This window comes from Notolabrus celidotus, chromosome 20, assembly GCF_009762535.1.
Source record: "Notolabrus celidotus isolate fNotCel1 chromosome 20, fNotCel1.pri, whole genome shotgun sequence".
NCBI classification, from domain to species: Eukaryota; Metazoa; Chordata; class Actinopteri; order Labriformes; family Labridae; genus Notolabrus; species Notolabrus celidotus.
Genome location: NC_048291.1, coordinates 3,143,232 through 3,287,410, shown reverse-complemented (window position 1 = coordinate 3,287,410; position 144,179 = coordinate 3,143,232). Strand labels below are relative to the sequence as shown.

The following is a 144,179-nucleotide window of genomic DNA, read 5'->3' as shown; positions in this document are numbered from 1 at the left end:
AAAAAGAAGAGAGCATTGGTAAGTAGCTCTGTGGTGGGGTGGACGGGATTGCTGCCTTTCAGTCTGATGGTTATGGGTTCAGATCCAGTGTAAGGAAAATAGATGGTTGAGGCAGATGACAATCAATTTTTGGTTTTGGGGGCGATGGGTCTTGAAATCCTACATCTGCTGGATCTTGCTTATAACATGCAGTCTTACCTCAGCGTAGGGTGTTGTTGGTGTGAGATCACAAAACCCTGACTGGATCTACTTTCAGATGACACTCAAAGAAACAACCGCACAATTTCCTGTCTGAATCTTGATCCTTAACATTCTGTTTGCTTGGTTTCGCTTGTGAGCAACGAGTTCACAATCAGTCCGATCTAATACATTGTGTCTCTCATGGTGACGCAGATTTTCATGGCAAATTGAGTTTTACGAAACCTGCCAGAGCAAAAGTTCGAAGGGGCCAGAGACGAGGAGTAATCTTTCATATTTCACGTCTCAGCCGGTGATTTCTGCAGCTTCGAAAGCTCTGAGTTTATCAGTCAGGGCCTAACAAGCGCAGCTTAAGTCCTCTTTAAAGGTCAGCCATCCATGAGAGGTGTGGACTTTGTGAATAATTCATCTTCACTGTCATCCATTGGAAAATGAGAGCAGGAAATCAATTCCACACGCTCAGCAACACTGTCCGAATTTACCGCCTGAGTGTGTGAGGAAACATTTACTGTCTAATTAGGAGATAATCAACAAGTATAATGGATTTAACAGGGTGAAGGAGGGCAGTGCTCTGAGTTCAGTTTCTCAAGATAGACTGTTGTCAGGTGAGGACAGCTTGGATACTAAAAAGCTGCACTTTGTGGCAACTTTTACAATGTTTGAAACAAGCTTCAGTTCAGCTGGAACAACCCTTTTTATATTCCACACATAGACCGTATGTAGTACTACTCCAACAGTTTGTCTGTTTGCTTATTTCTGGAGGAATTAACCATAAAATTAAATGATTACACAACTCCTTTCTTATACACTATGTACACCAAGCAGCAGAATACATTCTACATGAAGATATAGCTGAAAATAATCTATTGTTTTAACTCAGTTAAAGCTGGGGTTGGTAGTCAGATTTAGATACACACTGCAAAAAAAGGGTAGCTTAAATATAAGGTAAAAAAAAAGTTCTTAAAACTAGTGAAATTATCTGTCCATGCAGCAAGTTCATTTTACTTGACAAGACCTCTTAAAATGAGATTGTTAAATCTAGATTGTCTTAAAACAAGTCCATATGTCACTTGGTAAGATTTTGAGTTTCTGCAGTGCACTTTTTATTATACTGGTTAAAATGATCTTTATGTCCTGATGGTAATCAATACATAATGTGTTCTTAAAAAAGAGGTAACAAAAGCTGCTATCTACAGCCGGAGTAAACCTGGGAAAACACCAACCAATCACCGTCATTAGGGTCCGATTTATGAAACCAATCAGATCCCGTCCTGACGTTCTGCCCGCCTCCTGCAGAGCGTACATGTCCCCGGCGTTCACTCCCCGTCTCCTGCCTCTGCTTCCCCTGACTCTACTCACTGCCCCTCTCGCTCCACCTCGGGCCTGTCCCCTCTGACCCCATGAGGGGCTTTGCTCAGGACTGTAGTCCGGATCAGAGTCTAAAAAGCTCTCACCACCGGGGCTCTGACAAGAATGAATAACATTCAGTAAGTCCTACAGAAAATGTAGATGTACTGTAGCGTCCGTCCTGACGCTGTAGGGATGACGAGCCGATTGGTGAACACGTTGATCTTTAATAACCGGTCACTGTCGGCCGTTACCACGCCAACCAACAAAGCAACAATCAATGTTTGAATGAATGAAGAACTTCTCCTCTTGTCTCTCCTCTCTCTCGCTCACTGTGAGTTGTGAGTACTAACAGCAGACATGTTTGTTTGTGTTTTTAACTTTCACAAGGACCGGTTTTTAATCAGTCACCATCATATGATCGTGAATCAGCTGCGCTCCTGCATGTGAGCGGGGGCGTTGTTTTGGAGGAGCTCTGAGGGGAGGGTGGGGAAGGGTTAGACAAAGTCCTGAGGAACAGTGGCGGTTCTGGGGAGGGGCCAACAGGGGCCAGTGCCCCTGTAAAACTGAACCTGGACCCCCCTGTGCCCCCCCTCCTCCACACCAAACAAATATCATACAATAAAAAAAGCTTCGGTATCGCGCCGATGTTACAGGTGGAACACGTGCGTGTGGCACTTGGTTCCAGTCCCTTAAAGAGCTAAGGGCTAAGGGACTCATGTTGAGTGTAAACAACCAAACAGCTGCTGTCAGTCTGCATGTTGATAAAGCACACAGTAGTATATATGTCTAGTATAAAGGGATGCACTGATGTTTTGCCAGGTTGTTCTAAGCCGGTCCTCGCCCTGCTCAGTCTCTTCTGTCAGGGTTGAATGTGTCCCTCTGACAACACCCTTGGCCCCAGCCTGGCCCCCCCAGTAAAATTGGTCTAGAACCGCCACTGCTGAGGAAATGCTACATTCAAATTCATGCTAGTTTTCCGTGACGACCAACCCTAGCTTTAAATGTATAACTTGGTCCATATTTGACCTCCACACTGATTGGTTGAATTTGCGTTGATAGTTGCGATCGCACTCCCTGGAGGGACTGAAATTGTATCCTTTCATTTTTGCTTGACCTTGTGTTTTTATGACCTGCTTGGTTTATTCTGCCACTTTGAGGGAGTGCCTAGAATTTTAAAAAAGTGCCGAATTCAACATGAATATTATTAATATATTTTTTTAATTTAGCTATCAATTGTTTTCACTGAGTAATTAGCACAAAAGTTATGTGCTTTATTAATATCCTGTTTCTGCTGAATCTAACTATTTGCAGCTGAAGTGACCCATTTTCCTCCAAGCAATCATTAAAATTCATTAAACTTTCATCTGATCTGCCTCTAAATTAAGAGACACATGACAAATCACCTTTTAATGCTGCCCGGGCGTCACCACCTCCTCTATGGAAGCATTGAAAATCAGAAACCCCTCACTTCTTCATAGCAACCAGGCAGCCCGGCCAAGCCAATCCCGTTCCTGCATCGTGTTTTGTTCTGAGATGGGGGCGTATTAAAGAGCTTGGTGTCGTCAGAGATGAAGCAGAGGGGCGATAGTGAGAGAGCGTGGAGGTCTGTGCCACGAGGAGCAGAGCTGGAGCTCTCTGGTTACCTCGGGATGTCCTTGAAAAGACCATTGATGTCATTTTGCCACCCACACACCAACATCATTTCTCCATCTGGCTTTTCTTCTTCTTCCTTCAGAGTGAACACAATGGACCTACATGCTGACGACAAAGAGAGCAGAAATACATCCTGCTGTCAAGGTTGTGAAATGTGCCAGACCTGCATGTAAACATCCTGGATTCTATAATTAACAGTAAAACATGTTTTTGTCCAGCCTGTAAATGTTGTTTTGTGTGCAGATAAACAGTCCTAAACATTTGTCATCCATCCATCCATCTGAGTCCGGGTTGTGGGGGCAGCAGTCTCAGCAGGGAAGCCCAGACACTGCTCTCCACAGCCACTTCTACCAGCTCCTCTGGGAGAATACCGAGGCATTCCCAGGCCAGCTGAGAGATATTCATGTCAACAACCTTTAAAAAAATGAATAGGTAGTATTAAAGGTGACATATTCTGCTCTTTTTCATCAATATATATTGGTCTAAGAGGTCCCCAAAACATGTCTTTAAAGTTTATGCTCAAAAAAACACTTTGAAATCAGATTTTGGTCTGCCTGAAAACCCCTCTTCTTCAGTCCTCCTCAGAACACTCTGTTTTCCCTCTGACCACGCCCCCTCAGGAAGTGGGTGTGGCCTCGGCTCTCCAGCACGTTGATCTAATGTTTACATGTTGGCTGCTCACAGACCCGTGTTACTTCAACCCTCTGAATCTGATCCAGAATCTGATCCTGACGGAGAGGCGCCTGCAGCAGGACCTTTCTGAACCATTGGTCACAGATTTAGTGTTTCTTGTTGTTTTATTTATCAGTATGTCGACGTGTGTCTTGGTACACAGCTACCAACATGTAGCTATGTGGCTATGCTAACTAGCGCTAGCACGTTTCCATGAAAACTAAAAATCATCCACTAGATCATGCATGTCCAAAGTGCGGCCCGGGGGCCAATCGCGGCCCAAGGTCCATTTATTTATGGCCCCAAGATTCCATCTTAAAATGTGTTATTTATAGCAAAGAAATTAATCACATTCTGAATCATCTGTACATTTACAGTTTCTTTCAAGTGCACAAACAAAACTAAAGTCAATCCAGAAACGTCTCAAAAAGCTTCATATGGACCACCTGTCTAAAGCCAAAGCTCTGGGAATTCTGCAAGACGGCAAAAAGAAGAAACACAAGAACTCTTAAAGCTGACAGGTTTTCAAATTAATGTTTTTATCATGATGTGAAAATGTTCTTGATGAACATTAAAAGTTCAGAAGACACAAAAGAGGACACAAGACAAGATCAAAAATTTGAAATTGTACAGAGAAGGCCAAATTTGGTGCATAAAAAATCTTCAGAACTCAGGTAAATAGTTATTTTGTTCTTAATATGTTCTTTTTCTTAACATGGAAAAAGAAGTGTGATGAAATCCAGATCATGATCCTGCCATAGGAAAATAATGAGACAGTATTTTTTCCAACATTGCCTGACCCTAATGAAAAACATTTTCCCCCAGAAGAAGATAACGTTTGCTAATCTTTACATGGTACGTCCTAGTTACTGTTTTATTGAGAAAACATTTAAAATAATTGTTATTAAATATTTCATATAGAACTTTTGTGATTCCTACGTCTCAGTAGGAGCCACTGGCCCTGAGGTATTCTGACAACATCAAATGTGGCCCTCTTTGAAAAAAGTTTGGACACCCCTGAATAGTGGTGCAACGGATCATCGTTGATCCGTGATCCGTACGGATGCCTCTCCACGGTTCGGCACGGACGTGGTCCACGGATCGGTTGATGAAAAAAAAAGGTTGCGCGTCAACTCACTCGTCAAGCGCAGTGGTAGTCATGGCAAGTGAAGGAGCAGAGGAACATTATAACCCTCCTGCATCTTGGAAGTCACATGTATGGGAGCATTTTGGTTTCCCTGTGAAATACAGTGAATGCTGAATGTGATTGAGCCACGTTATGAAATTCCGTCGCGCATCCACTAGACCAGAAGCCATCAATACGCGGGCCGCATCAGGCCGCCTATTTGTGGCCCCCGAACTGTTACTCCTTCACTCTGTGTTTTGGTCGGGTCACCCCGTGTTTACCGGGATTTTTTTCCCATGTCAGATACACAGACAGGCTGTTACTGGGTCACTTAGAGTCCAATGCTGCGAGTGCAATTTTTAACTTTCACTTTCGTTTATGGAGCAGTTCACATGTTGGCACTTTGCCAGCTATAGGACCCTAGAATAAAGCGGTGTGTTCACAGTTTGCTGCTCAAAGAAAAGTGGACGTTGAAAATCAGCAAATGAAAGAAGAATGGAGTGAAACTTTTGAAGTTCCTCTGCTCCTTCACTTGCCATGCCATGAAATGCAGTGAATGAGGCAGGACTGGGCCCACAGATGGGGTGCTTTGCACATGCAGTACATTTTGAGTTGAATGTTGTTTTTATTTAATGGGCAAAGTGTTTTACAAAATAAATAGAGGGACAAAGTTATATTTGTCTTGTCTTCTTTCTTTTTTTTTTTTTGTTGATCCGAAAAATGATCCGATCCGTGACTCAAATCCATGATACGATCCGAACCGTGAGTTTTTTGATCCGTTGCACCCCTACCCCTGTACTAGATCTTCAAATCTGCAGATGTGGGGAGTAAAACCGACCTCTGTGTTTATTAAGACAGCCTACAACTAGCAAGCCTCCCTCCTAAGCTCCTTGTTAGCACACATGTGTGCAGGGAATGAAAAACGGAGGAGGGGTTGAGTTGTATTTTATACAGTCTATGGGCTGAACAAGCTCCGAGCTCTGACTTCCTGTTACAGACCGGATGGCGTTGTGACGTATGAAAAACACTGAAAACTGAAACGGCTGGTTTCAGCACACATTTACAGAAAGGTGGAGAAATCAGAACAGGGGCAGAATGGATTCTTTTCATTCTCAGAGGGGTTTGTAGACAGGGACACATATTTCAGGTAGAGAACCATTAAAAAGTCCATTTTGCATGATATGATATGTCACCTTTAAGAGGAAAATAAACTCTAATAATTAGAGGATAAAAAAGGGTGTCAGAAGGTCTAAGACCGCTTTATGTTTTTAAATTATGTCTCAATCGACCCCTTACTTCTTTTTCTACACATTCAAACCCTTTTAATTCAACCTCATCCTCTGCTCTGCTGTTGGATCACATCTTTGCATATTGCGTCTCCTGTATCAGAAGCTATGCACAGATTGGCCGTTTTCCCTTTCATTATATACTTTGATGTATTTCTACTTTACCATTACTTGACTCTAATTTGTTGTTTTTCCACCACATTTAAATCTCAGCATTTTTTAATGCACCCTGGCAGGTTTCCAGGTAATTAATTGCTTTACATTCTCCCCTGGCAGCTGATACTTCTACGTTCCTGCAGCTGAACTCTACTACACACACCCCTTCTCCTCCTCCTCCTCCTCCGACAGCTCGCCTGATGAAGTTAACCTGAGAGTCTGAGTTATAAATCAAGGCACCTTGGATGTCCACTTGATAACGGCTCATACTCAGCAATTATCTGCTGAATCAGATTGGTCACTGCAAAGACCAGGGAGCCATAAATCTGCAGCCCCTCCTGATCCCTCAGATACATCCGAGGGAAATGAGCTCGGGGAGGAAGATGCTGACTGGTCACTGTTTTGTTTTTCCTTCAGGAGCAAAGAGGAAGGAGGGGTTACCAGGGACTTATGAGCCCCTCGAAAGAGGCTTAGCCGCCCCCTCAGCCCTCATTCCCACCAGTATTACTGTGCTGGAAATATTTGAATGCAAAATTTGTCAGAGTAATATCAAACATGGTGTCAGTTATCAAAAATATATGAACATGGTGTATTAATTTAGGATCGTTTGTAGTCGTATGTTTAACGTTAACTTTAAAAAAATAATGGTTTGTGTTGAAATCCCTTTAAAGTACAGTGTTCTTATGAGAAGCCTTATAATGCCTAATTTTGTGCATTTATTCTGTTACAAAACCTTCTTACTTTTGTTTAGTATTTTAATCAAACTTTTTTATTGTACAAATCAACAAAAAACTGCAAACATATCCACAGAACAGAACCAGGGGTTGTGATTAGGGTTAGGGTTAGGGTTAGGGTTAGGATTAGGGTTAGGGTTAGGGTTAGGATTAGGGTTAGGGTTAGGGTTAGGATTAGGGTTAGGGTTAGGATTAGGGTTAGGGTTAGGGTAAGGATTAGGGTTAGGATTAGGATTAGGGTTAGGGTTAGGGTTAGGGTTAGGATTAGGGTTAGGATTAGGGTTAGGGTTAGGGTTAGGGTAAGGATTAGGGTTAGGATTAGGGTTAGGGTTAGGGTTAGGATTAGGGTTAGGGTTAGTGTTAGGGTTATGATTAGGGTTAGGGTTAGGGTTAGGGTTAGGGTAAGGATTAGGGTTAGGGTTAGGATTAGGGTTAGGGTTAGGGTTAGGGTTAGGATTAGGGTTAGGGTTAGGGTTAGGGTAAGGATTAGGGTTAGGATTAGGGTTAGGCTTAGGGTTAGGGTAAGGATTAGGGTTAGGGTTAGGATTAGGGTTAGGGTTAGGGTTAGGATTAGGGTTAGGATTAGGGTTGGGATTAGGGTTAGGGTTAGGGTTAGGATTAGGGTTAGGGTTAGGATTAGGGTTGGGATTAGGGTTAGGGTTAGGGTTAGGATTAGGGTTAGGATTAGGATTAGGGTTAGGATTAGGGTTAGGGTTAGGATTAGGGTTAGGGTTAGGGTTAGGATTAGGGTTAGGATTAGGGTTGGGATTAGGGTTAGGGTTAGGGTTAGGGTTAGGGTTAGGATTAGGGTTAGGGTTAGGGTTAGGATTAGGGTTAGGGTTAAGATTAGGGTTGGGATTGGGGTTAGGGTTAGGATTAGGGTTATGGTTAGGGTTAGGGTTAGGATTAGGGTTAGGGTTAGGATTAGGGTTAGGGTTAGGGTTAGGATTAGGGTTAGGATTAGGGTTGGGATTGGGATTAGGATTAGGGTTGGGATTAGGGTTAGGGTTAGGATTAGGGTTAGGGTTAGGCTAAGGATTAGGGTTAGGGTTAGGGTTAGGGTTAGGGTTAGGATTAGGGTAAGGATTAGGGTTAGGGTTAGGATTAGGATTAGGGTTAGGATTAGGGTTGGGGTTAGGGTTAGGATTAGGGTTAGGGTTAGGGTTAGGATTAGGGTTAGGGTTAGGGTTAGGATTAGGATTAGGATTAGGGTTAGGATTAGGATTAGGGTTGGGATTAGGGTTAGGGTTATTAGGATTAGGGTTAGGGTTAGGGTTAGGGGTTAGGGTTAGGGTTAGGGTTAGGATTAGGATTAGGGTTAGGATTAGGGTTATGGTTAGGGTTAGGATTAGGGTTAGGATTAGGGTTAGGGTTAGGGTTAGGATTAGGGTTAGGATTAGGATTAGGGTTGGGATTAGGGTTAGGGTTAGGATTAGGATTAGGGTTAGGGTTAGGGTTAGGGGTTAGGGTTAGGGTTAGGGTTAGGGTTAGGGTTAGGATTAGGGTTAGGATTAGGGTTAGGGTTAGGGTTAGGATTAGGGTTAGGGTTAGGATTAGGGTTAGGATTAGGGTTAGGGTTAGGGTTAGGATTAGGGTTAGGGTTAGGATTAGGGTTGGGATTAGGGTTAGGGTTAGGATTAGGGTTGGGATTAGGGTTAGGGTTAGGATTAGGGTTAGGGTTAGGGTTAGGATTAGGGTTAGGGTTAGGATTAGGGTTAGGGTTAGGGTTAGGGTTAGGATTAGGGTTGGGATTGGGGTTAGGGTTAGGATTAGGGATAGGGTTAGGATTAGGGTTAGGGTTAGGGTTAGGGTTAGGGTTAGGGTTAGGATTAGGGTTAGGGTTAGGATTAGGGTTAGGATTAGGGTTAGGGTTAGGGTTAGGGTTAGGGTTGGGATTAGGGTTAGGGTTAGGGTTAGGATTAGGGTTGGGATTGGGGTTAGGGTTAGGATTAGGGATAGGGTTAGGATTAGGGTTAGGATTAGGGTTAGGGTTAGGGTTAGGATTAGGGTTAGGGTTAGGATTAGGGTTAGGGTTAGGATTAGGGTTAGGGTTAGGGTTAGGATTAGGGTTAGGATTAGGGTTAGGGTTAGGGTTAGGGTTAGGATTAGGGTTAGGGTTAGGGTTAGAACCAGAACTAAATTTAAGCAAAGCGAACCAGAACCAAACTCAAGCAAACAGAACCAGAACCAAACTCAAAAATACAGAACCAAAACCAAACACAAACAAACAGAACCAAACTCAAGCAAATAGAACCGGTACCGAACCAGAACCACACTCAAGCTAACCGAACCAGAACTGAACCAGAACCGAACTAAGACCGAACCAGAACCAGACCTGAACTTAAGAAAACCGAACCAGAACCGAACCAGAACCGAACCAAACAGAACCAAACAGAACCAGAACCGAACCAGAACCGAACCAGAACCGAACCAAACTCAAGCAAACAGAACCGGAACCGAACTCAAGCTAACCGAACCAGAACCGAACCAGAACCGAACCAGAACCGAACCAGAACCGAACCAGAACCGAACCAGAACCCGAACCGAACTCAAGAAAACAGAACCAGAATCGAACCAGAACCGAACCAGAACCAAGTCAAGCAAACAGAACCAGAACCAAACTGGAGCAAACATTATTAATGTCCTCAGGTTGGCATTGAGAAAAATCAGATGCCTCAGCTTGGATGGGCTGATCCGACTTCTCCTCTCAGTGAGTATTTGCCCTGTCTTTGAGAAGAACCCTAACCCTAACCTTCTCAGAAGGAACAGATGAAGCCACGATACACAGCCTCCCCTCCATCACCTGTATCCTATATCCTCACATATGATTGGCCACATGGCCGCCATACTGACCAATCAAAACAAAGTTCTGCTGTGAGCAGAGCTGGGACTGAGCACTGAGAGAGCTAAGCAGCAAAAGGAAAAAACTGGGAGCCGGCTCTCTCTCGATGCGAGCCGGCTCTTCTGATTCACTATAAAGCATCGACTCTCAGAGCCGCAGCTTTTGATCATGACTCATCACTGTAGCGTACGCACGTTTCTACAGCTGTTGATCCCTGCACACAGATTAATACATCTGGATATTTTTGGGCGTACAACGTTTCCTGGATTTGAGCGTACGCCATGTTCCAGTAGGAAATCCATGCAAGTCTTTGTACATGAGGACCCAGGTCTTTTTAACCAAATCATGATGCAGATGTTTTAAAAGTGAATGCAGTCAGTTCATAAAGATTAAGAAATGGCAGATTACCCCTGATAGGAGCAGGTATCTCATTACAGTGGGTAGTGTTCTGCCTGCTTTTGCTCTCCATGCTTTTGCTCTCTCCCTACACACGCCAAAGCCTGATGCCATAAGTCAATACTAACACTTTTATGTAGAAAACAGAGATTACAGCTAAAGCACCTCCATCACCTTCACACCTTCATCCCCCCAGCATGACTCATTACCATCATTTGAATTTAAACTCACACTCAGAGTCAGACCTCGATGCCTTTAAGTCCGTACTCAGGGTTTACTGAAGTTGTTTTTTTGTGCACAGCGACAAAGCACTCCCAGTCCCACCTCCTCTATTTCCCCGCTGCACGCTCCAGTGGTGCAGCTAGAGGTGATAAATGATTTATTTTCCTCAGCGTTCACAACAGTTGCTCAACTTTGCCCGAGCTGTTTCCACTCATAACACAGTGTGATTTATGTGGGGACGTTCGCTCCTGTAACTTTCAGTTTTCTGTTAATAGTCCGCTTCTTGGACCGCATTGGGGGATAAGATATGAACCGGAGACTCCTGCTGCACAAAACAAACAGTGAACATGTCGTACCTCGTGGATGACACAGCACTCCTCCGGGTCAACCTGCACCTCCATTTCAGATCAGAGCTGCACTGCATCCCACAGGTAAATCAGTGTGTAATCAAAGCGTTTGAGTGCCATGGAGAGATGCATCATTATACAGCAGTTCTGCAGATTGGATTGGTGGAGTGGGCTTTGCATTCTGACAAATCTACACATGGAAAAAGCAAAAAGAGCGCAGCTTCTACTTTGGTAATTTCTGAAAATGACTCCACAGAAATGTTCGCCACTAATGCACCATAAAAGGATTTTAGGTTGATGCTGTTTTGCCTACCTCGGTTTTTTTATTCTCCTCCTGACCACCTCATCTGTTATCAGAACCTTGAAGAGGAGTTTGCTGTTTTTACATTTTTTGAGGACTTAAAGAGTCCCAAAAGAATCTTGATCACTTGGTAGGATGGCTGCAATGTAAACTTTCAGGATAAGCCAATTAATCAACATCATCTGAAGGGTTTTGTGAATCCACTGACAGGTTATGATTGTTATCCTAAGTGGATAAAACCATTTCAGAAAGGATCCTTACTAAGGGTGACCCCAAATAGTGGAATATTGGACGATTCGTTCTAACAAGCCTTAGTCGACTGCCAATCTCATAGTTGAATATTTGCATATGAAACGTGGATCATTCCATTCAAACCATGGGGGTGCTCAATGTCTAATTTTACATTATTTTCCTGTTTCCTGTAAAAACAGTGTTTCGTTTAGCCTATTTTGATATAAATATAAACTTGTGTTAAATCTCCTTAAAGTGGTAATTAAATCTCCCCTGGTAATTAAAGGTGGACTCTCCCATTTAGCGGGGACCTATGGAGCAGACGTACCTCAGGTGGCCTTTAAATCTTTCTACGTTCATGGCAGCTCAAAATGTCAGGAAATAAAACTTCAGTTGATCCTAAAAAATAGTGATGAGGGCTGTGAGATCAAGGATTACCGGACCACACAAAAACTGTACGGGGCCAAAAGAACCAGGAGGGATACCCCAAAGCTGTCTGAAGCCTCAAAAACAATCCACAGCATCCCATCCACCTCCACACCATCAGAGAGGATATTCACAAAGACAGGATTTACAGTCAACAAAGCAAGGAGCGCACTTCTGCCTGTAAACATGATGGTTTTCCTCACGTACAATTACAACAAGACTCAAGCGGACAAAGACGCGATGAAAGACTGTTTTAAAAGGTTCTGTTAAGAGATTTAAAAACCCTTTAGCTGGTTCAGGTTTGATTTTGAACATTATACAAATGTTTAGTCTTAAAGGTGACATATCACGCTTTTTTCATCAACATATATTGGTCTAAGAGGTCCCCAAAACATGTCTTTAAAGTTTATGCTCAAAAAAACACTTTGAAATCAGATTTTGGCATGCCTGAAAAGCCCTCTTCTTCAGTCCTCCTCAGAACAGTCTGTTTTCTCTCTGACCACGCCCCCTCAGGAAGTGGGTTAGGCCTCGGCTGTCCAGCACGTTGATCTAATGTTTACATGTTGGCTGCTCACAGACCCGCGTTACTTCAACCCTCTGAATCTGATCCAGAATCTGATCCTGGCGGAGAGGCGCCTGCAGCAGGACCTTTCTGAAGGATTGGTCACAGATTTAGTGTTTCTTGTTGTTTTATTTATCAGTATGTAGACGTGTGTCTTGGTACACAGCTACAAACATGTAGCTATGTGGCTATGCTAACTAGCGCTAGCACTTATCCATGATAAATAAAAATCATCCACTAGATCTTCAAATCTGCAGACGTGGGGAGTCAAACCAACATTTGTGTTTATTAAGACAGCCTACAACTAGCATGCCTCCCTCCTAAGCTCCTTGTTAGCACACATGTGTGCAGGGAATGAAAAACGGAGGAGGGGTTGAGTTGTATTTTATACAGTCTATGGGCTGAACAAGCTCCGAGCTCTGACTTCCTGTTACAGACCGGATATTGTTGTTACGTAACAAAAACACTGAAGTCTGAAACGGCTGGTTTCACACACATTTACAGAAAGGTGGAGAAATCAGAACAGGGGCAGAATGGATTCTTTTCATTCTCGGGGGGTTTGTAGACATGCCAGGGAAACATATTTCAGGTAGAGAACCATTAAAAAGTCCATTTTGCATGATATGTCACCTTTAAGTTGGACAAACTACCCTCTGCAGTGCTGCTCTCTGCTGTGTGAACACTGTTTAAATATCTGTGGCGCGTTGTTCCATGTTTAACTGATGGCGGCCTTATTTGAGTTTTCTCTCCTTCATCACCTCGTTGTTTTTGCAATATAGATTTAAAAATCTAAGTTTTATGTTTATAATATTCTATTGTCCCTTTTACTTTAAAGCTGCTGTGAGGAACTTTTGATTTATATCAATGTTGGCACCCCCTTGTGGAAAAAGTGATACCTCTTATCTCTTGTTCTGTACATGCAAAAGTAGTGTTTTCAACAAAAACCTCACCTTCTGTCTTTTAACCGCCAGATGTATCACTCAATGTGATTATTTGCCATGAAAACAGCCGAAAAAGGGTGCTGCTAAAGCCAAATGTCAATCATGTGGTCTGACACCTACCCCCTCAGAGTGGTTTAAGGCATTAAAAATGACAACAGATAAGGTATCAGTGTTGTTGTTTATGGTTTTGTTTGCTTTTGAAGTTCATAAAGAGGCATCAGTGTTGGTTTCAGTTTTTTTCTCAGCTGGTGAAAAACTCCTCATAGTGCCTTTAAGCTATGAGTCTCTTAATTGTAAAGGGTTATGTGTAATATTGTCATGCGGTCACCATCATGCAGACTTTGGGTCAATAAGGAAAAACAACAAACATTCCACTATTCATCGACTATGGGCAAAATCTGATGAATCAGATTCCACTAAGCAAATCCTTAGTCTGGCTCACCCCTAATCCTAACAGACGTCGACCTTTTCTTTTGTAGAGGAACAATTGCTTTTTCACTTTTACATAACTCTGCATAGTGTCCAGACTCCATCCACAAAAACAGTGATTTCACTCATTGGTTAGCTTGTTCCTGGTAGTATCCACTCAGGGAAAAATCTTGAGTTCAGACTTCTTGAACGGTTTGTTAGAAGAATAAACGACACAGCAAGACCCTAGACTCTATGACTGGTATTCAGTGACTGAATTATGGTGCATTTATGCTCTACGTCCAATATGCATACATATGGGGGTACGGCCTTCTGCCTGTACCCTTTGTTTGTTTCATCATTTTCTTTAAACTCACTGATACGAACCAAACGTTGTAGTACCACCGGAATCTTGTCAAGATGAAGCCAATAGCTAAAGTCAGACCAGCAAAACCCAACTACAACAGGAAAGCCAGGTGGAAATGGGTGGGAGGAGAAGAGGAGGTCTGTGCAAAACCAGTTTGTTCAAGCGCCCTCTGGTGGATGGTAGATCCCCATGTCAAGGACACATTAAAGTAAAATGGACGTGTCTATTTTTGTACCTAAAGCATGTTTAAATGAGCCATTTGTCAAGTCATATTTTTGGGCTCTATTATGGCTTTAGAGGACAGGACTTTGGACAGAGCAGAAAATACAGATATAGAGCAGGGAGCGCCATGAGGTAAAGGGGCGACAGGCTGGTTTCCAACATTGGCTCCCTCCACATGAGGCACACCACTTAGCCACCAGACTGAGCCAGCACTCCAATATTGACATTTTAATTACTGTCCCAGTAGTGATTGACTCACTTTTAGAGCCAACCTCAAGTGGACAATAGAGGAATTGCAGTTTTTAGCACTTCCAAATTTATTTCTCAGCCAAGTCTTTTAGAAAGCAGAACAATTTAATATCCAGCTTTTGAGGAAACTGTCTGTTTGTGATGGTGGGAACTTTTGAGTAGGATTGAGACAGGATGTAACGCTGGATTCAGGCTTGATTACAGGGACAAAATGTTATGAAGCTTTTCAAATCAGCCTGGGGCGCCATTGGCTTGGCGTTCTGGGCGTGCATCCAATTTACAGAGGCTGTGGCCCTGATCGCAGAGGTCGCAGGTTCGATCCCAGCCTTGTCCGTTTGTTGCATGTCCTCCCTCACTCTCTGCTCCCCATATTTCCTGTCTCTCTTCAGCTGTCCTCTCCATATAAAGGCAACAATCCCCCAAAATTTAAAGGTGACATATCATGCAAAATGGACTTTTTAATGGTTCTTTACCTGAAATATGTGTCCCTGGCATGTCTACAAACCCCCCGAGAATGAAAAAAATCCATTCTGCCCCTGTTCTGATTTCTCCACCTTTCTGTAAATGTGTGTGAAACGAGCCGTTTCAGACTTCCGTGTTTTTGTTACGTAACAACAATATCCGGTCTGTCACGGAGTCAGAGCTCGGAGCTTGTTCAGCCCATAGACTGTATAAAATAATACTGAATCCCTCCTCTGTTTTTCATTACCTGCACAAATGTGTGGAGCTTAGGAGGGAAGCATGCTAGTTGTAGGCTGTCTTAATAAACACAAAGGTCGGTTTTACTCCCCACGTCTGCAGATTTGAAGATATAGTGGATGATTTTTATTTGTCATGGATAAGTGCTAGCGCTAATTAGCATAGCCACATAGCTATATGTTCATAGCTGTAGCTGTAGCTGTAGCTGTAGCTGTAGCTGTAGCTGTAGCTGTAGCTGTGTACCAAGACACACGTCGACATACTGACAAATAAAACAACAAGAAACACTAAATCTGTGACCAATCCTTCATAAAAGGTCCTGCTGCCTTTCTGGCAGAGGTCGGTTTTACTCCCCACGTCTGCAGATTTGAAGATCTAGTGGATGATTTTTATTTATCATGGATAAGTGCTAGCGCTAGTTAGCATAGCCACATAGCTACATGTTCGTAGCTGTGTACCAAGACACACGTCTACATACTGATAAATAAAACAACAAGAAACACTAAATCTATGACCAATCATTCAGAAAGGTCCTGCTGCAGGCGCCTCTCCGTCAGGATCAGATTCAGAGGGTTGAAGTAACGTGATCTCTGAGCAGCCGTGTATATTCAGCCAACATGTAAACATTAGATCAACGTGCTGGAGAGCCGAGGCACATCCACTTCCTGAGGGGGCGTGGTCAGAGGGAAAACAGAGTGTTCTGATGAGGAATGAAGAAGAGGACTTTTCAGGCAGACCAAAATCTGATTTCAAAGTGTTTTTTTGAGCATAAACTTTAAAGACATGTTTTGGGGACCTCTTAGACCAATATATATTGATGAAAAAAGCGTGATATGTCCCCTTTAATACAAACGTCTTTCAATGTGATCAGCATGTGGACTTTTATTTATTGGCTTTAATTTGAAACAATGGATTTTGACCGTTGATTTTGGCGCCCCCTGTGGACAAAGAATGTAGTGTGTAGTCCCATTTAGAGGGCGGTTAATCCAGATCTATTAAACTGGAAAAGTCTGCGCCTCTGGATCAAAATGGGGACAAAAGTCAGGCAGATTACCTTGATAGCAGAACAGGAGGATGAGGAGGAGGAGGAGGAGGAGAGGTAGTGATATTTGGGACAATCTTTCATGCCATTATCTCTGTCATTCTGACAGTTAGGCTTTCATTAGGCGGTCCAGCCGCTCGCCCTGAACCTGTCGGCTGTGTCAGTTAACATGTAATGTGATTTCCAGTGTGTGAATATGATTACGTCGTGTGACAGACAGTGGAGGGCAGGGCAACACACACACAAACACACACACACACACACACACACACACACACACACACACACACACACACAAGGGTAGGAGGTCATGTATAATGAGGAGATGGAGCAGAATGTCTCCTCCAACAGGACAGCTCTGACAGAAACAAGATTTCAACATAAAACGCACAAAAAGTGGGATCAGGAGGATCTCTCTCTCTCTCTCTCTCTCTCTCTCTCTCTCTCTCTCTCTCTCTCTCTCTCTCTCTCTCTCTCTCTCTCTCTCTCTCTCTCTCTCTCTCTCTCTGTGTGTGTGTGTGTGTATGTGTGTGTCTTGTGGAGGTAAGCTGTTACTCTTTGCTGCAGACTTTAACAGACTGAAGCCTGAACTGTACCTCACTGCTGCACGGCGTGTTGGGCGTCATGACTCTTCGGTGACGACATCCTCTGACCAATCAGTGGCCGGCAGTCCGTCGATGTCGTTAGTATCGGCTCAGCTCGCTTGGAACTAGAGCAGGTACGAAAAACTGGTATCTGACACGTGGCACCGCACCCCTGGAAACGCAACACAAACCGAGTAGAGTCGAGTTTTTGTATGTGTGTGTACTTTTCAAAAGAAGAAGCTGTGATTCTCTTGATTTAGCAGCTTGTAACAGTAGTCTTCTCTCAGCCCAACACAAATGCAGCTCTCCTCCCGGTGTTCCGCTTTTAAAAGTGGCCCTGTAAACTGGAGACCTTCAGCTGAACGTGTCAGTGTTTGTGGAGTTTACACAGCTGTTGAAACACAGAGGGAGTTCCTGGGAATGCAAACTAGTTTAGTTTTTATTAAGATTTCAAAATATCCTCATCAGATATTTAGTGATCGTCTAAAGACGTTTATGAGGGATGCATCCGGCTGAGAGTCTCCAGTTAACAGGGTCGCCGTTTAAACCAAAACACCGGTCGATCTCTGCCACGGCTTTTTGAGTTCAAATGGATTTTAAAGCCGTGTTGAAACGTCTTTGCTAGTCGCGCTTATCTCCTCTCACGTGTTGATTCAGTGAATCCATCTCCAGGTATGAAAAACTGGTATCTGACACGAGGTACCGCGCCGTGGAAACGCAACACAAACCGAGTAGAGCAGGGCTAAGATGGGCCGGTGGAAAAGGGACATAAGTGTGACGTAAAGAGGCGTGCTTTGAGACTCCTAGCCAATAGCTACAGTGTTCCTCCCTGTGAGTCAAGTGGCGTGTTATAAAAAAATGTACCCCCCATACAGTGTGTGCCGATACAGAAAGTAGCTATAGTAGAGCCAAGCTGTTTTTTGAACCAGGCTGTAAACATGTTTATTTCTGCTGCAAAGATCGTCTTTATTTTGAATGGGTGTGTATGTGGTTTCCTGTGTTTCTGGAACACTCAATGAACTGCAGTTTATAACACTTCTGCATGGTCTTCATATTTTGAGACCGGAGGTTGCCGGTCCCTCTCCCCTTCAACTATTGTCACCTCTGTCTCCAGAAATCCAGGAAGGCACAGTGTGAAAACAGAGGCCTCACACTCAGTGAGAAATCAATGCATGACGTCTCTGTTGCTGTGCATGTTATCTGTACTGTGGATGTGTTGAAAGCAACAAATAGTGTCTGGAGTCATGACCTCTAACGAAGTCACACCCTTTGGTGACCTGACATCCACATCAGTCCTCTCCCAGGAGAGGCGTAGTGATGGTGTAACATCACGCGACGTCTGTCTGTGCAGCTTGTCGAGGTCAGCTGAGAGTGAGAGGACACCAATTAGACAAATAAAGCACTGATGCTGGGACTTCTTGAGCCAGAGAGAGCCCTCAGGTCTTAGGTCTAGTGGACTTTTAATTGTACCACAAGTAAGAACTAAGACCCACGGTGAGGCAGCTTTTTATTATCACGCCTGTGGAACACCCTGCCTGAAGATCTGAGGGCTGCACAGAGCATCAACATTTTTAAAAGCAAACTGAAGTCTCGCCTTTAACTGAGTTTCATTCTTATAACAGCTTTATTTATTTATTTATTTATTTATTTATTTATTTATTTATTTATTTATTTATTTATTTATTTATTTATTTATCATCTAGTTCAAGTTTTAGTCACTTTTCATTCTATTTTATTTATTAATTTTAAGTATATAATCTTATTTTCCTTTTATGGTTTAATATTTTAGAGTTTTTATTATCTTAGTAATTTATTTATTTTTTTATTTATTTATTTGAAGTATATAATCTTATTTTATTTTAATAGTTTGATATTTTAGTGTTTTATTATCTAAGCAATTTATTTTATTTTATTGATTTATGTATTTATTTATTTATTTATTTAAAGTCTAGAATCTTATTTTCTTTTAATAGTTTAATATTTTAGTGTTTTATTATTTTAGTAATTTATTTAATTTATTTATTTATTAATTTGAGGTATAGCATATTATTTATTTTAATGGTTTAAAATGATATGATTTTATTTATTTATTAATTTTAAATATAGCATCTTATTTTCCTTTTATGGTTTAATATTTTGATGTATTATTATCTTAGTAATTTATTTTATTTTATTTATTTATTTATTTATTTTAAGTATAGTATCTTATTTTCCTTTTATGGTTTAATATTTTACTGTTTTTAAAATCGTAGTTATTTATTTTATTTATTTATTTGGAGTATAGTATCTTATTTCCCTATTATGGTTTAATTTTTTAGTGTTTTATTATCTGAGTAATTTATTTTATTTCATTTATCCACAGTAGACACAGTTCTGTTCAGGATGGTGAGGGGGGGGGCTTCTCCTGAAGTCAACTGTCATCTCTACCGTCTTGAGCGGGTTCAGCTCCAGATGGTTCTGACTACACCAGAGTGCCAGCTGTTCCACCTCCTGTCTGTAAGCAGACTCGTCTGCGTCCTGGATGAGACCGATGACGGTGGTGTCGTCTGCAAACTTTAGGAGAAATATCAGTCCACTTCCAGTGGAATGTAGTGGATATAAGTCTTTGAAGTGTCACCATAGAGCAGATCAATTTAGTCAGAAGGTCTTCGGTGTGTGCCGCAGTCTGACGGGGTCAACGTGATAACTAAAGCGAAGCTCACATCACCAGGACGATCCAAAGCCTGCTGAATATTCATTAAACCCCTCCACAATAAGAGAGAATTTAATCTGCCAATTTAATTATGAGGCCGGCGCACTGGAAGGCTTCGGTCTAGATTCTGTTTCCCCAAGAGATTCGCTCTCCATCCCTGACTCCCACGATGCGAAAGAGACGACAGAGAGAAGGAAGAAGAAAAGAGAGAAACAGAGAGATAGAGTCTGACCGGCGGTGAAGGGAGACCTGGCCCTGTACTGAAGGAGGAATAATGAGCAAAGGATGAAACTCTGCCGCAGCGTGGCCATTACTCCTCTGCAAGGCCCATTATACAGAGAAAACAAGCAATATGGCCGCCCTGCAAATTAGGACACCAGAGAAACGGGGAGTTATTGAGGACGGGAAATGATATTCCTGCGCGGGATGCAGGGTCGGTAATAGCTTTCAAATGGACTTTGCACAGCGAAGTTTCCTGCTTCTTCTCAGCGCCCTGCTCTGTAATATAAAGTGAGCTATTCTAAAACACGGGGCGAAGCTCTGAAGGAGGCCGAAAGGGACAGAGAGTGCCGAATTTAAACGCATGTAGCAAACAAATAATGTTGGAGTGGTGCTGCTTCTGAAGTCCCCCTGCAAGCAAAGTCAACAGAATGAAGCAAGAGAGGCTGGGTCCAAATGAACAACTTCACAATACAGTGAAAAAGTTCCTTTTGAGGAGTCTGTCTGTCTGTCTGTCTGTCTGTCTGTCTGTCTGTCTGTCTGTCTGTCTGTCTGTCTGTCTGTCTGTCTGTCTGTCGTAGGGACTTTACCCCTGAACTACGTGCGTTTCGACCGGTGGATCCAGGGTCTAAGTTTAGTTCAGGGGTAGTTAATCTCCCCCCTAAAAAGCCCCTGCTAGGGGGGTAGTACTTTTCAAAGGTCCCAGGACTTTCAGGGGGCGGGGCCTGCAATGCTGAACGTGTCTGATTGGTCGATTAACCGCAGTGTTTTTATTCCTCCCTCCGTCCAAAATAACATCACACACATCTGTGATTCACTTGATTTCTCTTTCTTTCATTAGTTTTTATTTGTTCTATCTTTTTTGTATGTGTGTGTACTTTTCAAAAGAAGAAGCTGTGATTCTCTTGATTTAGCAGCTTGTAACAGTAGTCTTCTCTCAGCCCACCGTGAATGCGTCTCTCCTCCCGGTGTTCCGGTTTTAAAAGTGACCCTGTAAACTGGAGACCTTCAGCTGAACGTGTCAGTGTTTGTGGAGTTTACACAGCTGTAGAAACACAGAGGGAGTTTTGTGATTTAATATCCTCATCAGATATTTAATGATCGTCTAAAGACGTTTATGAGGGATGCATCCGGCTGGGAGTCTCCAGTTAACAGGGTCGCCGTTTAAACCAAAACACCGGCCGATCTCTGCCACGGCTTTTTGAGTTCAAAAGGATTTTAAAGCCGTGTTGAAACGTCTTTGCTACTCGCGCTTATCTCCTCTCACGTGTTGATTCAGTGAATCCATCTGTGATGAAATATAGCACCATCTAAAACAGCGCCAGCTGAGTCTCTCCATGCTAACAGGCTAACTGTTGTGATAACTGCCTGTCCGTCTTCTTCTGTGGTGTCATCTGTGATGTGTGTGTACTTTTCAAAAGAAGAAGCTGTGATTCTCTTGATTTAGCAGCTTGTAACAGTAGTCTTCTCTCAGCCCACTGCAAATGCATCTCTCCCAGTGTTATGGTTTTAAAAGTGACCCTGTAAACTGGAGACCTTCAGCTGAACTTGTCAGTGTTTGCACAATCTTCCCGGGACTTCAGCCCGTGGTCGAAAGGCAGACAACAATGGGGGCACAGGAACCTTTTAGTTCTGGGGGCTAAATGACCCGGGAACTCTTGGTGGAAATGCACTTTAAGCCTCAGGATGTTGTTGTTTTGGTGATTGTTGTTTCTTCATTGTATGTACTCATTCATGGGGCGCTGATTTGGCTCAGCGGTGAAATCTTTACCCCCACTGGATCTGCTCCGTTGCATTCCAGCTGCGTATCTGATCCAGCAGGTCGGAACGCTACGGATCAGGTCTCTTCATGCTAACAGGCTAACTGTTGTGTTGCTCATAATGATACCTGCCTGTCCGTCTGCTTCTATGATGTCATCTGTGATGAATGGCATTCATCTTTGTTTTACTGCCCTCTACTGGCCTGGTGGTGTAGTGCATTTACTTTTTTTCCTCCATACGTCACTGGTCTGATTTGCACAATCTACCCGGGACTTCAGCCTGCAGTCGAAATGCAGACAACAATGGGGGCACAGGAACCTTTTAGTTCAGGGGAAAGTAGTTCTAGGGGCTGAAAGACCCCAGAAATGCACCTTATGTCTTTCTTTCTGTCTGTCCAACGCTCCAGTTAAACCGTGGATTGGCTGAGTGAACGTTTGGTCTTCTGGCATCACATCCAGTTGAAATCTGCCAGTACACATAATAAAATGTAGTGTTTGGTTATTGATTTACAAGTACAGACTCTCCATACACACAGACCCCGAGGTTTCCAACTCCACATCAAAAGCAAACATCTCTCTCAGCACCACACAGCTTGCTGCTGTTTTATTTTTTACCCCCTCTCTTCTTCTGTAGTTTGAACTCAGCTGCATTTTATCTGAAGGCGTCTGTCATATTCAGCCTCCAGTGCACAGCATCCCGTCTTCCTGAGCTCTGAGACAGCTCTGTGATTACTCTGGACAGGCAATACTCTGCGTGTGCCGAGCGCTTGATTGTAAGAGGCGAGGAGAAGAGATTTGTAGCGGGGGTGATTTACTTCAGTTGTCTGTCTCAGTGGATTTCTGGGGGAAGTTGTTCTTTCACTCTCGTCCTGATCTGTGAGCTCTGCAGGAGACCAATCAGGGATTTTAATCAAGGGAGGGATACAGCAAAACACAACCTAATAATATATGCTCACAGCTACAGCATCACCTGAGGATTTAAGACACACCTAGATGATGTAGTGTTTATTATAGAACAGGAAACTGATGGAAAATGGAGAAAGCATTGTTGATGTTTCAGGGTCAGCATGAAAAAGAACAGACATCAACTAACCTCTAGATCCATGTCTGGTCCAGATCTGACAGGTTTCTATTCTAGTCAATGTGTTAACTTCCACTGGGTCCACTTTGTTGTGTTCCAGCTCTCTGATCCGGCAGGTCAGAGTCCTCTGGATCAGATACACATGACTTCTATTTTTGCCGGGGGTGCCGGAGCACGACACACCAATCTCAACAGAGCAGATGGAGCGGGACAGGAAGTCAGGTTTCACCAAAACAGAATGAAAACATTAATTTTCAGAATAAAACACTCTGTGTTATCACCAGATTGTATTTCACTTAACTACAACAACAAACCAAAGTCATGATGAGCGGAGCCAGGCCTGGAGTCAACAGGTCAGAGGTTTTCAGAGGACCAGAAAGACAACATGGATGAGGAGAGGAGGAGGAGGAGAATCCTTGATTCAGTGATTACCACGGGAAAATCTTGGTCACATGACTCCAGCTGTCCGGCGGTCCTGCTCCATGCTGCGTTCTGAAAACGCAACTGGTGGGCGTTGACGGACAAGAGCGCATGGAGCCGGCCCGCAGCGGATCGGAGACAGACCAGACACGGATCTGGTGGAAGTCCCGTGTGAGAAGCTGCATCGCATTCCTGCTGAGAAGATCCAGCATCTCAAAAGACTTTGTGCCAACTGGTTGGTCAAGACTTTTACCTGCTGTTTCCTCCGCTGCTTTTGGGTTCACCCTCACACCCATAAAAGACTGTTAAAGTTGACATACTATGCTTTTTTTCATCAAAATATATTGGTCTAAGAGGTCCCCAAAACATGTCTGTAACATGTAAAGTTTATTGCTCATAAAAACACTTTGAAATCAGATTTTGGTCTGCCTGTAAAACCCTCTTTTTCAGCCCTGCTCAGAACAGGCTGTTTTCTGTGTCTGTGCCTTTAAATGAGAATGAGCTCTCTGACCACGCCCCCTCAGGAAGTGGGTCTGCCCTCGGCTGTCCAGCACGTTGATCTAATGTTTACATGTTGGCTGAATATACACGGCTGCTCACAGAATCTGATCCTGACGGAGAGGCGCCTGCAGCAGGACCTTTCTGAACCATTGGTCACAGATTTAGTGTTTCTTGTTGTTTTATTTATCAGTATGTCGACGTGTGTCTTGGTACACAGCTACGAACATGTAGCTTTGTGGCTATGCTAACTAGCGCTAGCACTTATCCATGATAAATAAAAATCATCCATTAGATCTTCAAATCTGCAGACGTGGGGAGTCAAACCGACCTCTGTGTTTATTAAGACAGCCTACAACTAGCATGCCTCCCTCCTAAGCTCCTTGTTAGCACACATGTGTGCAGGGAATGAAAAACAGAGGAAGGGTTGAGTTGTATTTTATACAGTCTATGGGCTGAACAAGCTCCAAGCTCTGACTTCCTGTTACAGACCGGATGGCGTTGTGACATATGAAAAACACTGAACACTGAAACGGCTGGTTTCAGCACACATTTACAGAAAGGTGGAGAAATCAGAACAGGGGCAGAATTGATTATTTTTATTCTCAGGGGATTTGTAGACAGGGACACATATTTCAGGTAGAGAACCATTAAAAAGTCAATTTTGCATGATATGTCATTAAGAAACAGGCAAAACCATTAACTCACAGAGTCTGCAGCAAGCAGGTAAGAGTGAAACCTGCAGCCCTACTGTCTCAAAGCTCATGTGATTTATTTGCAAACTGAAGAAGTGTTAGAAGACTTAGTTGACCTCCAGTCCAGTGGAATTAAACCATCTGAATCAGGGCTCCTCACACAGTTACATAAATAGAACAACTGCAAGTGAGGTGGGCAGACTACAGAGAAATTAATGTCTCTGCTTGGACCAGCTCAGCTCCCTCAGGTCTGCCTCCACAGCGCAGAAGGACAGAAATAATCCATGATAAAGAAGCTGTATCAGATCTACAGTAGTTAGGGGTTCACACTCACTGAGTCCAGATTAGAGAAAGTAACAGGATGACCTGCTGTGCCTGCAGAGATTACACACACACCGATCTCTCCCTACTGTTATTTTTGACTCAATTCTACCAGCAGGAGTCGGATTTTGTCGCCGGCGGCTTCAAACGACTTAAAGATGATCATGTGAGGCCTCGGAGAGAAGAATCCGGATCAGTCCTCTATCTTCTGTCCAGAACATCTCCTTTTCTTTTTCTGTTTGTTTCTTTCTGTTTGGGTGAAAGTTAAAGATAAATCACCTCGGGGACACAAAGAACAACAACAACAACAACAACAAGAGCAACTCCGAGAGACACGATACGATCTGATTGGATTGGGAGGAAGATGAGGCAACGAGGCAGAACGATCATTTTCACCCTGTGGGCCGAGCGTGGAGGAAACAGAGAAATTTAATCAAATGCAATGAAACAGTTTTTATTGCCTGTGGTCAGGAATGAACCAATATTTAGAGAACTTCTGTACAAAACACAGACATAATACCAAACTTTGATCACCAATGGATCTATGAAGCCTGTAGTATATGCATTCTAGCACAGACAGGGACAGGAAAAGACTTAACAGACTGGTCAGGAGGGCCAGTTCTGTCCTGGGCTGTCCTCTGGACTCCATAGAGGAGGTGGTTTGAGAGGAGGATGTTAGCCAAGCTGGCATCCATCATGGACAATCCCTCTCACCCCCTGCATGAGACTGTGGGGTCCCTGAGCAGCTCCTTCAGCAGCAGACTGAGACTCCCACCCTGCAGGATGGAGCGCTACCCCAGGTCCTTCATCCCATCTGCAATCAGACTCTACTGGTCTGGTGGTGTAGTGCATTTACTTTTTTTCCTCCATACATCACTGGCCTGATTTGCAAAATCTACGCGGGACTTCAGCCCGCGGTCAAAACGCAGACAACAATGGGGGCGCAGGAACCTTTTAGTTCTGTATAAGCAGGCATTTGAAAGGATCTCAAATATCCAGTAAAAATAAACATACATCATTTTGAAGAGAGGACAGTGAAATCACATTCAGCTGAGGTTGCACATCCTACAAATGTCCCTCTTGTTAACTGCATCCAATATAAATGTGGATTCATTGGGTGGATGTGCATGTCCAGCCATATGAATGTCTTCAGGGGTCAGAATGAGAGCACAGGGACCCGCTCTGGAGTTTCATATTTTGCTCAAGGCTCAGGAGAAATCGTTGATACTGCACATGTTACAACCCAACAAGCCCACATCTAAGAAACACAGCAAGTGGTGAGCACCAAAAAGCCCATCAAGATTTAGTTGTGCCATCCTGAACAAGCTAATTTATATTTTAACAACTGTTGTAAAGCTTTTGTCCTGCAGGTTAATATTCCTGCACTTAACTTGTACATGCAGACTTTGAAACCTCTGAATAAAAGCCGCCCTGAGCCGCTCTGCAGCAGTAAAAGTTTTTGTAGCATATAGTAAATTTAACCCAAGGACACAGCCAGGGATTTATGGAAAGGCTGAGATTATATCACCACACTGTTCGATGATAATAAGCCTCCACCAATTCATCACCACAGCCAGGAAGCCTTACCTCAGCTAAAGTCTCCATTCATTTCTGCTCAATAGAAACACTCTCACATCCGCTTCTTCCCCCTGATCTTTCCCCATGATAAATGAAAAGTTCCCCCGGCTCAGAAACAGCCAGCCTCCTTTTCTTACGTGTCTTTCTGAAAACATTTAAGTAGGTTCATTCATTTGTGCTGTGAGCTGACGTCTCTCATTCAGCGGACAGTTAAGGGAAGCCAGGCTGTTTGTATTCACTTAAATAAATGCTGTTATCAGGGGATTCGTCCTCTCAGAAACATATTTCAGTTTATTTTGAGTTCTGTGTGGGAGCACACAGTCAGCTTGTTCTGTTCACGCACACAGAGAGAGAGAGAGAGAGAGAGAGAGAGAGAGAGAGAGAGAGAGAGAGAGAGAGAGAGAGGAGTGAAAGGTGAAGGCTGGGAGATGGACTCCACAAATCCCTTAGTTTTCCAATGACTCAGCGGTTTTACTGCAGAACAACACTCAGAGAAAATAATGTGTAGTCACGTTAAAGCTCAGGGGAAGGACAAAAAGGAGACACTTAAACTGTATGTTTATCCCAGAGAATAAAAAGAGTAATAATAAAGATGTCACAGTATGAGAAAAATCCATTGTTTCAAATAAATGCATTGTTCAATAGAGGTGTGCACCAAAAACAAAAACCAGGAGGGATATTTTAAAATGCACAAAATCAACATCATTCCTGCCCTCTGTGGAATCTTGATTAATATCCTCTATTATAATCATGCATTTTCCTTAAATATAATCATTAGGGCCCGAGCACCGCTGGTGGCGAAGGCCCTATTGTAACCCTAAGGGTTATTATTATAGGAGATTGCAGTTTTGGACCCCTGAATGTGAATGAAAGCACGGATATTTTTGCACACTCATCGGACCTGGTGAAAATTGCAAGTTATTATAGGTCTCGCAAAAAAAATCTCAGTAGCGCCCCCTAGAGGTAAAAATAACACCCTACGCATCAAGTTTTTTTAGCTACATGCATGAAAAAAATACACATATTCATGGCATCAGGACGCACAAAAAAGTCAGTGGCACCCATATTCAAAACTCAACAGGAAGAGCGCCACCTAGCTTTGAACATGAAAAATGGGGCCAAAATGGGTCCAAGCAAGGGTGCATACTTTTGCTAATTTCTCCTAGAGCTTTTCTCTGATTCAGTCCAAACTAGACACATTCTATAGTAAACCCATTGACGATTAATACAAAGTAAAGGCATTCCGTTCAGATTAAAGATGTGGGCGTGTCAGACTTTGGGGCGGGGCATAAAAAAAAACGTCCGAAAAATTGAGTTTTGTGACTTTAAAATGCACGTAATCTCACCTCATCCAACACACTCGTCAGTGCTGGGAAAAATTGCGACATTTTATGGGTTTCGCAGAAAAGGTCGAAAAAATGTGCTCACTAGCGCCCCCTACAGTTTTCAAAAACCCCTCCCCATAGGGTTTATTTTGAGCTACATGCTTTAAAATGAATACACATATTCATGGCATCAGGACGCACAAAAAAGCCTCTTGCACCCATATCCCAAACTCAACAGGAAGAGCGCCACCTAGCTTTGAACATGAAAAATGGCGTCCAAATAATGGTGCATACTAACGCTATTAACTTCTAGAGCTTTTCTCCAATTCAGTCCAAACCAAGGGCAACCTATAGGAGACACCTTGACGAGAAAAAATTATCAGAACAAATTTTGATCAGACAAAAAATTGTGGGCGTGGCATGCGTTGAGACGGGGCATCAAACGCACATACAGCTTTGAATGTGAAGAATGACGCCCAAATAAGGGTGCATACTTTTGAGAGCTCCTCCTAGAGTTTTTCTCCGATTCAGTTCAAACAAGGCACATTCTATAGTAAACCCATTGATGATTAATACAAAGTAAAGGCATTCCGTTCAGATTAAAGATGTGGGCGTGTCAGACTTTGGGGCCGGGCATAAAAAAAAAAAACGTCCGAAAATTGAATTTTGTGACTTGAAAATGCACGTAATTCACCTCATCCAACACACTCGTCAGTCCTTGGAAATTGCAACATTTTATGGGTTATGCAAAAAAAGTCGAAAAAATGTGCTCACTAGCGCCCCCTACAGTTTTCAAAAACCCCTCTCCATAGGGTTTATTTTGAGCTACATGCTTGAAAAATTCTACGCATATTCATGGTATCAGGACGCACAAAAAAGCCTCTTGCACCCATATCCCAAACTCAACAGGAAGAGCGCCACCTAGCTTTGAACATGATAAATGGCATCCAAATAAGGGTGCATACTAACGCTATTAACTTCTAGAGCTTTTCTCCAATTCAGTCCAAACCAAGGGCAACCTATAGGAGACACCTTGACGAGAAAAAAATATCAGAACAAATTTTGTTCAGACAAAAATTGTGGGCGTGGCAGGCGTTGAGACGGGGCATCAAACGCACATACAGCTTTGAATGTGAAGAATGACGCCCAAATAAGGGTGCATACTTTTGAGAGCTCCTCCTAGAGTTTATCTACGATTCAGTTCAAACTTGGCACATTCTATAGTAAACCCATTGACGATTAATACAAAGTAAAGGCATTCCGTTCAGATTAAAGATGTGGGCGTGTCAGACTTTGGGGCGGGGCATTAAAAAAAAACGTCCGAAAAATTGAGTTTTGTGACTTTAAAATGCACGTAATCTCACCTCATCCAACACACTCGTCAGTGCTGGGAAAAATTGCGACATTTTATGGGTTTCGCAGAAAAAGTCGAAAAAATGTGCTCACTAGCGCCCCCTACAGTTTTCAAAAACCCCTCCCCATAGGGTTTATTTTGAGCTACATGCTTGAAAAATTCTATGCATATTCATGGCATCAGGACGCACAAAAAAGCCTCTTGCACCCATATCCCAAACTCAACAGGAAGAGCGCCACCTAGCTTTGAACATGAAAAATGGCGTCAAAATAAGGGTGCATACTAACGCTATTAACTTCTAGAGCTTTTTTCCGATTCAGTCCAAACCAAGAGCAACCTATAGTAGACACCTTGACGAGAAAAAATTATCAGAACAAATTTTGATCAGACAAAAATTGTGGGCGTGGCAGGCGTTGAGACGGGGCATCAAACGCACATACAGCTTTGAATGTGAAGAATGACGCCCAAATAAGGGTGCATACTTTTGAGAGCTCCTCCTAGAGTTTGTCTACGATTCAGTTCAAACAAGGCACATTCTATAGCAGACATATTGACGATTGTAAAACCATTAAAGGCATTTTGTTCAGACTAAAATTGTGGGCGTGGCAGACTGTCAAGTTTGGAGGTTTTCTTGGCAACCTGCCAAAAACTTGGAACATTTGCACCACCCAAGGGGCACAGGCGGTATATACTGTCAGATCTTGCTTTGGCATCATGTGGTGGCTTATATTAGGTGGGGGTTTACATGTGGCGGCGGCTCATGTAGGCGGCAGCTGAGGGTGTGCGAGGGCCCGTTCATCGGCGCTTTTATATTCGCAACAATTATATTCATATGTTTTCCATTTTATATGTTTTATTGAAGAAACCAGCATAAGGCCAGAGATCTGAATATGTGTATGTTATATTAATATTCAGTCATCTTTATGTACTGTAGTGATGAGTGATGTACTACATTAAAGTGTAAGATGAGATTTATTTTGGTCTAAGTATTTGTATCATTGAGTTCAAATCATGTTGCGGTCTGGATGGTGTAAAGGCCAAGTTCCACCAGATCCGGGGCCCATGCGTCTCTGATTGGTTTTTATTCTAGTCAATGTGTTAACTTCCACTGGATCCGCTCTGTTGCGATCCGGGAGGTTGGAACGCAACAGATCAGAGACGCAAGACTTGTATTGTTGCTGGACGCCGGAGCACGATGCATCAATTCAGTACAGAGCAGATGGAGCGGGACAGGAAGTCAGGTTTCACCAAAACAAAATGAAAACCCATTTAATTTTTCAGAATAAAACACACTGTGTTCATCGTTGGGTTGTTTTTAACTTAACTACAACAACAAACCAAAGTCATGATGAGTGGAGCCAGACCTGGAGTCAACAGGTTAGAGGTTTTCAGAGGACCAGAGGAGACAACATGGATGAGGAGAGGAGGAGGAGGAGAATCCTTGATTCAGGGATTACAGCGGGAAAACCTCGGTCACATGACTCCAGCTCTGCGTTCTGAAAACGCAATCAGCAGGTGTTGACGGACGAGAGAGCATGGATCCTGACTGAAGCAGATCGCAGACAGACTGGACACGGATCTGGTGGAAGTCCCGTGTAACGCTCAGCTTCATTTACAACAATCTAAAATTGTCAGTAAAGCAGTTTCACACCAAAACTCAACGTTCCTCTGGAGCTCTTTGCCGAGGGCTGTGAGCTGAGCTTCTGCTAACTTTCACTATGTGTCTGACTTACAGGAGAAACCAGCATCATAAGGATAAAACGTGAGTCACATTAGGGGAATAAAAGGGATCCTGATCAGTGGACCAGTTCAAGATGATACCCTCCACTAGGGGTGACCCCAAATAGTGGAATATTGGACGATTCGTTCTAACGAGCCTTAGTCGACTGCCAATCTCATAGATTGATTGACGTACGAGAGAGCACGGAGCCGGACCGGACACAGATCTGGTGGAAGTCCTGTGTAACACACAGAGTAGCAGATGCACTGTGGCGATCATACCTGGCTTGTTTTTTATCCTCCCTGTGCAAAGGTGTCAGGATTGTTGTTGATATTTCCCTCAATATAAAAAGCTCAGCTGTACAAATGAAGAGGTGCGGAGCTGCCAACTCCTCCGCTGATCAACATTTATGAAAGAGAAGTTTCTCCAGTCGTACATTAAGCTGAGGAGTTTAAGATCACAGTGCACAGTGCGACAACGAGAAGCGAGGGAGTCCTGTTTCTGAGACGCAGCAGGTCTGAACTCCAGCCTGCGGGGAAATCAAAGACTGAGGAGGTGGACGAGGAAGTGGAGGATTTGAAAGAATTAATGGACTCGACACAAAGAGAGATTTGGTGTCAGAGTAACCCGGACGATTAGAGCTCTTTAACAACAAGGACGAGTGGGAGAAACCCTCACGGCTAACTAACTCACACGCTGCGTTGTGGATGTTAATCACATCTTTGACGGGAAACATTGATTCAAAAAGCTATTACTGCCATAAAGTAACCCAGACATCATTTTCACTGTCTTTTTTTCTGCTGAGTTTGGTCTCAGTTTTCCCAGTTGTCACCGGCAGCACATCGCTGAGTTTAGTTAATTTTATAAAACGCTGGCAAAGAAAGTGAAAATGCCTCCCACATGACTCATTGTTGTCTGTGAGGAAACACCAAACTCAGGTGCTTCCTAATGAGAACACAAAAGAAAACTCGGTGATTTGTCAAGATAATAACGCTCAAAGACAGAGCAGGCACCGTTTACATCTCAGCGCTTCATCTGTCACAGAGAAGGTAGTTAGCTAATGTTACTTAAGTGTTTTAACAAGGTCTTTAAAAATCATTTTTCAACTTAAAACTTTTAAGTTGACTGGACAGGAGTTCAATTACAGCAGCAGTGAACTAACAGAGATAATGTCTTTGTCTACAAGACACCAGTGGGGGCCTAAAGCGTGAGGATGATACACACAGCTCGTGGTTAGATACTGGTGGTGGTGCTTCATTTTCAGTTCTGCTGCTTGAAGTTTCTACAGAACAAAATCCACAAATTTTTTGGACCAAACCCCAAACTTTTTTATAGCTTTTAGAAGAAGTTTTCCAAAACTGATAAATGAAATGTATTAAAGGTGACATATCACGCTTTTTTCATCAACATATATTGGTCTAAGAGGTCCCCAAAACATGTCTTTAAAGTTTGTGCTCAAAAAAACACTTTGAAATCAGATTTTGGCATGCCTGAAAAGCCCTCTTCTTCAGCCCTCCTCAGAACAGTCTGTTTTCCCTCTGACCACGCCCCCTCAGGAAGTGGATGTGGCCTCGGCTCTCCAGCACGTTGATCTAATGTTTACATGTTGGCTGAATATACACGGCTGCTGAGAGATCAAGTTACTTCAACCCTCTGAATCTGATCCAGAATCTGATCCTGATGGAGAGGCGCCTGCAGCAGGACCTTTCTGAACCATTGGTCACAGATTTAGTGTTTCTTGTTGTTTTATTTGTCAGTATGTCGACGTGTGTCTTGGTACACAGCTACGAGCATGTAGCTATGTGGCTATGCTAACTAGCGCTAGCACTTATCCATGATAAATAAAAATCATCCACTAGATCTTCAAATCTGCAGACGTGGGGAGTAAAACCGACCTCTACCAGAAAGGCAGCGGGACCTTTCTGAAGGATTGGTCACAGATTTAGTGTTTCTTGTTGTTTTATTTGTCAGCATGTCGACGTGTGTCTTGGTACACAGCTACAGCTATGAACATGTAGCTATGTGGCTATGCTAATTAGCGCTAGCACTTATCTATGATAAATAAAAATCATCCACTAGATCTTCAAATCTGCAGACGTGGGGAGTAAAACCGACCTTTGTGTTTATTAAGACAGCCTACAACTAGCATGCCTCCCTCCTAAGCTCCTTGTTAGCACACATTTGTGCAGGGAATGAAAAACGGAGAAGTTGAGTTGTATTTTATACAGTCTATGGGCTGAACAAGCTCCGAGCTCTGACTCCGTGACAGACCGGATATTGTTGTTACGTAACAAAAACACGGAAGTCTGAAACGGCTGGTTTCAGACACATTTACAGAAAGGTGGAGAAATCAGAACAGGGGCAGAATGGATTCTTTTCATTCTCGTTCTCGGGGGGTTTGTAGACAGGGACACATATTTCAGGTAGAGAACCATTAAAAAGTCCATTTTGCATGATATGTCACCTTTAATACATAACGGACACATTAGACTTTTTAACAGATTCATCAAAAGGCGGAGATGAGTTTGAAGCTGAAAGGTCGAGTCATTTTCAAAACGTAGAAGTCAGATTGAATCAAATCTTTAAAACATGTTGAAAAAAACGACTCTGGTATGAAATAGAGTCAGGTTATCTAGTTTTGTTTTTTTCCTGATCAAAACTCAGGTTTGTGCTTCCTGAGCTGACGCAGGAAGTTCAACCTGCCCCAGGAGCTGCTGATCATGTTCCACACCTCCATCATCCAGTCTGTTCTGTGCACCTCCATCACTGTCTGGTTTGGATCTGCAACCAAACTAGACAAACACAGTCTGCAAAGGACTATAAGGAGTGCAGGAAAAATCATCGGTGTCGACCTGCCCCCCATCCAGGACTTGAAAATCCAGGATTTGTATTTGTATGTCTTATTCTTATGCCTTTTACTAAGAGAGCACAGTTTACCAAAGTCAAATTCCTTGTGTGTTCAAGCATACCTGGCCAATAAAGCTCATTCTGATTCTGATTCTGATTAAATACACAAATCCTACAAGTTATACTACTATTGTAAAGACATGCAGTAACCTGACAAAGGTTTTAGGCTGGAGAAGGAGACTGATAATAGAATTTAGCAAGACAGGACACTCACTGCAAAGTGTCCTGCAGGAGAATAAGTGAGGAAACAGAGGAACTGAGTAAGTGTGAAGGTCAGAGCATCGTGTGTGACGACTTTTTCACACCCTGTTGGCTTCAACCAGTACTCTAGAAAAACAGTGTGCTGCCAAAACACACACACAAGTCTGAACAAGTGAGTCTGTCCGATTATCATAAATCACAGACAGTCCATGTGAATGCAGGAAGATGATTTTTTTTTTTTTTTTTTAGTGTGCTGAAAGATTCTCTGAAACCTGGATGAAGACATGTCTGCACACAGCTGCCAGCTCCTGCCTGCCTGTCTGCCTGCTGGCTTGTAGCAATTAACTGGAGCATTGTGGACGTGTGTGCGAGCTGGAGTCAGACAGGAGCGGAGGGGTAATGGCAAATTGCACATCAAAACATCGAGTCCATCTGCACTCCATCCGTGAATCCTGAACAGAGAAGACACCGGGGTTGTTTGTCTCGGGGGGGGGGGGAGAGAGCCTACGGCATCAATGGAAGGAAAACAGAGAATTCACCTGCAGAACAAAAAGGTTCTACGTGAGACTCAGACTTTTTATACGCTGCAGACATTTTGACTTGTATAGGAGCACAGGTGTAATTAACGTCAATCACTATGGCTGCATTCCACTTAGATTCTCCTCCCTTCTTTTGAAAGGTCCATCTTTTTCTGTGTGCCGGCTTTCAGGATTACAATGTTACAATGTCATTTAGCAGACGCTTTTATCCAAAGCGACGTACATACAAGAACAAGAACAACACAAGCAAAGATCTAGACAAGAGAAAACAAGATCAGTAAGAGGAACAAAGAGCTTCAAGTCAATTTGGGTGCAGGTACTGCCAAGCAGTGTAAAGGCAATGCACAAAAGTAAATAAGGAACATCTACAATGAAGGAACCAAACCATTTAAGACCTTCCATTATCATCATCAACAATTAACATCACCACAATAATGACCAAAGTACCAAGTGCTGGGTCACTCAAGACCTGAACACAGATTCCCAGAGTAGAGCAGGACAGTGTGAGTCAACTGTAGCTGGAAGACATGATCTGCCACTGGGGACAACAGTGGAGAACAGTCTAGCTAAGTGCATAGTGCTTCCTAAAGAGCTGGGTCTTTAGCTGTCTTTTGAAAGTAGATCGAATGGAGTTGGATAATTCATTCCACCATTTAGGGGCAACAGAAGAGAAGAGTCCAGCTGGTGATTTTGAGGCCTTGTGTGCTGGAAGCACTAGGCGCTTTTCAGAGGCTGAGTGTAGCGGGTGAGAAGGGCAGTAGACCTGGATGAGGGGTTCCAGGTAAAGTGGAGTGGTTTTGGTTCCTGCTTTGTAAGTCATGATTAGAGTTTTGTATCTGATGCGAGCTGCAACTGGAAGCCAGTGCAGCGAAATGAGCAGGGGCGTGACATGAGCTGTCTTAGGATGGTTGAAGACCAGACGTGCTGCTGCTGCGTTCTGGATCATTTGCAGAGGTTTAACTGTGCATGCAGGGAGGCCTGCCAGTAGAGAGTTGCAGTAGTCAATGCGTGACATTACAAGAGCTTGAACCAGGAGCTGTGTTGCGTGTTCTGTCAGGTAGGGTCTGATCCTCTTGATGTTATACAGGGAAAAACGGCAGGACCGAGCAATCGAGGCAACATGAACCCTGAAGGTTAGCTGGTCATCGATCATGACACCCAGATTTCGGGCAGACTTAGTGGGCATGAGGTTTTGTGATCCAAACTGGATATTGATCTGTGGGTCCATAGTGGGACTGGCTGGAATGATAATAAGCTCAGTCTTGGACAGGTTGAGCTGTAGGTGACGTTCCCTCATCCATTTAGAAATGTCAGCAAGGCAGGATGAGATCCGGGCTGAGACAGTTGTGTCGTCAGGTGGAAAAGACAGGAAAAGCTGTGTATCATCTGCATAGCAGTGATAGGAAAAGCCATGGGAGCGGATCACTGCACCAAGTGATGTGGTGTAAATTGAGAACAGGAGGGGACCGAGCACTGACCCTTGAGGTACCCCTGTTGATAAGCCATGCATATTGGACACTTCTCCTCTCCATGATACTCTAAAAGATCTCCCTGTGAGGTAGGACTTGAACCACTGGAGGGCAGACCCTGAGATACCAAGTGAGGAGAGTGTAGAGAGGAGGATTTGGTGGTTTACTGTGTCAAAAGCAGCAGACAGATCCAGCAGCAAGAGAACTGAGGACTGACCCGCTGCTTTAGAGCGTGACATCGCAAAACGAAGGCTGTATCCAGAAGCAGGGTTTAGAATGCAAAGACTTGTGAGGAGGGAATTCTGCAGAAAGTAAAGGTCTGACTTTACCCGGGTCGTATATTATGTTTAAACTCTGCTTCTGCAACTTAATGCAAAATATAAAATGATCACTCCCACTCTGTAGGAAACCGGAGAGAGGCCTCTTCTCCTTCATCTGCACAGCTCAGAGTGCTTTCTGCTAAGTTAAGTCATTATGTAAAAGGAGCTCAAAGTGCGTCCTTTAAATTAAAAGTTAACGTTCATTTTTGGATCATAAAGGGTGTGGTAGGGTGAGCCAGCCGTGAGGCGATCGTCCAGCGGAGCAGTGACCAGAAATGAGGCTTCGAACTCAGTATCAAAGTTTACACACAAAGTTTATTCATGCAGCATGAGAGAGAAGTTACAGCATACTCAAGAGCATCTGAAGTTCTCCGCTGAGTGACAGAGATGCTCAATACTTTATAGTTCTTCAAACATAAGGGAGGAAAAAGGGAGGGGGGAAACATGTGTACGTATGACCTTAATACAGTTGTTCAGACGTAAGGAAGAACAAAGGGAGGGGGAGAAAGGAGGGGGGGTAACAGGTGTGGGTGAGTTGCAATCAAGGGTGAGCAAAGGGTCTTGTCAGGTGAACATCGTACCCTGGAAACAACAGAGACATTACCTCAGTCTAGTGGTTTACAAAAAGCACACGTCTGCACATATCGTATTCATCTTACGACATTTGTGGTTATCAAAAGCACATATTAACAATTCTTAAAAGCGTACGCAGGCTCTTTTATCTAACACAAAGCGTTTGGCATAGTTACCAAAAATCCCCTTCGCTTACATTCAACTGCAATATGAGGCTAGGGTTGGTTCTCGGTCTTTGCAAAACCACTTATAAATAGATGAATTTACCACATCCGGGCTGAACCTGCATTGAACTTGCAGAAGCTGGGGCTCTGACCTCAGTGTCACCTTTATTCAGAGATCTGCACAGATCTCTGGCCTTATGCCTTACTATTTGCTGGTTTCTTCAATAAAACATATAAAATGGAAAACATATGAATATAATTGTTAAAAGAAGAATACATGAGCATAATAAGAAAAACATGATTCTATTTAAAGAAAATGCATGATTATAATAGAGGATATTAATCAAGATTCCACAAGGGTCACTTTAAACTTAGAAGGCAGCGGCTTACCTTCCTAACACCTCTGTAGAGACGCTCAGCACAAAGTTTTCTTACACAGGACTTCCACCAGATCTGCTGCGGTCAGGTGCAATATAAGTCCATCTACCACCATTAAAACAAAGTCTGGAAAAGGAGAATCTTGAACTTGATGTTAAGGAGAATTCCCCTGCTCAAACTTGCACGTGAACTTTTACACCAGAAGATGTGAATAATGCATAATGAGCATATTTTACTACTCCAGTATAGGCTCCTTAATCCTCCATAAGTCTTTATCTGGATGCCATAATAACAAACAAACAAGAGAAAAACAAGAAATCAATGTTAGTTTATCCGGCTCTCTGTAAAAACAGGAACGTTCAGCGCTGCCTTCTGTCTGCTGGTTTGTTTTTTATTTACAGAGCAGCAGGCAGATGAGATTTGTGCTGGGACTTCTTGTGAATATCTGAGCAGATGACTGTGTTCTCAGGTGTTGAGGATTTAAACTTGATGCACATGCAGGGACGGCTGGGTGTCCGTGGTTTAGAGACTCTTAAAGCAGAGCTTCGTGGAATTTCAACGCTCTGTGTCGCATACTTTCACCAAAGTCATGTGTACTATACTACAAAAGTTATGAGGTCTGGTGGTGATGTAGGGTCTCCTCCTCAAAATGTATAGTCCAGTGTCGGTCATGTCTCTGCACTTTTATTTCTTAGAAGCCTAAAAAAAGAAAAGAAAGAAGAGTTGTTCCATGTTTAACAGATGGTGGCCTTATTTGAGTTTTCTCTCCTTCATCACCTCGTTGTTTTTGCTATATAGATTTAAAAATCTAAGTTTTATGTTTATATATGTAGTCAATAGTGCGCCCGGTCTGAGCCACACCTGACAACAACCTCTTCAAGTAGTTCTCTACAAGGTTGGCACATGTCTCTGGAGGGATTTTGGCCCATTTTTCCAATGCAAATTGTTCCAGCTGATCCAAAATCCATGGTTTCTGAGCATGGACATTCACTTTGAGCACCCGCCACAGATTCTTCACAGGATTTAGATCTGGGCTCTGTACGGGCCACTCCAGGACCTTGGTTTTGGTGTCCTTTAAGAACTGTTGGACCAATTTTGACGTAAGCTTTGGATCATTGTCTTGCTGGAAGACCCAGCGCCGACCAAAGCCTAGGCTAAGAGCAGAGTTCTTCACATTATCCCTCAAAATGTCAACATAACTTTCTTTTTTCATGATGCCATGCACCAGAACAAGGCTCCCTGTGCCTGAGGCTGCAAAACAGCCCCACAGTAAGATGCTCCCTCCAGACTCGTAGCTTACGAGTCTCTTAATTGTAAAGGGTTATGTGTAATATTGTCATGCGGTCACCATCATGCAGACTTTGGGTCAATAAGGAAAAACAACAAACATTGGACTATTCGTCGACTATGGGCAAAATCTGATGAATCAGATTCCACTAAGCAAATCCTTAGTCGGGCTCACCCCTAATTATTTGTAACAATCATCAATTTGGAGTCGTGCTGCCAGAGTTCTTTAAACAATCTGGCTCATTTTTCACTCTTCATTTAGTTTTATAGCAACTACAACAGTACAAATTAATAGAATATTACATATTTTCAGGTTCAGTTTGCAGGGTTTCATAACTTCATTTACACACCTGATGTTAATCAAAGTGCCGCTGACGTTTCTGATCTTCATTGGGAGAGCTGATCCAGTTCCTACGAAAACCACCTCCGGGTATTTCTGTGTTTGTCCTGCAGCAGACAAAAAAACCAATAACTTCATACACTTTTTAATCACATGAGACTTCAATCATGCCAATTAATAATTCAACGGACTGGAGTGATGTGTGGGACTTTCTGGATAACTTAGTTAAAGACAGGGACTTCTTTGAACCTGTAAGTAACACTAAAATGACATTCCTTATTCTATAGTGGAGCGTTGTTCCATGTTTAACTGATGGTGGCCTTATTTGAGTTTTCTCTCCATCATCACCTCGTTGTTTTTGCAATATAGATTTAAAAACATCTAAGTTTTATGTTTATAATATTCTGTTGTCCCTTTTACTTTAAGCTATGAGTCTCTTAATTGTAAAGGGTTATGTGTAATATTGTCATGCGGTCAGCATCATGCAGACTTTGGGTCAATAAGGAAAAACAACAAACATTCAACTATTCGTCGACTATGGGCAAAATCTGATGAATCAGATTCCACTAAGCAGATCCTTAGTCGGGCTCACCCCTACCCTCCACATCTCTGTCTCTGTGGTGCTTTACAGCGGTTGCATTATTAAGGCGGTTGAGTCTGGATGAAGATGTCGATGTGACGTGACAGCTGACTGATGGAGACGCCGGAAACGTGGTCAGATCAGGCGGGAAAGATGGTGTGCACACAATTACCGACCTGTTCGTGCCGGCCAGGACTCTGACCTCCAATCAGAGAGGGTAAGATCCCCAGTGCCTCCTTTTTCTTTCCCCCCGCCACAAGAGTCCCCGTCAGATTACCTCCCTCCTTGATTCCTTACGGAGCAGAACGAGGTTCTCTCTGAATCAGCAGCCAGGCAGAAAATGTGAAGAGAGGCGAGCAGGCTGCATAATTGACTTCGGACTGAGGCGGGATTCAGGTGGAGGAGGTGTATCTGACCGGTGGTGACCCGCTCTGCTCAGATCTGTCTCTCCTCATTCCACGGCAAATAAACAATGACGAACGTGAAGAACGCAGCTGCCGGGGAGTTTGATGAGGTGATATTTAAGTGGCTTCCACTCCCAGACTCAGCGTGGAGGGGGTGGATTCAAAGAGATCTTTTGTGCCAATTAACAATGACTGTAGAGTAACCTATTCATGAATCCTACAATTAAAAAGGAAACTAAATTATTCAAACAAGCAGAGAGATTTGACATTTCTTACTCTTCTCTGTATAATTATTCACCCCTCATGAATATTCAAACCTTTGACCTGCTGTCGGCACCACAGGAAAACATTCAAGGGTCAAAAAGGGTCAGATGGGGATCATGATTGTCATGAAGAATGCAAGTTTCAAGTTGTATTTTTGGGCCTTTTTGCCTTTATTTGAGAGGACAGCTGAAGAGGGACAGTGAATGTGGGAAGTAGAGAGCGGGGGAAGACATGCAGGAGATGGTCCACCGAATGGGAATCAAACTGGCGACCCCTGAGTAGCCTCTGTACATGGGCGCTTAGACCGCTAGGCCACTAGCGCCCCAAGAATGTACAGTTGAGGTCAAAATGATTAGCCCCCCTTGTGAAATCAGATAAAACTCTTGATTTCTCCATGAAAATGAGCATTAAAAACAAGTGTTTATAGTTTGTGTTCACTATGTTTGACTTGGAGATTTTATTGATGCAATGAATTGAAACAAGAAAAGGTAAAAATGGCATGTCCAAAATTATTAGCCCCCTGGCCCCAAGTAGTCAATAGTGCACCCGTTCTGAGCCACACCTGACAACAACCTCTTCAAGTAGTTCTCTATAAGGTTGGCACATGTCTCTGGAGGGATTTTGGCCCATTTTTCCAATGCAAATTGTTCCAGCTGATCCAAAATCCATGGTTTCTGAGCATGGACGTTCACTTTGAGCACCCGCCACAGATTCTTCACAGGATTTAGATCTGGGCTCTGTACGGGCCACTCCAGGACTTTGGTTTTGGTGTCCTTTAAGAACTGTTTGACCAATTTTGACGTAAGCTTTGCATCATTGTCTTGCTGGAAGAGCCAGCGCTGACCAAAGCCTAGGCTAAGAGCAGAGTTCTTCACATTATCCCTCAAAATGTCTACATAACTTTCTTTTTTCATGATGCCATGCACCAGAACAAGGCTCCCTGTGCCTGAGGCTGCAAAACAGCCCCACAGTAAGATGCTCCCTCCACCATGTTTAATTCTGAGGACCGTGTTCTAAGGGTTGAAGGACTCTCCCTTTGAACAACATGAACAACATCCATATGCCCAAAAAGTTCCATCAGACCAAGGATTATTTTATTTTCTAATTATTATTATTATTATTATTATTATTATTAATATTAATATTATTATTATTGATAATAATAATAATATTATTATGTATGTTTCTAATTATTATTAATATTATTATTATTATTATTATGTATGTTTCTAATTATTATTATTATTATTATTATTATTATTATTATTATTATTATTATTATTATTATGTATGTTTCTAATTATTATTAATATTATTATTATTATTTTTATTTATTTTTCATCTAAGCTTTAAAAAACAGCATAACTAACAGGGTTGACTACAAAAACTGAATAAACAGAGCCCTACATATTTATGAATTAGAATTATGTGTTCCCTCTTAGAGTGCCGGACCCAAAGATCTCTCATAAAATCCCTCATGTGGGTCAGATGTTGATATGAAACCTCAGGTAAACCCACTCTGATCATTCCATTCAAACCATGCCTTCAATACTCATTGCAGAGTCTCATTGCTGGTTTATGGATGATAGGCACATCAATACTTTCTGACTCCTCCAGCTGGTTATCATTCACCCCTTTCCTAACAGAGGAGCCCCTCCTGGCTGCAGCTGAGACCCTTAAATGGCGCCCCGGCTCTGATAGGGAACGCATCTTCATCTCACTTCTTCACACTCCAGAAAATAGACTAATCACCAGCTCAACGCTTACCCCACTAATCTCTAAAAGAACTCACATTTACTGCAGAGTTCTGACACCTGTCGTAGGAATACTTAACCTTTGACCTCAGCTCATAGAGGTTTTGTTTTAATGTAAACTGAGAGATACTGGAGGGGAAGTGCTGCAGAACAAGGCGGTGGTGAATGTTTCCTGGCTGGTCTATAATTGAAAGGTCAGACTCTGAAATCAAAGTTCATTCAAGCCTGCAGACTCTGTGGATGACATATGTGTTCAAAGGTTAAACAAACAACCCAAAATACATTTTAGAAGCTTTAACAACCCTCCTGTCACAATATCCTCTCATGGTTGTATTAGAGCAGGCAGTTACAGAGAGCTGACCGCTCCAGCGGCTGAAGTCGTCACTCCTCTGTGTGTGTGTGAGCGGAGGACATTCCTGCAGCCAGCGCTCCCCCAAGAGGTCAGAGATGAAAAATCACTCTTCATGAGCATCATCAATGTGTGTGGGCTCATTTTCTTCTTGCATAGAGGCCCCAGTAAAACCAGTGATGGCTCAGTGAAGCCTCCATGTGGACTGAAGCAGGAACTGTTACTTAACACGGTCCTGGTTGTGCTGGGAGATACTTCCTCTTCACAAATAAAATAACTTACACATTTTTATCTGACAAGGTCTAAATACATTTCAAATCAATCAGTGGATCTGAATATGCTAAAGAAACTATGATTAAGCTGAGACATGCAGTCAGGATGTAGGACTACACACCATCAGGTATCCTGTGTGCAAACAGGACACACAACTTCAACTTCACCCTGAACTACGTGCGTTTCAACCGGAGGAACCAGGGTCTACATTTAGTTCAGGGGTAGTTAATCTCCCCCCTGAAAAGCCCCTAGTACTTTTCAAAGGTCCCAGGACTTTCAGGGGGCGGGGCCTGCAATGCTGAACGTGTCTGATTGGTAGATTAACCTGCAGTGTTTTTATTCCTCCCGCCGTCCACAATAACATCACACACATCTGTGATTCTCTTGATTTCTCTTTCTTTCATTAGTTTTTATTTGTTCTATCTTTTTTGTATGTGTGTGTACTTTTCAAAAGAAGAAGCTGTGATTCTCTTGATTTAGCAGCTTGTAACAGTAGTCTTCTCTCAGCCCACCGTGAATGCGTCTCTCCTCCCGTTGTTCCGGTTTTAAAAGTGACCCTGTAAACTGGAGACCTTCAGCTGAACGTGTCAGTGTTTGTGGAGTTTACACAGCTGTTGAAACACAGAGGGAGTTTTAAGATTCAATATCCTCATCAGATATTTAATGATCGTTAAAGACGTTTTTGAGGGATGCATTCAGCTGGGAGTCTCCAGTTAACAGGGTCACTGTTTAAACCAAAACACCGGCCGATCTCTGCCGCGGCTTTTTGAGTTCAAAAGGATTTTAAAGCCGTGTTGAAACGTCTTTGCTACTCGCGCTTATCTCCTCTCACGTGTTGATTCAGTGAATCCATCTGTGATGAAATATAGCACCATCTAAAACAGCACCAGCTGAGTCTCTTCATGCTAACAGGCTAACTGTTGTGTTGCTCATAATGATACCTGCCTGTCCGTCTTCTTCTGTGGTGTCATCTGTGATGTGTGTATTTGTATGTGTGTGTACTTTTCAAAAGAAGAAGCTGTGATTCTCTTGATTTAGCAGCTTGTAACAGTAGTCTTCTCTCAGCCCACCGTGAATGCGTCTCTCCTCCCGGTGTTCCGGTTTTAAAAGTGACCCTGTAATCTGGAGACCTTCAGCTGAACGAGTTTACACAGCTGTAGAAACACAGAGGGAGTTTTAAGATTCAATATCCTCATCAGATATTTAATGATCGTCTAAAGACGTTTATGAGGGATGCATCCGGCTGAGAGTCTCCAGTTAACAGGGTCGCTGTTTCAACCAAAACACCGGTCGATCTCTGCCACGGCTTTTTGAGTTGAAAAGGATTTTAAAGCCGCGTTGAAACGTCTTTGCTACTCGCGCTTATCTCCTCTCACGTGTTGATTCATTCATTGCTTTTTACATGTTTTTAACCGCAGGCGCAAAAATTTCACTTTTTTTCAGGTTTTTCTGCTTTGGAGCACAATTTCAAATTTGAGGAAAATTAATTTTTGTCAAATTTTTGTTGTGAAATGTTTTTTTCAAATTTTTTTCTTCAAATTTTTTTCTTCAAAATGTATTTTTCAAAAAAAATTTCTTTCAATTTTTTTTTTCAAAAAAAACAAATTCTATTTTTTTTTTCAATTTTTTTTTTTTCAACATTTTTTTTTCAACATTTTTTTTTCAACATTTTTTTTTTCAACATTTTTTTTTTCAACATTTTCCAAAAACCATCAATCTACCCGGGACTTCAGCCCGCGGTCGAAACGCAGACAACAATGGGGGCACAGGAACCTTTTAGTTCTGGGTAAAGTAGTTCAGGGGGCTAAAAGACCCTGGAACTCTTGGTGGAAATGCACTATAAGCCTCAGGTTGTTGTTGTTTTGGTGATTGTTGTTTCTTTATTGTATGTACTCATTCATGGGGCGCTGATTTGGCTCAGCGGTGAAATCTTAACCCCCACTGGATCCGCTCCGTTGTTCTGGCTGCGTATCTGATCCGGCAAGTCAGAACACAACGGATCAGGTACGCAAGACTTCTATTTCAGCCGGACGCCGGAGCACGACGCATCAACCTCAACAGAGCAGATGGAACGGGACAGGAAGTCAGGTTTCACCACAACAAAATGAAAACATCAGGTTAACTTTCAAAGAACCAGAAAGACAACATGGATAAGGATAATCCTTGATTCAGTAATTATAATAAGAATATTTGCAGTAACTCTTAAAGTTTTTATAAGTGAACAAATATGCCAGCATTCAACAATCATGTCCCTTCCCCTTGTGGATGGTCTGGGTTCATTTCCTGACTTTGTCCCTTCCTTAAAGTTTCATAGTGTCATAGTGTGTTCTCATGAACTGAACACTCTCGATGATTGAGCTGGATGATCTGTTTTAAGTTCTTCATTGTTTATTTTGATCTTCAGGACAGAATGCTTCACCTTTCACTGAAGTAAATTTCATGTTTGTGTTGCTGCAGATCAGACAAACTTCAGGTTTCAGATGTGTTTTTCTGATTTCTTTGAACCTTTTTTAAGCTCTGCATTTAAAAAACAAGATACTGCTTCAATGAATCAGCCTGATTTTAGTATTTCCATGCTGAACCTTGCATTTGATATAGCACAACAACTCTGTGGTGTCGCTTTATTCTGTTTAATGAAAAACAAAAACTATATCCAGAGCTCGGCTTTGTACACAGCAAACACTCACATGTGTGTTTTTAAATTCATCCACACAGGAAAATAAAATGTCAGCTTCTTTAAATAAAAGAACTCAGGAAGCTCTCAGAGCGAGTCTATTTTTCAAATCAAACCCTGGAGCCAGAGTCTCAGCTGGTTTTCAGCCTCTTGGTCTCCACGTTGTGTGCTGCTGCCTCCTCCTGGTCTCTTTTAGCTCCTGCGCTCCTCGACTCCTCGCTGTTCACCTCAAAGCCGCCTCCTCCTCCTCCTCCTCCTCTCGGGTGTTTCATCTCTCTCCTTTCTCTCCTCTCTTCCATCTCTTCGATCTCGACTGCAAAAAGGGCTTTCAGCGCCGGAATGAGGCTGGGGAGGATTTTAAAGTCCCCGAAGCGAATCTGGGCGAAGACGAAAATGGAGAAAATGGTGAAGTGACTGAGGGAGGGAGGCTCAGAAGGACTGAGACAGAAACTTAAATTACAACCTGCATCAGTTCAGCCTTTTATCTCACACAGATAGTTTGGACTGTAAGTATAACTCCTCTGTTAGATCTGATTTTAATACACTTGAGATAATTCTTATATCCTTTAATGCTCAACAAATGAACCTGCCCTGTCTTAAAACAGCTTCAATTATACAGATGAGTTTATTAGCATCTCTGACATGAGACTAAACATATGACATGTGTTTAACACAGGAAGAGAACAGCTGCAAGTCAGGCAGACAAAAATCAATCAACTTTAAACTCCTGGATGACATGACAGCTCCCATTCTTAAAATAAATAAATGAATAAATTAAAATTAAAAGTGACAAAAATTTGAGTTAGATAATAAATAAATAAATAAATAAATAAATAAATAAATAAATAAATAAATAAATAAATAAATAAAAATTAAAAGTGACAAAAATTTGAGTTAGATAATAAATAAATAAATAAATAAATAAATAAATACATAAATAAATAAATAAATAAATAAATTAAAATTAAAAGTGACAAAAAATTGAGTTAGATAATAAATAAATAAATAAATAAAAGAATAAATTAAAATTAAAAGTGACAAAAATTTGAGTTAGATAATAAATAAATAAATAAATAAATAAATACATAAATAAATAAATACATAAATAAATAAATGAATAAATTAAAATTAAAAGTGAGAAAAATTTGAGTAATATAATAAAAAAATAAATACATAAATAAATAAATAAATACATACATAAATTAATAAATAAATTAATAAATTAAAATTAAAAGTGACAAAAATTTGAGTTAGATAATTAGTAAGTAAATTAATAAATAAATACATACATAAATTAATAAATAAATTAATAAATTAAAATTAAAAGTGACAAAAATTTGAGTTAGATAATTAGTAAGTAAATTAATAAATAAATAAATAAATAAATAAATAAATAAATACATAAAAATTAAAAGTGACAAAAATTTGAGTTAGATAATAAATAAATAAATAAATAAATACATAAATAAATAAATAAATAAATAAATTAAAATTAAAAGTGACAAAAATTTGAGTTAGATAATAAATAAATAAATAAATAAAGAATAATTAAATTAAAAGTGACAAACATTTGAGTTAGATAATAAATAAATAAATAAATAAATAAATACATAAATAAATAAATACATAAATAAATAAATGAATAAATTAAAATTAAAAGTGAGAACAATTTGAGTAATATAATAAAAAAATAAATACATAAATAAATAAATAAATACATACATAAATTAATAAATAAATTAATAAATTAAAATTAAAAGTGACAAAAATTTGAGTTAGATAATTAGTAAGTAAATTAATAAATAAATACATACATAAATTAATAAATAAATTAATAAATTAAAATTAAAAGTGACAAAAATTTGAGTTAGATAATTAGTAAGTAAATTAATAAATAAATAAATAAATAAATAAATAAATAAATACATAAATAAATAAATGAATAAATTAAAATTAAAAGTGAGAAAAATTTGAGTAATATAATAAAAAAATTAATACATAAATAAATAAATAAATACATACATAAATTAATAAATAAATTAATAAATTAAAATTAAAAGTGACAAAAATTTGAGTTAGATAATAAGTAAGTAAATAAATAAATAAATAAATAAATAAATAAAGTAAGGTGAAATAAAACTGTTAAAAGAATAAAACTCAGTTAAAAGCGAGATTCAAAAATTAAGTCTTGAATTAGTTGCCAGTAAAAAAACTCAACACAGGAAATTAAACTCACCAAAATAAAATACATTTCTAAGATAATAAAACACTAAAATATTAAACCATTAAAAGAAAATAAGATGCTACACTTAAAATTAATAAATAAATGAAATATAAGTAAAATAAACAAATAAATCAATAATTTATTAAAAATAAATAAAAAAAGTGACAAAAATCTGAACTTGATAATTAATGTATTTAAAAAATAAATAAATAAATAAAACTGTTACAATAATAAAACTCGGTTAAAAGCAAGACTAAAAAAGTCAGTCTTGAATTATTTGAAATTAAATTGACGTTTAAGTAAAAAAATCAACACAGGAAATTAAACTCACCAAAATAAAATGCACTTCTAAGAAAATAAAACACTCAAATATTAAACCATTAAAAGAAAATCAGACGCTATACTTAAAATTAATAAATACATTAGATAACTAAAATAAACAAATAATTAAATAATCAAATTAAAATTAAAATAAATAAAAAAGTGACTAAAATCTGAACTTGATAATAAATGTATTTAAATAAATAAAGAAGGGTGAAAGGAAACTGTTAGAAGAATAAAATTGTTAAAAGCAAGATTCAAAAGTTAAGTCTTGAATTAGTTGCAATTTAATTAACGTTTAAGTAAAAAAAAACAACACAGGAAATTAAACTCACCAAAATAAAATGCAATTCTAAGAAAATAAAACACTAAAATATTAAACCATTAAAGGAAAATAAGATGCTATACTTAAAATTAATGAAATAAATAAATAATTAACTTAGATTGAATAAAAAGTGACTAAAATTTGAACTTGATTATAAATAAATAAATAAATAAAACTATTATAAAAATAAAACTCAGTTAAAAGCGAGACCAGAATTAAAATTGAATTAGTTGCAATTTAATTGATGTTTATGTAAAAAAAACTCAACACAGGAAATTAAACTCATCAAAATAAAATACACATCTAAGAAAATAAAACACTCAAATGTTAAACCATTAAAACAAAATAAGATGCTATACTTAAGATAAATAAAAACATGAAATAAATGGATAAATAAATAAATTTTTTAATTAAAAAAAGTGACTAAAATTTGAACTAGATAATAAATAAATAAATAAATGAATAAATAAGTAAATAATTAAAGTAAGGTGAAATAAAACTGTTATAAGAATAAAACTCAGTTAAAAGCGAGACCAGAATTAGAATTGAATTAGTTGCAATTTAATTAACGTTTAAGTAAAAAAACTCAACACAGGAAATTAAACTCACCAAAATAAAATACACTTCTAAGAAAATAAAACACTAAAATATTAAACCATTAAAAGAAAATAAGATGCTACACTTAAGATAAATAAATACATGAAATAAATGAATAAATAAATACAATTTTTAATAAAAAAGTGACTAAAATTTGAAATAGATAATAAATAAATAAATAAATAAATAAATAAATAAATAAATAAATAAATAAATAAGTAAATGAATAAATAAGTAAATAAATAAATAAATGAATAAATAAGTAAATAATTAAAGTAAGGTCAAATAAAACAGTTATAAGAAAAAAACTCAGTTAAAAGCGAGACCAGAATTAGAATTGAATTAGTTGCAATTTAATTGACGTTTAAGTAAAAAAACTCAACACAGGAAATTAAACTCACCAAAATAAAATACACTTCTAAGAAAATAAAACACTAAAATATTAAACCATTAAAACAAAATCAGACGCTATACTTAAAATTAATAAATACATTAGATAACTAAAATAAACTAGATAATAAATAAATAAATAAATAATTAATTAAATAAATAAATGAATAAATAAGTAAATAAATAAAGTAAGGTGAAATAAAACTGTTATAAGAATGAAACTCAGTTAAAGCAAGACTAAAAAGGTCGGTCTTGAATTTGCTTTTAAAACTGTTGATGCTCTGTGCAGCCCTCAGACCTTCAGGCAGGGTGTTCCACAGGCTTCAGGGCCATGATGATAAAAAGCTGCTTCACCTTGAGTCTTTGTTCTAGCTTTTGGTACCATTAAAAGTCCACTACCTGAACACCTGAGGGCTCTCTCTGGCTCATATGATAAAAGCAAATCTGATAAATGAAGAGGGAGCAAGACTATAAGAGATTTAAAAAGATACTGGATGCTAATAACTCATCAGTGATTACATATGAACGCCTATGGGTGCATACGGTGGTGCTTACCTTCATGTGGTCGAATGATATCCCCACCCGGTCGGTGAAGTCCTCACTGAACAGAGGGATCTTGGCGTAGCGCTGGCTGAAGTGGTTCAGCATGATGAAATCAGCGTTCATCTTCATGCCAATTCCGATGGCCTGGGAGGTCGTGCTGATGAGAAATAAAACAAGAAGAGGAGGAGAAAGTCAGATGTTTACGCTGCACTGCTCACAGAGGGAACACTTTCAAGAGGATTATTTTTTCTGCTCACAAAATGTTCTTGTGAAGACGAGACGCTCGCTCTGACTCCATAAAAAGAGGCAAAAATCAATGTCAATTTTGGAGGAGAGCAAAGAAATGTAACGATGCACACTCAAATATAACTGCAACAACAAACAGACAATGAAGAGCATTTACCCTGCTGGCTGATGGGACTTTAACGGCCACACTTTTTCCTTTTTTGTTCCTTTTATTAGATTACATAAAGCAAACCTGAGGAGAATTCTGGTAATGGCCCATTTTTTTAAAACATATTTTAAGATCTATGTGACTACAAAGTAGAAGAAGTTATATTTGTAGGCTTTTTGCCTTTATTAGATAGGACAGCTGAAGAGAGGCAGGAAATGTGGGGAGTAGAGAGTGGAGGAAGACATGCAGGAAATGGTCGACCAGCCGGGAGTCAAACCGGCGACCTCTGCGATGAGGACTTCAGCCTCGATACGTGGGGCGCTTAGACTGCTAGGCCACAAGCGCCCCAAAGTAAAAGTTGTTGGAGCAGAGTGTTTCAGCCTCCAGCAGGGGAACCAAGCAGCAACCTTTGCTCTTAAAATATGAAGCCCATGTGGTAGAGCTACAAGCTGCAGTTCATCGAGTGTCCACTTGAGGCTGGCTGCAGAAATCACTGAAAACCACATACACACCCATTCAAAAAAGACGATCTTTGCAGCAGAAATAAACATGTTTACAGGCTTGAAATCCCCAGTTTAGGTCCGCGTGGCTTATTTCTCTCTCAGCGCACACTATACAGGGTGATTTTTTTTAATAACTCTTTTTTTTTTTTAAATGCTAAACTTACTAGTTTAAAAATAAAACTCCAATCGCAAAATCCGTCAATGCAAATGTACGTTGCAGAAATTCAGGAGCTGTTTATCCACTGCTGCCACAATCTTCGGCTATTTTTTGTTGTCATGTGACTTTTTGTACTTTGTTGTTCAAGTCTGGATCCATCACAATATTTCTATAACGCACAACAGCACAGAAAACTAACCAGTCACTGTCTTCTTTTAGAGGAGTCTGGTGTCTTTGGAAATGGCTGTGTAACAAATGTTTCCTGTTGTAAAAAATCCTCCCTCTCTTTAACTTAAAGGTCTGTCTCTGTAGAGAGATCCTTTCAGAGGACACACTGTGAACGAGTGCATTTGCTGCATATAAATACATTGCAGCCATTAAAGGTGACATATTATGCTCTTTTTTTATCAAAACATATTAATCTAAGAGGTCCCCAAAACATGTCTGTAAAGTTTATGCTAAAAAAAAACACTTTGAAATCAGATTTCAGTCTGCCTGTAAACCCCTCTTTTTCAGCCCTGCTCAGAACAGGCTGTTTTCTGTGTCTGTGCCTTTAAATGAGAATGAGCTCTCTGACCACGCCCCCTCAGGAAGTTGATGTGGCCTCGGCTCTCCAGCACATTGATCTAATGTTTACATGTTGGCTGCTCACAGACCCGCGTTACTTCAACCCTCTGAATCTGATCCAGAATCTGATCCTGACGGAGAGGCGCCTGCAGCAGGACCTTTCTGAAGGATTGGTCACAGATTTAGTGTTTCTTGTAGTTTTATTTGTCAGCATGTCGACATGTGTCTTGGTACACAGCTACCAACATGTAGCTATGTGGCTATGCTAACTAGCGCTAGCACTTATCCATGATAAATAAAAATCATCCACTAGATCTTCAAATCTGCAGACGTGGGGAGTAAAACCGACCTTTGTGTTTATTAAGACAGCCTACAACTAGCATGCCTCCCTCCTAAGCTCCTTGTTAGCACACGTGTGTGCAGGGAATGAAAAACGGAGGAGGGGTTGAGTTGTATTTTATACAGTCTATGGGCTGAACAAGCTCCGAGCTCTGACTTCCTGTTACAGACCGGATGGCGTTGTGACGTATGAAAAACACTGAAAACTGAAACGGCTGGTTTCAGCACACATTTACAGAAAGGTGGAGAAATCAGAACAGGGGCAGAATGGATTCTTTTCATTCTCAGGGGGGTTTGTAGACAGGGACACATATTTCACGTGGAGAACCATTAAAAAGTCCATTTTGCATGATATGTCACCTTTAAAGACTGACTTGCAACAGCAGGCTGAAAAAATGTGCTTCATTTAGAGCCTGAAATATGTGAAGAAATATTGCTTGGGATTAAATCTTCTAAATCTGGTTTCATTCAGACTCATAAAATAAATCAAAATAAAACACTGCAGCAGTTTAGTTCCTATCAGCCAGCAGAGTAACCGCTCTACACTGTCTGCTTGTTGTTGCACTTATGTCTGAGTGCAATGTTAAAGTCAATCAATCAATCTTTATTTATATAGCGCCAAATCACAACAGCTGCTAGCTGAGGAGGTCTAGACCGTCTCATCTTACAGACAGGACTCAGGACTCAGGACTCTGATCTCATCTTAATCCACCATGAGCAGAGCACTTTGCAGCATTTAGCAAGTTACAGTGGCAAGGACAAACTTCCTTTAACAGGCAGAAACCTCCAGCAGGACCAGACTCATGTTAGACACACATCTGCTGAGACCGTGTTGGAGAGAGAGGATAGAGGGAGATGAAGAGATTCACGGGGTTACTGTGCAGCCATTACAGCCTGTTTTGTTGCTGCTGGCTGAAGAAGTATGTTATAAAAGTCCAAATAAATATGAAGCAGGTCTTTAAACTAAATCCTGCAGTGACCTTTATTACTCACCTGTGTCTTTTCTCGACAGCCTCCTCCTCCAGCCCGTCTTCCAGCGTGGCCTCGTGGATCACCAAAGTGGCGTCCTTTCCTGCAAAGATAGAAGTTAAACTGAAAGGTCTGACTCACAGGAAGCATTCACAGCCTCAGCATCTCACAGGAGATCAATCCGGTCATCGGCGTAATCAAAAGACCGGCACGCCCTGTTTGTGCTGCAGCGGGCCGTCTATAATGAACAGAGGAGGGATGCTCTCTGGGTCTCTGGGAGGATTTGTTGGACTGAATCCAGTCAAGCAATTTAAGAAGAGTCAATGAAGAGGGATCCCACAGGAGCCATTAGCAGAGGCTGTGAGAGTGAGGGCGAGCATTCAGCAAATATCAGGTAAATTATTCAGAGGCAGCCGTGTTGTCAGGCCGCTGTGAGATGACCTCATGTGAATCTGGGGAAAGGCTCGCTCAGGTATGTTAGCGTCTGTGTGTGTGTCAGAATCAGACATACGCTATTTATCCCAGGGAGGGAAACTCAGGCTTTACAGAGTTTTTATAAACAGTATGTAAGAAAGTTAGATATTATTAGAGGAAGGAATAAAATAAGATATAAATAAAAATAAAGTTAACTAAAATAAAGATCAATAAAATAGAATAAAAAAATGAAAATAAATAAAATAAAGTCAACAAAATAGAATTAAAAAAATACAATGAAATCAATAAAATCAATAGAATCAAAAATAAAAAAAATTAAATAAAGATCAATAAAAAAATAAAAATGCAAATAAATACAAATATCAATAAAATCAATTAAAAATAAATAAATAAAAAAAAATGAACAACAAAAAAGAATATAAAAAAATACAATGAAATCAATAAAATCAATAATAAAATAAAGATCAATAAAAAAAATAAAAAATGCAAATGAAATAAATACAAAAAAATCAATAAAATCAATTAAAAATAAATACATGAATAAATGAATACAACGAATATATTATAAAAAAATCAATAAAGATCAATAAAATAGAATTAAAAAATATAAATAAATGAATAAATAAAATAAAGTCAATAAAATAGAATAAAATAAATACAAAAAATAAATACAAAAACAAATAAAATAAAGTAAATACAATGAAATACAAAAATAAATAATTATAAAATAAAATAAAAAACAATAAAATAGAATAAAAAAATACAAGAAAAAAGATCAATAAAACAGAATAAAGAAAATACAAAAAAATAAAATCAAATAAAAATAAATTAAATAGAATAAAAATCAAATAAAAAGAGCTACTGTAACAGGCTGCATAAACGGTCAGCACATGCACGTGTAAGTGTGTGTGTGTGTGTGTGTATATGTGTGTGTGTGTGTGTGTGTGTGTGTGTGTGTGTGTGCGTGCGTGTGTGTGTATACATGTGGATGATATGTGGAACATTATTCATTGTGACGAGACTTACCGATTTGTACAAAGGCCTCACACGGCATGGTGTCACCAGAGAACGCCAGCTTCCAGCCGGAGTGGTGCGTGAAGCTGCAGGCGAAGGCGTTCTTACAGTGTCTCACGAAGCACGTCTGAAACTGAGAGACAGAAAAAAACACAACACCAGGAACTTCTATTAGAAACTTTAGAGGCTTTACACAGTCAGCAAGTTTACACATATTCAAAACATTGAATCACTATCAAACATACGATCTTGGGATCTCCTTATTACTTCTCTTTCAAATGAAAAGCTATGACTGATGTTTTTTTTTCTGTTATTATATAGAATATGAAACCTACTCACATGAGCTATCTTATTAAGGATATATCCTTCACTCCTCCCCCTCTTCTATTGTATGTTATTTTTATTCCAAATGTATGGATGATGGTCACTTCCCTTTAATTCACTTATTCGTTCTCTGTCATTATTTTTAATTCTACATTATTCTAATAACACAGCTTTGGTGATATGTAAATACTTTGTGTTTGATGGGGATGTCATCTGCTGTGGAAAAATTAAATGAAACATTTTGATCACAAATAAACATAAGATCTTTAAAAACAAAAACAACACTAACAAAAAAAACCCAGACAGAACCAGAGTGACTCCAAACAGGAATCAGGGATGTGAAAGGTGAATGTTATGAGTTCAGCAGCAGATCGTCACCTCTTCCAGATCGTTCTTTTTCAGCAGAGCTTTGATGAATGATTGAGTGTTCAGCCTGGGAGGCTCAGCGCCTTCAATCAACGTCCTGTTTGGTATGAGACTGAAAAACAAAACAAGAAGCACTGTAAACTCGATCAAACAACAAGAAGAAGCTTTTAAAAACCAGAATTTAAAAAGAGCTATGACGGACAAATCAGAGGAAGGAACTCAGAGGGGAACGTGTTACAATCAAGCAGCAACCCCCGGCGGACAAACAGATCCACGTTTGTACACACACACGTATATAAATCCACATTTAGGGAGCATAAAGGTGAAGTGTGTGTGTTGTATTTGCCGCCTGTGTGTCCTGGTACCTGATGTGGTGCAGGATCTCCTCACAGTTGTAATGATACTGGTTCAACCAGCTCATGATGGAGGTCGGAGCCACCAGGAACACGGGGCTGAACGCCTTTCCCAATGTCATCTGAGAAACAAAAACAAACTGTTGAAACATCTTTCTGCCTTTTTGAAATATTAACCCTTTCATGGTCACACAGTGCTGACTGAGGAACTTTTGATGCCCTTTATTGGAGTTTCTTAAAAAGCTCTTATCCATAGAGTTCAATATCTTTGTATTTAAATCCAAAAGGTTAACTGGCTTGAATTTCTTAAGTTAAAAAAAATACAAAATAAATAGATAATATGTCTCACCATCTTCAATCTGCATGAATCAAGCTCAAAGTTCATGTAGGTCAAGATATCTAATTTATTTCATGTGATTGTATAATAATCAAACTGATCCAAATAATTCCAAATATAGAAAAATACAAATATTTTTAAGAGTCAGAAAAAAATTTAAAAATATTCTTTATATGTCAGTATAAAAATGTATAAACTCAACTCAACTTTATTTATAATCGCACCTTAAAAATGAAATAATAAAAGACAATCATAAATAAAATACTTAAAAATTAAATTAAATGAATACAGTAAATTTAAAAAAAATAAAATATATTTTTTTCATAAAATCTGGACAAAAAATTTCAGAATATAAATTTACAAACTCAGATCAACTCAACTGATAAAGCACCTTAAAAATAAAATTATAAAAGACACAATCATAAATAAAATACTTAAAAATGAAATAAAATCAATACAGTAAAATTAAAAAAAATTAAGAGCAGAAAGCAAGATTAAAAATCAGTTCAAGTTAAAAAGATCAGAGAAATACAAGAAATAAATAGATGAATTAATTAAAAAAATTAAGATGAACAAATAATCTTAAAACAATGATTGTAATAATAATGCAGTCCAAGGCTAAAAATGAATTACCTCAAATTAAATTAAATTATTTAAATTAAAAGCCTTAAGTTTGATTTTAAAAACACCCAGAGTTCTCACTGTTTTAGTGTCCAGAGGTAGAGAGTTCCATAGTTAAGAGACATAAAAAAAGTAAGCTCTCAGGTCGGTGGTTTTATTAAACATTATATTTATCTGTTAAAATATTTAAAGTGAGTCAGAACTGTAAAAAAAGCAGGAAACCAACAGATAGGATGTGAAACAGCACTCCTGTTCAAGTCCTGATGTTCATTTTTAAGCATTGACAGAGTTAATCAGTTAATTAAAGGTGACATATCACGCTTTTTTCATCAACATATATTGGTCTAAGAGGTCCCCAAAACATGTCTTTAAAGTTTATACTCAAAAAAACACTTTGAACTCAGATTTTGCCTGAAAAACTCTCTTCTTTAGCCCTCCTCAGAACGGTCTGTTTTCCCTCTGACCACGCCCCCTCAGGAAGTGGGTGTGGCCTCGGCTCTCCAGCACATTGATCTAATGTTTACATGTTGGCTGCTCACAGACCCGCGTTACTTCAACCCTCTGAATCTGATCCAGAATCTGATCCTGACGGAGAGGCGCCTGCAGCAGGACCTTTCTGAACCATTGGTCACAGATTTAGTGTTTCTTGTTGTTTTATTTGTCAGTATGTCGACGTGTGTCTTGGTAAACAGCTACCAACATGTAGCTATGTGGCTATGCTAACTAGCGTTAGCACTTTTCCATGATAAATAAAAATCATCCATTAGATCTTCAAATCTGCAGACGTGGGGAGTAAAACCGACCTCTGCCAGAAAGGCAGCAGGACCTTTCTGAAGGATTGGTCACAGATTTAGTGTTTCTTGTTGTTTTATTTTTTCAGTATGTCGACGTGTGTCTTGGTACACAGCTACAGCTACAGCTACAGCTACAGCTACAGCTACAGCTACAGCTACAGCTACAGCTACAGCTACAGCTACGACATGTAGCTATGCTAACGAGCGCTAGCACTTTTCCATGATAAATAAAAATCATCCACTAGATCTTCAAATCTGCAGACGTGGGGAGTCAAACCGACCTTTGTGTTTATTAAGACAGCCTACAACTAGCATGCCTCCCTCCTAAGCTCCTTGTTAGCACACATGTGTGCAGGGAATGAAAAACAGAGGAGGGGTTGAGTATTATTTTATACAGTCTATGGGCTGAACAAGCTCCGCGCTCTGACTTCCTGTTACAGACCGGATGGCGTTGTGACGTATGAAAAACACTGAAAACTGAAACGGCTGGTTTCAGCACACATTTACAGAAAGGTGGAGAAATCAGAACAGGGGCAGAATGGATTCTTTTCATTCTCAGGGGGGTTTGTAGACAGGGACACATATTTCAGGTAGAGAACCATTAAAAAGTCCATTTTGCATGATATGTCACCGTTAAATTATTGAATTCTCTAGTTTTTTATGTTTCCTATTTCAGATTAGTTTTAAACTTGATTATTCAAACAATGATCTGTTTCTCTGAGGTGAAATAAAAGAGGAAAAGAAAGAGTTAGGATTTCTCTTTTTGTTCCGTACCAGCGCTCGCTCCCTCTGATACAGCATCTTCAGCAGTCCCTGCAACATAAACAACAGTATCATCAGTTACTGAGACAATCTGCTGTTTACAACATGTGATAAATCATGGTGTGTGTATGAGAGCTCACAGTGTGGTGGTCGGCGTGCAGGTGTGAGATAAAGACGGTGGAGATCTTGGACAGAGCTTCGTCCACGTCGTCCCCGTAGTGTCTGCAGAGCTGACCGAACGTCCCCTCTCCACAGTCCAGCAGGAGGGACTGAGACGAGCTGAGGGGACAAAGACTCACAATGAGAACGACAACATGCTGACTGAAGTTTTACCAAAAGCTGCCAAGGTCACAAAGGGAGACGAGCATAGAGTTACAACAAACCAATAACAGAGATTAATAAAAACTTACTTGAACATGATTCAAACCAAGAAAGTTTGTCCTGTTTGGGCTCAGAGTGAGAGCTGTCAAGCTTTTTGACAGTGTAGATGTTGTCATTTTTAGAGAGTGATCTCTTTGGGGCTTTAACTGCAACTAACATGAAACGTCATGGATACAACATCCATTTATTATAAGGTCATTTTTTCATCATGGAGTGTGATTATTTGTAGGGGTGACCCCAAATAGTGGAATATTGGACGATTCGTTCTAACGAGCCTTAGTCGACTGCCAATCTCATAGTTGAATATTTGCATATGAAACGTGGATCATTCCATTCAAACCATGGGGGTGCTCAATGTCTAATTTTGCATTATTTTTCTGCTTCCCGTGAAAATAGTGTCTCATATATCCTATTTTGATATAAATATAAACTTATTTAATGTAATTCTGAGAACAGCTCTTGAAGTGTTAAATCTCCTTAAAGTGGTAATTAAATCTCCCCTGGTAATTAAAGGTGGACTCTCCCATTTAGCGGGGACCTGTGGAGCAGACGTACCTCAGCTGGCCTTTAAATCTTTCTACGTTCATGGCAGCTCAAAATGTCTGGAAATAAAACTTCAGTTGATCCTAAAAACTAGTGATGAAGATGAGGAGCAGCTTCATGAAGAGGGCTGTGAGATCAAGGATTACCGGACCACACAAAAACTGTACGGGGCCAAAAGAACCAGGAGGGATACCCCAAAGCTGTCCGAAGCCTCAAAAACAATCCACAGCATCCCATCCACCTCCACACCATCAGAGAGGATATTCTCAAAGACAGGATTTACAGTCAACAAAGACAGGAGCGCACTTCTGCCTGTGTACACGATGGTTTTCCTCACGTGTAATTTGAAAAGACTCAAGCGGACAAAGACGCGATGAAAGACTGTTTTAAAAGGTTCTGTTAAGAGATTTAAAAACCCTTTAGCTGGTTCAGGTTTGATTTTGAACATTATACAAATGTTTAGCCTTAAGTTGGACAGACTACCCTCTGCAGTGCTGCTCTCTGCTGTGTGAACACTGTTTAAATATCTCCTGATTCCTTTCTCTATAGTGGAGCGTTGTTCCATGTTTAACGGATGGTGGCCTTATTTGAGTTTTCTCTCCTTCATCACCTCGTTGTTTTTGCAATACAGATTTAAAAAATCTAAGTTTTATGTTTATAATATTCTGTTGTCCCTTTTACTTTAAGCTATGAGTCTCTTAATTGTAAAGGGTTATGTGTAATATTGTCATGCGGTCACCATCATGCAGACTTTGGGTCAATAAGGAATAACAACAAACATTCAACTATTCATCGACTATGGGCAAAATCTGATGAATCAGATTCCACTAAGCAGATCCTTAGTCGGGCTCACCCCTAATTATTTGTAACAATCATCAATTTGGAGTCGTGCTGCCAGAGTTCTTTAAACAATCTGGCTCATTTTTCACTCTTCATTTAGTTTTATAGCAACTAAAATAGTACAAATTAATAGAATATTACATATTTTCAGGTTCAGTTTGCAGGGTTTCATAACTTCATTTACACACCTGATGTTAATCAAAGTGCCGCTGACGTTTCTGATCTTCATTGGGAGAGCTGATCCAGTTCCTACGAAAACCACCTCCGGGTATTTCTGTGTTTGTCCTGCAGCAGACAAAAAAAACCAATAACTTCATACACTTTTTATCACATGAGACTTCAATCATGCCAATTAATAATTCAACGGACTGGAGTGATGTGTGGGACTTTCTGGATAACTTAGTTAAAGACAGGGACTTCTTTGAACCTGTAAGGAACACTAAAATGACATGTGGGGTTCCCCAAGGCTCCAAACTGGGGCCTCTTCTGTTTAACATCAACACGCTCCCATTGGCTCAAATAATAGACAATAACTTATCATTACTACGCAGAGGACACTCTGATCTACATTATAATGTCACCAGGGGATCATGAGTCCATCAAGTTCCTGAATGAATGCATTGAGCTGATCAATGCATTCATGTGTCTTCATTTCCTCCAGATAAACAAACATAAAACTGAGTTTTTTATCATAATAATAATAATGCATTTTATTTATAGGCACCTTACTTGACACTCAAGGTCACCTTACAACATTAAAACAAACAGAGTTAAAAGTAAAAAGTTTGAAGTGAATGGACAGTGGAGTGAGTCAGTGTTACGGAGGTCAGGTGGGAGAGAGTTCCAGAGCTGGGCAGCAGAGGGGCTGAAGGCTCTGGTCCCCATGGTAACAAGGTGAGCAGGGGGGGGGGGGTTGAGGTGTATGGAGGAGGAGGAGGAGGATCTGAGGGTGTGGACAGGTGTGGCAGTATGGATGAGGTCAGAGAGATATGGAGGGGCAAAGTTGTGTATGGATTTGCAGCTGAGGAGAAGTATTTTGTAGTTGATCCGATCTGTGATGGGGAGCCAGGGGCCTCTTTATTTTAGGAGCCAGGGAGGAGTGATTTAAAGGTGACATATCTAGCTTTTTTCATCAATATATATTGGTCTAAGAGGTCCCCAAAACATGTCTTTAAAGTTTATTGCTCAAAAAAACACTTTGAAATCAGATTTTGGCATGCCTGTAACCCCCTCTTCTTCAGCCCTCCTCAGAACACTCTGTTTTCCCTCTGACCACGCCCCCTCAGGAAGTGGATGTGGGCTCGGATCTCCGGCACGTTGATCTAATGTTTACATGTTGGCTGAATATACACGGCTGCTCACAGACCCGTGATACTTCAACCCTCTGAATCTGATCCAGAATCTGATCCTGACGGAGAGGCGCCTGCAGCAGGACCTTTCTGAACCATTGGTCACAGATTTAGTGTTTCTTGTTGTTTTATTTGTCAGTATGTCGACGTGTGTCTTGGTACACAGCTACCAACATGTAGCTATGTGGCTATGCTAACTAGCGCTAGCACTTATCCATGATAAATAAAAATCATCCCCTAGATCTTCAAATCTGCAGACGTGGGGAGTAAAACCGACCTTTGTGTTTATTAAGACAGCCTACAACTAGCATGCCTCCCTCCTAAGCTCCTTGTTAGCACACATGTGTGCAGGGAATGAAAAACGGAGGAGGGGTTGAGTTGTATTTTATACAGTCTATGGGCTGAACAAGCTCCGAGCTCTGACTTCCTGTTACAGACCGGATGGCGTTGTGACGTATGAAAAACACAGAAAACTGAAATGGCTGGTTTCAGCACACATTTACAGAAAGGTGGAGAAATCAGAACAGGGGCAGAATGGATTCTTTTCATTCTCAGGGGGTTTGTAGACAGGGACACATATTTCAGGTAAAGGGAACCTGAACTTTAAAGACATGTTTTGGGGATCTCTTAGACCAATATATTTTGATGAAAAAGAGCATAATATGTCACCTTTAATGTCTTCAAAATTGAAATGAGCTATCCAGACTACACTCCTTTTTTGTACCAGGCTGTGAACGTGTTTATTTCTGCTGCAAAGATCGGCTTTATTGAAGTGGTGTGTATGTGGTTTCTGGTACTTCTGGAGCCAGCCTCAAGTGGACACTCGATGGAACTGCAGTTTTTAAAACTTCCGCATTGGCTTCAATTCTCCAGTGGATCACATCACCCCAGTTCTGGGGTCTTTATACTGACTCTCTGTTTGTGAGACTACAAATTAAAAACTACTGTAGCTGGTCTTTAGAGCCCTGTATGGTTTCTGCCCAGAGTACATTAGTGATCTTCTCATACCAACCATCCAGACTGCTCAGGTGGTCTGGGGCAGATCTGAACAAATCCAATCCTTTTCTTTCCAATGTGTTTATTTTTTCTCTGGTTGTCTATTTTAATGATTTCTGAATGTATTTTCTGAGCGTTTTTTCTGTCCATTGTTTTGGTGCTTCTAATGTCCCATGTGAAGCACTTTAAATTGCCTTGTTGTTGAAGTGTGCTACAGGAATAAGTTTGCCCTGTCTTACTTTTCCTCTGTTGAAAGCTGTTTCGGATAAGGACTCACCTGAAGTCTCTGAAGTGCGGTCCGAGCAGACCCTCATGCACTCGTTCACTTCTTGCAGAAAGTTTGGGACCTCAGACGCCTCCTTCACAAACTCTCCCGTGTTACAGTCGGGGATGGCGTCTCTAACGAATCAAAGACACACACGGCTGCGTTTTAAAAAACACCGGCAGGGGAGCACAGACTGACCCCGATGAGCCTTCTGCAGCTCCACAGAAACAGAAGAAGAAGAAAACTTTGACACTTTTAAGACGAGGTTAAATAAGAAGAAAGACAGAAGAAAGCATCTGAGTGCATCGAGGCGCTGCGGGTTGTTTGGTGAGACGAGGCGTCGCTCGGAGCTGCAGAGAAACAGAGAGTAAATTGGATGGACTGAAGGACAAACTAACCTTTGCCATTCCATCACAGGTCGGAGCTGGAACTTCAGGAGACACTCTGCGCGCACGTTTGGGACGTGCAGGCCGGCCTGAGGCTCCTGGATGATACAAAAACACAGGAGGAGAAAGTTTGTCATGTTTTCTCATAACTACTCTTCATCACTTTTTGAACTCTATTCTACTAAAAAGAAACAAAGAGAATTTAAAGTTCACATCCTCTGGAGCCGGATCTGATGCAGAGTCATTGGAACCTGAACCATCGCACCGTGTGCCGAACACAAACTGTCAGCTGGATCACATTGTTTACAACTGGATTGTCCAGATCTGTGAGGAGCTCTGTTTCTTTTATTTGAAGCCACGTCACTTAATTCAAAGTTAAAAGAGGAGTTTGTGAGCAATAACTCTTAATCCATCTTTAAGGCCTGAAACAAGGCTGCAGCTAGCTGAATGGAGATCACCAAGAACATGTATCTCTCGGTCTAAGATCCTCAGGTGGGGCATCTTTGGTCGTTCCAAAGTCAAGGGTCAAATGCAAAGGGGATCAGCTTCCTCCATGAGGACCCCTCGACTTTGGAACGACCTCCCTGAGGAGATACGGCTCACAGAGTCAGTGACATCTTTAAAATCTCTTCTTAAAACCCATTTTTACAGACTGGCTTTTATGTGACATCATCCATGTAACTATTTTCACTTCTGTTTTATTATTATTATGAGCTCTTATCCAACTCATGAATTGTTTTAAATTGTATATGATTATTTATTGTTTTAATTTATTGTAATGTATTTATTTTGTTCAATTATTATTTTAATGTTCCTAATTTATCCTTTTTAAATGTTCTAATTTACCCGATGTGATGTCATCCTCTCATTCTGGAAACCTGTTTTATTGTCCTTTTAAAGCTAGGGTTGGTAGTCACGAAAAACTAGCATGAATTTGAATGTAGCATTTCCTCAGGACTCTGTCTAACCCCTCCCCCCTTCCCCTCAGAGCTCCTTCGAAACCACGCCCCCGCTCACATACACGAGCGCCGCTGATTCTCGACCATATGATGGTGACTGATTCAAAACCGGTCCTCACCAAAACATTCTCATAGTGAAAGTTAAAAACACAAACAAACATGGCTGCTGTTAGCACTCACAACTGTCATGCTAGCATTATCCAGTTGTCCTGGTGACACGATATCAGGAGAAAAGTTATAACACATATATAATACTGTAACAACTCTACTGTTTGTTAAACCTGTTCAGTGTAGATGCTCTTAATTCCTACAGTGTTGACAGTCAGTGAAGGCATCAGGAGAGGTGTAGAGTGTGTGAGCGGGAGAGAGGAGAGACAAGAGGAGAAGTTCTTCATTCATTCAAACATTGATTGTTGTTTTGTTGGTTGGCGTGGTAACGGCCGACAGTGATTGCTTATTAAAGATCAACGTGTTCACCAATCGGCTCGTCATCCCTACAGCGTCCGGACTGACGCTACAGTACATCTACATTTCTGTAGGACTTACTGAACGTCATTCATTCTTCTGCTTGTCAGAGCCCCCGTGGTGAGAGCTTTTTAGACTCTGATCCGGACTACAGTCCTGAGCAAAGCCCCTCATGGGGTCAGAGGGGACAGGCCTGAGGTGGAGCGAGAGGGGCAGTCAGTAGAGTCAGGGGAAGCAGAGGCAGGAGACGGGGAGTGAACACCGGGGACATGTACGCTCTGCAGGAGGCGGGCAGAACAGCAGGACGTGATTTGATTGGTTTAAAATTTTGGACCCTAATGACGGTGATTGGTTGGTGTTTTCCCAGGTTTACTCCGGCTGTAGATAGCAGCTTTTTTTACCTCTTTTTTAAGAACACATTATGTATTGATTACCATCAGGACATAAAGATCATTTTAACCAGTATAACAAAAAGTGGATCTAAATCTGATTACCAACCCCAGATTTAATGCTTTTATTTTCTTATCCATTTTTATTTTATTCATTTATCTTTGAAAAACCTCTTAAAGCTGGGGTTGGTGTTCAGATTTAGATCCACTTTTTGTTATACTGGTTAAAATGATCTTTATGTCCTGATGGTAATCAATACATAATGTGTTCTTTAAAAAAGAGGTAAAAAAAGCTGCTATCTACAGCCGGAGTAAACCTGGGAAAACACCAACCAATCACCGTCATTAGGAGCCAAATTTTGAAACCAATCAAATCCTGTCCTGCCGTTCTGCCCGCCTCCTGCAGAGCGTACATTTCCCCGGCGTTCACTCCCCGTCTCCTGCCTCTGCTTCCCCTGACTCTACTGACTGCCCCTCTCGCTCCACCTCGGGCCTGTCCCCTCTGACCCCATGAGGGGCTTTGCTCAGGACTGAGCAGGACTGAGAAGTTAGCGTACATTTCATGTTTGTTTGTGTTTTTAAATTTGACTATGAGAATGTTTTGGTGAGGACCGGTTTTGAATCAGTCACCATCATATGCTCCCAAATCAGCGGCGCTCGTGCATGTGAGCGGGGGCGAGGAAATACTGATTCATTCACACGTTGAAATTCATGCTAGTTTTTCGTGAATACCAACCCTAGCTCTGTTAAATTTACATGCATTCTTTTTAACCTTGCGTTGTATTCTGTTATGCATTGTTAAAGTTCCTCCTCCCTGTCTGTCAAAAGGTTTACTTGAAAGTTATATTATTATTATTAAGTGTATTTCCTGTCAGGATGATGTATCGTATGACATTTCCAGCAGAAATGTTTAAATGCCAAAACATGATCGATGTGTTTTCAGTAGAAAATTCCCTAAATGCAGAGAGAGAGCAAAATCCTTCATCGTCTTACCTTCGCTTTGTAAGACTGCAGTTCTGGAAAGATCTGAGGGTGGATCATATTCAGCTGGGCCTGAAGTTTGTGGCTCCTGACGTTGTGGACCGTACACACGTGCTCGTTCAGGATCAAGTGTTCTGTGGAGGACGGAAACCTGCAGAAACCCACAGAGAGCTCTCAGCGTCAGAGCGTGTGAAATCAGCAGAAATCTCTTACAGTCTGGTCTAAAGAGACAGAATCCAAACCTCTCCATCCACTTCTTGTACTGGTCTGAATTCAAGACGGACTCTGGAGTCATGTGGACCACGAGTGCCGCAGGGTCCTCATCTCCACCTGTTTGGAACCTGAAGATCACAAAGTGGTTTATCCTCTTCAGATCCATTGAGTGTATTTCAGATGAAGAAACTGGCTCATTGGTTACCTTCTGAGCTGCTGATTGGTGCAAACAGCTTCCACAAACTCCTCAGACGGACACTCAGCGATGATGAAGATCGGGCCCGGGTCGGTGGGAGTGCAGACCTGCTCAGGCCGGATCTGCAGGACCACAAAAACAGGTTTCACTAATCCAGATCAGAGCTGCAGCCTCGTGAAGACACTCACAGATTATTATTTATCACCTCTTTTCCTTCATACGTGACGCTCCGCCCATCCTTCAGAGCTGCTATGAGAGGACCGATCCCTGCTGTGCCTCTGAGGGGTAACAAGGGGGGCACAAGTCAGGAGTCAGAGATTAAAGTAATCCCAGACTACAACCCTAAATCCAAAAACATTTGGATGTTGTTTTAAATGTTGATACAAACAGAATTTGACAGATTGGTAATCACATCTAATCTTACACGGGCAGACCGAGCTCTTTGGCCTGAGCCACTAAGAAGTTTCCTTTCTTTGGGTGAAGCTGAAATCAGAGCAGAAGGTCAGTCACACACCACTCCTTCATCTGTGTGTGTGTGTGTGTGTGTGTGTGTGTGTGTGTGTGTGTGTGTGTGTGTGTGTGTGTGTGTGTGTGTGTGTGTGAAAACATAGAGCTCAACATGTTTGAAGTTTTATTACCTTACATATGAAGGCAACCACCAAAGAAGGATCTCTGGTTGCCGTTTGTCTTTTACCTGAAAAACATCAAACAAAAAACTGTCTGTAAACACGTCTTTGTTCTTCAAGACAGACATTCAAAAGTCACTCAAACAAATCAATGCGGTGTGGATCTCTTAAAAGGTGCATTTGGAGCAAGTGTTCCGGGGTCTTTTAGCTCCCAGAACTACTTTACCCTGAGCTAAAAGGTTCCTGTGCCCCCATTGTTGTCTTTGTTTCGACCGGGTAGATCGTGCAAATCAGGCCAGTGACGTATGGAGGAAATGATAAATAAATGCACTACACCACCAGACCAGTAGAGGGCAGTAACACAAAGAGGAATGCCATTCATCACAGATGACGCCATAGAAGCAGACGGACAGGCAGGTATCATTATGAGCAACACAACAGTTAGCCTGTTAGCATGAAGAGACTCAGCTGGCGCTGTTTTAGATGGTGCTATATTTCATCACAGATGGATTCACTGAATCAACACGTGAGAGGAGATAAGAGCGAGTAGCAAAGACGTTTCAACACGGCTTTAAAATCCTTTGGCACTACACCACCAGACCAGTAGAGGGCAGTAAAACAAAGACGAATGCCATTCATCACAGATGGAAAAAACAATGACCGTGAAGGGTTTTTGGAAAATTTTGAAAGAAAAATGTTGAAAAATAAAAAGTTGGAAAAAAAAAAGTTGAAAAAAAAAATGTTGAAATTTTTTTTTGAAAAAAAAATAGTTGGAAAAAAAATTTTGAAAAAAATATTTGGAAAAAATTTGGATTTTTTTTTTTTTTTAATTTGAAAGAAAAAAAAAAAGAAAAAAAAATTTTGAAGAAAAAAAATTGAAAATAAAATTTGACAACAAAAATTTGACAAAAAAGTTGACCCGGAGCCTGTCGAAAAAAAATAATTTCCTCAAATTTGAAATTGTGCTCGGAAGCAGAAAAACATGAAAAAAAGTGAAAATTTTGCACCTGCGGTTAAAAACATGTAAAAAGCAATGAATGAAACAACACGTGAGAGGAGATAAGCGCGAGTAGCAAAGACGTTTCAACACGGCTTTAAAATCCTTTTGAACTCAAGAAGCCGTGGCAGAGATCGACCGGTGTTTTGGTTTAAACAGCGACCGTGTTAACTGGAGACTCTCAGCCGGATGCATCCCTCATAAACGTCTTTAGACCATCATTAAATATCTGATGAGGATATTTTGAAATCTTAATAAAAACTAAACTAGTTTGCATTCCCAGGAACTCCCTCTGTGTTTCAACAGCTGTGTAAACTCCACAAACACTGACACGTTCAGCTGAAGGTCTCCAGTTTACAGGGTCACTTTTAAAACCGGAACACCGGGAGGAGAGACGCAGAATTCACGGTGGGCTGAGAGAAGACTACTGTTACAAGCTGCTAAATCAAGAGAATCACAGCTTCTTCTTTTGAAAAGTACACACACATACAAAAAAGATAGAACAAATAAAAACTAATGAAAGAAAGAGAAATCAAGAGAATCACAGATGTGTGTGATGTTATTGTGGACGGAGGGAGGAATAAAAACACTGCGGTTAATCTACCAATTAGACACGTTCAGCATTGCAGGCCCCGCCCCCTGAAAGCCCCTGGACCTTTGAAAAGTACTACCCCTCTAGCAGGGGCTCATTAGAGGGGAGATTATCTACCCCTGAACTAAATTTAGACCCTGGGTCCACAAGTTCCTGCAGTTGAAAAACGCCTTTATTATCCCAAGTTGAGCGTTAGACTCAAAGTGAAAGTGACTTCATGTGAATCATACCTCAGTTTGACGAATCAAGACATGCTAACAACCAACCCGACACTCATATATCTCAGGTTAGCTGCCAAGATGTCATAAAAAAGAAATCATAGTCTGAATAGTTGGGACTACAGTCTTACATTTTGTTAATGCTGAAGGAAGATGTGAACACAATCCTACACTCACCTGGACTGCCTGGGTCGTGATCCTGGATGTAATCATCGTCTATCCTGGGAGATGGAGGACTCGGGGACGGGCTGCTTCTGCCTGACCGGGGGGAGACGTTCCTGCTGTCAGCGTTCATCTCTCCTACACACAAAACAAATAGGAGAGTAGCTGTGAAATGAAACGCTGGAAGAAGTCTCTGTTAACCATGGATCCATGGATGGATGGATGGATGGATGGATGGATGGATGGATGGATGGATGGGTGGACTTCGGAGTGAGACCTCACCAAATATGGGGACTTGATAAACCGTCATTGTGTCGTCAGTGTACGAGTCTGCAGTGTATGGACGGACCGCTGGAGACAAATCAAACAGTCAATAAGCATAAAAAAAAACAATGATGTTATTGTTATTCTGTTTGTTAAGTTCTTCATACACAGCTTGATGTCATCCAGAGGTCCAGAAAATGACTTGATGGCACTCAGGTAGCTCTCCTGCAACAAAAAAAAAGGGCAGAAGAAGAAGAAAAAATTGCAACAATGAAAACTTCCTGCAGTCTTTATGGAATGATGCAAAACCATGAAGAAGACATGAGGCTCATTCTGTGCGGCTCACCAGCTGTGGAGGTCCAGAGAGGACACACTCTGGGACACCGGTGTCCTTCAGGGTTAAAATCATCCCTGCACAGAAACACACACACACACACACCAAAATTAAATATCTTCAGTCCCAGGAAACATCTCTCCTACTTTCAAAAACAAAGCTAGGCTAATGCTAAGAGAACGCCACATTGGAGAGATTTCACCTGGATACAGGAGAGCAAGACTGGACTAACTGGGGAAGAAGGCCAGCTCAGTCCTGGACCCTGTGGATATGGTGGCTGACAGGAGGATTATGGCCAATCTGTCGTCTCTGATGGACATTTCTTTTTCTATATATATTCTTGTTGAAATTCTTGTGCTGTACACCTTCTTGTTTGCTGCCGTAACTCCATAATTTCCCTGTTGTGGGACGAATAAAGGAGGATCTTATCTTATCTTAATACAGCTAACTTTATGGTAGCATTCAGTTTTTTGTCTTCATCCCATTTGAAGTTTCCAAAATGCTTGGATGCATCCAAGGACATCAGGAAATTTAAATGCTGACTGACCTTTGCAACACAATAATAATAATAAAAACACATTGTATAAATAATTTAAATCATTTAAAGAAATTTCAAAGTGCTACAAGCACACAGTAAAAACAAACTTGAACATTTCTTCAAAGGAGTACTTAAATGAGTTAAAAGCCTCTTTAAAGAGGAAGGTCTTCAAGTGTTTTTTAAAAGCATCCACGGTCTGTGGGGTCCTGAGGTGGCTGCGCTGGGAGTTCCACAGACGTGGTGCAGCAGCACAGAAGATCCGGTCTCCCATGGTCTGGAGCTTGGTTCTGGGAGGGTGGAGGAGGTTCTGATGTGCAGAGCCTGAATCTCGGGTTGGGGTTTGCTGGGTGAGGAGTTCTTTGTGGTATGATGGGTGGGGCGTTTCCATAGATGCACTATGGGTGATGAGAGCGACTTTGTAATGTATTCTTGCTGCGACAGGAAGCCAGTGAAGTGTGCAGAGTACTGGGGTGATGTGATCGTGTTGATCAAGATGATTTTAGGACTAGAAAGTGAGCCGCTTTCTAAAACTGAGGGTTGTTTTCTGATTTATCTAAACCCAGAGTGAATCCGAGGAAGTAATGGAGGAAATACATCACCACTTTGCTAACTGAATAACAAAGATAAGAGCAAATGTGCTTTAAAGCTGACATGAATGGGTGCACTCTGACCTGACAAACCTCCCACGTTCTCCCAGCTCAGTCTGGTCAGGAAGATGTTGTCCAGCCGAGCAGCTCTCAGTCTGCCAGAGAAAAAACACACAATTCAAAATACATTCTCTCTGCTCTTGTTCGTCCAGATTGCAAAAACATGCAGAATGAGAATTTCAAAAGCAGCATACTTGTGTTCCTGCATGAGTCTCTGAGTTCCTTCACCACAGTTGAACAAATATCTGCAACAGAGAGAGACAACGTTAAAAGACAGTTGGGTTTTTTCACTCTGCACAGGATCTGCAGTTTCAGAGATGCTCTGATGCAATCATCTAGCAATCAACTTTTGGCCCAGCATGTCTACCTGCTGCTTAACACACCCACCCTATGACAGGTGACATCATAAAAAGATAATCACTGTTATACACTTATATAAGTTATGACTGAGTGGTGTATGTTCCAACCCTTTATATAATGTGTTTCTTACATATGTGTTTGTGTTATTATTCATTAAAAGGTGGAGATTTAACCCTTTATCTTACTTCACATCTTTATGCTCAAGATTGTATTTATGACACTGATTATGGGAAATTAGAGATTTGTTATTTACTCAATGAAAACTATGGAATTAAAAAAAAAAACATTTCAAAATAAAAGGTAGAGCTTTAATTTGTCAAACATTAAAGACTTTAAACAGACTTTTACCTGTTAAACTCAGAGAAGACGTAAAGGGACGCAGCGTTGTCTCTGCTCCCAGCACCGACCACCTGAACGTACACCGTGGACGGGCCGTGGAGGTCCCCCTTTCGGGCCCGGCTCTCTTTGGTTTTCAGCCTCCTCAGCGGCTCCTTATGCCTCGCCTTCTTCTGACCCGGAGGCTGCTTCGTCTCCATGTTATTAAAGTTATATTTATTAGAAGCTAGTGTTCGGAAAAACTGAAACACAGTCCTGTGGGAGTGAATCTCACAGCGTGTGGAAGGAGGAGGAGCAGCAGAGAGGGATCTGCCGGAGAGGAACAAGACTGTGAAGGACCTGAGCTTTAAATGGACCGTATTCATAATAAATACGTCACCTTATTGATTCATCTACCGGAGCCGGTGAGGTACATCCAGAATCACTCAGTCAATGCTAATTTAATCATTCCTGCAGCTTATTTTAAAGTAAAAATGACCTCAAAGCAGCTGGGTGCACATTCCGCTGGTTGGTTGACACATGTGAAACCATTTCCGGCATCTAATGATGACGTAGACTGTTCTTGTCGCTGATTGGTGCTTAGAAGTACTCTCCAGGTTTAAGGACCAATCGCTGTCGGTTCTGAGAGAAGGAGGCGGGGTTTGATCTTCCACTAAAATGAGTCCTACAAAATAAAACATCCAAAGGAACTATCCACAGATTCTGTATTTACACCTTAAATATGACGTCTGAAACAACATTTCAGAATCATATTAAATAGATGAAGTTAAAAACAATGTTTTATGTTAATTTAAAAGACATAAAGTCTTGATTGTGTCAAAATCAGAGTCAGAAAAACTTTATTTATCCCAGGGAGGAGAATTCAGTCATTACAGAGCTCTTATAAACACTTTGTAAGAAAGTCAAAATATTAATAGAAGAAGGAATAAAATAAGATTTAATTATAAATAAAGTGAAAAAAATAAAGATCAATAAAATAGAATAAAAATAAGATAAAATAATAATAATATATAATATGAAGGATATATATATAGCTATTTCTTTTAGCTAATTAGTTTAGTGTACATTAACATCCTTGTATATACAAGGATGTTAATGTACACTAAACTAATTAACAAAAAAAAATAGCTAAAAAATAGATATAGATATAAAAAAAATCACAATAAAGAAACTAAATTAATTAAAAAAATAGGAAAAAAAATAAAGATAAAAGGAAAATAATATGTAGCCTATGCAGGAAGAGTAAGTAGCCACCTCATCTGGCTCCTCTGGATGCGGAGGAGCAGCTGCTCTACTTTGAGCCTCTCCCTGATCTCTGAGCTCCTGACCCTCTCTCTAAGGCCGAGCCCAGACCCCCTGCTGAGAAAGCTCACTCCGGCCGCTTGTCTTCCCGATCTTGTTCTTTTGGTCACTACCCACAGCTCGTGACCATAGGTGAGGGTTGGAACGTAGATTGACCGGTAAATTGAGAGCTTTGCCTTCTGGCTCAGCTCTCTCTACACCTCGACAGACCGGTACAGAGTCCGCATCACTGCAGACGGCGCCCTGATCCGTCTGTCAATCTCACGCTTCCTGGTGAACAAGACCCTGAGATACTTAAACGCCTCCACTTGTGGTAAAGACTCTCCTCCTCCCACCTGGAGTGGGCAAGCCACCCTTTTCGACCAAGCACCATGGCCTCAGACTAGACATTATTTGGCAGGTGGCTTTAATTTAATAGTTGGTTGGTGTGTCTACTTTCTCTCATTGTTTAAGCCAAATCACCCGCTTACAGATGTGATAACTATCCATCTTCCTCTGCTTATCCGGGTCCAGGTGTCGGGGCCAGCAGTCTCAGCAGGGAAGCCCAGACACTCCTCTCCCCGGCCACTTCCACCAGCTCTTCTGGGAGGATACAGAGGCGTTCCCAGGCCAGCTGAGAGATATAATCTCACCAGCGTGTCCTGGGTCTTCCCCGCGGCCTCCTCCCAGGCGGACATGCCCGAAACACCTCCCCAGGGAGACGTCCGAGTGGCATCCTGACCAGATGCATGAACCACCTCATCTGGCTCCTCTGGATGCAGGGGAGCAGCGGCTAAAGCTCATTTTGGCCGCTTGTATTCATGATCTTGTTCTTTCGTCACTACCCACAGCTCGTGAACATAGGTGAGGGTCGGAACGTAGATTGACCGGTAACCTGAGAGCTTTGCCTTCTGGCTCAGATCTCTCTTCACCACCACAGACCGGTACAGAGTCCGCATCACTGCAGACGGCGCCCTGCTCCATCTGTCAATCTCACGTATCCTCTTCCCCTCACTCTGGGAACAAGACCCCGGGATACTTGAACTCCTCTGCTCTGGGTAAAGACTCTCCTGCGACCTTCTCTCATTGCTTAGGCCACATCACCTGCTAACAGATGTGATAAGCGTCTCTTCACTGGCTCCCAATAAAATGTAGAATAGAATTTAAAATCCTTCTTTTAACCTACAAAGCCCTTAAAAATCAGGCACCCTCGTATCTTAAAGAGCTCATAGTGCCCTATTACCCCTCTAGAACTCTACGCTCCCAACATGCAGGCTTGCTAGTTGTACCTAAAATCTCTAAAAGTAGTATGGGAGGTAGAACCTTCAGTTATCAGGCCCCTCTCCTTTGGAATCATCTACCAGTCAGGGTCCGGGAGGCAGACACCCTCTCCACTTTTAAGAGTTGACTTAAAACTTTCCTTTTTGATAAAGCTTATAGTTAGAGCTGGATCAGGCTTGGACCAGCTTTTGTCATGCTGCTATAGGCCTAGACTGCCGGGGGAACTGGCACACTGACACACTGGGATCCTAGCTCACCTTCTTCCCCCCCAACCCCTTCATCACTTACTTTAACTCCCCCTGTCCCATTAAAGTTACTAACCATAGACCTTTCTGGAGTCCCCGAGCTCCATTGTCTCGTAGATTCCTCTGAGCTGCCGTAGACGTCCTCCTGCTGCGGACGATCTGGACTCCAGCTGATACGGACGTGCTGGACTTCAGCGGCAACAGCTTCTACGACTCGTCTCATCACTATCACCTCTCTCTCTTACTCCCCTCTATCTGTCTTTCCAGACCCAACTCAGTCGAGGCATGATGGCTGTCTAACATGAGTCTGGTCCTGCTGGAGGTTTCTGCCTGTTAAAAGGAAGTTTGTCCACACCACTGTAACTAGCTAAATACTGCGATGTGCAATGCTCATGATGGATTAAGGTGGGGTCAGACTGAGTCTTACCCTGTCTTGAAGTTGGGTCTCTGTTCATAATTTGACATAGAGTGGTCTAGACCTCCTATGTTTGTAAAAGCGTCTTGAGATAACGTTTGTTGTGATTTGGCGCTATACAAATAAAGATTGATTGATTGATTGATTGTCATGTAATGAAATGAAGTTCATTTATGTGTTAAAACCTTAAAAAAAAAGACGACAGAAGACACTTCTCTTTCTCTTTCTTTATTTGTATATCAGCATTAATCCACTGCAGAGCGATGACAACAGCCTCACAGCGCCGAGCGTCTGCAGGTCTAACACGATTCGAACCACCACACTTTTAAAACGGCTTTATACCCAGAGAAGCAAAGTTCCATTAAGATAGCAAACACGATGCTTTTCATTGACGCACATGGAAGAGGTGGGGACGATTCACAAAGAGCATGATTCCAGTATGTTGCAGAATCTCCAAATCATAATACTCCACATGATTTTGGTTCTAAAAAACAAAAAAAAACAAAGTTCCAGGCATTTCTTTTCTTAAAATCACTGTACTAAGCACTGAGATGTGTCCATGATTGCTTGATTTACTGAGCTGCTAATATACTTACATGACCGTGGGTTTGTGTGTGAACAAGAGAGAAACAGAAGTGTCGATATATTACACAGACATGACTGAAATAAACACCATATTTATCGTGAGCGGTGTTTTTATTCTTAGGCTTTACAATTCTCTTTTAACACTGCAATAAGGGGACCAAGCTCATTTACACAAGGGTTCCTGTTTTGTTTCTTTGTTGCCTTTTTTTTCTCTTTTGTGTCTTTATTGTTGCAGACTGGTGTGTTTTATTTATTTGTGTTTATTGTTTGTTTACTTATTGTCCCATTCAGCTTCAGTCCATGTACATGGGGGAAATCGGGGAGGCCGGCATCTGATCGAGGACCCTGCAGACGTAACCGGCTACATCGACCGAGCGCTCCTCGTACATCTGGATGAACGCGTCTTTCTGGAGATGGGGAAAGGAAATGCAACGCATCAGTTACAGCTGAATAACTGAATATGTTTGAGCAGGCATTGTACACAGAGAGGCCACTGTGGACTCACCAGCAGCTCTTTGTACTTTGGCCTCTTGGACTCATCCTTTGTAAGGCTAGAAAGAGGAGAAAAAATCCAATGTGTTAAAAAGGAGGAGGGTGCAGTTTGGTCATTTGTCCACTAGAGGGAGAGAAGAGCACACAGCAGCATGAGCAGCAAAGCAATGCAAGCCTTCTCTTAGCTTCTTCAGCTCTAATCTTGTTACTAAGTTTGCTGATGACACGACCGCGGTGGGTCTCATCAACAAACTACAGGACTGAGGTGAGCCGCCTGGTCTTGTGGTGCGGACACTACGATCTCTCTCTGAACGTGGAGAAGACGCAGGAGATTGTTGTGGACTTCAGGAGAACACGCCCCCAGCACGCTCCTCTGACCATCAACGGTGCTGCTGTGGAGAGTGGGGGGGGGGGCAGCACCAAGTTCCTGGGTGTGCACATCACTGAAGACCACACCTGGACCACCAACACCGCATCACCGACCAAGAAGGCACGTCACCGCTTCTGCTTTCTCCGCAAGCTGAGGAAAGCTAGAGCCCCTGCCCCCATCATGCTAGTTGTACCTAAAATCTCTAAAAGTAGTATGGGAGGTAGAACCTTCAGTTATCAGGCCCCTCTCCTTTGGAATCATCTACCAGTCAGGGTCCGGGAGGCAGACACCCTCTCTACTTTTAAGAGTAGGCTTAAAACTTTCCTTTTTGATAAAGTTTATAGTTAGAGCCGGATCAGGCTTGGACCAGCTTTTGTCATGCTGCTATAGGCCTAGACTGCCGGGGGAACTGGCACACTGACACACTAGGATCCTATCTCACCCCCTTCCCTCCAACCCCCAATCACTTACTTTAGAACTCTACGCTCCCAACATGCAGGCTTGCTAGTTGTACCTAAAATCTCTAAAAGTAGTATGGGAGGTAGAACCTTCAGTTATCAGGTCCCTCTCCTTTGGAATCATCTACCAGTCAAGGTCCGGGAGGCAGACACCCTCTCTACTTTTAAGAGTAGGCTTCAAACTTTCCTTTTTGATAAAGCTTATAGTTAGAGCTGGATCAGGCTTGGACCAGCTTTTGTTATGCTGCTATAGGCTTAGACTACTGGGGGAACTGGCGCACTGACACACTGGGATCCTAGCTCAACCCTTTCCCCCCCAACCCCTTCATCACTTACTTTAACTCCGGCTGATACGGACGTACTAGACTCCAGCGGCAACAGCTTCTACTACTCGTCTCATCACTTTTACCTCTCTCTCTTACTCCCCTCTATCCCTCTTTCCAGACCCAACTCGGTCAAGGCATGATGGCTGTCTAACATGAGTCTGGTCCTGCTCGAGGTTTCTGCCTGTTAAAGGAAGTTTTTCCTCACCACTGTAACTATCTAAATACTGTGATGTGCAATGCTCATGGTTGATTAAGGTGGGCTAAGACTGAGTCTTGGTGTTGGGTCTCTGTTCATAATTTGACATAGAGTGGTCTAGACCTCCTCTGTTTGTAAAAGCGTCCTGAGATAACGTTTGTTGTGATTTGGTGCTATACAAATAAAGATTGATTGATTGCTCATGCGCACCTTCTACAGAGGCACCATCCAGAGCGTTCTCAGCAGCAGCATCACTGTGTGGTACGAGGGCCTGCACTGCTTCCTGCCTGCACCAAGTTCCTGGGTGTGCACATCACTGAAGAAAAAGCTAAGGCCCCTGCCCCCATCATGCTAGTTGTACCTAAAATCTCTAAAAGTAGTATGGGAGGTAGAACCTTCAGTTATCAGGCCCCTCTCCTTTGGAATCATCTACCAGTCAGGGTCCGGGAGGCAGACACCCTCTCTACTTTTAAGAGTAGGCTTCAAACTTTCCTTTTTGATAAAGCTTATAGTTAGAGCTGGATCAGGCTTGGACCAGCTTTTGTTATGCTGCTATAGGCTTAGACTGCTGGGGGAACTGGCGCACTGACACACTGGGATCCTAGCCCACCCCTTTCCCCCCAAGCCCTGCGCATAGCAGGCGACCCCTCCCACCCCTCTCACAGCCTCTTCAGCCTGCTGCCATCAGGAAGGAGACTACGCAGAGTCCAGGCCAGAACCAGCAGACTGAGGGACAGTTTTATCCACCAGGCAGTCAGGATGCTGAACACCATAGTGCCCCCTTTACAGACTTAAGGCTGATTTATACTTCTGCGTCGAATCGACGGCGTAACCTACGCCGTAGGTCCGCGTAGCTCCCGTACCTACGCAGAGGCCTACGCACGTAGCTGACGTGCACCTCCTCCAAAATGTAACTACGCGTAGAGCCGACGCGGACCGCAAGCTCTGTGATTGGTCCGCTCGACGGCTTTGTCTTTCCCGCATTCACAGCACTTCCGGGGTCCCGGACATCGGCCACACATCGGCCGTGTATTTCATCTCCTCCTCTCTATTCTTCATGTAATCATGTCTGTATGATAAACAGCAACATGTATCAACTGTAGATTAACATAACACGCCCTGAATCGATGTGGAAAAGTAAACAGAGATCGTAGCGGGACCGGAAGCAGGCGACCGGCTATCAGAGAGACCACACTGCCCTCAGGCGTTTCGGCGGAGAATTGCTGCGCGACACGGACACACCGACGCACAAGTATGAGGGGCTCATGTCCGCGTCAGCCCCTGCTGCGTAGGGCGACGCAGAAGTATAAATCAGCCTTTAACCATGTCACTGACCCCCCCCCTTAATCAACGCTGAGGTCTGTCATCCTCAGGACTGAAACACACACACTCACCTTGTTTTTAAGTTGCACTAAAGCACAGTTTTTGCTCTGTTTTAAACTGTGTTTTATCATTTTTATTAGCTTACTTCTTATCTTTTTAAAGCTTTCCTATGTTTATCTGTTGTTGTTGTTGTTGCTGTGGGTCTGAGAGAGAAACCTAATATCAAATCCTCAGTATGTCTGGTGCATTCTGCAGTTTTTCACAATAAAGAACGCTTTGAACTTTGAACTTTGAACATGCATAAACCGTGTTCCTGTCTCTCTTTGGTTTTTTTTCATGTTCGATCTCGGGTGAGTCTCTTTTTGTTTCCTCACCACAAGTTGACAAAGGAGATGAATTTGGGGGAGAAGCGTCTCTCCTCTGAGTTGCTGAGCTGCGGCGGGTCTCCTCTCACCACCTGGGTCAGCTGGTCGAACACGCTGTTCCACTTTGGGTAGGGAAACCGTCCTGTGGCCAGCTCATACTGAAAAATACAATATATAAAAAAATACATGAAATCAAACTGAAGCGTCAGGTGCTTAAAAACAAACAGCAGAAAATGACACGAGGGTGCAGAAATCAGCACACGATTCAAATGTGAACAGTTTGAAGAACACTTTGATATTTTAGATTCAGTATAATTTGCATATATGATTGATCATAAGACTCACCAGTGTGATTCCCAAACTCCAAACATCTGAGCGGACGTCGTATCCTTGCCGGGATGCACTGGGGTCTATTCGCTCCGGCTGAAGATCAAACAGAAAGGAGATTAAAAGTGAGGCTTTGAGCGAGCAAAACAAAACAGGATTTTGAAGAAAAACACAAAAAGTTGGTCGTTTATTCTTTTAAAATAAAGTTATTTGTTTGGCAAACAGAGTGCTGAGTGTGCAGGGAAGTGAAGGACATATAAGCAGAAATCCATCCCTGTGAAATAAAGACACTCAAAGGAGACAAACTTTGCTTTGAAACAGCATGTCAGTGGCAGAGGTGTCAAAATTTTTCACATTCATGACTCAAGACAGCACATTATCCTTTCAATCACACATCAATAACATCACCCGGACTGCCTACTTCCATCTTCGTAACATCAATCGTCTTCGCCCCTCCCTCACCCCCCACACTGCCGCCATCCTTGTCCACAGCCTTGTCACTTCCCGTCTGGACTACTGCAACTCTCTCCTCTTCGGCCTCCCTCACAAATCCCTCCATAAACTCCAACTGGTCCAGAATTCAGCTGCCCGTATCATTGCCCGAACCCCCTCCATCCACCACATCACTCCTGTCCTCCTAGCTCCACTGGCTCCCTGTTCAGTTCCGCATTCAGTTCAAAGTCCTTCTGTTGACATTCAAGACCATCCACAACCTCACCCCCCCATATCTGTCCGACCTCCTCCATGTTCCCACTCCCTCCCGCTCCCTCAGATCCTCTTCCTCCATACACCTGTCTGTCCCCTCCGCCCGTCTCACCACTATGGGGAGCCGAGCATTCAGCCGCTCTGCTCCCCGTCTCTGGAACTCATCGCCACCTCAACTCAGAAACACAGATTCTTTCCCCCATTTCAAATCACAACTCAAAACATATCTGTTCAAAACCGCTTACTCCGTCTGACTCCAATTGCTCTGTCACTTTGTTATTGTTTCTATTTTTTTCTTACCCCTTGTTAGTTTACATTGTTTTCATTTCTGACTCTGATTTTGTTTCCTTTAATGTGAATTCATGTATATATATATTTCTATCTGTGCGGTGTCCTTGAGTGCCGAGAAAGGCGCCTTTAAATAAAATTTATTATTATTATTATTATTAAGAAGAAGAATAGATACTAGGGTTTAAAAAGACTTCTGTAGAAGTCGAAGTATCAGCTGGGTAGATCATTACAGGAGTAGACACCACATCAGCTGATGCATGTAAACATCACAACCAGGGCTGCAGCTGATGATTCTCTCCCTCCATTAATCAGGTCTGAACTTGCACAAACTTATAGAAACTTCAGAGAGATCAACCTTTTTCATCTGGTTCAACCAAATGTCAACAACTCAAAGGCTTTTTATTCACTGTAATAAGTGACAATGAGCTTCAAACCTGCAGATATTTGACCTTTTGGTTTAAAATGAACAACATGTTCTTTCATTGTCTGATTGTTGGGGGCTGCAATCGTGTATGTTTTCACAGATTCAGTTCCTGTTCCTCGTCTGAATCCTTTCCTTTCCTGGAACATAGAAAATCCGGATTTACTGGATCAAAGTTAACCCTATCCTGCTCAAAAGTTTTCAGCTACAACAAATTTGAGGTTTGATCCCCAAGAAATTTAATTTCAGAGTCCTTTGAGATGGCTCTTATTTGATCAGATCACTTTTAAACCGCAAAGCCTGAGAGCAGCACATCTGTCAGCATTAAGAGAAAAAAAATTCTAAAAGTCCTCAATGTTTAGGTGCACACAGGTAGAAAAAACTCAGGGTGTATTTCAACCAAGAGTTCTGGGGTCTTTTAGCCCCCAGAACTACTTCCCCCTGAACTAAAAGGTTCCTGTTCCCCCATTGTTGTCTGCGTTTCGACTGCGGACTGAAGTCCCAGGTAGATTGTGCAAATCAGACCAGTGACGTATGGAGGGAAAAAAAAAAGTAAATGCACTACACCACCAGACCAGTAGAGGGCAGTAAAACAAAGACGAATGCCATTCATCACAGATGGAGAAAACAATGACCGTGAATTTTTTTGGGAAAATGTTGGAAAAAAAAAATGTTGGAAAAAAAAAAGTTGAAAAAAAAAAAAGTTGGAAAAAAAAAGTTGAAAAAAAAAATGTTAAAAAAAAAATTGAAAAAAAAATTAGAATTTGTTTTTTTTTGAAAAAAAAAATTGAAAGAAATTTTTTTTGAAAAATACATTTTGAAGAAAAAAATTTGAAGAAAAAAATTTGAAAAAAACATTTCACAACAAAAATTTGACAAAAATTAATCTTCCTCAAATTTGAAATTGTGCTCCAAAGCAGAAAAACATTAAAAAAAGTGAAAATTTTGCGCCTGCGGTTAAAAACATGTAAAAAGCAATGAATGAATCAACACGTGAGAGGAGATAAGCGCGAGTAGCAAAGACGTTTCAACACGGCTTTAAAATCCTTTTGAACTCAAAAAGCCGTGGCAGAGATCGACCGGTGTTTTGGTATAAACAGTGACCCTGTTAACTGGAGACTCTCAGCCGGATGCATCCCTCATAAACGCCTTTAGACGATCATTAAATATCTGATGAGGATATTAAATCACAAAACTCCCTCTGTGTTTCAACAGCTGTGTAAACTCCACAAACACTGACACGTTCAGCTGAAGGTCTCCAGTTTACAGGGTCACTTTTAAAACAGGAACACCGGGAGGAGAGACGCATTCACGGTGGGCTGAGAGAAGACTACTGTTACAAGCTGCTAAATCAAGAGAATCACAGCTTCTTCTTTTGAAAAGTACACACACATACAAAAAAGATAGAACAAATAAAAACTAATGAAAGAAAGAGAAATCAAGAGAATCACAGATGTGTGTGATGTTATTGTGGACGGCGGGCAGAATAAACACACTGCGGTTAATCTACCAATCAGACACGTTCAGCATTGCAGGCCCTGACCCCCGAAAGTCCCGGGACCTTTGAAAAGTACTACCCCCCAAGCAGGGGCTTTTTAAGGGGGGAGATTAACTACCCCTGAACTATATGTAGACCCTGGTTCCTCCGGTTGAAACGCACATAGTTCAGGGGTAAAGTTCCTCAGATGGAAAAACGCCTTAACAGTGAAAGCTTGCTGTAAACCTCCTTATCACTGAGTCAGCTGGAGTTTCATGATGTAAGATTTTTTAAGCACACATCGGTTTTTATAATAAGACTGAAACAGGTGTTGAGGCCCAAACTGGGACAAAACAAACCCAGGGAGAATACCAGACAGGCTCATCACCTGTGGGCATGTTTCCACCTGCATTACTCTGCCTCACAAGCACAGTAATCCCTGCTCTTTGTCTCGCAGGACTGCAGTGCGGCTCTGCGTGCCTATACACCGACACATCTGCAGGCTCTCTCCCTCCCTCAGCTCCCCCTCCTGCTTCATGGCAGAGTGCAGAGGAAGACAGGGCGATGAAGATGAGAGTTAAGAGAGGCAAAGAGAGGAGGAAGCAAAGAAGCTGGCTCATGCACAGGACTGATTTAGATGCTGATGTCACTCAGCGGAGCGAGGCGGTGCGTGCATGCTGCAGAGACGCTGAGTTGACATCTGCAGACGCTGAAGGGTTCGGTCTGAAGTCTCTGCAATCTTTTTGGGCGTTTATGCGTTTTATTGAGAGGATAGGAAAGAGCAGGAGAGAGAGAGAGAGAGAGAGAGAGAGAGGGGGGAATGACATGCAGTAAAGAGCTGCAGGTTGGAACTGGACCGCCTGCAGCCTCTGTACATGTAGTGCAGATTTAAGCACTCGCCAAACCAACGCCCCGTCTGTCTGTCCTCATATTCCTGCAGCACTGATATGTTATTTATCCTGTTAGTGACTCTTGTGCTGAGTCTGAGCTGCACGTTGTTTAACTATAACACCAAGCAGATCATATTTGATATATCAGTTTTTGAGACCTCTACATCGTCAGCGTGATAAATTATTTCCATTAAAACCTGATGTATACAATCAGATACATGCAGTGTGAAGATAATCCAGCAGGTGTGAGTGATTCATGCACCAGATGGACGTTCCCTGAGACATCCAGAATGTCAGCTGTGGATCAGAGACCCACTCCAGGTTTTTCAGGGATATTTTTACCAAGTTTGAAAAAGTCTGGATTAAAAAAAAACTTCAAAATTGTTCCTGAAACTTCAAGAGGAATAGTTACTGGATTGATGCAATGTAAAACTAATTCATATTTCATGACTTAATTTATTTTAGGTCATACATTAATTTAAAGGTGACATATCATGCTTTTTTCATCAACATATATTGGTCTAAGAGGTCCCCAAAACATGTCTTTAAAGTTTATGCTCAAAAAAACACTTTGAAATCAGATTTTGGTCTGCCTGAAAAACCCTCTTCTTCAGCCCTCCTCAGAACACTCTGTTTTCTCTCTGACCACGCCCCCTCAGGAAGTGGGTGTGGCCTCGGCTGTCCAGCACGTTGATCTAATGTTTACATGTTGGCTGAATATACACGGCTGCTCACAGTCCCGCGTTACTGGGGGCGGCAGTAGCTCAGTACACAGGGACTTGGCTTGGGAACCGAAGGGTCGCCGGTTCGAGTCCCAGCATGGACGAAGTTTGGCAAGTGGACTGGTGGCTGGAGAGGTGCTGGTTCACCTGCCTGGGCACTGCCGAGGTGCCCTTGAGCAAGGCACCGAACCCCCAACTGCTCGGGGTGCGCTGGTTTACGGCAGCATCCTCACTCTGACATCTCTCCCTAAGCATTTTCACTGCATGTGTGTGCATTTGTATGTATATACCAAAAAACTGTATGTGTAGCATGTCCAAAATAGAATGAGTGAAAAAATTGAATTTCCCCCCTGGGGATCAATAGAGTACCTTTCTTTCTTTCTTTCTTACTTCAACCCTCTGAATCTGATCCAGAATCTGATCCTGACGGAGAGGCGCCTGCAGCAGGACCTTTCTGAACCATTGGTCACAGATTTAGTGTTTCTTGTTGTTTTATTTATCAGTATGTCGACGTGTGTCTTTGTACACAGCTACCAACATGTAGCTATGTAGCTATGCTAACTAGCGCTAGCACTTATCCATGATAAATAAAAATCATCCACTAGATCTTCAAATCTGCAGACGTGGGGAGTCAAACCGACCTTTGTGTTTATTAAGACAGCCTACAACTAGCATGCCTCCCTCCTAAGCTCCTTGTTAGCACACATGTGTGCAGGTAATGAAAAACGGAGGAGGGGTTGAGTTGTATTTTATACAGTCTATGGGCTGAACAAGCTCCGAGCTCTGACTTCCTGTTACAGACCGGATGGCGTTGTGACGTATGAAAAACACTGAAAACTGAAACGGCAGGTTTCAGCACACATTTACAGAAAGGTGGAGAAATCAGAACAGGGGCAGAATGGATTCTTTTCATTTTCAGGGGGTTTGTAGACAGGGACACAGATTTCAGGTAGAGAACCATTAAAAAGTCAATTTTGCATGATATGTCACCTTTAAACAAGAAGAAATCTGAGGAGCCACTCAGGAGCCGAAAGAGCCGGCTCTTTGTAGTGAGCCGATCCAAAAGAACCGGCTCTCTAAAAAGAGCTGGAATTCCCATCACTAGTTGTCGTGCATTATGGAAAAAAAATCAATTATCGGTCTGAAATTACTTTGGGAAAAATTTGATGGAAACTCAAAGTTTAATAGGCTAAAAATGTTGTTTTTATATGTTTTAGTTTGTTTAAAAAATAAGAAACTTTGAGCAAAAAATGAACACCAAAATACCTGATGAATCAACTATGATGCACATTAAATCTCATATATTGATTATTTGTGAGAAGGTCCAATAATCCCTCCATTTTCAAAGAATTAGAATTTCCTGGCAATTACTTGATGGTTCCGGCTTTACAGGGTTAAGGGAAGTGTGTCCAGGGTTTTTAAGAAGTGGACTCACTAAAGAGGAACGTCTGTAACAGTCTGTAACAAAAAACCAATACAGAACGGAAACCATCAACAAGTCCGAACACTTCTGGTGAAACAGGCTGTGAGTAAGAGCTTCTGTTTATGTTTCAGCCTCCGTCCAACACCTGCACACCGCCTCAGGTGAACCACATGGTGTGTGTGAGCGCTACTGCAGCAGCACAAAGTCAGACTCCCAGCTGTTCTGAGGGCCAGATTCACTCGTCTGAATCAGCGCTGCGGTGATGGAACACCTGCAGAGTCCAAAAAGTGGAGCTGAGATTCCTGCAGGGTGAGCTCAGAGCTGCAGCGTGACTCCGCCCACAAACACAGTGTCATGAATGAAGCAGGCTGTGTGTGTGTGTGTGTGTGTGTGTGTGTGTGTGTGTGTGTGTGTGTGTGTGTGGAGGTGATAGTGCTTCACCAAATTTAGAATGGAAACTGCTGTGAGGAGACGGAGGGGGGAGAGGAGGAGGAGGAGGAGTGACACCCCCCCCCCCCCCCCCCCCCAGCTGACGTAACCCCCAAACAGAAAATAACCCGAGTGATGACGAAGAGGTGAGATCAGCTCTCTGAGATGACAACCATTCGGGGCTCTTCAATTATGTTACACCACACACACTCACACACACACACACACACACACACACACACACACACACACACACACACACACACACACACACACGCACACACACACACACACAGAGTAGCTCCTCAGTAGAGGGGTATTTGTTCATGAACCATACAAACATCCCATCCCGTAGCTCCTTAAAGACATTGATTGGCCGCTCAGCATCATTCAGTCTTTCTGGATTGGTTCACAACAAGCACTTTGAAGACTGAGCTTTGGATTCAGGGAGCTTTTAGGGATACTTAATCAATATATGGACTTGTATTGATCCTTCAATTAAAGGGTAACGCCACAGATTTGATGTATCTACGTTACATCCTCTGTCGCTCTGGAGGAGACGTCCCAGTGATGTCATCTTGGTTAACTTAGCTCAGGCGTGGACAGGAAAGCCTGTGTTACAAGCATAGACTGTATAAGTAATGGACGTAGTATCTGTGACGTCACCCATCTGCTCCTGAGAGCTGATTTGAAGCCAATCGACGGCGGCAGCCATATTGGAAATGCTGAACTCAACAAGGCAGAGTGTGACGTAAAGGGGCGGAGTTTGAGCCGCCTAGCCAACAGCTATGTGTTCTCTACCGGGAGTCAAGTCAGTCATGTCCTTATTTGAGAGTGTCAGATAGTCCACTTCCACTTCATGAAACCACAATAACTTAAGTATCAATCAAGCGGCAACCTCCAGCCGTGAGAATTGAAGCCAATGCGGAAGTGTTAAAAACTGCAGTTCCCTGAGTGTCCACTTGAGGCTGGAGGCTCCGGAAGTACCACCAGACCACATACACACCAATTCAAAAAAAGCTGATCTTAACAGCAGAAATAAACATGTTTACAGCCTGGTACAAAAAAACGAGTGTAGTCTGTAAAGCTCATTTCTGGATAGGGGAGAATTTTTCTCATAACGTTGCAATTTTGAAGATATTAAAGGTGACATATCCCGCTTTTTTCATCAATATATATTGTTCTAAGAGGTCCCCAAAACATGTCTTTAAAGTTTATGCTCAAAAAAACACTTTGAAATCAGATTTTGGCATGCATGAAAAACCCTCTTCTTCAGCCCTGCTCAGAACAGTCTGTTTTCTCTCTGACCACGCCCCCTCAGGAAGTGGATGTGGCCTCGGCTGTCCAGCACTTTGATCTAATGTTTACATGTTGGCTGCTCACAGACCCGCATTACTTCAACCCTCTGAATCTGATCCAGAATCTGATCCTGACGGAGAGGCGCCTGCAGCAGGACCTTTCTGAACCATTGGTCACAGATTTAGTGTTTCTTGTTGTTTTATTTGTCAGTATATCGACGTGTGTCTTGGTACACAGCTACCAACATGTAGCTATGTGGCTATGCTAACTAGCGCTAGCACTTATCCATGATAAATAAAAATCATCCACTAGATCTTCAAATCTGCAGACGTGGGGAGTAAAACCGACCTCTGCCAGAAAGGCAGCAGGACCTTTTATGAAGGATTGGTCACAGATTTAGTGTTTCTTGTTGTTTTATTTGTTAGTATGTCAACGTGTGTCTTGGTACACAGCTACAGCTACAGCTACAGCTACAGCTACAGCTACAGCTACAGCTACAGCTACAGCTACAGCTACAGCTACAGCTACAGCTACAGCTACAGCTATGACATGTACCTAAGTAGCTATGCTAACTAGCGCTAGCACTTTTCCATGAAAACTAAAAATCATCCACTAGATCTTCAAATCTGCAGACGTGGGGAGTCAAACCGACCTTTGTGTTTATTAAGACAGCCTACAACTAGCATGCCTCCCTCCTAAGCTCCTTGTTAGCACACATGTGTGCAGGGAATGAAAAACGGAGGAGGGGTTGAGTTGTATTTTATACAGTCTATGGGCTGAACAAGCTCCGAGCTCTGACTTCCTGTTACAGACCGGATGGCGTTGTGACGTATGAAAAACACTGAAAACTGAAACGGCTGGTTTCAGCACACATTTACAGAAAGGTGGAGAAATCAGAACAGGGGCAGAATGGATTCTTTTTCATTTTCAGGGGGTTTGTAGACAAAGACACATATTCCAGGTAGAGAACCATTAAAAAGTCCATTTTGCATGATATGTCACCTTTAAGATTACGAGTTTTCAAGCACTTACTGCCATGTATGGCCTGCAGCCTGCATCTCTGGTTTTGGCGATGGAGTCCACCAGCTGACCGCTGATGCCAAAGTCACACAGCTTTATGTTCCCGTTCCTGTCCAGGAGGATGTTTGATGGCTTTATGTCTAGAAAAACAAGAAAAGAAAGAATAAGTGGGATTAAGACACCTGAGCTGACGTAGTTAGATAAGACAACATGTATGGTGTCCTCTCACCTCTGTGTATTATTTTCAAGTTTTCCTTTAAGTGGTTTAGTGCCTTCACAGTCTGGAAAAGAAAAGGAAATGTGAAACATCAGGTGTTTTGTTCTAACTGTGGGATTCTGTATTTTTGAAATGTGAGATGAAAAACTTACAGCTAATGTTATTTTCCCTAATATTTCCTCTGGAATCACGTCGTCTAATGAGCAATATACAAATTTGTAAAACTTGTCTAACGAGGTAGCCATAAGTTCCATACAAATCCAACAGTCACCCTGAAAAACAGAAGAAGAATACAATATCAGCTCCAGGAATAAGACTCACTACAGGTTGAAGGATATTCTGGAGTTTTTTAACAAAAGATTTTGGAAGAGCTCCAGGAGATTTCTTCAGCCTGCAGCAGTGAAACAGGCTGTGATGGCTGCAACAAGAAGTAAAATTCTCACTTTTTTTATGTTTTTAGTTTCAGAAGAAATTTTCATGTTTCTTTGCCCGGAGTCAATTTTCAATTTTTTTTTCACATTTTTGCACCAGAAGTGAAATTTTCACCTTTTCATGTTTTGCTAAAAGACAAAATTTACCAATTTTTTGTTTTTTAACTTGAAGTCAATTTTCATTTTTTCATTTTAAAGAATTTTTTTTTGCTTCCTTTATATTTTTTGCTTGAGAAGTCATTTTTGACTTTGAATTCACATTTTTGCTTCAGAAGTGAAAATTTTACCTTTTTCATGTGTTTTGCTAAAAGTCTAAATTTACACATTTTTTGTGTTTTTGTTGCTAAAAGACAAAATTTACCATTTTTTGTTTTTTTACTTGAGGAATATTTTTAAATTTTTTATGTTTTCGGTTTCAGAATATTTTTTTTTTTGTTTCTTTCACATTTTTTTCGCTTGAGAAGTCAATTTTTGATTTTTTCCCCACATTTTTGCTTCAGAAGTGAAAATTTAACCTTTTTCATGTGTTTTGCATGAAGTCTAAATTTTCACCTTTCTTGTGTTTTTTTTGCTAAAAGACTAAATTTCCCATTTTTTTATTTTTATTTTTTACTGAAAGTCAATGTTCACATTTTTCATGTTTTTTGCTTCAAAAGTGAAATTTTCACTTTCCTAATTCGTGTTTTTTTTTTCGCTTGAGTAGACAATTTTCACTTTTTTCAAAAATGTTTCTTCAGAAGTGAAATTTTCACCTTTCTCATGTTTTTTGCAATAGACAACATTTTTACTTTTTCCATGTTTTTTCACTTCAGAAGTCAAATTTAGTTCTGTTTTTTTTCTCTGGATTTAACAAAAAATATCTTTATTGAAAAGCTGATATTTTAGGCTGAGTATCATTTTAAGGATTAATGAATAACAGAATGTTAAAACTCAAACTAACAACCAAACTTCAGTATCTAAACGCGTCACACTGGATTGTTTTTACACATAGACTGGGTGATAAGTCCTTCAATCTAAAATTCACTCAAACAGCTGGATTAAGAATTAAGACAATGTTGCAAAATTGCAACTTTTGCTTCTTTCATGTTTTTTAGCTTGAGAAGTCAATTTAACTTTTTTTTTTCACATTTTTGCTTAAGAGGGGAAAATTTCACTTTTTCATGTGTTTTACTAAAAGTCTAAATTTTCACCTTTTTGTGTTTTTTCTTAGAGTCAATGTTTTTCCTGTTTTTTTGCCTCAAAAGTGAAATTTTCAATTTTCATGTTTGCTGTTTCCGAAGGTTTTTTTTTTTACCTTTTTTCATGTTTCTTTGCTTGAGAATGCAATTTTCACTTTTGTAACATTCCTGCTTCAGAGGTGAAAATTCCCCTTTTCATGTTTTCTGTTTCAGAAGGTTTTTTTTAGTTTTTTTTTTTAGCTTTTTTCATTTTCAACAGCCGTCTGTGCTTTTCAAAGTGTCTCATTATGGCTAAAAGATTTATCATGCAGCCTTTACAGCCTGTTTCACTGCTGCAGGCTGAAGCGTTTAAGGGCCATTCCAAAATATTTTGCAATTCCACTTTAATTGTGTCTCTTCATGAATCAGAGGCCGTCTTCACCTCTCTGAACAGAGCGCCATAAAACTGCACGATGTACGGACAATCACTACTCCTCATCACCACGTCCAGGTCCATCAGCAGCTGCTTCTGCTCCTTCTCATCAACCGTGGACCGAATCCTCTGTGAAGCAAACACAAGTCATGATGTAACTTCATGTATACTTCACGCCCGGATGTCCACAGTCAAAGGTTGAACTAACCTTCACCGCCATGATCTGGTTGCTGGGCTTGTGCACCATCTTGTTGACGGAGCCGTAAGCTCCTCGGCCGATCTCGCCCAGGTCTTTGAGATCCTCGGCTGTGAAGTCCCAGTGCTGCTCGGGGGAGATCTTCAACTTCCCTGATGACTCGATGCTGTGTGTTCTCAGCCGCTCTCTGCAGGACAAAAGAACCCACCAGTGAGTCGTGCTCTCTGCAGAAATGAAGCTTAGTCTCAGAATCTACCTGCTCTCCACAAGGACGGCCTTCACTGTTAAATCAATCTTTGTCTTGCAGCAGGACCGACACCAACGGTCTGCAGGTTTACTCACATGTGCGGGTTCTGAAAGGGCGGCCCGGCCGTGTTCAGTGTGAATCTAGTCGTGGGTTTGATCGGAGGGTTGGCAAAGTTCAGCTTCAGGGCTTTACGTTTACCTGAGCGGGGGAAGGAAACATTGACGGGATGAGAAGTCACATCAAGCAAACAAGAGTGGAGGATGTGGAGCAACAACAAAAACACACAGCTCATCCCGGGGGAACAGTCAGAGCGATGAGTGAGTGAAAACAAGACAAACCATGAAACAAGGACAGGATAAAGGAGTAGTTCACCAAAATGTCTCAACTCACAGGGGGACATGCTTTTCAACAAAGAAGGGGGTGAAATGTGTAACTCTCAAACAATGTTTGAAAAAATCTGCAAACAGATCATTGGAAGAGGCCAAAACCAGAATATTATTAGAGCTCAGTTCACTACTAAAGAGTAAGGAAGCAACATTTTCACTTTGAGAAGTCAATTTTCACTTTTTTTTTTGTTTTTAGTTTCAAAGGGGAAATATTCACTTTTTCATGTTTTCAGTTTCAGAAGAGATTTTTTTCAGCTTTTTTCATGTATCTTCGCCTGACTGGTCAATTTCACTTTTTTCACATTTTTGCATCAGAAGTGAAATTTTCACCTTTACATGTTTTGCTAAAAGACAAAAATTTACCATTTTTTGTTATTTACTTGAAGTCAATTTTCACTTTTTTCATGTTTTCATAAGATTTTGCTGTCTCCATTCATTTTTTTGAGAAGTCAATTTTCACTTTTTTTTCGTTTCAGAAGGGAAATTTTCACCTTTTTTATGTTTTTTACTTGAAGACACAATTTTCAACTTTTTTGTGTTTTTTGCTCAAAAAATTCTTTTTTTACTTTTTTGTGGTTTTACTTTAAGTCAATGTTCACATTTTTCATGTTTTTCCCTTCAAAAGTGAAATTTTCATTTTTCATGTTTTCTGTTTCAGAAGATTTTTTTTTAGCTTTTTTCATGTTTTTTCGGTTGAGAATACAATTTTCACTTTTTTCACATTGTTGCTTCAGAAGCGAAAATTTCCCCTTTTCATGTTTTCTGTTTCAGAATTTTTTTTTAGTATTTTTGTTCTACCTTTTTTAAATGTTTTTTCACTTGAGAATAAAAATTAATTTTTTTCCATGTTTTTGACTTCAAAAGTGAAATTTTCACGGTTTCATGTTTTCTGTTTCAGAAGTTAATTTTTTTGCTTTCTACATGTTTTTTCGTTTGAGAAGTCAATTTTCTTTTTTTTTTTTCTTTTTTGCTTCAGAAGCGAAATTTTCACCTTTTTTATGTTTTTTGCTAAACACAAAATTTTCACCTTTTTTGTGTTTTTTACTTAAAGTCAATGTTCACATTTTTCATGTTTTTGACTTCAAAAGTGAAATTTTCACTTTTCATGTTTTCTGTTTTAGAATTTTTTTTTCACCTTATTCATATTTTTTTTTTCGCTTGAGTAAACAATTTTCACTTTTTTCAAAAATGTTTCTTCAGAAGTGAAATTTCCACCTTTTTCAAGTTTTTTTTGCAAAAAGACAAAATTTTCACTTTTTCCATGTTTTTTCACTTCAGAAGTCAAATTTAGTTCTGGTCTTTTCTCTGGATTTAACAAAAAAATATCTTTATTGAAAAGCTGATATTTTAGGCTGAGTATCATTTTAAGGATTAATGAATAACAGAATGTTAAAACTCAAACTAACAACCATATCTCAGTATCTAAACATCACACTGGATTGTTTTTACAAATAGACTGGGTGATAAGTCCATCAATCTAAAATTCACTCAAACAGCTGGATTAGGAATTAAGACAATGTTGCAAATAGTGGGCCAAATTATGCAATGTTCACATGGCGGCCATCTTCCAGTGAGATTATGTAGATAATATCTTTTTCGAGGGTCTAGCCCCAAAAAATAAAGCCTGAAACATTTTATCTAATTTCATGAGAAAATATTTTGTATTAAGAAGCGGCCCCTTCTTCAGATTGGACCCAGTTTGTTACAGATCCTTATTTTCAGTCCTGATTACTCTGATGATGTGCCAAAAGATTAAGAAAGCATTATTCAATCAACTATTTCCTTTCAAAATAATAAACAGAGGCTAACTACAGTCTATCATTACAACTTCCTTTCAAAATAAAATAAAACATCTTGTAATTTAATCACTATATTTTTGAAAATTGACACCTACACTGCCAATCCAAAGTTTGGACACTCCCTCTCATGCAATGGTTTTTTATTCATTTTCAACATTGCAGATTAATACTGAAGACATCAAAACTGTGAAATAATCTGGTTTTGCCATAATCTGGATTACAACAGAGGTCAAATAGAGCTATCCATTGTGTGCTAACCCTACCTCTGAACAACACAACTGATGGTCTCAAACACATTAAGAAGGCAAGTCATTCTACAAATGAACTCTTGACAAGGCTCATGTTCATTAGAAACCAGTCCAGGAGACCACTTCATGAAGCAGACTGAGAGAATACCAAGAGTGTGCAAAGCTGTCATGAAGGAAAAAGGGGGCTACTTTACAGAATCTAAAATATAAAACACTTTTTTTAAAATTAAATAATTCCATATATATTCTTTCATAGCTTTGATGTCTTCGGTATTAATCTACAGTGTTTACAATAATTAGAATAAATTCAAACCCTTGAATGAGAAGGTGTGGACAAACTTTTGCCTGGTAGTGTATGATACAAGAGGAGCATCTTGTTTCTCCTGTTCAGAAGCAGATGGATTAATCCAGCTATGACTCTGTGCTGTTGCTCCTCTCAGTCATATCTGAATCTAGATTTGATGCACAAACAGAAACAAAGCATGCTGCTTAAATCCCAAACACCTACATTCACAGTGCAGACACAACAACCCACATGTAAACACCAAACTGTAAAAAAAAAAGGAAAACCATGACATGCTCCTCAAGGCCAACTGCTTTGATTTCACCTTCACCTCGCAGGAGAGCTCTCCTCGCTCGCCCCGCCCCCAAAATACCACAAGAATGTGTATGTGTGCGTGTGTGTGAATTCCGATCGACTCGGATGGAAAACACAGCTTGAGATGACAACTTTGGAGTGTGTGTACCTTGTCTCGACAAGCAAGTGCTATGCTGAGGTGGTGCACCCATGCCAAAGACAAAAAGACAAACCAGTTGAAAACAAATGTGACGACACCACAGGCAGTACTCAGCTTGTTAGTCACACTCTGAAAACCAGTGAAGAAGAGCTTCCATTAGAGTAACCGAACAGGGGTCGACTAATGATGAGTCTTTAGTGTGAATCTTAAAACTGAGGGGAACAAATCAGACCTTCTGACTTCTAAAGTCAATGGAAGCTCTGACCTTTAGGCTTGTGCAGATGAGAATGAATCTACTCTACCTGTGAGTGTTCAAAAGACTTAAGGAAACTTTAAGGGCTGCACTACAATCTGAAGTTGATAAGAGAAATCAAGTGATTTGAAAAACCTCTTTTTAAAAAGCTAAATAAAAATCCAGCTGCAGCCTGTTTTCTGAGAAATGTGCATTAAAGGGGAATTCTGCAGATTTCAGGGTCTGAATGACTAACAGGTACAAAGGGCTGTGGAATTCCCCCCGCTAGATTGCGACATAATCTTTCACTGCAGATGTACCCAATCCAAGTCAATCCAAAGGACTTGTTATGAAAAGTGTCTGACAGCATTACAGAAACCATCCGTTCAGCGATTTTTAATCGAGAAGATCCTTTATCGCTCTTCTTCCCGCCACCAAGTCATGTATTTAAAGCTGCTGTTGGTAGAAATGGTGTAAAAAAAACGTTACTTTTTTTGTGCTGGGTTTGGAGAAAAGGTTATAACACCAATCAGTACTCATCTGTAAGTGAAGTAATTTGAGATTACGGTGAAATCTCTGTGTTTTCTAACGCCTTTGTATCAAGTATGTTATTAATCCCCTCGTTCCTGTTATCACGGACCAATCAGAGCTACTTCCCCGACCATCTGTCCTGATTGGTCGAGTGGCGGCCCCACTACGTCGCCCTGATTGGCCGGGAAGCCACTACTTCCTCATAGAACGTGCACAACGATCTTTTGTGGGCGGGGTTACCACAGTGTTGACATTCTAGATCTCTTTCTGAACTGATGTTTATATCACGACTACCAACAGCAGCTTTAACTCATATAAACAAACGCTGGTCTGTTGTGTGTGATAGGTTTCTATTTTAACATTTTTGGGTTCAAATAAAGCTCCTGATTGAGCTAGTTCAAGTTACGTGTGGCGTAACATCCGGTGGCGCCGCTCTGACTCATGTGCTGCCGCTTTTTCTTGTGTGTATTGTTACGGCAACCAAGCGGCAACCTCCGGTCTCAAACTATAAAGCCCATGCGGAAGTGTTATAAACTGCAGTTCATTGTGAATCCACTAGAGGCTGGCTGCAGAGACACCGGAAACCACATAGACACCAATTCAAAAAAGAGGATCTTTGCAGCATTAAAGGGGACATATCACGCTTTTTTCATCAACATATATTGGTCTAAGAGGTCCCCAAAACATGTCTTTAAAGTTTATGCTCAAAAAAACACTTTGAAATAAGATTTTGGTCTGCCTGAAAAGTCCTCTTCTTCATTCCTCATCAGAACAGTCTGTTTTCCCTCTGACCACGCCCCCTCAGGAAGTGGATGTGGCCTCGGCTCTCCAGCACGTTGATCTAATGTTTACATGTTGGCTGAATATACACGGCTGCTCAGAGATCGCGTTACTTCAACCCTCTGAATCTGATCCTGACAGAGAGGCGCCTGCAGCAGGACCTTTCTGAACCATTAGTCACAGATTTAGTGTTTCTTGTTGTTTTATTTGTCAGTATGTAGACGTGTGTCTTGGTACACAGCTACCAACATGTAGCTATGTGGCTATGCTAACTAGCGCTAGCACTTATCCATGATAAATAAAAATCATCCACTAGATCTTCAAATCTGCAGACGTGGGGAGTAAAACCGACCTCTGCCAGAAAGGCAGCAGGACCTTTTCTGAAGGATTGGTCACAGATTTAGTGTTTCTTGTTGTTTTATTTGTCAGTATGTCGACGTGTGTCTTGGTACACAGCTACAGCTACAGCTACAGCTATGAACATATAGCTATGTGGCTATGCTAATTAGCGCTAGCACTTATCCATGACAAATAAAAATCATCCACTAGATCTTCAAATCTGCAGACGTGGGGAGTCAAACCGACCTTTGTGTTTATTAAGACAGCCTACAACTAGCATGCCTCCCTCCTAAGCTCCTTGTTAGCACACATGTGTGCAGGGAATGAAAAACGGAGGAGGGGTTGAGTTGTATTTTATACAGTCTATGGGCTGAACAAGCTCTGAGCTCTGACTCCGTGACAGACCGGATATTGTTGTTACGTAACAAAAACACGGAAGTCTGAAACGGCTGGTTTCAGCACACATTTACAGAAAGGTGGAGAAATCAAAACAGAGGCAGAATGGATTCTTTTCATTTTGGGGGGGTTTGTAGACAGGGACACATATTTCAGGTAGAGAACCATTAAAAAGTCCATTTTGCATGATATGTCACCTTTAATAAACATGTTTACAGCCTGGTTCAAAAAACAGCTTGGCCCTAAGAAGCTAATCTCTCTATCAGCACACACTGTATGGGGGGTGAATTTTTTTCTAATGTGACGCTTCAGAAGATATTAAGATTAAGTTTTTGCCCAAATAAGGACATGACTTTTGACTCCCGGTCGGGAACACATAGCTGTTGGCTAAGAGGCTCAAACTCCTCCCCTTTACGTCACACTCTGCCTGGTTGAGTTCTGCATTTCCAATATGGCTGCCGCCGCCGACTGGCTTCAAAACAGCGCTCAGGAACAGATGGATGACAGATACTACGTCCATATTTTATACAGTCTAGGACAGAAACACTGTCCTGAGCACGGGTGTTATGGCTGTGGAGCTACAGGTGGGCGGGCCTTCCTGGTCACGTGACTAAGTGGCCAATGAGACGGGACCGCTGTGGTCTTGATTAGCTCGGGTAGACACCTGTTCAGCAGGCGAGAAGAGAAGAAGTTGTAGAAGACATTTTTTAGATGTTCTCCCCCCTTTGTTTCCCATTGTGTTGAGTTTTGTTGTGTGTTATATATGTTATTTAAAAAAAGCCATCGGGACATAAAGATCATTTCAACCAGTATAACAAAAAGTGTGTCTAAATCTGACGACCAACACCAGCTTTAATTAGATGAAATGAGATAACTCTGTGATGTTTTGTCAACAGGGTCTGAAATAACTTCCTCTTTAACATAAAGGTCTTAGTCTGTGTGGATCTTTCCTGTAATGTTGTCAGACACTTAAAATAGTAAAAACATAAGCTTGGGTTGGGCATACTTTGATAACTGGGCGTTATGTTTCAGCCACTACAGCCTGATTCAAGGCTGCAGGCTGAAGCTAATCCAAAACCTACACAATATGCACAAACAAATAATCCCAGGTGTATAAATACCAGTATTCCCCTTTAACAACTGGACTCTTTAGTGACTGGCACAAGCCTACGTGAACCCCTCAGAAGGTCTTGACGTGGATTAGTTGAGAGCAGCAGGACAGACTCCCCCATACCAGACTGTCAGGCGGAAACAAAGGGATGAGAACTGTTGGTGCTGAAGCAAAAGAGGTTTGGCTTACTTGGGGGAGCTCCAGACAGGTTTATCTGAAACCCTAGGAGGCGAGAAGACAGCTTTTACTTTCTTCATATTTCAGTTCCTCAGCTTGTTATTGTGTGTTCATCAGAGACTGCTTTGTTAGTGAGACTTCCTGAAACCACCACTGTCTGCAGTTCAAGTTGTTTTTGTTTTAATCAACGCTGCAAAAACCAGGACCGACAGGAATCCTGCAGCTTTTAGGGTGGACGTACAATCACAGAAATTGGCCTTGCTTTGATAGCATGTTGAACATAATGGGACAGGAGGGTTAAATGCATCATCTGCAGGGAGGGAGGGGGGAACATGCAGAAACAATGACCTGCAGGTGAAACATAACAGAAGTGGAAGTGATGATGGTTTGGAGGAAAAACTGTTGGACAGCTTGTTTGGAGATTTTCTCACCGTCAGTCAGCATCATGTCAGGAGTTAGGAATGATTAGTTAGCAGCAGTAAGGTAAAAGGTGAGATGTGGTCAGAGAGATAAGAGAAGAGCAGGGTTATACTGAGGCAGATTGCATTCACATGAGAAAAATAATCTCTGTTGTTCTGAATTAACGAGTCATTTATCTCAGAAATACGAGAAAAGTTTTTGTAAGTAATAAAAAAATAGCTGTTTTTCTTAATTAAGATATACCGCTTTAACAAGCCAATTAGGACCTCAAGGTAGGGCGATAGTTCAATAATGATAATTATTAAAATCGATAGAAATAAACATGTAATTACACCCCCCAACCACTAAAAAGGAAGGGGGCGCTAGTGAGCATTAACGCTAGTTGCCACCCAACATTACTCAGAAGAAGACTGCATTGAACAGCCAATCATGTCGCATGGTGAGAGGTAGGCGGGGCTTAAAGACCTTCGGAGTGGAGTGTAAACAGAGCTGAAACGAGCGACAGCGACACAGAAGGACACTCAAAACCGACCACCTCAAAGCAGAGTCGTTAGTCTGACACTGAGTCGACTCTGTGTTAACTTTTAACTTAATACACTTCATTAAATTTACTTTCAGGATGTGGGTAAAGGAAGAGCACAGAGACAACTTCTGCAACACGTTTAATGTCCACCGCGACCGTAGGACAACTGGACACTGAATAACCGTGATGCATTCACTGCACTGTGGGAAACAACATCACTCTGCCTGTGACCATCAGTAATCTTAAAGGTGACATATCACACTTTTTTCATCAACATATATTGGTCTAAGAGGTCCCCAAAACATGTCTTTAAAGTTTATGCTCAAAAAAACACTTTGAAATCAGATTTTGGTCTGCCTGAAAAGTCCTCTTCTTCATTCCTCATCAGAACAGGCTGTTTTCCCTCTGACCACGCCCCCTCCGGAAGTGGATGTGCCTCGGCTCTCCAGCACGTTGATCTAATGTTTACATGTTGGCTGAATATACACGGCTGCTCAGAGATCGCGTTACTTCAACCCTCTGAATCTGATCCTGAGAGGCTCCTGCAGCAGGACCTTTCTGAACGATTGGTCATAGATTTAGTGTTTCTTGTTGTTTTATTTATCAGTATGTAGACGTGTGTCTTGGTACACAGCTACGAACATGTAGCTATGTGGCTATGCTAACTAGCGCTAGCACTTATCCATGAAAGCTAAAAATCATCCACTAGATCTTCAAATCTGCAGACGTGGGGAGTAAAACCGACCTCTGCCAGAAAGGCAGGGGGACCTTTTCTGAAGGATTGGTCACAGATTTAGTGTTTCTTGTTGTTTTATTTGTCAGTATGTCGAAGTGTGTCTTGGTACACAGCTACAGCTAGGACATGTAGCTATGTAGCTATGCTAACTAGCGCTAGCACTTATCCATGATAAATAAAAATCCTCCACTAGATCTTCAAATCTGCAGACGTGGGGAGTAAAACCGACCTTTGTGTTTATTAAGACAGCCTACAACTAGCATGCCTCCCTCCTAAGCTCCTTGTTAGCACACATGTGTGCAGGTAATGAAAAACGGAGGAGGGGTTGAGTTGTATTTTATACAGTCTATGGGCTGAACAAGCTCCGAGCTCTGACTCCGTGACAGACCGGATATTGTTGTTACGTAACAAAAACACGGAAGTCTGAAACGGCTGGTTTCACACACATTTACAGAAAGGTGGAGAAATCAGAACAGGGGCAAAATGGATTTTTTTCATTCTCGGGGGGTTTGTAGACAGGGACACATATTTCAGGTAGAGAACCATTAAAAAGTCCATTTTGCATGATGTGTCACCTTTAAAGGGGAGAGCACTACTCAAAACAATACTCGAAACTGATACACAGAATTCAACTTGATATATATTTGTTGTAGATTTAAATCAAATAATGCAAACCATCTCAACCTGAGAAAAATAAGAATATAGAAACTAAAACTTCCCTAAAGACCTGCTTCCTGTTAGCACTGTCTGAAATGATGGATTCAAGGAGCTTATCAGAAAACCAAATCCACACACAAGCTAACAAACTGTCTGGTTTCTTCAACTTTCACTCAGGATCAAAAACCTGCCTTTAAATTTAAAATAAATAATGATTTGATATTTATCATGATAACATAATTTTCAATATCGCCCAGCTCTACCTCAAGGCCACACAAGGAAGTATAGATGCCCCTGTTGTTCAGTTTAATCCGGTTTTATTTTGCTTTGGGTTTCAAACATTGGGAGATACTCGTGTCTCTAGCTAGTACATAGATGGTTTTGCTAGCTTGTCAACATTGCACAGGCACTTTTTGGACTTTGCAGCTGTTGATTTTCAGGTAGGTCTCCCAATAACTCGTTAATTCAGAAAAAGAGAGCAGATTTTGTTTTTTCACGTGAATGTAATACGCTTCCGTAGGATTACACAAAATACTTCCTAAATCATGATTAGAACATCAAATCAAAACATTTCAACCCTGAGTTATAACTTTAAATATCATTAATGTCAACATCGAATAAATAAAAGCCCTGCTTTCATATGAGAGTAAGAAACATATACATTGAACATGCTTTGAAATCCAATAATAGAAATGATTCAAACATTAAATCAACCAAACTCTACAGAGCCCCTGAAGTCCCAACAAGAAATATTCTTTATCCTGTGCGCACAAGATAATCAGAACCTCTCCAGCTAGTCCAGATGTGTATAGTCAACATAAAGCCAAACGGAGGACATTAATTCATTTAATCAAGTTGTATTTGATATCATAGCTGCTCTTATTACCCGGCTTTCTTACTGAGCTTCTGGTCGTGTGAGATGCTTGATTCTGATTGGTCAAAACCCTTTGACCACGGTTATTAACTTTCACTAACATGAGCATTATCACGATAAATATCAAATCATTATTTCATTTAAATTTAAAGGCAGATTTTTGCTCCTGAGTGAAAGTTGAAGACGGTTTGTTAGCTTGTGTCTGAATTTAGATTTCTGATAAGATGTGTGTGTTTTCTTTCGTTTCAGCTGTGTTCACATTCCCCTCCAAACGTCATTAAGCCCCGCCTACCTCTCACCCTGCAACATGATTGGCTGTTCAATGACATCTTCTTCTTCTGCCTTATGTTGGGTGGCAACTAGCATATAAGGCTCATTAGCGCCCCCTCCCTTTCCAGTGGTTGAGGGGTGTAATTACAGGTTTATGAATCTCAAACTTTTATTGAAAATGTGTTATATTTATTTATTTATTAGCGATGGGCATTTCAAGCTCGAGCCACCTGTCCCATTAACGGCCCGTTTGTGTGGCAGTAACATTAACCAGCAGCAGGACGAGGTGCTGACAGTAGCGAGCACTGACAGCGCCCGTCTCCATCTTTACGGCGGTGTTTCTGTGACGCGGCGTGGCGTGTGTGTTTACATTTTACAGTCATGCTCAGTCTGTGGAAATACGTGCGTAGTAGTGTGAGATTCACAAATGGGGAAAATTGCTGCGACTGTTGCTTATTAAGGCCGGAGCACCGCTGGTGGCGAAGGCCCTGTTGTAACCCTAAGGATTGTTCTTTCTCCCGCCACTTAAAACGCATTTTTGGACCCCTGAACGTGAATGAAAGGGTGGATATTTTTGCGCACTCATCGGGTCTGGTAATAACTTGCAAAAAAATTCTCAGTAGCGCCCCCTAGAGGTAAAAAAAAACACCCTATGCATAGAGTTTTTTTGAGCTACATGCATGAAAAGCTCTATGCATATTCATGGCATCAGGACGCACAATAAAGTCTCTTGCACCCATATCTGAAACTCAACAGGAAGAGCGCCACCTAGCTTTGAACATGAAAAATGGGGCCAAAATGAGCTTTTCTCTGATTCAGTCCAAACTAGGCACATTCTATAGTAAACCCATTGACGATTAAGTCAAAGTAAAGGCATTCCGTTCAGACGAAAGATGTGGGCGTGTCAGACTTTGGGGCGGGGCATCAAAAAAAAAATGTTGGAAAATTGATTTTTGTGACTTTAAAATGCACGTAATCTCACCTCATCCAACACACTCATCAATCCTGGGGAAAATTGCGACATTTTATGGGTTTCGCCAAAAAAGTTGAAAAAATGTGCTCACTAGCGCCCCCTACAGTTTTCAAAAACCCCTCCCCATAGAGGTTATTTTGAGCTACATGCTTGAAAATCAATACGCATATTCATGGCATCAGGATGCACAAAAAAGCCTCCTACATCCATATCCCAAACTCAACAGGAAGAGCGCCACCTAGCTTTGAACATGAAAAATGGCGTCCAAATAAGGGTGCATACTTTCTTTATCTTCTCCGAGGGCTTTTCTCCGTTTCAGTCCAAACCAAGGGCAACCTATAGTAGACACCTTGACGATTCAAAACTGTTCAAAGAATTCCGTTCAGACTAAAATTGTGGGCGTGGCACACTGTCAAGTTTGGAGGTTTTCTTGGCAATCTGCCAAAAACTTGGAACATTTGCACCACCTAAGGCTGCATATGCTCTCAGATCTTGCTTTCGCATCGTGTGGTGGCAAATATCAGGCGGCGGTTTACATGTGGCGGTGGCTCGCGCAGGTGTGCGAGGGCCCGTTCATCGACGCTTGCGGCTTTAATGTTTTCTTCTTCTTCTGTTATTTAATGCGGTTAGCAAACAGCTTTAAGACGCTCTGTAGCCACCGTCTGGTAGGAATACCGTATTACAACCAGGCACCTGTAAAAACTATGGAAAATTACACTTTTAAAATGAGGAAATATTCAAAGTAGCTCTTTGATTTGTACAAAGTGAACCAATATTTGAATATTCGAAAATCATTGCCCATCTCTAATATTTATATTGAGAAAAATACTATCACGATAATTATCGTTATTGAATTATCGCCCAGCCCTACACACAGTATAAAAAATATTTCTGGGGGACTTCAGGGTTCTCCCTAAAACTCCTTTCTGTGTTATTGTAAACATTATAATATGGCAAGTTTACACCAGCAGCTTTTATTAAAGCTTTCACAAACATTATCCAGATTATACTTCATTTAGAGGAAACCCAAATCTACATTTTACCTCCCAGAAGTTTTCAACTTTGAATCAAAATGAAACATTTATCTTTTGTCCTGATTAAAGAATGTTTAACTCTACCGAGTCAGTAAAATGTGTAGCTACCTGTTTCACTCTGACATCTCCAGCAGGTGTTGGACTCTGAAAATTAAAATGAGACAAAAACAAAAACACAGCACTGTTATCAGTTTGTATTTACTTCAGTTGTGTTGGGGAAGAGGAGAAACACGAGCCGTACAGAACATCACAGCAGCACCATAAAAACAGGAACATACATGTATTCACTTGTGTGTGATGAAGTAGTAAAGAATGGGAGGAAGCAAACCAGACTTCAACATCAAATCCATCCACTCACTTTGCTTCTGCATGCTTCCAATCAATAACACCTAATGCAACATCACTTCTCGTATTTCTGGACTCATCGAGGTGTTTTGGTAAATTCTGCACATGTAGCACAAACGGCTCTCACTCCAGAGGAATGTATTGCATTTGTGTGGAAGTGGAAGAAGAAGGACGCCTTATTTAGAGATAACAGACATCATGCATGTCAGGGGGGGCTGGGCAGATTACACCTCTGCAGGATGACGGGTCTTTACGGTTTCACTGGTTCCAAACAGAGAGATTTTAGAAGTGCATGTGCAGATATGGAGTTTGGTGTTCATTTTCCTCAGATCAAAGAATACAGTGACAAGTAAAATCTAATGCATCATAAAAATACAGGAATACAGAAACACATGGAGGAAACATACACACTTCTGGGTGTGGTAGAAACTTGGGATTCGTTTTTAAAGGTGACATATTCTGCTCTTTTTCATCAACATATATTGGTCTAAGAGGTCCCCAAAACATGTCTTTAAAGTTTATGCTCAAAAAAACACTTTGAAATCAGATTTTGGCATGCCTGAAAAACCCTCTTCTTCAGTCCTCCTCAGAACACTCTGTTTTCTCTCTGACCACGCCCCCTCAGGAAGTGGGTGTGGCCTCGGCTGTCCAGCATATAGATCTAATGTTTACATGTTGGCTGAATATACGCGGCTGCTCACAGACCCGCGTTACTTCAACTCTCTGAATCTGATCCTGACGGAGAGGCGCCTGCAGCAGGACCTTTCTGAAGGATTGGTCACAGATTTAGTGTTTCTTGTTGTTTTACTTGTCAGTATGTCGACGTGTGTCTTGGTACACAGCTACAGCTACGACTTGTAGGTATGTAGCTATGCTAACTAGCGCTAGCACTTATCCATGATAAATAAAAGTCATCCACTAGATCTTCAAATCTGCAGACGTGGGGAGTAAAACCGACCTCTGTGTTTATTAAGACAGCCTACAACTAGCATGCCTCCCTCCTAAGCTCCTTGTTAGCACACATTTGTGCAGCTAATGAAAAACAGAGGAGGGATTCAGCATTATTTTATACAGTCTATGGGCTGAACAAGCGCCGAGCTCTGACTCTGTGACAGACCGGATGGCGTTGTGACGTAACAAAAACACTGAAAACTGAAACGGCTCATTTCAGCACACATTTACAGAAAGGTGGAGAAATCAGAACAGGGGCAGAATGGATTCTTTTCATTTTCAGGGGGTTTGCAGACAGGGACACATATTTCAGGTAGAGAACCATTAAAAAGTCTTTTTGGATGCATCTTGGATTCAGAAACATGTTTACAAACACAGATAATGTGCAATGCATGAAAACCTGCAGGCAGACCAAATAATCTGTTATTTGAGCTTAAAATGCATGCTTTAATATTTGTGTATTTACCGCATTCATCATTAATATCTCAATATTGAACAATATTATTGCATTTCTTTATTACACGGTGCAGGCCAAAGAGAGATGAGAAAAGTTAAGTCTATTTTTAAAGAGATTGTGCACATAAGACACCATGTTTATTCATTAGCTTTTAATTGCCCCTAACCACACTGGCTCACATACTCACTGCACTGTTAATTGTATTTCTGGTCATTACTGATGTTATTATTACTGTTAATTTCATTTTCATTTCTTCTTTCCCTCTCTCTCTCCCTCTGTTTGTGTGATTTTTACTTTTCATTTTCTCTTTCTGTTCCTCCTTTTCTGTTGTAAAGCACTTTTGGATCAGCTGTGTTGTGTGTTAAGTGCTATATAAATAAAGTTGATTTGATTTGAGTTATATGTAATCATTTCCTGTATTTTTTCCAGATTTCAATGAATATTAAACATATATTTCCCGGTCATTTTTGCTGCCTTTGATAGGAACTTTGTATTTTGTAACTGTAAAAATGCTCTTGAAATGCAGATTATTAATTTATAAAGTCAAGAAACATCTTATTTTTGGTGACTTTACTGCAGATTATTCCCATCTTTTATCCTTATCCTGTACATACTGTAAAAACAATGCAAAAAATAATGTAAATCTCCTGTAATCACTTTGCATTACTGTACTGTATAGTCTAATGCAGGGGTTCCCAAACTTTTCACCCCTTCAAATATAGGTGCATAAGACTTGGGACCCCCACTGTCCCTCAAAGTGATTGAATGTGGCTTCATTTAGCTGGTCTGCAGGAAATGACCCTACCTATAAGAGCATGTGTCTGTGTTTCCTGTGCTGTTATGAATCAACCTGCTGCTACTGATGCTTTAGATAATTACCTGATCACTAACTCTAAACTTAGGAGTCATCTGGCAACAAAGAAAGGCAGAAAACTCATTACATTTTACATTTTCAAGGTTTTATTTCAAGTTTAGCGACTGTTTCTGTAGATGAATTTTTTACTATAATGGGTAAAATGTACTATTTTTAGATGACTTAAAAGAAAAAAACATTCTGGAAGACATCTCATGACCCCCAGTTTGTGTCTCGTTGATTACTCTGAATATTCAGTATTATTCATTTAATTTACTGCTAAATCATTTCTGGTTAGATGCAATCTATATTTCATTGCTTGTACCTGTGACATGCCCAATGACAATCAATTGAATCTGATCTAATCTTAAAACAATTAAAAATACATTTGGAAATTTACACTGACCTGAAATTAAATCATTCTGGATATTAAATCGAATTTGTTGCTGTTGTTTTAATTATTATAAAAAAAAATTGTATTTAAAATCTAGTTAGATATTTACATGGTGCAGGTCAATGAGAGAAGTTTGTTTTGTTTGAGGGAATAAAAAACCGTAAAGTCACATTTTTAAAGAGCCGATTGTTCACTTTTAATTATGTATGTACATTAAAAACATAACATGTTTATATGTAATAATTTCCTGTATTTTTTCAAGATTTAAATTAATATTAAACGTATGTTTCTTGGTAATTTTAACTGGAAAAAATAAATGGATTATGACTATTTAAATCAAAATGTTATGTTATTGTTTTGGTATTTTATTTTATTTTACTTGTGCTTTTTATATCCTTTGGTTTTCATTTATACATTATTAATTTGTTGCTGTTGTTTTAATTATTTTATATTTTTTGTAGTTAAAATCTAGTTAGATATTAAGATGGTGCAAGCCAATGAGAGAAGTTTGTTTTGTTTGAGGGAATAAAAAACCTTAAAATCACATTTTTAAAGAGCCGATTGTTCACTTTTAATTATGTATGTACATTAAAAACACAACATGTTTATATGTAATAATTTCCTGTATTTTTTCCAGAATTGAAAGAATATTAAAAGTATGTTTCCCTGTAATTTGTGTTAGAAAAAAATTGAATTATTACTATTTAAATCTAATTTTTCTGTTACTGTTTTGGTATTTTATTTCACTTGTGTGTGTATATACATGATTTAGTTTTTTGTGTGTTAATTTGAGGCATGGATAATAATGTCTCAAACTTTTGCAATTTGTATGTGGAAAAAGAAAAAAAACACAATGAAGAGATTTGAAAAAAAAATAATAATAATTGGATAATTTACACTGACCTGAAACTAAATCATTCTGGATATTAAATAGAATTTGTCGCTGTTGTTTAATTATTATATATTTTTTGTAGTTAAAATCTAGTTAGATATTTACATGGTGCAGGCCAATGAGAGAAGTTTGTTTTGTTTGAGGGGAAAAAACCTTAAAGTCACATTTTTAATGAGATGATTGTTCATTTTTTAATTATGTATGTACATTAAAAACACAACATGTTTATATGTAATAATTTCCTGTATTTTTTCAAGGTTTTAATGAATATTAAATGTATGTTTCTTGGTTATTTTAACTGGAAAAAATAAATGGATTATGACTATTTAAATCAAAATGTTATGTTATTGTTTTGGTATTTTATTTTATTTTACTTGTGTTTTTTATATCCTTTGGTTTTCATTTATACATTATTAATTTGTTGCTGTTGTTTTAATTATTTTATATTTTTTGTAGTTAAAATCTAGTTAGATATTTACATGGTGCAGGCCAATGAGAGAAGTTTGTTTTGTTTGAGGGAATAAAAAACCTTAAAATCACATTTTTAAAGAGCCGATTGTTCACTTTTAATTATGTATGTACATTAAAAACACAACATGTTTATATGTAATAATTTCCTGTATTTTTTCAAGATTTAATTGAATATGAAACCTATTTTTCCCTGTATTTTTTGCTGGAAAGAAATTGAATTATTACTATTTAAATCTAATTTTTATGTTACTGTTTTGGTATTTTATTTTACTTGTGTGTGTATATACATGATCTAGTTTTTTGTGTGTTAATTTGAGGCATGGATAATAATGTCTCAGACTTCTGCAATTTGTATGTGGAAAAAGACAAAAAACACAATAAAGAGATTTAAAAAAATATATAATAATAATTGGATAATTTACACTGACCTGAAACTAAATCATTCTGGATCTTACATCGAATTTGTCGCTGTTGTTTTAATTATTATAATTATTATTTTGTAGATAAAATCTAGTTAGATAACATTTTCTCATTGCTGCTTCCTGATTGTCTTGCTCCATGTATTTTATGTCCATGGACACTTTTTTAAAGCCTGTCATATCATGTAGCTTTTAGTCATTTTTACTGGTATGGTGCTATTTGTACTTTTCTTTTCTTCTCTTTTGTGTTTGTTTGTTTGTTTTGTTTTGGTTTCTCCTCTACCTTCTTATTTTGATTTTATTTTACTCTTTTTTATCTTTGTTTAATCTTGATCTTTTTAGGGACATCTGTTAAGGGACTACTAAACTAGCCTTTTGGCTAACTCTAACATATTTACAGAAATGTTAATTATCAATATGCATGGTCCTTTTAAATAATACATAATAAATAAAAATAAATTGGATCATTAAATACAGTGTATTTGCTGAAAACCACAGAATATATCTTGGTTTATTCTCTAAAGCTTGTTATTACATGTCGTTATAACAATAAGAAATAATTCATGTCCCATTTGATGAATAATTAAGAACCAGTTTGTTCCTGTGGGGCTCTTTCTCCTGAGCTGGAGCCTCCTCCTCCTGAAAGCTAGCTCTGCTAACATTAACCTTCATGCAGCAGCCTGAGTGAGCTCCAGCAGCTCCAGCAGCTCATACCACCACCACCACCACCCCCCCGCCCCGTTATCTGCACTCACCCTGCAGGCTGCTCATCGTGGTGATGTGCTGGGACTGGGACTGGTGCATGAGAAGGTTCGCTGCGGGTCCTGAAGAGCTGATGCTGCTGCTGCTGCTGCTGCTGCTGCTGCTGCTGTTGTTGTGGCTGCTCGGTGTTGTTGAGTTGTTCGGACTGGGAGTCGCCATTGTTGTGTGTTTGAATTCCATCAGCAGCGCCGGGGCTGCAATGCAGATACTCGGAGATCAGCTTCACCCTTCCCTCCCTGCCTGACTGATCTCTGCCTCCCCTGGTAAAAACAGGCGAGGGGACACTAACACACACACACACACACAGAGAGAGAGAGAGAGAGAGAGCGCGTGATGTGTTAGATTCTGAGTGTGTTGTTAAAGAGGCTGAGGCTCCGTTTAAAGCTACCTGTGTAGGAACGGGTTCACAAAAACAAACCTCCAGCTAGGCTAAGCTAACTAAGCTAGCTAGCTGTACGAGCCAAGAAGCTTCACGTCCCGCAATCAGCTGACCGAGTGACACTGACTGTCAACACCCACAAACACCCACATACACACACAGAAACACACACACACACACAGAAACACACACACACACACACAGAGGCCCGGAGACAGCACCAAGCTGACGGGGGTGATAGGGAGTCACCGGATATTGCGTCATACGTACTACAAAATAAAACTAATGTTATTTATTGGGCACACATTTGATGATGAATTAAAATGAGCATAATTAGGATGTACTCCTTAGAGTGGTGCAACATTTTGAGTTGTGAACAAAGATTTTATGAAATTTCTATTTTTTTATTTTTTTTATCAGTTAACCTTTATTCAAAGAAGAAGAATTATCAATCAATATTTATTTATAAAGCGCCAAATCACAACAAACGTTATCTCAAGAGGAGGTCTAGACCACTCTATGTCAATATATATCTATTATGCAATTATTGATGTTGATTTATTTAATTGTCCCGTGTTTTATTTTTTTTTATTTTGTTGTTTTTTTTGTGTACATGTGTGTAATGTTAAATGTATATAAAAAAAATATACAAAAAATATATAATGCAATAAAACAATAAAATACTTTTTCAGGAAGACTTCATGAGGTCAAATACAAGTGGTAACCTCCTGTCTGAAACTATGAAGCCCATGTGGAAGTGTTATAAACTGAAACCACATACACACCCATTCAAAAAAAGACGATCTTTGCAGCATTAATAAACATGTTTACAGCCTGGTACAAAAAAACGGCTTGGCTCTACGTAGATAATTTGTCTATCGGCACACACTGTACTGAAAGTGCATTTTTTTTTCTAACGCGACGGTTCATTAAGATTACGAGTTTTTGCCCAAATAAGGACATGACTGACTTTGCTATCGGTCGGGAACCAAGGGTGCACCTCGCTCGGCTGGTGGTGAAGCTTTCAGCAGTGTGTCTGCCCCCTGTTGGCTGGCTGCAGTATAGGTCAAAAAATCTGTCACAGTCATACTTTAAAAAATAAATACACGTGGTACGAATGTTCCTCCCATCCGTATGCTGTGGTGATATGTAGTTTGTATTTTACTGTTTTGTGTTCAAGGCCTCTTTTTCCTGAAAAGTTTCTTCTTCGTTAGTTATTAGAGGTTAAAGAACGGGGTTTAACTTCCTTGTTTCCTTTGATTCACAGCCGCCGTAAAGTGAAGCTTCAAAGGACACACAGCGTCTTGTGACGCTACGCGTAACGCAGGCTCTGGCTGCAAAATGGCAGCGCTCAGGAGCGAGATTTTTTGGCTTCAGAACTGTACAACGGGAAGAGGCGGAGCAACGCTGTCCATTTTTATTTACAGTCTATGACGGGAACACATGTTGGCTAAGCGGTTCAAACCCCGCCTCTTTACGTCACACTCTGCCTTGTTGAGTTCCTCATTTCCAATATGGCTGCCGCCGTCCATTGGCTTCAAAACAGCGCTCAGGAACAGATGGGTGACGTCACGGATACTGCGTCCATTGTTTATACAATCTATGGCACCGAGCAAGCGGCAACCTGCGGTCTAAAAACATGAGTCCAATGTGGAAGTGCTAAAAACTGCATCTCATCGAGGACCTACTTGAGGCTGGCACCAGAAGTACTAGAAACCACATACACACCAATTCAAAAAAGCCGATCTTTACAGCAGAAATAAACATGTTTACAGCCTGGATAAAAATAATGAGTGTAGTCTGGATTGCTCATTTCTGGTTTGGAATTTTTTCCAACGCGGCAATTTCGAAGTTATTTAGATTGCGAGTCTTCCAATGAGAGGCACAGCTGACTTGATTGACAGGCGGGAACACTGTAGCTGTTGGCTAGGAGGCTCAAAGCCCGCCTCTTTACGTCACAATCGCTCGACAGAGGCAATATGGCTGCCGCCGCCGATTGGCCTCAAAACAGCGCTTCAGAAACAGATGGGTGACGTCACGGAGACTACGTCTAGTCAGTGTCTTGTCTCACCCTTTTCCCCATAACAACCTGCTAACCATACAATACCCCTTACTCAGCAGTCAGAGAGTCAGTATGAAGAAGAGATGATGGAGATGATGATGATGGCATTTGGGATGCACATTTTTTGTGTGCCTTCTTACCTGACACATTTTTGGAACACAGATATTTCCCAGGGTTCAACTTTTGCAAATTTAAGAGGAGAATTCTAATTATTTTATAGCTGGATTGCAAAACACAAATGAACCATATCATAAAAACTTACTTCCAATAAGGATTTTATTTTGTAAGATATTACCGGAAGTTATCCTTTCATTGCAGTCGCATTGACGTCACTGCAGTCCTGGGAAGGTATGCTCGTTTTGTCAAACGCAGCAGCCAGTGTAGAAAACCTCATCAATTTAATCCAGTGTAGTCCCATATAATTCAATTGTTTTGGGATTTTTTTCCACATCAGATTATAAACCTGGCATAGAACTAATATATAAACATTTCAGTCATCAGATGAGTGTCCCTGTTTTTTTTCCTCATCGTTATGCAACCCGAAATCACCAAAATCAGTGATCCTATGCCTTTAATGAAGCTCAATGTGCATTAATCCACTTTAAAAATGAATGCATCAAATCATCACATTTGTGAACTGTGATTTGCTTCCTGACAGATTAGTGCAAAATGTAGACTGCGGATTAACAATCAAACGAACCCAGAATGTTTATTAGGACGAGGGGGATGAGGGAGTGCGCTTGTTTCCATGCACCTGTACTCCCCGCAGGCCCGGGCGGGTACAAAAAAAAAAAAAGAGGCTTGAAGAGAGAAATGGGTGAAGTTTATGAGAAGTCATGGCTTACTGGGATTTGGAGATTCTGCAACGTGTCCATGTCTTTATTCTTCACTCTTGCTACATATGTGCAGGTGATGTAAAGGGATATTCCACAGAATTCACTCATGTATCTGTCTTAATCCGTCACATAACCTGACACAATGTATTGTTTTGCACCGCAGATTAATGATCCAGACGCAGGGCTGTGGATGGTAAGTTTATTACTATCATACTCATTATATTTTATATTTCTGATGTCATATTTACACCAGGTTCCTGCCCTCTGTTGCAGGTCGGTTATGGAGTTCCTGCACTTCTGTGTGCACTTCTGAGCTTGAAACCACACGTGACAGGTAGACAGATGAGATTGTGTTTGTAGTGTTCATCTTTGAATGATCACGTGTTTAATATTAAAGCATGAAAACCTTACAGACACAAGTTTTAAAGCAGGATCATTGAGTTTCCTGGGACAGTTTGCATGTTCCTGTATCCATGCTTTAATTTGCAGCTCCCCCTAGTGGCTCATCGTGTCATTACAGCTCATACCAGTGACAGAAAACTGGAGCAGATATTTGGAGCACATTTGATCTTATTGCATGTTTTGTGTGTTTGTGTGTTTTTCTCCAGAGACTTTGGCCTGGAGGCGTGTCGCAGATCTGCATGTGATGATCTCCAGCGCTGTTGTGTTCATGTTGGGGTGGAGAGTTCACAAGGAGAGGTTAACTGAGATCTTCCAGCAGGAGGAGGGCAGGTAAAGTGTTAGACCAGTTCCCTTGAACAGGTGTGGGGTCTGCAACTGTGTAATGAATAACTGAATGACTTTGACATGCATTTTTACAACCAATCAATCAATCAACCAACCAATCAATCAATCAATCAATCAATCAATCAATCAATCAATCAATCAAGCTATCAAGCTTTATTGATATTGCACCTTTCATACAAATGAAATGCAATTCAAAGTGCCAGAAATCGATTAAAAACAAGGAAAAGAATCTGAAATAAAATAATGGCAAAACATTTTACAGAAAAAAAATGGATTTTAAAATAGAGACTAATGCACACCAACAACATTAAAATAATGTGTAATTGAAATAAGTTAAAATTAACATTAAGGATATAAGTAATTCAAATAAATACATTATATTAAATACTATATATTAAATACTTTTGGTGTTAGTTAAAAACTTTTGGATAATATGAGATTTTTAACATTTACATGTAGTGTTACTGATTGTGTCTTGACTGTTTATGTAGCTGCTGTGAAAGTGTAATTTTCTGTCTTTGTTCTGTTTTATTTATTTGCTTTATTTTTTGCACCGTATGTAAAACGACGTTGAGTACCCAGAAAAGCGCTATACAAATCCTAGAATTTATTATTATTATTATTATTATTATTATGAAGAATTTAGAGAGGCACCCTACTGCAGGCAAGATGGTGCCGCCACAACATCCACACCGGAAGTCCATACCGGAAGTCCATACCGGAAGTGATTCTTTAACCCCCTCTCTACCCAATGCCGGATGCTTCGAACTGGAAGTTTCTTCTTCGTGTAGCGTATTGATTGCATTAGTCTGTCGCTGCTAAATCAATTAGCAGAAAGCTAGCGATAAAACAGCCTTCTCGAGACACGACACTCCAATAATTAAAGTGAACACACATGCACACTGCTCCTTCCATTGTGTGTGCGTGTGCTTGCGTATTGAAATGTATATTTATTCCTTTCTTCCAGATGCATCCGTCGATTATTGAAGGAGACCAGGGGTTGGAGTACACAAGTGTAACACAACATAAAATAACATATGACCCAGACAAAACAAGAGAGGCATATGCAGATGTCATCACGGCAGCATCATAATCAGCTTTAAGTATTTCAACACACACTCGGAACAAAAGGCTGTGCATGGCTGAGACGTTAACACTATAACTTAGTGATTCGTGCAGGCTTCTAAGTAACTTGAATTCTCAACAGCCTATACACTTTTGGAGTCAATCAACTAGTCAATAATACTGATACGATTAAAATGTAAGTGCAAAAAAGTTCATAGAATTACGCGTAAACCTACGTGTTTTTGAAGGCTTTTATTTTGCGTTCACGTTCCTGTTTTTCAAGGCTTTTATTTTTTTGAAGGCTTTTATTTTGTAACTTCCGGTATGGACTTCCGGTGTGGATGTTATTGCAACGTTTTTAGCTTTGTAACTTCCGGTGTGGACTTCCGGTGTGGACTTCCGGTGTGGACTTCCGGTGTGGACTTCCGGTGTGGACTTCCGGTGTGGACTTCCGGTGTGGACTTCCGGTGTGGACTTCCGGTGTGGACTTCCGGTGTGGACTTCCGGTGTGGACTTCCGGTGTGGACGTTGTGGCGGCGCCATCTTGCCTGCAGTAGGGTACTCTTGGGAATTTATGTAAGGATTAATGAGGAATTTGTCTCAAGATGCTAAACAATGTGTAAACCGACCTTCTGCAGCCATATAATCCCTCCCGCAACCTCCGCTCCACCAACGCCAACCTCCTCACCCCTCTCACCAAACCCAAGCACCGAACCTGGGGGGACAGGGCCTTCTCTGTCGCTGCCCCCACCCTCTGGAACTCTCTCCCCCAACACCTCAGATTCTCTCCCTCACTCACCAAATTCAAATCCGGACTCAAAACAGACCTTTTTACAAAGGCTTTCAAACTAGAATTGATTGATTTTTTTCTTGTTTTGTTTTATTTTGCTGCCATGCTCTTCTTTGCTTTTTTTTTTTGCTCTGTTTTCCTTTGCTTTTCTTTTTTTTTTTTTTTTTTCAAAGATCTTTTTATTTAGATTTTGACACATTACAAAAAAAAGATCAGTGCAAACAATTCAAGAAAGTGACGTTTTTGTATAAGAAACATATTAAGTAAATGAATAAAAAAAAATTAAAAAAGCCAATATGTGATAGTAACTTAAAATAAAAGATTGACAAGTACTCAAACAGGAAAATAAAGAATAGTGAAATTACAATACGATGAGTAGGTGAATATCAAAAAATAATAATAATAATTAAAAAAGATAAAAGAGCAATAAGTATAGAAAAAAAAACAAAAAAAAAAAATATATACATCCATATATATCCAGATACACCCATATACATACATACATACATACATACATATACATACAAATACATACATAGATACATCTTTGCTTTTCTATTGTATAATTTTATTTTCCTGTAAAGCGCTTGGAGAATCTTTTAAAGCGCTTTTATAACTAAAATGTATTATTATTATTATTATTATTATTATTATTATTATTATTATTATTAATAAATATGTTTGGATATTTTTATTCTTTCATCATTAATTATTTGTATCCCTTCTTTTCCTTTTCTTGATCAGAATTTCCTTTAATTTTTAGGATTTTAATTCTCATTTTAATAGATATAACAGTTAAAACATGATAAAGTGAGACGTTTTATGACAGTGTAGTATTTAAATGAGTAGTTAAAGTAATAATGTTCACTTTATATCCATTTCTTCTCCTGCAGGGAATTCTCTGGTCTCATGTTGACGCTTGTTTGGCTTCTCCTGTGTCGTCACTCTGGAAGGTAAAATTAAGATTCTCACAGCTTTCATTTTAAAACATGTCACAGAAGAAACTGTTCTCATTCGCAATGATTATTATATATTTACCTACATTTTTATTGCACTCTTCTGACAGGGCTCCAGTGGGCATGCTCAGAGTCTCCACAGCTGCAGCCATCACAGTGTTCCCCTTTGTGGCCTGGCTTTATTACTACATCAACAAAGAGCTCAGCATGAACTGGCCTTCACATTGTAAAACTGCTATATAGACATCAACCAATCACATTTATATATTGGTATATTATTTTGTCTTTCTGAATGGGAATCATGGACCAAGAATGCTGCTTAAATTACCTCTGAAGTATTATATATATAACATTTTGATAAATGGTGCTAATAAATGTTTTAATTTGAAAGAAAAGCTTTAAGAGTTTAACGTTATTTTTAAGTTTATAATACTTATAATGGAGCTGCACGGTGGTGCAGTGGGTAGCGCTGTTGCCTCACAGCTAGAAGGTTCCTGGTTCAAATCCCTGGCCGGGCAGGTGCCTTTCTGTGTGGAGTTTGCATGTTCTCCCCGTGCATGCGTGGGTTCTCTCCGGGTACTCCGGCTTCCTCCCACATTCCAAAAACATGCTCAGGTTGATTGATCCCTCTAAAATTGCCCGTGGGTGTGAGTGTGTGCATGAATGGTTGTCTGTCTGTCTGTGTTAGCCCTGTGATAGGTTGGCGACCTGTCCAGGGTGTACCCTGCCTTCCGCCCGAAGCCAGCTGGGATAGGCTCCAGGCCCCCGTGACCCCTAACGGGATAAGCGGTCAAGATAATGAATGGATACTTATAATGCTCTTGTGATGCATGATAAGTATGATCCTTCCTTTATTAAGTAATCTATAAAAAGAAATGTGCACGGTGTATAGTTTTTTCATTCTGTGTTACTGTTGAAATGATGGCGGCCTCCATGGAAGGGGTCCCCCTCCATATGTGAATATAAAAGGGCTCATTCTGAGTTAACAAATACAAAACCCTTTTTAAATAAGGTGATTACACCATAGACTGTATAAAATATGGATGCAGGATCCGTGACATCACCCATCTGTTGCTGAAGAGCTGTTTTGAAGCCAATCATCGGTGGGAGCCATATTGCTGCTGTATAGTGAGTGTGAAGTAAAGAGGCAGGCCTAGCCAACAGCTACAGTGTTCCCGCCTGTCAATCAAGAAATGAGCTATCCAGACTATACTCATTTTTTTTGTACCAGGCTGTAAACATGTTTATTTCTGCTGTAAAGATCGGCTGTTTTGAATTGGTGTGTATGTGGTTTCCGGTACTTCCAGAGCCAGCCTCAAGTGGATCATCGATGAACTGCAGTTTTTAACACCTCTGCATTGGCCTCATATTATTAGACCAGAGTATGCCGCTTGGTCAAAATATTAAAAGAAGAAGGTATAAAATAAAATATAAATAGGAATAAAGTAAAATAAAATTTAATAAAAATTAAATTAAAATAAAGTATATACAGAAGTGCAGAATAGTTAGAATGACCTATGTACAAATTATTAAGTATTAGGAAGTAAAATGTAATTAAATATTTTTAATCTTCTGTGAAACTGAAAAAAAGTAAGCACAATATCCACAAAACATTTAGCATAAAAATAAAATAATTCAAGTTCACGTTAGTGTTTGGATAGTTCTATATATTTGCGACCGCTAGGTGGCAGCAGAGAGCCGGAAGGGACAAAAGAAGAAGATGTAACTACGTCATTTCCGGTGTTTGATAACGGCTGATAACACTGACCTGAGATCAGTGTTCTCGGTGTTGTTTGATGTATTCAGAGTGAGTCTGAGTCTGAAGAACTGACTCCAGACCAGCACTTTCGATGCCGTACTTCCATCACGTTTTATAAAGTTGGACCCGCTTCCTCGTTGGAGCAGCGGGGCTGTCAAGGTCCAAACATGGCTCTCAGTGTTCTGTATCACAGCCTGGTCTGCAGGTCTTTCCACAGTAAGGTTCAGATATTACAGAGATGTTCTCAGGCGGTCAGACTCTCACACAGTGGTACATGGAGGGAAACCGGCCTGACGCACAGACTGTCCCCGCAGAGACTTCACTGCTGCACGGTAGGTCACAGCTTCACATTTTCACATCAGCGTTATGGACCAAACTTCATTTAAAAACATGATGAATAAAGGTTTTTATATTTAGAGGATGAGGGACTAATACACTTTGGTTATAGCTGCCTGTGAGGTTCATTAAAACAACTGTCATATAACTATAGTGTGTAAATGTACGGAAGCCCTAAAAGGACATTATTCAATACATTTGATTTTCTGTTTTCTCAAGGTAACAAGTTAATTTTGTCATTATCTCAAGATCTCAACTTATTTTTGTTGTGATAGTGGGATAATATGATTATTTTACACTATGGAAGCCCTAAAAGGACATTATTAAATACGTTTGCTTTTTTTTCTGGGGGTTTATTCTTAGCTTATTATCTCAACTCAACTTTTTTTATTTATTTAGCACCTTTCATACATATAAACATGCAGCCCAAACTGCTTCACAGAATAACAGAGAGACAGAAAACAACAGCAATGGTCAAATTATAAAAGGCATGATTATAAATAAAATTACTTAAAAATAAAAGAAAATCAATTAAGTAAAATTAATAAAATAAATAAAAGTGGAAAGAAAAGTAAACAAGATCAGATGAATACACGAATTTAATAGATGAATGAATAATTAGATTTTTATAAATAAATCAATATTTTTTATAAATAAGATAAATACGTGTTAAAGCAATGATTCAAATAATTAGAATAATACTAATGCAGTCCAGGGCTAAAAATAAATTACTCCAAATTAAAAGCTAGATTAAAAAGGTAAGTCTGATGATAGGATGATAGCAAAGCTATCTTCCTAAAAAAAGCTATATAGTCATGTCATTTTAGAATTGAGTTCATTCAAAGCTGTATCATTTCTCTGTCACGTCAGAAAGCTATTGATGTATTACATAAAACATTGCATACAGGTTCTTATAAACATGACCGTATTGACTCTGACATCCAAAGCTCTTTATAAATGAAAAAACACCTTCAGGTATAACACAGAGCGTTTACAGCTGCAGCAACTCCTCAAATTGGCAAATATTTAAATGGAGTTTTGCACAGTGCATGCTGTCTTTCAATGTCATCACAAAGACCTGCCTGGAATTGACTAGGACTCTTAATAATTTAGGGGACATCTCTTATTACCATGGCTATCCCTCCATCATGCAACCACACCTTGAATTAGCAAATCCTGGGATGGAGTTTGGCCTCTATGTTCTTTGGTTTCATTCCTAATTATTCCTTGTAGTATTTAGAGAAACACTTCAAAACTTAAAGGTGACATATCATGCAAAATTTTAATGGTTCTTTACCTGAAATCTGTGTCCCTGTCTACAAACCCCCCGAGAATGAAAAAAATCCAGACAATATCAAAACAAGGAAGCTGCATATCTTCAGTCCAGAGTAGTGAACAAATATAGTCCTCTTTTATTCCAAGTTCAATGAATGAGGAAACGGACATAACTTGGAAAATAATACAGTCATGAAATTATAAACTGGGCTCCATCGCCCTGCTCTCTTAAAATAGTGCAAATAAAAACAAGAAAGATTCTTCAAATTTGATGTATTAAAGGTGACATATCATGCAAAATGGACTTTTTAATGGTTCTCTCCCTGAAATATGTGTCCCTGTCTACAGACCCCCCAACAATGAAAAGAATCCATTCTGCCCCTGTTCTGATTTCTCCACCTTTCTGTAAATGTGTGCTGAAACCAGCCGTTTCAGACTTCCGTGTTTTTGTTACGTCACAACAATATCCGGTCTGTAACAGGAAGTCAGAGCTCGGAGCTTGTTCAGCCCATAGACTGTATAAAATACAACTCAACCCCTCCTCCGTTTTTCATTCCCTGCACACATGTGTGCTAACAAGGAGCTTAGGAGGGAGGCATGCTAGTTGTAGGCTGTCTTAATAAACACAAAGGTCGGTTTTACTCCCCACGTCTGCAGATTTGAAGATCTAGTGGATGATTTTTATTTGTCATGGATAAGTGCTAGCGCTAATTAGCATAGCCACATAGCTACATGTTCATAGCTGTAGCTGTAGCTGTGTACCAAGACACGTCGACATACTGACCAATAAAACAACAAGAAACACTAAATCTGTGACAAATCCTTCAGAAAAGGTCCTGCTGCCTTTCTGGCAGAGGTCGGTTTTACTCCCCACGTCTGCAGATTTGAAGATCTAGTGGATGATTTTTATTTATCATGGATAAGTGCTAGCGCTAGTTAGCATAGCCACATAGCTACATGTTCGTAGCTGTGTACCAAGACACACGTCTACATATTGATAAATAAAGCAACAAGAAACACTAAATCGGTGACCAATCGTTCAGAAAGGTCCTGCTGCAGGCGCCTCTCCGTCAGGATCAGATTCAGAGGGTTGAAGTAACGCGATCTCTGAGCAGCCGTGTATATTCAGCCAACATGTAAACATTAGATCAACGTGCTGGAGAGCCGAGGCACATCCACTTCCTGAGGGGGCGTGGTCAGAGAGAAAACAGACTGTTCTGAGGAGGAATGAAGAAGAGGGTTTTTCAGGCATGCCAAAATCTGATTTCAAAGTGTTTTTTTGAGCATAAACTTTAAAGACATGTTTTGGGGACCTCTTAGACCAATATATATTGATGAAAAAAGCGTGATATGTCCCCTTTAAGGGACATGTCAAATTACACTGCCTATACTTCCATTATACAACAATCCCTTCAATTTGGTCATATCTGAATGGAGTTTGGTAATAAATCCTGGATGTCAGACCACAAACCACACTGTTACATTAGCGTCTGCTTATTCAGTTAATTTAATGAAGCTTTTTGTGACAACAGAGTACGAAAGAAAACTATTAAAATATGACATGATATGTTTATGTTTGTTTATTTGCACAATTAAAAGAAAATACATACAAAAAAAAATAGCAAAGATAAATAATATACTGTGCAGGAAGAGGCAGAAAACTCAGAGAGCACCCAAATAGTGTTCTAATATCAAAAATGAATTAAAAAAATACTAAATTGACACGTATAAAGACAATAGGTGATACTAAAAACAAAATAACATAAGAATATACAAAATTAACAATTAATATAAATACAGTTTTTACATCAACAGAATTCAAAAGTACTAAATATGATGTGCATGGACACCTACTCTATGAGTATGTAAATGTCATGTGTTTTGCACCAAACCTTAAATCTTCAAATAATTGAATGGAGTTTGGCAGAACTCCTATAGGACTTTCAGTGTCTCTAAAACCCTTCATACCGAAGACACCATACCCTCACACCTCGCCCCTCCCATCGTCACACAACACAATCTCATACTGGTAAATATTTGAATGAAGTTTGGCGTCATGCCTGGGCGTCTAAAGGTGTTGAAACTTCTCATGATCGTGATAAGAGGTTCATAATCTAACCACATTTCTTGTCCCTGGGTTTTACACATCACAGGGGAGTGTGAGTTTCTGGCACACCTGCAGACTGAGTCAACATCTGTATCGCCACTCCACAAGATCAGTCTCCTCGATACCACCTCCGCCTTCATCGCAGGATAAGAAGAAGACTGGGGTAGGTGTCAAGAAGTTTAATGGAATATTAAATTATTTACATCAAAGTCTGTTTAAACCAAGACTGCTGTCATACTGGCTCATACAAAGACTGTATAGCAGGGTTTTATTTTGAAATTCCAAAGGTATAATGATCTGTAATATCTAAATTGCTAATAAGAATCTCTTTTTAAACGAGCCTCATCTCATCATCTGGTTGTTAGAGTTGAAATGTAAAGATCTTACCGTGATGTTTTTCCCTCTTTAAAGCCTGTAACGTGGAAATCTTTAGCCATCACATTTGTGATCGGAGGCTCTCTGCTCGGAGGGATGAAGTATTTCAAGAAAGAAAAGGAAGAACGTAAGCATCATACTTTATTATCATCTATTTTAAAGGTGACATATCACGCTTGTTTTCATCAACATATATTGGTCTAAGAGGTCCCCAAAACATGTCTTTAAAGTTTATGCCCAAAAAAACACTTTGAAATCAGATTTTGGTCTGCCTGTAAACCCCTCTTCTTCAGCCCTGCTCAGAACAGGCTGTTTTCTGTGTCTGTGCCTTTAAATGAGAATGAGCTCTCTGACCACGCCCCCTCAGGAAGTGGATGTGGCCTCGACTCTCCAGCTTGTTGATCTAATGTTTACATGTTGGCTGAATATACACGGCTGCTCACAGACCCGCGTTACTTCAACCCTCTGAATCTGATCCAGAATCTGATCCTGACGGAGAGGCGCCTGCAGCAGGACCTTTCTGAACCATTGGTCACAGATTTAGTGTTTCTTGTTGTTTTATTTGTCAGCATGTAGACGTGTGTCTTGGTACACAGCTACCAACATGTAGCTATGTGGCTATGCTAACTAGCGCTAGCACTTTTACATGAAAGCTAAAAATCATCCACTAGATCTTCAAATCTGCAGACGTGGGGAGTAAAACCGACCTCTGCCAGAAAGGCAGCGGGACCTTTCTGAAGGATTGGTCACAGATTCTGTGTTTCTTGTTGTTTTATTTGTTAGTATGCAGACCATAGACTGTATAAATATGGACGTAGTATCCGTGACGTCACCCATCTGTTCCTGAGAGCTGTTTTGAAGCAAATCGACAGCGGGAGCCATATTGGTAATGCGAAACTCAACTAGGCAGAGTGTGACGTAGTGTGAGCCTCTTAGCCAATGGCTGTGTGTTCCTGACCGGGAGTCACGTCAGTCATGTCCTTATTTGGGCAAAACTCGTAATCTTAATATCTTCTTAACCGTCACGTTAGAAAAAAATTCACCCCCCGTACAGTGTGTGCCATTAGAGAGATTAGCTTTGTAGGGCCAAGCCGTTTTTTGAACCAGGCTGTAAACATGTTTATTAATGCTGCAAAGATCGGCTTTTTCCCATTCATATCTATGTGGTTTCCGGTGTTTCTGCAGCCAGCCTCTAGAGGATTCTCGATGTATTGCAGTTTATATCACTTCCGCATTGGCTTCATCGTTTGAGACCGGAGGTTGCCGCTTGATGCAGACGTGTGTCTTGGTACACAGCTACCAACATGTAGCTATGTGGCTATGCTAACTAGCGCTAGCACTTTTCCATGACAAATAAAAATCATCCACTAGATCTTCAAATCTGCAGACGTGGGGAGTAAAACCGACCTTTGTGTTTATTAAGACAGCCTACAACTAGCATGCCTCCCTCCTAAGCTCCTTGTTAGCACACATGTGTGCAGGGAATGAAAAACAGGAGGAGGGGTTGAGTTGTATTTTATACAGTCTATGGGCTGAACAAGCTCCGAGCTCTGACTTCCTGTTACAGACCGGATGGCGTTGTGACGTATGAAAAACACTGAAAACTGAAACGGCTGGTTTCAGCACACATTTACAGAAAGGTGGAGAAATCAGAACAGGGGCAGAATGGATTCTTTTCATTCTCAGAGGGGTTTGTAGACAGGGACACATATTTCAGGTAGAGAACCATTAAAAAGTCCATTCTGCATGATATGTCACCTTTAACATGAATGCATATTTTAGTTTTAATGGAATCAACCTGAACTTCTTCTCTTCACAGTGATTGAAAAAGAAAGAACGAAATCGATCGGCAAACCGGCGCTGGGCGGTCCGTTCTCGCTCGTCGATCACAACAACAAACCGGCGAAGAGCGAGGACTTTTTCGGTCAGTGGGTCCTGATCTACTTCGGGTTCACTCACTGCCCCGACATCTGCCCTGACGAGATCGAGAAAATGATCGAGGTGGTCGATGAAATAGGTACAACAACAAAAAAGCTGTTTCCACCTGAAAGAGAAAATAAGTGTCTTCTGTTCTTATTTGTTTCAAAATGTGATTATTTGTTTTTTTTGGTTCACAGATAAAATAAATTCTCTTCCAAACCTGACGCCGATCCTCATCACCATCGATCCTGACAGAGACACACCTGAGGCTATGAATGCATACGTGAAAGGTAAAAATAACAACATGACCGCATCACGTCTGCACACACTTCTTTTTGTGTCTTTACAAAAAAAGAATGTAGATTCAATTTCATCCCAACCTCTAACTTCCAAAAATGTAGGAATTTCTGCACTCATACATTTAACAACGCACTTATTGATTTGAAGATGTGCATTGTATTTTCCCACCTTGATATCCGACTGAGTATTTCCCTTTCTGTTAAAAAATATATGAAAAAACAGAAAATCTGGATACATGAGAATTAAAAATGACAAACCATTTTTTTCGTTAAAGACTTAAAAAAAAAAAATATTAATATCTCACTGTTCATAAAAAAGTTTCTGTAATCTGCGTCGTTGGATTTATAAACTACAGTACAATGAAATACGTTTCTTAACACCATGTATTTCATCACAGCTATCTGTTATTAACACATTTAAAGACATTTTTCAGCTCAAATTATTTTATTTTATTTATTTTATTTATTGATTTATTTCATTTTATTTATTTTATTTATTTTATTTATTTTATTTATTTTATTTATTTTATTTATTTTATTTATTTATTTAATTTGATATTTATTTAATCTTTATTTTATTTTATTTGATCTTTATTTTATTTCATTTGATCTTTATTTTATTTATTTCATTTGATCTTTATTTTATTTATTTTTTATCTTTATTTTATTTCATTTGATCTTCATTTTATTTATTTCATTTGATCTTTATTTTATTTATTTTATTTATTTTTGATCTTTATTTTATTTCATTTGATCTTTATTTTATTTATTTTATTTGATCTTTATTTTATTTATTTTTTATCTTTATTTTATTTCATTTGATCTTTATTTTATTTATTTGATTTTTATTTTATTTTATTTATTTTATTTATTTTTTATCTTTATTTTATTTCATTTGATCTTTATTTTATTTATTTTATTTGATCTTTATTTTATTTATTTTTTATCTTTATTTTATTTCATTTGATCTTTATTTTATTTATTTTATTTATTTTTTATCTTTATTTTATTTCATTTGATCTTTATTTTATTTATTTTATTTGATCTTTATTTTATTTATTTTTTATCTTTATTTTATTTCATTTGATTTTTATTTTATTTATTTTATTTATTTTTTATCTTTATTTTATTTCATTTGATCTTTATTTTATTTATTTTATTTATTTTATTTATTTTATTTATTTTATTTATTTTATTTGGTCTTTATTTTATTTATTTTATTTATTTTATTTATTTTATTTATTTTATTTATTTTATTTTATTTTATATTATTTTATTCGTATTTCTATTTCATTTTATTCCTTCTTCTATTAATATTTTGACTTTCTTTCATACTGTTTTATAAGAGCTCTGTAATGACTGAATTTCCCAGGATAAATAAAGTATTTCTGATTCTGATAAACTATGTTGTTGTTTTTTCTCAACCAGATTTTTCACCAAAGCTAATTGGCCTGACGGGAACAACACCTCAGGTGGAGCAGGTCTCCAGAGCCTACAGAGTCTATTACAGCCAGGGACCAAAGGATGAAGACAACGACTACATCGTGAGTTGAAACCAAGCGGCAACCTGACTGCAGAAAAAACAGAAACCACACACACCAATTCAAAAAAGACCATCTTTACAGCAGAAATAAACATGCGGCATCCTTGTGTATGAGACAGAGCGGATCCAGTGGAAGTTAACACATTGACTAGGAGAGAAACTTATCAACTCTGGTGCCAAAATGGACCAGACGAAGATCCAGTGGAATTTGGCCTTTGGAGTGCACTTTTGCAGCCCCACTTCCAAATTTGTCCACACTTGGCCCAAATATCCAAGAAAACAACTGCAAGATAAAAAAACCAGAGCCACAAACTAACGGGGGACATCAAGTGGGCCTTATGCCTCCTTCTATAAACAGTCAGTGGATTGAAACACTGAAATAAAATGTTCATGAGGTTGCCCCTGTATCCATTTGTTAATCTCAGGTAGCTTAAATCCTCGTGTTTCATGGACACCAGTGGAGTCGCCCCCTGCTGGCCACTACAGAGAATGCATGTTTAAGGCACTTCTGCATTTCTTTTACTTTTAACACCAGAGGCTATCTCTACTCCTTATATTCAGTCTAGAATCTATGCATTGATGGCCACACTTAAAATAATTCACAGATTCAAAACGCCTCACTCTGTTCTCCTCTCATCGCCTGTAGGTCGATCACACCATCATCATGTACCTGGTGGGACCCGACGGAGAGTTCTTGGAGTATTTTGGACAGAACAAAAAAAGTGTGGAGATCATCAACTCGATAGCATCCTACATGAGGAAGTTCAAGAAGGCCAAGTGAGCGTTCGCGGCTCGCTAAGAGCTAATCATGGACCGACTGACTCATCCTGTCCTCCCTCGGGTGTTTGATTGGGGTCACTACTACAATCACTACCTGTATTTATTTCCAAGGTGTCTGCAGTGACGTTCTTTTCCCATGAGTGTTGTAAAAGAAGAAGAAAGATGATTATTCTCCATTATTACCCATAATGCATTTCACACCCTAGAACTGACAAACAAATGACACACATCAATCAGCTCCTCTGAGTTCACCATCTTTGATTTCTGATTGAAGGAGACACCTGAAGATAAAAGTTGTAAATTAAGTGATTTTGTGATTAAAAAATAAAAAATAAAATTCCAACTTTTCTTTTTAAAGTGTTGAAAAAGCAGACTATTGTTTCTTTTAATAACAAAATGATGTATATCTGGAAAAAATACTGTTTTAATGAGGACAGAATTATAAGATGTACTGCTCTACTGGACGCCCCACTTCCTATGTCCCAGTTCTTGTTTCATTGAGAGTGACGTGGATCTGTGTGTACGAATACAAATCCAGTTTACCAGCCACATAAAAGCAAAAAGTAGGTGATGCCTCACTTTGTTAAAGCTGGGGTTGGTGTTCAGATTTAGATACACTTTTTGTCATACTTGTTAAAATGATCTTTATGTCCTGATGGTAATCAATACATGATGTGTTCCTAAAAAAGAGTGGAAAAAACTGCTATCTACAGCCGGAGTAAACCTGGGAAAACACCAACCAATCACTGTTTTTTGGCTCCCCAAATTTTAAACCAATCAAATCCCATCCAGCCGTTCTGCCCTCCTCCTGCGCGTACATTTCCCCGGCGTGCACTCCTCCGAGTCCCCGGCTGTTTCCGAAACGGCCTGCTACATACTACTTACTAATAGAGTAGGCAGTAGGTAATGCCTACTACATACTGCGTTTGAATTTAGTCTGTAGTATGACTGTTCTGTCCGATCTGTCATGCAGCATGCTGAGCCAGACTTCGCTGGATTTCCGGTTTCGGAAAGCGGAAGTAAACAACGGCGAAGCCGATAAACAAAATGCTTATTTAGCATCCATTTATGATTTAAAAAGTTAGGAAGTGGTTTATATGGAATTTGATAACTTTCACAGCACCCAAAAACGGATTTCCTCCCGTCAAAAAATGAGGAAAAAGAAAAAGCAGAACGAGCGCTGTGCATTATGGGAAACAGTACGCGAGGCAGACTGGTCCGATGCATACTGAGGCTGTTTCCGAAATCGCCTACTATACTAGCAGTACGTACTGATATGTCCAAAATTCAGTATGTAGTAAGTAGTATGTGAACAAGAGCAAAATCTGCAGTAAGCCAAAACTCCCCGGATGTCTACTGATTTGGGAAAATATCTCAGTATGCATCAGACCAGTCTTCCTCGCATACTGTTTCCCATAATGCACAGCGCTCGTTCTGCTTTTTCTTTTTCCTCATTTTTTGACGGGAGGAAATCCGTTTTTGGGTGCTGTGAAAGTTATCAAATTACATATAAACCACTTCCTAACTTTTTAAATCATAAATGGATGCTAAATAAGCTTTTTATTTCTCGGCTTCGCCGTTGTTTACTTCCGCTTTCCGAAACCGGAAATCCAGCGAAGTCTGGCTCAGCATGCTGCATGACAGATCGAACAGAACAGTCATACTACAGACTAAATTCAAACGCAGTATGTAGTAGGCAATACCTACTGCCTACTACATTAGTAAGTAGTATGTAGCAGGCCGTTTCGGAAACAGCCTGAGATACTTTCCCGTATCAGTAGACATCCGGGGAGTTTTTGGCTTACTGCAGATTTTGCTCTTGTTCACATACTACTTACTACATACTGAATTTTGGACATATCAGTACGTACTGCTAGTATAGTAGGCGATTTCGGAAACAGCCCCCGTCTCCTGCCTCTGCTTCCCCTGCCTCTATTTCCTGCCCCTCTCGCTCGTCCTCGGGCCTGTCCCCTCTGACCCGATGAGGTGCTTTGCTCAGGACTGTAGTCCGGATCAGAGTCTAAAAAGCTCTCACCAACAAGCAGAATAATTAATGACGTTCAGTAAGTCCTACAGAAAATATATATGTACTGTAGCGTCCGTCCGGACGCTGTAGTGATGACGAGCCGATTGGTGAACACGTTGATCTTTAATAACCGGTCACTGTCGGCCGTTACCACGCCAACCAACAAAGCAACAATCAATGTTTGAATGAATGAAGAACTTCTCCTCTTGTCTCTCCTCTCTCCCGCTCACACACTCTACACCTCTCCTGATGCCTTTACTGACCGTCAACACTGTAGGAATTAAGAACATCTACACTGAACATGTTTAACAAACAGTAGAGTTGTTACAGTGTTATATATGTGTAATAACTTTTCTCCTCATATCGTGTCACCAGGACAACTGGATAATGCTAGCATGACAGTTGTGAGTGCTAACAGCAGCCATGTTTGTTTGTGTTTTTAACTTCACTATGAGAATGTTTTGCTGAGGACCGGTTTTGAATCAGTCACCATCATATGGTCGAGAATCAGCGGCGCTCGTTTATGTGAGGGGGGGGGGGGCGTGGTTTTGGAGGAGCTCCGAGGGGAGGGGGGGAGGGGTTAGACGGAGTCATGAGGAAAAGCTACATTCAAATTCATGCTAGTTTTCCGAGACTACCAACCCTAGCTTTAACTACCTGTGCCTTTGGTTTCATGGACTGAGTCTGAGGACATCTGGTGGACATGTCAGTAATGTCAGGCATGGAAAGATGACAAAGCAAGACATTTAATATTCACTTTACTATCAAACACAGACACTTTGAAAACATCCTGGAATTCAAAAATGAATATGAAAAGTCAAGATCCTGCTGCAGAAATGTACCTCCATGCCCTCTCTCTTTCCCTCCTTCATCTCTTCCATCTATTTGTACATCTGGTTTCACTCCAGTAGGGGGCAGTGTCTGCCAGGAACTGACCTGCAGACTTCTGAGCTGTGTCGCATCTCAAAGGACGATGTTGCTTTAAACTGGTTTTGTATTCAGACAATGAACTCCATTTTAAAATGGGTCATTTGTTCCTCTGAAAGGTGTGACTGAGTGAAGTGTATCAGGTATGATTCTGTGACATCCTTCACAAGCCAGCAGAGGGGAGGAGCACTTCATCCTTCAGTCTCGACCCACGTGCTGAACAGGTGACTGCAGTGCCAGTTCAGGACTACTCCAAACTGGTTTTTGGAAGAGTGAAGTGCTCAGTCCTCAGAGTTTGAATACAGTAGAGACAATTAACTGTTTGATTTTGACAGAGCTGATTGATGAAATAAGCTGATAAAGATCACATAAATGGAAGGATTGTTAAAGGTGCTCAGTTTTTGTGTGGGCTGTTCCTTTCTAGGCAAAACTAAAGAAGTTGAGCATTTTCAGCATTCACAGAGCTCTCAGTCATGTTTCCATCACCAACCAATCAAAATCAACAAGGGGCAGGACTTCTTATATCAACTATGTCAATAAATAACAATGGGGGGGTCAAACAGAGCAAAAAGTTAACCACACTGATTTTGTTGAAGTATAATTTCCAGGTCTGAAGCCACTATTAATGGTTTTTCTTTTTTTGCAAATATGAAGCATAAAGAGTTTTTTTTTACTTTATTTTTATAGAACTTTAAATTTATTGAAAACAAGTCAAAGACAAACATAATAAAAGTTGTGTACAATAACAACAGGGTTATTAGATTTTGTTGGTATTAGTTACATAAGTAAGTAAGTACATTTTATTTAGTGTAGCACCTTTCAGAGAATAAAATCACAAAGTGCTTCACAGAAAAAAATATTAAAATTAAAATGAAATCATAAAACATTAAAAGAAACAGACAATAACATAATTAAAATAGTCTGCACAAGGTGAGTCAAATGCCTGTTTAAATAAATGTGTCTTTAGAGTTTTTTAAAAGTGACAACAGAAACAGCTGAGTGAATATTCACACCACAATGTTGGTGCCACCACTTCAAAAGCACGCTCACCTTTTGTCCTGAGACAAGCTCAAGGGACAACCAGGAAGCCCTGGTCAGAAGACCTGAGTAACCTACTGGTGAGGTAGGGGTGGAGCAGGTCGGCGATATATTCAGGATCCCTGACCATGCAGAGCTCTATACACAAAAACAAGAACCTTAAAATGAATCCTAAATTTAACTGGAAGCCAATAACTAGAGGAGAGGAGCCCAGCACCGGATTAGTTTCATTTCATACAGAGTATTTTAAAACAGACTTGATGGTCACTCCTTAGGGACGCCAAAGTGCTGGGACAACTTGTGGAGACTAGCAGGGGAGAAGCGTTCTGAAATTCAGGTTGTCGGTGATGCCAGTATAAAGAAAGCCTTCAGTGGACACAGGCCCTTATTAACCCTCCTGTTCACTAGCAAGGACCACGCCACACAAGGATATAAGTTGAACATTTAATGAATTAGTTGTGCGTGGTGTGCCCAGCAGAAGGAGACTCAGGATGGGGGTTCCGTCTCAGCGTTATCCTGCCGGAGCCGATCTTGACCCAGGTTGTACCTGGAAGTAGACAAGGCATAGAAGGAGCGAGCACGAGTTGAGTAGGAGAGGACAAGGAAATAGGTTAAGTGCAGTAGAGTAAGGTGAGGGAGGGTGGGTTGAAGAATCACTGACAAGCAGTTGGAGTAGGCTGGCTACGTTTAAGAAGGCTTGTCAGGTGATTGAGGGTGTGGTTTAGGCGTGGTCCTGCTCCCGAATCTAAGTTAACACCTTAACTTCATTTATGTTTGTTTCTCAGGGACAGCAATAATGTTCCTGGGTCAACTTGACCCGGGGCATATTTAATCATCCAAAAGTGTCAGAACCCCAAAAAATCCCAATAAATATTATTTTAATCTCATTATTACCTCCATTACTAACCATTTAAATCAATATTTAGTGCATTGGTGTTCTTTAATCCTCACAGTTCATAGTTTAATGAGGATAACTCACTCATTTTTTATGAACACAGTTGCAAAGAAACATTTAGTATTTGACACTTTTGACTCCTTTTAGTCTCCACTTTGACTGCAGGGTCAAATTGACCCACAATCAGTATCTATGTAATATAAATAAACATGTGTGAAATGAGACATTTTCATTTTTAATGTTGTTTACTCTAATTAAGCCAAGCAGAAGAAGTTTCACAGCAAAAAATACTTTTAACTTTTTTTTTTTTTTAACTTTAAAAAGGGTCAATTTGACCCACATAATAACAGGATGGTTAAGACATGCAAATACTGACTTCTAATTTTGTATTTATTTTCATTTATTGATAGGACAACTAAAGAGATACAGGAACATGTGGAGTGGAGTCCGGGATGACATGCAGGACCAACCTGCGGTCTCAAAATATGAAGCCCATGCAGAAGTGTTAGAAACTGCAATTCACCAAGTGTCCACTAGAGGCTGGCTGCAGAAACACCGGGATCCACATACACACCCATTCAAAAAAAGACGATCTTTGCAAGGCAAGGCAGCTTTATTTGTATAGTGCATTTCATACACGAGGGCAACTCAATGTGCTTTACATTAAAACATTAAAAGCATTGGAAACATTCAGACAAGCATAAAAGAACACAATTAAAATGACAAATATAATAAAACAGAAAAGAAAAAATTGAATATACTAAAAATTACATTAAAATTTTAATTTAAAGTGAGTTAAAATGAGCTAAGATAGGAAGGCAGTGGAAAATAAGAAAGTCTTAGTCTTTGATTTTAAAGAGGTGAGAGTTGGAGCAGACCTGCAGCTTTCAGGGAGTGTGTTCCAGATATGTGGTGCATAATGACTAAACGCTGCTTCACCATGTTTCATTCTGACTCTCCGGACTGCAGCATTAATAAACATGTTTACAGCCTGGTTTTAAAAAACGGCTTTGGTGTAGCTGTTGGCTAGGAGGCTTCAACCCCGCCTCTTTACCTCACACTACGTTTAGTTGAGTTCAGTATTTCCAATATGGCTGCCGCCGACGATTGGCTTCAAACCAGCGCTCAGGAACACTCTCAGTATGTTAGCTTTTAGTATTGTGGACTTTACTAGGCATGCTCAAGTTAATGTGAGTACTGCAGCATCCAGCTGTTGGTAACTACCATGTTAGAAATCTGCCTGTCTGCTAATGACATTTTAAATTCTTGCAGGTAAGCATGCAAGGAGTGTTCATATTTTAAATGTAATATTAATATTAGTGTGATATCATTTAGCATACTATTATTATAGTGCACTTCAAGGCAAGGCAAGGCAAGGCAAGGCAAGGCTAGGCAAGGCTAGGCAAGGCTAGGCAAGGCTAGGCAAGGCTAGGCAAGGCTAGGCAAGGCTAGGCAAGGCTAGGCAAGGCTAGGCAAGGCTAGGCAAGGCTAGGCAAGGCTAGGCAAGGCTAGGCAAGGCTAGGCAAGGCTAGGCAAGGCTAGGCAAGGCTAGGCAAGGCTAGGCAAGGCTAGGCAAGGCTAGGCAAGGCTAGGCAAGGCTAGGCAAGGCTAGGCAAGGCTAGGCAAGGCTAGGCAAGGCTAGGCAAGGCTAGGCAAGGCTAGGCAAGGCTAGGCAAGGCTAGGCAAGGCTAGGCAAGGCTAGGCAAGGCTAGGCAAGGCTAGGCAAGGCTAGGCAAGGCTAGGCAAGGCTAGGCAAGGCTAGGCAAGGCTAGGCAAGGCTAGGCAAGGCTAGGCAAGGCTAGGCAAGGCTAGGCAAGGCTAGGCAAGGCTAGGCAAGGCTAGGCAAGGCTAGGCAAGGCTAGGCAGCTTTATTGCTTTACATTAAAACATTAAAAGCATTGGAGACATTCAGACAAGCATAAAAGAACACAATTAAAATGACAAATATGATAAAAGAAAAGAAAGGAAAATTTGAAATATATTAAAAATTACATTACAATTTTAATTTAAAGTGGGCTATAATAATCTAAGATAGGAAGGCAGTGGCAAATAAGAAAGTCTTAAAGCACTCAGCACATTACCATTTCAGCATTAAGCTCATTAAGCCCATGCATGGTAGCGTTTACCTTGTCTGTAAGACCCTGACGCCACATTCTGACTTTGATTTGGGGCTGGCAGAAACACAGGTGAGCAGGAAGGTGCACAGCCAGACATTCCTGTTAGCTGCTCCTGTCAAAGGTCAAAGAGGTTATTGCTATATGATTTTAACCTCCTTAAAATATTAAAGCCAATATTTTCTATATTTAAATAATGATTTGAAAAAGGCCTGATGGGAACAACTGAACATGTGACTTCACGTGTGTGTGTGTGTGTGTGTGTGTGTGTGTGTGTGTGTGTGTGTGTGTGTGTGTGTGTGTGTGTGATGACACACTACCTGACCTCTCAGATTTCAGTCAGGGAGGCGAAGCAAGGCGAGGCCAGAAGACACCAGACAGACAGAGCGAGAGACAGACAGGCTGAGGGAGAGAGAGAGAGAGAGAGAGACAGCCCTGCAGTCATAGAGAGAGTGAGACACAGACAGACAGATAGACAGGTGGACGGACAGGTGGACAGACAGGTAGACAGACAGACAGACAGACAGACAGACAGGCTGCGGGTCGTTTTTACTGGATTTATTTTGGAATAATTGGCAGACGCAGGTAAGACCGACCATCATCTGTTTATCAGCAGATGAGCCAGTGTGTGTGTGTGTGTGTGTGTGTGTGTGTGTGTGTGTGTGTGTGTGTGTGTGTGTGTACTTGTGTATATTCAGTTGATTTGTACATGAGAGGGCAGAGAGATCAAGAGACAACGAATGAGATTACACGTTGTTATTATTATGACACATTTTTTATAAAGCTGTGACAAAGTGTGATGATTACAGTGCATGTTAAGATAGGCTGTATAAATAAAGTTACCTTGACTTTAGGTCTAAGAGTTCGTAGTGTAATGAAGGACCTTATAAATAAAGTTACCTTGATTTGAAGTCTCATCGTCAGACGTGTGGTGTCAGGGTTAATGTTGTCATGATGAAGCTGCCAACAGTTACTTCTACTACTTAAATAATGCTGACTTGAAGTGTGATGAACTGGACTGCTATTGTCATGTTGGGCTGTTTAAATAAAGTTATCATCGCCTGAGGTTTGAAGGTTACAAACAAGACATCCTTCAATAGCTACCATGAGAGCCTTAGGGTTTTTAAGCCTTCTTATTACATGTAAAATGATGCATGCTTATCACTACAATGTTTTCCTGTTCGTTTTACTTCAGTACTGCTTGTTCGACACCCTGAGGGCTGCAGCTGAAATATTAAGTCTAAAACTGTCAGACAGACCACTGGAATAAATCAGAGCAAACAATCAGTGTCAGGGAGTAAAGAGCAGTTATTATAGTCATGTTATAAGTCTTGATTTGTGCATTCACTCTCTGCGTTTTTACCATAGACTGTATAAATAATAGACGTAGTATCTGTGATGTCACCCATCTGTTCCTGAGCGTTGTTTTGAGCGGCAGCCATATTGGAAATGCAGAACTCAACCAGGCAGAGTGTGACGTAAAGAGGCGGAGTTTAAGCCTCCTAGCTAACAGCTATGTGTTCACGTTCGGGTGTCACGTCAGTCAAGATTGTCAAAGATATAGAGATTACAAGTCCTCCAATGAGAGGCACAGCTGACTGCAGGAACACTGCAGCTGTTGGCTTGGAGGCTCAAACTCCGCCTCTTTACGTCACACTGGCTATAAAGAAGCAATATGGCTGCCGCCGACAATTGGCCTCAAACAGCTTTTCAGAAACAGATGGGTGATGCCACGGGTCCTACGTCCATATTTTATACAGGCTATGGTCACAGTTGCAAAGAAACAATTAGTATTTGACACTTCTGACTACTTTTAGCCTCCACCTTAATTGCCGGGTCAATTTGACCCATGAACAGTATCTATATCTATACACATGCAAGGGGGGAGGGGGTGCAAATATGTGAAATGAACCATTTTCATTTTGTATGTTGATTTTGCCTTTTAAGCCAAGCAGAAGAAGTTTCACACTGAAAAAAAAATACTTTTACATACAATACAATTTTTGTTTTGAACTTTAAAAAGGGTCAATTTGACCCGCATCATAAAAAGGAGGGTTGAATGACTATGAAATAAGTCATCTTGGAACATCCCTATTTATGACGTTAACTGACTGTGTCAAACTCTGCTCCATAAATTAACATAACTAGATTTCTGGTTTTACTGAAACTACTGAACTAAGTAAATAAGTACATTTTATTTAGTATAACACCTTTCAGAGAATAAAATCACAAAGTGCTTCACAGAAAAAATATTCAATTTAAAATGAAATCATAAAACAGACAATACCATAATTAAAATAGTCTGCACAAGGTGAGTCTAAGGCCTGTTTAAATAAATGTGTCTTTAAGATTTTTTTAAAGGCAACAACAGAGACAGCTGAGCGAATATTCACACCACAATGTTTGTGCCACCACTTCAAAAGCACGCTCACCTTTTGTCCTGAGAAAAGCTCAAGGGACAACCATCAAGCCCTGGTCAGAAGACCTGAGTGACCTAATGGAGAGGTAGGGGTGGAGCAGGTCAGCGATATATTCAGGATCCCTGACCATGCAGAGCTCTAGACACAAAAACAAGAACCTTAAAATGAATCCTAAATTTAACTGGAAGCCAATAACTAGAGGAGAGGAGCCCAGCACCGGATTAGTTTCATTCCATACAGAGTATTTAAAACAGACTTGATGGTCACTCCTTAGGGACGCCAAAGTGCTGGGACAACTTGTGGAGACTAGCAGGGGAGAAGCATTCTGAAATTCAGGTTGTCGGTGATGCCAGTATCAAGAAAGCCTTCAGTGGACACAGGCCCTTATTAACCCTCCTGTTATGTTTGTTTCTCAGGGACAGCAATAATGTTCCTGGGTCAACTTGACCCGGGGCATATTTAATCATCCAAAAGTGTCAGAACCCTAAAAATCCCAATAAACATTATTTTAATCTCATTATTAACTCCATTACTAACCATTTAAATCAATATTTAGTGCATTGGTGTTCTTTAATCCTCACAGATCATGGTTCAGTGAGGATAACTCACTCATTTTTTATGAACACAGTCGCAAAGAAACATTTAGTATTTGACACTTCTGACTCCTTTTAGCCTTAAAATGAATCCTAAATTTAACTGGAAGCCAATAACTAGAGGAGAGGAGCCCAGCACTGGATTAGTTTCATTCCATACAGAGTATTTAAAAACAGACTTGATGGTCACTCTTTAGGGAAGCCAAAGTGCTGGGACAACTTGTGGAGACTAGCAGGGGAGAAGCGTTCTGAAATTCAGGTTGTCCGTGATGCCAGTATAAAGAAAGCCTTCAGTGGACACAGGCCCTTATTAACCCTCCTGTTATGTTCGTTTCTCAGGGACAGCAATAATGTTCCTGGGTCAACTTGGGACAAAAGAATCCCAATAAACATTATTTTAATCTCATTATAAACTCCATTACTAACCATTTAAATCAATATTTAGTGCATTGGTGTTCTTTAATCCTCACAGTTCATGGTTCAGTGAGGATAACTCACTCATTTTTTATGAACAGTCGCAAAGAAACATTTAGTATTTGACACTTCTGACTCCTATTAGCCTTAAAATGAATCCTAAATTTAACTGGAAGCCAATAACTAGAGGAGAGGAGCCCAGCACCGGATTAGTTTCATTCCATACAGAGTATTTAAAAACAGACTTGATGGTCACTCCTTAGGGACGCCAAAGTGCTGGGACAACTTGTGGAGACTAGCAGGGGAGAAGTGTTCTGAAATTCAGGTTGTCGGTGATGCCAGTATAAAGAAAGCCTTCAGTGGACACAGGCCCTTATTAACCCTCCTGTTATGTTTGTTTCTCAGTGACAGCAATAATGTTCCTGGTTTAACTTGACCCGGGGCATATTTAATCATCCAAAAGTGTCAGAACCCAAAAAATCCCAATAAACATTATTTTAATCTCATTATAAACTCTATTACTAACCATTTAAATCAATATTTAGTGCATTGGTGTTCTTTAATCCTCACAGATTATGGTTCAGTGAGGATAACTCACTCATTTTTTATGAACAGTCGCAAAGAAACATTTAGTATTTGACACTTCTGACTCCTTTTAGCCTTAAAATGAATCCTAAATTTAACTGGAGGCCAATGTAGGGAAGATAGAATCAGAGTGATGTGGGTTGTCAGGCTGGACTTGGTCTACAGCCTTGCAGCAGCGTTCTGGACTGACTGAAGACGATGGAGGGATGATTTATTGAGGCAGGTGAAGAGTGAATTACAATAGTCCAGTTGGGATAAAACAAAAGCAGGAACGATCATTTCCAGTTCAGGATGTGACTCAACAGACCTAAGTTTGGTAATGTTTCATAAAAGGAAGAAACAGGACAAAGATTTCTGAGTTTAGACTGGACAGCAGAAGAGAGGGAACCGATACACTGAGCAACCCTGGAAGCTATAGTATCAGAACCAATGATAAGGCCCTCTGGTCTCATTGGTGTCTCTGGTGTCACACATGTTTAAGATATGATTCACGTGTTGCAGCAGTTTTAGGTGCTACATTTGCTGCAGGTGTTTTAAGTGAGAACAGACAAAGTGTTTGGTATGAGTGAAAGCGTTCTGGTGAGTCAAAGGTCATGTCAACTGATGGTATAACTACCCATAATCCCTCAGTGATGAACGCTGTCGACTGCAGCATTTTTGATGTTGTTGTTGTGGAGGTTATCATCTCTGTTCTGCATGCTATATGTCATTCAGTCCTTTAATAGTTTTAAAGAGCGGCTCCCCGGCTCCTCGATGAGGTTCAGGTTTGGTTTTATACGCTGACTCGAGGCGTCGGGTCGGGGTTAGAGTTTAAGACATCCAGAAGACTCAGTATTTATAGGATGACTGACTGTGTTCAACAAGCTGATCAGGAGATCAGATACTAACAACTGCTGCAGTCGGATTTAGCTCAGTGTGGCTGTGGCCAGGCTAACGGCTCGAGGAGCTGGGTCACATGAAAAGGTCAGCAGCCTGCCAGAGGAAATATCAGTTAGCTGGTCAGATTAGCACTGCTAGCTTCAGTTCAGGATTATATTTACGCTATGAGACGGGGTTGGGGGGTCCTGACGCAGGAAGGCTTCAATTTGAAAGGATTATCACGCATATCTGGTTGCAAAAGATATCTGTTACACAGCAGTGATGACTGAGGAGTTAATGCTATCCAGATTAGTTTACACATCTGTGCAACTGGCTGCAAACATCTGCTTTGCTCAATAAAGATAATCGAATTAGAGCTAAAGGATCTAACAGGTTAAATCTTGCTAACAGGCTGGTGTCTAGTGTTTCAGTCACAGAATCAAGTTCTCTTTATTCATACAGCACAACAAAGATTGGCAAAGTGCTGCACAGCAAATGAAGAATAACAGAAGTAAAAACTGTTCATTCAAACAAAATAAAAGCACATGACAGCTAAAGACCCAGCTCTTTAGGAAGCACTATGCACTTATCTAGACTGTTCTCCACTGTTGTCCCCAGTGGCAGATCATGTCTTCCAGCTACAGTTGACTCACACTGTCCTGCTCTACTCTGGGACTCTGTGTTCAGGTCTGGAGTGACCCAGCACTTGGTACTTTGGTCATTATTGTGGTGATGTTAATTGTTGATGATGATAATGGAAGGTCTTAAATGGTTTGGTTGCTTCATTGTAGATGTTCCTTACTTATTTTTGTGCATTGCCTTTACACTGCTTGGCAGTACCTGCACCCAAATTGACTTTGGTAACAAGTCAATTTGGGGAAGAGCTCACCGGCACTCATTGTGGCTACCAGGAGCACTAATGTACTGTAACTCATACGACCCCACTTCAAAAATATGAAATACCCCTTTAAATTAAAATCTGAGTTAAAGTTGAACCCACTAACTTTAACAGTTACTGATATAACTTTTAGGAACTACTGGGATCACTACTGGGATCAATGGGTTACTTTGCCATGCAGGGCTGAGCCTCTCTTTCTTTATACAGTACAGATAGCTTTAATTTTTGGTGAAACCCACAGTAGCAACTGAAGCTCCTGCTGTTTCTAGTTACTAGAAAAACAAGTCATATATCTACATGGGCGTCCTCTCCTGTTCACTTCTATTATGTAAACTCTTCCTAATCCAACAGATGTGCAGTTTTTAAGACTGAAAAGAGGTTAATTAGGGCCCGAGCACCGCTGGTGGCGAAGGCCCTATTGTAACCCTAAGGGTTATTATTATAGGAGATTGCAGTTTTGGACCCCTGAACGTGAATGAAAGCGTGAGTATTTTTGCACACTCATCGGGTCTGGTGAAAATTGCAAGTTATTATAGGTCTCGCATAAAAATTCTCAGTAGCGCCCCTTAGAGGTAAAAATAACACCCTACGCATCGAGTTTTTTGAGCTACATGCATGAAAAATCTTACACATATTTATGGCATCAGGACGCACAAAAAAGTCAGTGGCACCCATATTCAAAACTCAACAGGAAGAGCGCCACCTAGCTTTGAACATGAAAAATGGGGCCAAAATGGGTCCTAGCAAGGGTGCATACTTTTGCTCATTTCTCCTAGAGCTTTTCTCTGATTAAGTCCAAACTAGACACATTCTATAGTAAACCCATTGACGATTAATACAAATTAAAGGCATTCCGTTCAGACGAAAGTTGTGGGCGTGTCAGACTTTGGGGCGGGGCATAAAAAAAAAATGTCGGAATTTTTTTTTTTTTATGCTAACTTTAAATTAAATGACTTTTCATTCAAATTAAAGCAAAAGTCTCAAAATAAATCAAAACAAATTTGTTTTCAGACTTTCAAATGCCCAAATCTCCAAAAAGCATCAGGTGGTGGCCAGAACAGGCGATGCTGACTTTCAGGCAGTGCATCAACGCACACAGAGATTTCAATGTGAAAATGTAAAAATGATTAAAGGAATTCCGTTCAAACTAAAATTGTGGGCGTGGCACACTGTCAAGTTTGGATGTTTTCTTGGCAATCTGCCAAAAACTTGGAACATTTGCAGCACCTAAGCCAGCATATACTCTCAGATCTAGCTTTCGCATCGTGTGGTGGCAAATATCAGGCGGCGGATTGCATGTGGCGGCTGCTCGCGTAGGCGGCGGCTGCGGGTGTGCGAGGGCCCGTTTATCGCCGCTTGCGGCTTTAATTAGATCTTAAATTTATTACATTTTTTTTTTTATTTTTCATCTGTATTTTGATAAGAGCAGTTTATGTCTACAGGCGGACCCCCCATGCTAACATGCAATTGAGGGGAAGTATGTAGGGAGAGGGTGTAGGCAGCAGCTTTGGAAAGGCCCCCTGAATATACCTGCATCTTCAAATCATTAGCACCCTTTAGGTGGCCTGACTCTTGCCAGTTTAATGATCTGTCTCCTTTATATTTCTGTAGTTGCTGCTCTTGGTGCATCATGACCAGTGTTGGGCAGTAACGCGTTACTAATAACGCGTTACTGTAACGCCGTTACTTTTGACAGTAACTTATACTCTAACGCATTACTTTTTAAAATAAATAAACTCAGTTACCGTTACAACATCGTGCGTTTGTCCGTTACTTTAAATTAATTCATTGTTGGCTAGCTGCAGTGTACTTCTTCCTGTTTACAGTGGCAATGCATTGTGGGATTGCTGGGTGCCATGCCAACCGCTGTAAAACAAAAGAAGAAGACGCGTGTGGGCGTGTTTCCGTTTAATAACATGTGCGGCAGTCATGGAGAGTAAAGGCGAAAGCAAGACGAGTTTCTCAAAGTGGAAATACGCTCATTATTTCATATTTTCATACTTAAGCTGTGAAGGAACATTTTTAAGGGCTAAACACAACAGCTTTTATGATGCTGAAGCCACTTTATTTTTTTATCTTTGATTCTGAATAATATATTCAGACTGTTTTGTTTTATTTATTTCAGAAATCCTTGTGATATTGTCAGTTGTTGCTGGTCTGACTTAAATAAAGTAGCATTTAAAAATTACTTTGAGGTTGAGTCAGGTCTGTGTTTGCATTGATCATAATGCTGAGCAAAGTTTAGCGATGTGCATGCAAATGAATAGAAACTGTAAAGATGATCAATAGTGTATTATGTTCCATACAGCACTGAAATGAAGCTGGTAGTGCATAAATAGGAGCATTAAAGAATGTTCTTATTATAAAGTAACTAAAAAGTTACTTTTAACAGTAATTCATTACTTTTTGGTGTAAGTAATTAACAGAGTAATTTAGTTACTTTTTGAATAAAGTAACTAGTAACTGTAACTAGTTACTATTTTTCAGTAACTTGCACAACACTGATCATGACAAACACAGTTGGGAACAATTTTCTTTGACATTTTCTTAAGAGGAAAAATATATGCTAAGATTTTGGTGGAAGAGTCCTTTAAATCTTTGTGAAGCTGACCTTGAGATGGAGCAGATAGCGTGGGATAGTTCTGCAGGATTCACAGTGCTTTCAGTGGATGCAGTCCATTCATTGTGAGTTCCCCCCAGTGCTTCTTACTCAAAGAAAAACCTCCTCAGACTGGCTTCCAAACGCCTTTTTACTCTGACAGACAGAAAAAGATTTCATCTGACATCTCTCCTAAACTTTCACTGACCTGAGCAGAGTCCAAACATCACATTGTGACACCACCGTCTCCTACATCATCTCCAAATACAGTTCCAGTGTTGGTGTTCTGTTAACTGTGCTGATACTGCTGACAACTAGCTGGTTTTCAGTGAGATAGTTAAGTCCACATATTTCACACATATCAGATAATTAACATGTTTCAACACAACATGTTGAAATTAACCTCAGACACGAACATAATTTATGGACTCAGAGCTGTTTACGGGATTACTGAAATCATCCCTACTGCAGGCGGGTGTCAGCTGTAGTCTGTCATTCACTTTCTGCAGGATGCTGCAACACACATACACACACACACACACACACAAACACAGAAACACACACATTCGTACGTATCGTTTTATTTTAGCGTGGAGAGCTGACAGAGGAGAGGAAATGCCGGGCGTCTCTGACTGCGTCCAACAACATTCTGTGGTCTACAGTTGCACACACACACACACACACACACATGCATGCACGCGCGTGCACACACACTCAAACACGCACACACACACACACATTACAAGCAGAATGACTTTTCTTTATCAGTGTGACACAACATCACACTCTACTGGAACAACAACACCGATAACAGCTGTGTGTGCGCGTGTTTCTGTGTATGTCCGAGTGTGTGTGAGTGTGTGTGTGTGCGTCAGAGTCACAGCTTCATGTCACCTGTCTGTCTCTCTCAGAGGAAGACAGTTTGATTTTTTTTCTAAAGGAGCAGAACCGCATTAATCCATTGTGAGTTCCACTTTGTGAGTCCAAGACAGATGACCAGTTTAGCTTAGCTTGCAGCAAAGAATGGGAGTAAGGGGGAACCAGGATGCCTAGCTTAGCATAAAGACTGAGTACTGTTATGGATTCAGCACAAGGTGTGTGTGTAGGTGTTAACTCCTGCTCACCACAAACACTAAGAATAGGGGGGGAAACGGAACTGTTAGCCTACCATAGCACAAATACTTGGAGTAAAGCATGCGGCAACCTCCGGTCTAAAAATACGGGTCCAATGTGGAAGTGTTAAAAACTGCAGTTCATCAAGGATCCACTTGAGGCTCGCTCCGGAAGTACAGGAAACCACATACACACCAATTCAAAAAAGCCGTCGAAGACTCTGGAGTACTTGTGAAACTGTTAGCATAGTTTTGCATGAAGACTCTGGACTACTTGTGAAACTGTTAGCATAGTTTTGCATGAAGACTCTAGAATACTTGGGAAACTGTTAGCATAGTTTTGCATGAAGACTCTGGAGTACTTGGGAAACTGTTAGCATAGTTTTGCATGAAGACTCTAGAATACTTGGGAAACTGTTAGCATAGTTTTGCATGAAGACTCTGGAGTACTTGTGAAACTGTTAGCATAGTTTTGCATGAAGACTCTGTAGTACTTGGGAAACTGTTAGCATAGTTTTGCATGAAGACTCTGTAGTACTTGGTAAACTGTTAGTCTAGCTAAGCACAAAAACTGAAAGAAATGTTAACACTGTTAGCCTAGCAAAGAAAAACCACCTGGATTCAGGTTAAACTGTTAGCCTAGCTCAACACAAAAATGGACAGGAGTGTTAACACTGTTAGCCTAGCCATGAGAAAGAATGGGAGCAGTGGGAAACTGTTAGCTCAGATAAAGCACAAACAATGGGAGCAGCACTCTCAGCCTGGCTCACCACTAAGACTTTGAACATGACCAAGGATAAGATAAGAGATAAGATACTCCTTTATTCATCCCACAACGGGGAAATTCATGGAGTTACAGCAGCAAACAAAAAAGTGTACAGTACAAGAATTTAACAAGGATATATATAGAAAAAGAAATGTCCATCAGAGACGACAGCTTGTCCATATTTCTCCTGTCAGCCACCACCTCCACAGGGTCCAGGACTGAGCTGGCCTTCTTCCCTAGTTAGTCCAGTCTTGCTCTCCTGTATCCTGTCCGCCCACAGCAGGTGAAATCCTTCCAATGTGGCGTTCATGTTCGGTGTTAGCTCTGTTAGCATGATGCTACTCTGGTGCTGGGTTAGCTCGTCCACCTCATCGTAGATAGATCTTACATTCCCCATAACGGTGGGTGGAAGGACAGGTCCATGTCGTCTTTTTAAAGGGGAAACTGTTGGTTTAGCTTAAGACATAGTCTTAGAGAGAAACTGTTAGCTTAAATTAGCGCAATGACTGGGAGCAGTAGCTATTTTGGCAAAAACAAATTCATGTTTGTATCAAGCAGCAACCTCCAGTCTCAAAATATGAAGACCACGCGGAAGTGTTATGAACTGCAGTTCCTTGAGCATCCACTAGAGGCTGGCTGCAGAAACGCCGGAAACCACATAGACATGAATGGGGAAAAGACGATATTTGCAGCATTAATAAACATGTTTACAGCCTGGTTCAAAAAACGGCTTGGCTCTACAAAGCTAATTTCTCTATCGCCACCATAGACTGTATAAAATATGGACCTAGTATCCGTGACCTTACCCATCTGTTCCTGAGCGCTGTCTTGAAGCCAATCGACGGCGGCAGCCATATTGGAAATGCTGAACTCAACCAGGCAGAGTGTGACGTAAAGGGGCGGAGTTTGAGCCTCTTAGCCAACAGCTTTGTCACATCAGCCATGTCCTTATTTGGGCAAAAACTTATGATCTGGATAGATCTAGTCCTAAAACTGTTACAAGTCAGTATCATGGTACCAACATTATATGTTAGCATCAGTATGTACATAGCATCATAAAAGTAGCAACTTTACAAGTTAGCATTGACTTCTGTTAATATCAAAAAAAGTAAGATTTGTTGAATGATAGCATCACAAGTTTCCCTGGTTAAGAACTCTAGCTCTTCAGACGTATCGCTGTGTAATTTTAATATTCACTATTCAACACAGTTTTTATTTGAAGCTGGATTTTCTCTGGCGCCATCTTCTGGTGAGAAACGACACTGCGTCCAGTGTTACTGCTGTTAGACTATGTGAGTCTCTGTGTGGCGCCTTTTATCACCAGCACAAGGGGCTTAATGACATGTTAGTGATGGACGCACAAGCATACACACACCCTGACACACAAACACACCACCACCACTCCACATGCACACACACACACACACACACACACATAGAGGCACTATCATGAAGCAGGAGCTGAACAGGGTAAGACTCATGCTTTCATACTTCATTATTTGAGCTGTTTTCTTGTCTGATCGGTCGTATGTGTTCAGAATGTGTTGTATGAGTTGTGTATTCAGATGTTATGTATGTGTTCGTACATGTTGATAGATGCATGTGTGACTGAAGTCTAATGAATGGTGTTCTATAAGTGAGGAAAGATGGTTTCAGATATCTAACTTCAACTGTCAGCACTGTTCCTGAAAGTTATTTATTGCCACTAATAAGTGTTAATCTCTATTGAATGGTGCTGATGAGTAAAAGATCATTGATCATAGTTTGGGTTGTGTCAGTCTATGTCATGATGATAATTTCAAATATATGAGAATAAACATTTTGCTTCTCTTTGAGTAGACGTTGAAAATGTTAATGTAAAATGTATTCGACTTCTCACTCTTACAGGAGAGGTTTTATCTCAAACTTCATATTAAAAATGAAATGCCACTTTGCGGCGATAGGACTGAATATTAAGAACGTTATATTTTTATGTTCTCTTTGCTTTGATGGTTTGATTTTAACATGTCTAGAAACTGGGGACATTATAACTCAATCTTTAAATTGCATACGCTTAGAGCGTGAAAATGGAGTGGGCTAGAATTTGGAGATTGAGCAGTTTTTTCCTTGTGTGACATTACATTCAGAAAGTAAACTGTTGACTGATGACAAAGATCCAAGGACTGACTGAAGGACAAAAATATCCACCATGTATCGGATGGAAACGCACCTCTGCCAGGTGGCCAAGCAAGAACCAGTCAGAGCCAAATTTCAGTTTGCGGTTGTTCTAAGGCAGGGGTGTTAAACTCATTTCAGTTCAGGGGCCACACACAGCCCACATTGATCTGAAGTGGGCCGGACCAGCAAAATCATAACATAATATATTTGTATGGTCTTTTTTGCCATGATGAG

The 144,179-nt window shown here is 40.4% G+C and overlaps 4 protein-coding genes across 7 annotated transcripts; 2 read left to right on the top strand and 2 right to left on the bottom strand.

Moving 5' to 3' along the window:
- Positions 1–45,086: 45,086 nt before the first annotated feature.
- On the bottom strand, positions 45,087–71,068 carry elac2 (elaC ribonuclease Z 2). Of its 2 annotated transcripts, XM_034711708.1 has the most exons (25): positions 70,905–71,068; positions 70,538–70,834; positions 70,024–70,074; positions 69,854–69,924; positions 68,657–68,721; positions 68,478–68,535; positions 68,329–68,397; positions 68,062–68,184; positions 66,090–66,145; positions 65,876–65,934; positions 65,657–65,729; positions 65,461–65,573; positions 65,285–65,383; positions 65,055–65,193; positions 62,261–62,346; positions 61,875–61,996; positions 59,441–59,537; positions 57,629–57,767; positions 57,501–57,539; positions 54,987–55,096; positions 54,634–54,733; positions 53,944–54,064; positions 52,507–52,585; positions 49,566–49,710; positions 45,087–45,530 (listed from the first exon to the last, which is right to left on the bottom strand). In XM_034711708.1, the coding sequence occupies exons 2-25, from the start codon at positions 70,723–70,725 to the stop codon at positions 45,285–45,287; spliced, it is 2,448 nt and encodes an 815-aa protein (XP_034567599.1). In that variant the 5' UTR covers positions 70,726–70,834; positions 70,905–71,068; the 3' UTR covers positions 45,087–45,284. The 2 variants fall into 2 exon arrangements, with proteins under 2 accessions (XP_034567599.1, XP_034567598.1); XM_034711707.1 differs by having other exon boundaries at positions 70,538–71,068.
- A 2,891-nt stretch (positions 71,069–73,959) lies between these two features.
- map2k4a (mitogen-activated protein kinase kinase 4a) lies at positions 73,960–107,951 on the bottom strand. 3 transcript variants are annotated; one of them, XM_034711347.1, is made up of 14 exons: positions 107,703–107,903; positions 107,308–107,598; positions 101,879–101,914; positions 96,296–96,328; positions 89,643–89,745; positions 89,313–89,487; positions 89,114–89,233; positions 87,236–87,355; positions 87,096–87,147; positions 86,879–87,006; positions 78,208–78,285; positions 77,872–78,020; positions 74,838–74,883; positions 73,960–74,739 (listed from the first exon to the last, which is right to left on the bottom strand). In XM_034711347.1, the coding sequence occupies exons 2-14, from the start codon at positions 107,492–107,494 to the stop codon at positions 74,626–74,628; spliced, it is 1,341 nt and encodes a 446-aa protein (XP_034567238.1). In that variant the 5' UTR covers positions 107,495–107,598; positions 107,703–107,903; the 3' UTR covers positions 73,960–74,625. The 3 variants fall into 3 exon arrangements, with proteins under 3 accessions (XP_034567238.1, XP_034567239.1, XP_034567240.1); XM_034711348.1 differs by having other exon boundaries at positions 107,733–107,903; XM_034711349.1 differs by lacking the exon at positions 96,296–96,328 and having other exon boundaries at positions 107,733–107,951.
- Positions 107,952–110,488: 2,537 nt separating this feature from the next.
- tmem220 (transmembrane protein 220) lies at positions 110,489–114,544 on the top strand. Its single transcript, XM_034711350.1, has 6 exons — positions 110,489–110,664; positions 110,755–110,784; positions 110,865–110,925; positions 111,200–111,323; positions 114,087–114,146; positions 114,260–114,544. The coding sequence occupies exons 1-6, from the start codon at positions 110,569–110,571 to the stop codon at positions 114,390–114,392; spliced, it is 504 nt and encodes a 167-aa protein (XP_034567241.1). The 5' UTR covers positions 110,489–110,568; the 3' UTR covers positions 114,393–114,544.
- A 1,390-nt stretch (positions 114,545–115,934) lies between these two features.
- Positions 115,935–124,900, top strand: LOC117832835 (protein SCO1 homolog, mitochondrial). The gene is made up of 7 exons (XM_034712133.1): positions 115,935–116,240; positions 119,673–119,789; positions 120,038–120,128; positions 121,821–122,018; positions 122,119–122,211; positions 123,649–123,764; positions 124,410–124,900. The coding sequence occupies exons 1-7, from the start codon at positions 116,076–116,078 to the stop codon at positions 124,542–124,544; spliced, it is 915 nt and encodes a 304-aa protein (XP_034568024.1). The 5' UTR covers positions 115,935–116,075; the 3' UTR covers positions 124,545–124,900.
- Positions 124,901–144,179: the final 19,279 nt, after the last annotated feature.

What these genes read in the sequence shown, in the direction of transcription:
- elac2 (XM_034711707.1), bottom strand. Translation starts at nt 70,890, where the DNA reads ATGAATACGGTCCATTTAAAGCTCAGGTCCTTCACAGTCTTGTTCCTC. An exon ending in TCACGACCCAGGCAGTCCAG is followed by an intron (nt 66,146 to 68,061) that starts GTGAGTGTAGGA and finishes GATGTTTTTCAG; the next exon opens with GTAAAAGACAAACGGCAACC. An exon ending in TGCAGTCTTACAAAGCGAAG is followed by an intron (nt 62,347 to 65,054) that starts GTAAGACGATGA and finishes TGTATCATCCAG; the next exon opens with GAGCCTCAGGCCGGCCTGCA.
- map2k4a (XM_034711347.1), bottom strand. Translation starts at nt 107,494, where the DNA reads ATGGAATTCAAACACACAACAATGGCGACTCCCAGTCCGAACAACTCA. An exon ending in TAGGGAAAATAACATTAGCT is followed by an intron (nt 87,148 to 87,235) that starts GTAAGTTTTTCA and finishes TTTCTTTTCCAG; the next exon opens with ACTGTGAAGGCACTAAACCA. An exon ending in ATCTCCTTTGTCAACTTGTG is followed by an intron (nt 74,884 to 77,871) that starts GTGAGGAAACAA and finishes TCCTCTTTCTAG; the next exon opens with CCTTACAAAGGATGAGTCCA.
- tmem220 (XM_034711350.1), top strand. Translation starts at nt 110,569, where the DNA reads ATGGGTGAAGTTTATGAGAAGTCATGGCTTACTGGGATTTGGAGATTC. An exon ending in CAGACGCAGGGCTGTGGATG is followed by an intron (nt 110,785 to 110,864) that starts GTAAGTTTATTA and finishes CCTCTGTTGCAG; the next exon opens with GTCGGTTATGGAGTTCCTGC. An exon ending in CTGTGTCGTCACTCTGGAAG is followed by an intron (nt 114,147 to 114,259) that starts GTAAAATTAAGA and finishes CTCTTCTGACAG; the next exon opens with GGCTCCAGTGGGCATGCTCA.
- LOC117832835 (XM_034712133.1), top strand. Translation starts at nt 116,076, where the DNA reads ATGGCTCTCAGTGTTCTGTATCACAGCCTGGTCTGCAGGTCTTTCCAC. An exon ending in AGAGACTTCACTGCTGCACG is followed by an intron (nt 116,241 to 119,672) that starts GTAGGTCACAGC and finishes TACACATCACAG; the next exon opens with GGGAGTGTGAGTTTCTGGCA. An exon ending in CGAGGTGGTCGATGAAATAG is followed by an intron (nt 122,019 to 122,118) that starts GTACAACAACAA and finishes TTTGGTTCACAG; the next exon opens with ATAAAATAAATTCTCTTCCA.